General features: G+C 36.0%; 15 protein-coding genes across 20 annotated transcripts; 4 read left to right on the top strand and 11 right to left on the bottom strand.

Moving 5' to 3' along the window:
- Positions 1-474: 474 nt before the first annotated feature.
- LOC114524779 (RAB6A-GEF complex partner protein 1-like) lies at positions 475-14683 on the bottom strand. Its single transcript, XM_028545995.1, has 34 exons — positions 14344-14683; positions 13762-13869; positions 13503-13585; positions 12065-12160; positions 11784-11926; positions 11461-11600; positions 10985-11076; positions 10613-10701; positions 10286-10433; positions 9970-10018; positions 9647-9719; positions 9129-9184; positions 8466-8642; positions 7921-7959; positions 7610-7720; positions 7370-7459; positions 6917-7085; positions 6605-6709; positions 6217-6320; positions 5934-6065; positions 5682-5778; positions 5470-5591; positions 5323-5369; positions 4974-5098; positions 4707-4849; positions 4372-4458; positions 4236-4283; positions 3706-4094; positions 3342-3494; positions 2864-2970; positions 2471-2584; positions 2159-2345; positions 1851-2048; positions 475-932 (listed from the first exon to the last, which is right to left on the bottom strand). The coding sequence occupies exons 1-34, from the start codon at positions 14482-14484 to the stop codon at positions 710-712; spliced, it is 4185 nt and encodes a 1394-aa protein (XP_028401796.1). The 5' UTR covers positions 14485-14683; the 3' UTR covers positions 475-709.
- A 34-nt stretch (positions 14684-14717) lies between these two features.
- On the top strand, positions 14718-17018 carry LOC114525019 (UMP-CMP kinase-like). 2 transcript variants are annotated; one of them, XM_028546342.1, is made up of 7 exons: positions 14718-14799; positions 14906-15016; positions 15639-15782; positions 15919-16056; positions 16169-16245; positions 16343-16439; positions 16516-17018. In XM_028546342.1, exons 2-7 carry the CDS (start codon positions 14933-14935, stop codon positions 16558-16560), a joined length of 585 nt encoding a protein of 194 aa, XP_028402143.1. In that variant the 5' UTR covers positions 14718-14799; positions 14906-14932; the 3' UTR covers positions 16561-17018. The 2 variants fall into 2 exon arrangements, with proteins under 2 accessions (XP_028402143.1, XP_028402073.1); XM_028546272.1 differs by having other exon boundaries at positions 14746-15016.
- An 89-nt stretch (positions 17019-17107) lies between these two features.
- On the bottom strand, positions 17108-24926 carry LOC114524868 (intraflagellar transport protein 74 homolog). Of its 2 annotated transcripts, XM_028546195.1 has the most exons (30): positions 24717-24926; positions 24013-24086; positions 23554-23571; positions 23294-23304; positions 22926-22977; positions 22653-22727; positions 22390-22438; positions 22201-22299; positions 22005-22065; positions 21681-21740; positions 21416-21477; positions 21050-21128; positions 20906-20965; positions 20762-20824; positions 20380-20413; positions 20171-20280; positions 20022-20062; positions 19773-19852; positions 19637-19690; positions 19345-19385; positions 19190-19246; positions 18962-19015; positions 18790-18856; positions 18638-18678; positions 18321-18383; positions 18005-18064; positions 17787-17841; positions 17644-17714; positions 17484-17544; positions 17108-17317 (listed from the first exon to the last, which is right to left on the bottom strand). In XM_028546195.1, coding segments are annotated over exons 1-30 (1761 nt in total). In that variant the 5' UTR covers positions 24719-24926; the 3' UTR covers positions 17108-17210. The 2 variants fall into 2 exon arrangements, with proteins under 2 accessions (XP_028401996.1, XP_028401913.1); XM_028546112.1 differs by lacking the exons at positions 23294-23304; positions 23554-23571; positions 24013-24086; positions 24717-24926 and having other exon boundaries at positions 22926-23278.
- A 345-nt stretch (positions 24927-25271) lies between these two features.
- Positions 25272-28868, top strand: LOC114517188 (SPX domain-containing membrane protein At4g11810-like). The gene is made up of 2 exons (XM_028536850.1): positions 25272-25801; positions 27496-28868. The coding sequence occupies exon 2, from the start codon at positions 27510-27512 to the stop codon at positions 28746-28748; it is 1239 nt and encodes a 412-aa protein (XP_028392651.1). The 5' UTR covers positions 25272-25801; positions 27496-27509; the 3' UTR covers positions 28749-28868.
- Positions 28869-29340: 472 nt separating this feature from the next.
- On the bottom strand, positions 29341-41324 carry LOC114517546. The gene is made up of 8 exons (XM_028537358.1): positions 40559-41324; positions 36649-36732; positions 34870-35667; positions 32888-34531; positions 31906-32766; positions 30968-31426; positions 30365-30604; positions 29341-29918 (listed from the first exon to the last, which is right to left on the bottom strand). Exons 2-8 carry the CDS (start codon positions 36707-36709, stop codon positions 29737-29739), a joined length of 4245 nt encoding a protein of 1414 aa, XP_028393159.1. The 5' UTR covers positions 36710-36732; positions 40559-41324; the 3' UTR covers positions 29341-29736.
- A 968-nt stretch (positions 41325-42292) lies between these two features.
- Positions 42293-49385, bottom strand: LOC114517642 (E3 UFM1-protein ligase 1 homolog). The gene is made up of 17 exons (XM_028537465.1): positions 49098-49385; positions 48851-48879; positions 48387-48484; positions 48130-48244; positions 47748-47878; positions 47609-47667; positions 47263-47406; positions 46930-47105; positions 46682-46858; positions 46251-46424; positions 45618-45710; positions 45118-45194; positions 44685-44836; positions 44462-44592; positions 44166-44246; positions 43597-43688; positions 42293-43503 (listed from the first exon to the last, which is right to left on the bottom strand). Exons 1-17 carry the CDS (start codon positions 49315-49317, stop codon positions 43107-43109), a joined length of 2346 nt encoding a protein of 781 aa, XP_028393266.1. The 5' UTR covers positions 49318-49385; the 3' UTR covers positions 42293-43106.
- Positions 49386-49660: 275 nt separating this feature from the next.
- LOC114519704 (ATP-binding cassette sub-family F member 2-like) lies at positions 49661-53229 on the top strand. Its single transcript, XM_028539879.1, has 11 exons — positions 49661-50052; positions 50256-50454; positions 50693-50947; positions 51067-51169; positions 51270-51365; positions 51500-51619; positions 51718-51807; positions 51901-52074; positions 52246-52374; positions 52497-52700; positions 52826-53229. Exons 1-11 carry the CDS (start codon positions 49746-49748, stop codon positions 52937-52939), a joined length of 1791 nt encoding a protein of 596 aa, XP_028395680.1. The 5' UTR covers positions 49661-49745; the 3' UTR covers positions 52940-53229.
- A 1702-nt stretch (positions 53230-54931) lies between these two features.
- Positions 54932-60083, bottom strand: LOC114515985 (D-3-phosphoglycerate dehydrogenase-like). Its single transcript, XM_028535319.1, has 10 exons — positions 59819-60083; positions 57898-58049; positions 57689-57754; positions 57496-57550; positions 57193-57291; positions 56786-56918; positions 56556-56717; positions 56212-56357; positions 55521-55790; positions 54932-55425 (listed from the first exon to the last, which is right to left on the bottom strand). Exons 1-10 carry the CDS (start codon positions 59957-59959, stop codon positions 55063-55065), a joined length of 1587 nt encoding a protein of 528 aa, XP_028391120.1. The 5' UTR covers positions 59960-60083; the 3' UTR covers positions 54932-55062.
- Positions 60084-60831: 748 nt separating this feature from the next.
- On the top strand, positions 60832-66519 carry LOC114543544 (probable flavin-containing monoamine oxidase A). The gene is made up of 11 exons (XM_028562504.1): positions 60832-61087; positions 62774-62864; positions 63050-63224; positions 63818-63932; positions 64058-64215; positions 64509-64598; positions 64963-65050; positions 65199-65473; positions 65712-65798; positions 65955-66055; positions 66236-66519. Exons 1-11 carry the CDS (start codon positions 60973-60975, stop codon positions 66339-66341), a joined length of 1401 nt encoding a protein of 466 aa, XP_028418305.1. The 5' UTR covers positions 60832-60972; the 3' UTR covers positions 66342-66519.
- Positions 66520-66692: 173 nt separating this feature from the next.
- Positions 66693-70241, bottom strand: LOC114543640. Its single transcript, XM_028562562.1, has 7 exons — positions 69955-70241; positions 69002-69095; positions 68594-68706; positions 67903-67981; positions 67621-67712; positions 67134-67257; positions 66693-67045 (listed from the first exon to the last, which is right to left on the bottom strand). Exons 1-7 carry the CDS (start codon positions 70158-70160, stop codon positions 66923-66925), a joined length of 831 nt encoding a protein of 276 aa, XP_028418363.1. The 5' UTR covers positions 70161-70241; the 3' UTR covers positions 66693-66922.
- Positions 70242-70286: 45 nt separating this feature from the next.
- On the bottom strand, positions 70287-74065 carry LOC114543748. 2 transcript variants are annotated; one of them, XM_028562631.1, is made up of 7 exons: positions 73811-74065; positions 73294-73390; positions 73010-73152; positions 72566-72644; positions 71866-71972; positions 71483-71609; positions 70288-71194 (listed from the first exon to the last, which is right to left on the bottom strand). In XM_028562631.1, exons 1-7 carry the CDS (start codon positions 73993-73995, stop codon positions 71102-71104), a joined length of 831 nt encoding a protein of 276 aa, XP_028418432.1. In that variant the 5' UTR covers positions 73996-74065; the 3' UTR covers positions 70288-71101. The 2 variants fall into 2 exon arrangements, with proteins under 2 accessions (XP_028418479.1, XP_028418432.1); XM_028562678.1 differs by lacking the exon at positions 73811-74065 and having other exon boundaries at positions 70287-71194; positions 73010-73163; positions 73294-73340.
- Positions 74066-74415: 350 nt separating this feature from the next.
- LOC114517267 lies at positions 74416-79156 on the bottom strand. Its single transcript, XM_028536942.1, has 7 exons — positions 78134-79156; positions 77182-77287; positions 76866-77005; positions 76268-76358; positions 76012-76145; positions 75574-75697; positions 74416-74993 (listed from the first exon to the last, which is right to left on the bottom strand). The coding sequence occupies exons 1-7, from the start codon at positions 78313-78315 to the stop codon at positions 74955-74957; spliced, it is 816 nt and encodes a 271-aa protein (XP_028392743.1). The 5' UTR covers positions 78316-79156; the 3' UTR covers positions 74416-74954.
- A 240-nt stretch (positions 79157-79396) lies between these two features.
- On the bottom strand, positions 79397-82216 carry LOC114519147. The gene is made up of 6 exons (XM_028539227.1): positions 81864-82216; positions 80926-81031; positions 80682-80821; positions 80157-80253; positions 79588-79976; positions 79397-79508 (listed from the first exon to the last, which is right to left on the bottom strand). Exons 1-6 carry the CDS (start codon positions 82040-82042, stop codon positions 79397-79399), a joined length of 1023 nt encoding a protein of 340 aa, XP_028395028.1. The 5' UTR covers positions 82043-82216.
- An 89-nt stretch (positions 82217-82305) lies between these two features.
- Positions 82306-94700, bottom strand: LOC114536938. 2 transcript variants are annotated; one of them, XM_028558215.1, is made up of 8 exons: positions 94602-94700; positions 93577-93787; positions 92957-93044; positions 91650-91777; positions 91330-91402; positions 84294-84397; positions 83646-83772; positions 82306-83447 (listed from the first exon to the last, which is right to left on the bottom strand). In XM_028558215.1, exons 2-8 carry the CDS (start codon positions 93759-93761, stop codon positions 83367-83369), a joined length of 786 nt encoding a protein of 261 aa, XP_028414016.1. In that variant the 5' UTR covers positions 93762-93787; positions 94602-94700; the 3' UTR covers positions 82306-83366. The 2 variants fall into 2 exon arrangements, with proteins under 2 accessions (XP_028414016.1, XP_028414025.1); XM_028558224.1 differs by lacking the exons at positions 91330-91402; positions 91650-91777; positions 92957-93044; positions 93577-93787; positions 94602-94700 and adding exons at positions 85066-85138; positions 85387-85511; positions 86672-86759; positions 87212-87419; positions 88238-88471.
- Positions 94701-94709: 9 nt separating this feature from the next.
- On the bottom strand, positions 94710-100034 carry LOC114537164. 2 transcript variants are annotated; one of them, XM_028558396.1, is made up of 9 exons: positions 99932-100034; positions 98844-99062; positions 98207-98439; positions 97691-97781; positions 97173-97309; positions 96522-96612; positions 96215-96324; positions 95759-95885; positions 94710-95258 (listed from the first exon to the last, which is right to left on the bottom strand). In XM_028558396.1, exons 3-9 carry the CDS (start codon positions 98377-98379, stop codon positions 95211-95213), a joined length of 777 nt encoding a protein of 258 aa, XP_028414197.1. In that variant the 5' UTR covers positions 98380-98439; positions 98844-99062; positions 99932-100034; the 3' UTR covers positions 94710-95210. The 2 variants fall into 2 exon arrangements, with proteins under 2 accessions (XP_028414197.1, XP_028414125.1); XM_028558324.1 differs by lacking the exon at positions 98844-99062.
- Between the last annotated feature and the right edge of the window lie 3857 nt (positions 100035-103891).

Here is a 103891-nt window from a genome sequence, read left to right on the forward strand (position 1 = left end):
GAATGACCACACAACAAGGCTTAACGAGGTTGAATGATTACCGCCACGCAGCAATTAAACATTGAATCAGGTCGTTATGTTGAAGGGAACCGCACTTGTGGTAATTTGATTATTTGAATGGCTGTATTCCCTCTGGTTATTTTGGTATACTGCATGGAACATTACCCGTGTGTGTTTACACAACGAGCCTAGGCTAGGTCTAGGCCAAGCTTTGAGCTAGATTTTCGTGGTGTAAACGCACTTTAGTGAGACGTTGGCCAGATTACTTTCCAACCCGTTCTAAACCCAGTCAAAGTCATTTATCCATGCAGAAATCAAATTCAAGCTAGGTCAAGGGCTATTTTAGAAACGCGGTCGATTCGTTTGATTCCCCGAGAATCTCACCGTTTGAACAACTCAATCAGAGAAATTCAAATTCTCGCGATAATACTCTCGACGAAAGCATTAATAAATACATAAACATAAATACTCTGTACTAATTTGAATTGCTAGCTCTTCCTGCATATATTTCACCTTCTCAAAAATATGTTGGTTGATGTAACCTAAACCAGTACTAGTCGTCAGTCGTTTGTTTGCCTAAATGCGTGAGATGTTCCATAAACATTTTTTCATTATAATACCTGGCCTCTGACTGCGCATACATTGGTGTCAATGTACTGTAACGTAGAGAATTCGTCGCAAATGTAGTATATTCACATGTATATATATACTACGAGACAACGCAGTCATAAGGATCACTAGATTCTACTTTATCTTCATCAGTCACTTCGTTCATTTCATTGAAAATCGTTCCTTCGTCAATATTTTCCTGTTGTTCAACATTTCGACTTGTCATTTGATTTTCTGCTAAACGCGTTGCAACTGTACTGATGGCTTCAGATAATGCTTGCCATTGAGTTTTGAACTGACCAAAGAAGGCACTGTAACCCAGACTGCAATAATTCATTGTATATGTACAGTATACCCTCGAAACGTCAGGTCCCGCTTATCCGATTATTTAGTCAACGAAGCGTCACTGTTTTGGGTATTGAAATAAGTAAATTACACAATCCTAGAAGTGATTATCCCGGACAATCAGTGGCGTAGCCAGCCTGACGAATTAGTCATGCTATGCAAATTTTACATTATTATCATTATTCATTTCTTTAGAAATTCATTGTTTTCATAGTCAATGAACACCAAAATATTAGCATAGCGGGAAATCGTCAGGCTGGCTACGCCACTGCGGACAATGGATGGCAATTTTTCATAGACTGAAAGTTGCACCGGCGAAGGGTAGAATAGCGATTCGAATTCTACGCTTCACGTTTATCGTAGGACAACCTTTACGAATTACGGCATAGTTTTATCTTTTAAAAACTAGTGAGGGTAAAGTGACCTACATGAAAAGTTATATTTCATGACTTAAGAAAACCGTAAAATGCCTTTGCTTGCATATGATTATTTGATTTTGTACACTTAGTCTGCTACATGGTGATATATCAAAGATCTGAGTTTTTAATAGCACTTTCGATCTAATCAGTCAAACTATTTCTTATATTAATATGAAGACGCTACAGCCATCTCAAATCACTCATGACACGGACGAGAGCGCCAAAATGCTTATCTTTTCACGATGTTTTCACAGTGAAAAGGAAGTTTTACAGAAAATAAATATCACGCTGGGCACTTTTACTTTCAATCACCAGATTTCTAATGCAGTATAATAACGTATAACTATATAAATATAATTATAATCGACGACAAAAAATCTTCAACACCCTCATCATTAGGTTACATTAACTCGTCACGGAAGAGCTGTACATATATGTTGCATGGGGGCGGAGGTTATCTCATATTGAAACTCTTACCATTCGTGATTGGCCCAATTTTCCAAGGTTTTAATACCATCACGAAGTCGAATGAAGTTCTCTAAAGCAAGTTCATCCATACCCAAAAGCAAGATATCCTCTATGACTTGATTAACCAAAGGTGCGTCTCGTAAGGCAAGTGACAACAACAGAGACCAGTCGAAACAATACGAGTCTGACATCGCTTGCAGCAGAAACCTAAGTAAACAAACTTACATAGCTAGTAGTATATACCAGGATTTATACACGTGAAAAACCTTTAAAGTCGGTAATCATAAATTCTATCATAAAAAGAAAACATCACTGACCTTATTTCTCTATCTGCTTGCCTGGGTCCTGGAACTTGACCAGCAAAATCATCTAAATCCTTTATGTTTGTATCATAACTCCATGTACTGTCCTCCAAGCCTTCTGGGTCATCGTCTAGTGAGAATGAAACTGAGCTCGCTTCAGACTGCTCGACTTGTACTCCCTTTAACTCAACCTCGGAAAGAGCTGGAAATATAAAGAGTAGCATCGAATTATCTAAAAGACAATGACCAGTCAAGTACTCGGCATAATCACATGATTCCCACTGAAACCACTGATTAATTTGCATAATGCATGAGATCAACCAATACCTGTTTGTATATCTTCGATGTTTGGAGAATTGTTCGGGACTGTGTTATCATGATTTTCCCAAATCAACCGGTTACCAGAGGAGGAGAGAAAACTGGTTCGTAGCGACAAGGATTCTTAGTAAAAAGCCATAAGTCAAAATATTAATATACAGAAAAACTACCAATGAAGCATACACACCACAATTTAGGTAACCGTACCAATTTCATCCTTGCCCGGTCATTGTTTTGGTAGCCTGAACACTAATAAGGGTGCCAATTTTGACCGTGCCCAATAAATTGAGTGTAGTGTAAACGGGGCTTAAATAACAATATCGGCTGGCCTTAGCTAGCACAGCTCGCCTTAGCAACAATGAAAGCAGTTGCACACAACAAGTAGGCTGAGTTATAACGCACCTGTGGTAATAGCATTCACCGTTGTTCGTGAAGGGAATGGCCAATCGAACTGACGATGAATACTGAGAAATGCTTCGATAAAATCGTTAACTATTGCGGCTCGATCTCTACAATAAATTATTAAGACAGATCACTGAAATATAATACATTAAGGACGATTACATCATATAGGAGGGGTTGAGGGATACATGGATTACAAGGCCATTAGCATTGAAGATTGTCTTTCAGAAGGCGACGATGGTGAACTTTTTAAATCATTTTACGTCAAGTTTTAACGCAATTCTTAAGTACATGCAAATGTAATATCTGAGGATTTCACACGGATAACGGACGTTATCGGTGGTGAAAGGCATACTACGAAACTCTCTTGAGAATATAACGGCGTATCTTATATTCATATCGTCTCAAAGTTATCAAATACACACTTTCAAACAAAAATAAATAAAAACATAAAACCACGAGAGATTAGGGCAAATACCTTTCCTTCCGAAGCCACTCTCTGAGATTAAAATCAAGATAAGCTGAAAAGCGACCAAGATCTTTTAGTCTGTTACTTGATAACAACTTTCTGGAATGGCGGTTCAGAATGGTATCCAAGAAAAATCCCTCAGGGGCATCTTCTCTTGCGTATCTGAAGAAGCATCAAACGATAAAAATTTTCATTGAATCTGTTCAACTAGGTACCAAAATTTAGCCATCTCTTGTACAACCGCGGCCATGCATGGAATAAATATATTCCATATAGCGGTTTCTGTAGTGCAAAAAATATGGTCGTTATGCTTATTATAGAAGACATTTCAGAGAAACGACGATATGGGATAACACAAGGGTCATACCCTAACCTGAACACAATATGCTGGGATCCACCAGGACCTTCTATATGTTCTTGAGAGTCCCATTTCCTTCCTGATACAGAACCTTTTCCCGTTAAGGATCTATCCTCAGATGTATGACGACCTCGACTTGCTGATTTTTCATACGGTCTAATGTTTTGAAGTTTATCTGAGGAGCTGATGCGGGTTAATGGTGGCCTTGGACTCATCCTGCTACTCCCAGACTGTGAATGTGATTGAATCCCTTGGGGAAGAGGGGTGAGGTCATCTTCTTCGTCGTCCACAAGAGAAGGCAGAGCAGACGACATTACAAGTGTCTTGATACACGGGCTCTGCGGTGGGGAGTCAAAATCACTCACTTTTATGGAGCCAAGAAAACGAACAAGGTCTCTTGCAATCTAATAAGTTGACACAATGAGGATTAGTCTCATTTTAGAGGAAAGAGGTTATTGTATCAAGTTTGGTGAAATTAAAATACTTAAATTTAAGCTTTGGATTTTTTCAGCAAAATTCTTTGCCTAAAACCGAAAGGGTTTTACCTCGTACTTATCACTGGATAAAGTAGCCTCAAGCAGAATTGTCGCAAGCTGGAATAAAGAGTATACACAAGTATTTTTTTCAGTATGCAAATCTTTTTAAGACAACATATCTCTTAGCACACATATCTTACGAAACCTGTTTGCTGACTTCAGGCGTTTCCAGATTCTGTAGAATGATTAGGTATGAAGCAGCTGTTTCAAGGTATCCATCTTCAAGACATTTCTATTAGAAACAGGCAAGAAAGAAAACTATAAATTTCCCATCGCATCACCTGCGCGAAACCAACCTAAGCGCACTATTAAGATCTTCTATAGGTAAAACTAGGCAACTTGGTGAGAAAAATAAAGGCTATCTATCAGCCTTTTAGGGCCGGCGAATTATTAAAAAGAAGGCAATATCTTTTTAAACGTCCAGTTCGACATTTGTTTAATAAACATTCCTGACATGTTTGTTTGTCCTTGCAGTCTAACCTCAAACAGATTTCGTGGATTTCCGACGGCAGCGAAAAGATAACTCCATAACGCTACTTCGGTTTTCCGGGCACAATGTACCACGGTTTGTAAGTATTCTGGGAATTCCTGAATAAATGCCACGATTCTTGGAAGCATCGCATCTTAAGGAAGTACAATTTAAAGTTTATCATGGTCAACTTTTGAACGTGTACGTTTAAAAGGAAGTTATACAGTTAACAGTGTTTCTACAGCTTGTTCATTGATTTAACTGCCTTCGTAAATCACCTGGCAAGGGCTCTGATGCTGTGGCTTCTTCTTCGAGTATTTCATGAAGCATCAATTCAAGCACATGAGGAAAATATAGAAGTTCACTGCAACTCCGAGCAATCCGTAGTGCATGAATACCAAGACTATACAAAAGAATCGCACAGCAGGTTTGTCAGAGACCACACTTTAAAGTTTAAACAGATACATTTGCCAATATTTAATCCATTACATTTGCTAAAATGTTTTTCATTTCCTCTGTAATTTCGTTAAATTTCCCTAATAACATAAACACTTAAGCAATGTTCCGTGTTGTATATTTATTTTTTTTATTGATATATTTTCTTGATAGAAAGAAATTACAACTTACTTTCTTCGAAGTAGCTGGCGTAAAAGATGGTGAAGGTAGACTTGAGCCTAAACAAGCAAAAAAGAAAACATATGCGGTAACACCAAATTCACCCCATTTTCTCAATGAAAAATATATTAGAACGCAACACAGTATTATGTAGTTTACCGGTCTTTCCAGTGCATACAAAGGAAATGGTTCTTCCGGAGAAATTGGAAGATTAGATGAAAGATTCAAATGCACAGGTTCCGACGCAGCCCCAACAACAAGTGCTTCTTTCGATAAAACAACTAAAATAATGTTGCTAGTGCTAGTATAGCCAAGGCAAGGTGATAACAGAAATTATAGAGTGCATGCATGAAAGAGTTAACTCAACATACCAAGTGGGCAAAGTGACATTTGTATTGGAAGCATAATTCTCTTCGATAGAAAGTTCGGAGGTTTTTCATCGTCCCCAGGAAACAATGGAAGCCAAACCTAAATGGAAAAGGGTATTAAATTTATTTACCATGCATGCAATCCACGACTATACTCATTCATATGACAAAGACAGTAATCTCGGCTTTGAGATGCAACCATGCATGCATTAGGCTAAGGATTGGTCTGGGATATAGACAGAATTACAAACTTACTTTCATTCCAGAAACACCACAGTTTAACCATAACGCTTCGACTAAATGTTGTTTGTCAGTTGAAGACGTTTTCAATGATGACCATATTCCTTCAACACACGAAGCAAGAACGACTGGTGCTGAAAATTGCATCTGCATGAAGAATAAAAACATATATACCACATTCATGTACATACACAACAGGCGACCGATCGAGAGGTTGATGTTGTAGGTCATTCAGATCATTACACGCAGATGCATTTATAACACACGCAAGACTCATAGACCAATATTATGTTGCTACCTTTTTTCGCTTCTCTTTTTCATGAAGTCTTTGGAGCATCATCAATTTCCCACCAATATTCACTAACAATGACTCAACTCTGCTTATACTGGAGCTGACACAACCTTCGAGAGAACGAATAAGTATAATATTTACGGTGCATTAATTATTTAATGTCGTATGACCATACGTAGATACCATGCATTTCTAATAGAGGTTTCTATTTTGTCCTCCTGTGTTAAGAATGCTTTAAACTTTCTTCTGTGCATACTATTCACAGGTACGTTTTCTTTGCAGGTGAATGCATGTCCATGCAAAAACTAGCATGCAGAAACTAAGAATACTGCACTAAAATCAATCTTGTAACGCGTGTTTAGAGTTGAGTGACTTTCACAAGATCACACTGTACCTTGTTCGAAGCATGCCATGCTTAAAGTAATTTCAATCACAGATAGTGGATGAGGTACGTGAGGAACTAATGAAACATCTTGCATGCGTGATATCTGAATGTGATCTAAAAAATAAAATACACATGAAGATAAATACAAAGTAATCAAATTTTACACAGTTCAATTTTGTCAATTTCATCTCTAAACTTAATAACACATATATGATTTGATTCACTGCAATATCTATTGCGCCAGTGATTGGTTAATGTGATACAGATTTATAGTATTTGATTGGCTGGATATCGCTAATAAGAATAAAACAACAACCACACCTGATTCACCCTCAGCTAATTTATCCAAGCAATAAAACGTTAGTTTACAATCAGAACAGTAAACCAACAAGATATTGTCTAAGATGTTGATCAGAAAAGGCGAGCATGTTAGGTTTATTTCACTGGCAAAAGCATTGTCCAAATTGGATAGACGTGGATAAAAGCGTATCTAAAAATACAATATATATGTTGGTAGATGGTTGGTTGTCTCATGGTACAAATTACCGGTAAAATGTAATGCATGAAATAACAGTCCCACATATACAGTATTCCTTTCATATTGGAGGTCAGTGACCTGTCTCGTATACACAGGCGCAAACACGTGTACCAGGATCTGACTCTGGCAGGCAGAGGATGTGCAATGGGGTTCAAGTCGTCAAACGCAAGTATGAAATTGTCAATTCCGAAGTTTTCTCGAGTGCCAAAATGTCTTGTGGAGTGCTATATCCTCACCTGGTCACTACCGGAATGCATGTTGTAACAAGCTATCACTAAGAATTCGTTCCACCAAAGAAGTCCACCGCGACAATAAATACTTTGCTCCTGGATGGAAATGTTGTAAAGTAATTTTTGTCCCTGAGAACGCTCAGGAATTATAACGCAGTTTCTTTTCTGATTGTACGTGCAATTGTTAGTAAACATTGCTATAATGCTTCCTCCAAACATAATGGTTTTTTCAAACTAATTTTTTACCTGTGATTCATTCCCAAATAACTTCCATCTTCTGCTAAGTAAAGAATAATGCGCAACCCCCATCCGACCCGCGATTGCAAAATACATCCCTGATTCGTCAACAGCAACGCTCTGCAGAAATTGACATTAAACGACATTATTTAGCAAAAGAATTTGTTAAAAAATATATAACGGCTTCGAAAATTACTACCAGTAAGAAGCACATCTTATAATAAATGAAACGAAAAGGAAAATATCAGCTAAATACCGTGGAATAAATTATTATACAAATAGGAAAACTATATACTTGTTGCATTAATTGTTCCACTCACCCTGATTGGCCAGTTCTTTTCAATGTAGATTTGAGGATACTAAATCAAAAAAATAAACAAAGAGCTGAACTTTACAAGCTATAAATATGTATCAATCATACTAATCTAAAAATTAGCATGCATTGCATTTAAAATCTTCTTTGGCAAACTTGCCCCAGGTTGGACAGTCGAGATAAGTACCACAGAATAGACATTTCACCAGAAGCCTCACTCTTTGCATTTGCCGTTCGAAATTTTTTGAGAGTGTGACGCCACCTGACACAAGCCAAATACGCGAGCACACGCAAGCATTATGGCGCTTAATATCCAGTTTGTATCCTGCTCACGCAATCCTGGTGTGCGTAATTCCTGCACACACCGGGATGGCGTAGAATTGCGTAGAATGACGCGTGCGATTCTGAAAAATTCCGGAAACGAAAACATTAGCAAAATGCAAGGAGTGATGCTTCTGGTATAATGTTTATTCTGTGTGGGTACAGTACACCAAATTCCAGGCGGTTTTCAATTGAAAACCTTCAGATTCAAAGTGTTGACCATCACTATACCTGAACAATCTGCCAATGTTTAGTACTAGAAGGTGAGTTACTACCATCATGACAATCAAAACCAGAGCCTTCAATACCGAATGCATCGTGTAGATGTGTCCGTGTGTCTGATATTACATCAGCTGTACTTAAATACAGACATGTTTCGCCCTGGAGAACTAAATGGTGATGGTTTGCCTGTGAATAGCAGAACACCGGAATAAGTCATTTTAAAACAGATTCGACATTTGCACGCAATTTACAGACATTTACGTCATAAGCCTATAGAGTAAAGCCAGCCGCACACGACGCGATTTTTGTCATATACGATTTTAGTCGGTCGACTAAATCCTTGCGTGCATGTGGCATCAAAACAGTTTCGTGTCGCGTGCACCTGGCTAAAGCAAACGGCAAATTTCATTATCAATACGGGGATCAAACTTGATCTTGCCGAAAGAATATTACAGGGAAAATATCGTCCCATAAAGACCGACTATCACACGGTTATAATCACATACATGATCTATTGTGTACACGTGTTATTATTTCGTTATTTTTCCGACAACAATATCAGGTTTATTTACACGGTACATTCTCCCAATCTATCAGGTTTATTTACACGGTACATTCTCCCAATCTATATAAGATATACAAAGAATTTAAAGCGTTTATACTTTGACTTACCACACATGGGTTAGCGGTCAAGACACTCTTGACAAACGGGATATGAACAATCTCACCTAGAAAATGAACAAAAATTAACGGTACTCAGTGCACTAAACAAAGTAATGCATACAGATAAGAAGCTCTCCATGCATGTGCATTTGCGTATTATACCGTCTTTTTAATTGGCACAAATTTAAAGCAAATTTACATAGGCTATCTAGATCTTAAACAAATTTCACGGTCGTGGACCGTTGTTAAAACGTATAGGTATAAAGGTCTGTTCACACGATCCAACTTTGTCGCATCCAATTCACGTCTGATGGATGTTTTATATTCTATCGACTAACAGTGCGTATTGGACAGCAAATCCACTTAAACCATGCAATCGTGAATCGTATGAACCTATGCCCCGCTTTAGTGCGGCTTTATTAAAATAACAAACTACATTCCGTACGGCAGTGGTGAATTGGATCCGACAAAGTAGGATGGTGTGAATTAACGGGTCTTATATAGTAATTGAGCCAATCAATACAAACCAGTTCCACTCCATTTATCTTCCAGCGGTTTCTCTATCGCCAACAATAAATTGTAACCTTCAACGCTCCATTCCTAAAGTGAGGGAAATCACTTCGTATACTAAGCTATAATAACCATAGATACACGTCATAAAACTGAAAAACATTTCAGTTAACAGCAACAAACGGACTGGTTTAATAGCGGGTAATACCAACTCTCCTGACAAAGACACTGAGGTCGAAACGTGGAGAGGTTTTTTTTATGCATAATTTCAGTTGTATGAGAAAGCAATTCTCTAATTTCAGACCATTTTCAAACCCATAACTAACTATAACTTACTTACCATTGCACTAACGTGCCATGGTTTACCGCAAAATACATCTCCTTGTAACCTACCAAATTAGAAGAAATGCTTAGAAGACACAGAAACTTGATAAGAAGCGAGAGGCGAAAACATCTTTCCTTTGAAAGGTCATCGGCATTACGACGGATTTCTTTCACGCTCACACTGCTTGCATTAAAATGCATTCTTTATAGCTTATATAGTTTACAATGAATATTCAAGTGTAATAAATAATCGCAATAAGATAAGACTTCCGGAATATTATGGTTGTTGCATGTGTGAAAATCAAATCGAAGAAATAAACGTTTAAAATTACCCGTGAGACGATGAGTCTAGTGAACAAAACAAAAAAGAACCAAAAACACTCCACACAGCAAAACCTCCACCAACCCACGATACAGCCAAGACATGACCATCGGGACTAAAACAAAGATTTTCCACTGCATCTACTTGATTGATTGAAGCTGTTGTTAAATTAAGAAAAATATTTTCCATTCGACATTGTGGGGAAAGATCCCCCAGGACTGGAATTATACTAAATTCTATCTGTCATTCTTGAACGGAGAGTCTTTTTCATTGGGCTACTGCAACACGCTATGCTGTATATATATACGTATTAAAAATATCAGGAAAAAAAGGATACTCAGAAAATGTTTAGTTTGTAGCTCAATTTTGTGCGAGAACTGTAAGGCACCAGTGACCTCATCAAACGAGTACAGCATACAACCACCACTAAAAGATTTAAATACATATATATATATACGTGTAGCTACACATTCGGCATAAAACAGAAACATATCAATTGCTTGAACCAACATCTCGAAAGATTGGATTATGATTGTGGTATACCAGGAATCAAGACTACTTGTGGCCCATGCACTGATCATGAACTGTTTCATTTCCATCAATAACGGGTATGTTGAAGAAGATGCAGGGATTGATGTGGGCTTAGCTTGCTGCATGAATTGTCGTCATTTTAGTTTTTCGACAGGATATACATACTGCATGTACTTACTGAGTACAGCCATAGGCAATGATTCGAAATTTGTGGTTAAGTTTAACGCAGGTAGCCTGCGTCAAATCTCGGGCCCAGATGGCAAGAACATCCTGCAATTAAATTAAAGAATGTCTTGCATTTTTTATTCACTGTAAAAACCGAATATTCACAATGGTTCCATTTAGATATTTCAACGCTAAATGTGCATGCTTTAAATAAAAAACTCCTAAACTTCAGACGTAAATCCCGACGTTTTATAGGGGGGGGGGGGAGGACGCTTAAATTTGACATTACGAGTTTCGACCTACATATAAGGTCCTTCGTTAATCCCGTGGTGCGAAGCGAAACGAAACTGGCTTTAGTATAGTTCTTCGATTCTACCTCTCCTGACGAAGAGCCTTAGGCTTAGAGTGACACGAAAAGTCTTTAGCCAGTTGTTATACCAAAATAATAGAAACATGGAGGGCATGATAGCTTAATTTAAAATAGCTTACTTGTGGTTCAAACTTGGACGTAGACGCAGATAGAAAACCCCCACGACCATTTCTCAACACAATAGCAAAGCCTCCAAGTAAAGCACTGTACTGCATATCACGTATATCACTTTCTGACGATTTAAGATACTGAGCCGACTCTGAAAAAATGTTGAAAAAGAAACAAGACTTGATTAATGTGGTAAAAAGAAGATTCATGAAAAAAAAGACGATAATAAAAATAGATGATACATTCAACAAAATGAGTGCAACGAAAAAAAAACAAGAAATTATGCATACTTCATGGAGATCGTTTCCATGATTATTATCCATTTTCCACTTACCAATCGGCGTTTCCAAGTCAAGTGAAAATGGAATAGACGATACTGGAAGAGAAAGCTCTTTATCAACTGTTCCATTCCAATAAACACGATGTAGAATTCCCAATCTACTTGCTACAAATATTTCGTTCCGTTTGATTGACAGGCTTTGGTGAAAAATACATTGAAAATTATTATAAAAATTATTAAAACAGTTTTTTTTATCACAATCACTAAAATTCACTAAGCAACGCGCCATCAACACGCAGCGGAAAAGAAAATACAAAGTAAAAAAATTTTCTCACCTCGAAACTCCGCCAACGATTGAAATTGGAGTTGTTTCAGACAGTAATATTGCTGGTACATCGTACGATATCTTGTAGTTAGGATTGCCAATATTTCTGAAATACGATGTAACAATAATCAAACACACAATTCAAAGCAAAAATTTTGTCACAATGTTATTGCATTTTATCCGAAGGCCTTCAGTGCCCTTAGTCAAATGTGGTGCAAATGGAAATTCATTGGTGCTACATTCAACCAAGAGCTCTATAGACCTGATCTTATGTAGGTGGAATAGGTAATGAACCCTTTTTGCATGTTCAACTCGATGCTTTCTCTCTGGTGATGCTTCGCGACTCATCTTGTCAGTACGAGTATGTATACTGTTCATTTTTCTATTTAACTATGAGATTGGTGAAGAGATGCCACTTGGAGGATTGACCTTCTGAAATGAGGCTACAGACCTCGAACACCAAGCTGCCGAGTGTTAGTGAAACTAACTGGTGACTCTAACGATGTAATATGGAAACTGAATGAAGCAACATTGGCGAAAATGAGTTTATCTTGAACTACATATTCATGCTGTAGGAAGCAAATGTTTTCATGAGGAAAACATGAAAACATTTCAAAAACAAGCTACTGTATTTCTCCACAAGCAATCACTTTACAACATCACTTTCAAATTCCATTCAGCCATCATTAGTATATTACTAATCGTCTAATCACTTCACATTTGATTCTTCACTTCTTGACAGATGTTGTCATTCCTTCTTTAAACTCATGTCTTCAATTTTTTTGTTTCATAGAATGCAATCACCATTGTCTCCTTGGTCCTACTTTATTGACAAAAATTTTACAGGAAAATTGACTTCATCATGAACCAAGGTTCCACTCACAAGTCACAACAGACAACCTGCCACCATTCAAATGTCCATTAAATGAACAACAAATATTGAACATCAGAATGTTGACAATTTGTCCAGAATCTTCAGTTATCTTTATTTTGAAGGAATCTCTGGTGGTTAAAGGTTTTTGCATGATTTAACTCCGACATTATCCAGGATTCAGCCAGTTTTTGCCACATATCCACAGGAAAAAATAGTCCCAAAATGCTACAGTCTACAGTACTATAATTAGCAAGAAAGATGTAAACTTCAATTCAGAAAGCTAGAGTCTGCTAGACTATTCCCAGACTCACTCAATTATTCTTAGATTTAGAAAATTCTATAATTTAGTAATTCTAAAATTACTTATCATAACAGGAATAATGTTTCCATAAATTACACAGGGCTCTACCCTAATACGTAAGTTGAAATTTAGATTTCCTTTCAGATTGCCACTTATGCTATTGTCTTTACCACCTTAATTATATCTAAATTAATATATTATTTTAAAAACAAAAGTGAGGCTTGGTGGTAAAGACAATAGCAAAAGAGAAAACCTAAACAAGTGCTTTTGTACCTCTGGTTTTTGAGAACGTATAGTTGTCCTGAGTCTCCTTTGGAAAGCTTTAACTCATAAAAAATCAATCCTCCATTTGATGTCTGTATAAAATTAAAGGTAAAAATTATGCATATATACTAATAGGCTTAGTGTATAGTCTATGACTTTCCTGAATTAAGATTATTATTATCATTATTATTATTAAATTATACCATTAACACATAAATGTACCAGATTGACTCATACGTAGATTTACAAACACATTTTCATTTTCTACCTTTATTACAATGGCTGATGAATCAAATTTCCATGCAAAATCTTCATTTCCACCAAACTCGTCCACAGAAGTTCTTGATCGACGATACGACACAATCACAACAAATGGCTAAGACAGAATATTTCAAAATTTGTTTCAGTCACAGCAGCACAATAGAAAAATAAGAAACATGTCCAAAAATAGCTGGATAATCTAAATAAGCTCATTCAAGTCATGAATATCATCAGGTAGAAAAATTATACATATGGGGGCATAGCATAGATTACTTGTATTGAAAATGAAGTTTGAATGCAATTGCTGTATTCTTTGATAGGTATAGACCATATAGTAGTATGCAGTAAAAAGTAGTATGCAGTAAAAAGTAGTATGCAGTTAAAAGGGTTGAATGTTGCTTAGTTTTAAGCTTTAGCAAACATTGGCTACAATGAGTGCAATCCTTCTGGAACATATGTTCTCACGACTTTATTATATTTAATATATTAAATACCATTGCATACTTCGAATCTCAGGTGCTCAATATTTGCCTTTAGGCTCTTCCTGACCTTGAAGACATAATATTAGCATCTTTATAAAAATACTCACACGACAATACCACAGTGTCAATGTATCTTCGGTTAAAACGGCTAGAATAGAGCGATCTCGATTAAACTTGAATCCACAAGGCTGATTATTCTTAATGTTATTAGCGCCATAATATTTGGGCCAGCCAACAGCAAAATACATGCTGCAAATGCATTTAAATTTGACACATTTATCAGTGATTTCACCATGAAAATGTCATCCAAATGTTATAGTACCAAAGCCAGACTTCAAATCAGAAAAATAAAACAAAATATGAATGTTATAAATAGATAAAATACATCGTTTCATTCATTGTGTCAGAGAAGAAGCACAAGAAGTTGAAGAAAATATAACACCAACCTGGTATCTTCCACGGAGATACTTCATGTTAGAGAATACTTCCGCACAAATGAGCCTCCATTTACTACCGCTGATGACTTGCCAAGTTGGCACCTGAAAAATTGACTTGGTTCACTGGTTAGAAGAACTTTGAAACTTTTTATACCGATTGCAATAATAATCAGTGGTTGTGACTTTTTTTATTTGCTTGTTAATCTAAACAAAGCGTTTAACCATTTCCAAGGTGTATAGAACTCTGTGGAAGGCTGTCATGTCGTCACAAATGCCGGTAGTAGCGTTCGTTCTAGGAGGACCTGGCGCTGGGAAAGGAACGCAATGTGAGAAAATTGTCGAGGTAGTTTACATGTTGTTTACATGTATACAGATGCCTTACCTTTCGTGGTAATTTTGCTCAGAGGGAAGAGGCACACCCATTTGTTTATGAGTTGTCTCGTTGTGTCGTATTTCCTCTTTGTATAATTTAATTATATTATTAAAATGTTTATTGGGACTAGATGTTCTCTGGTTTATTTATAACGCCCAAACGAATGTTTCCAACTAATTACCTACAAAAAGCCTCCAATGTGAACTGGTAAAAGATTCATGATCATGATTTCACTGATAAAACAACAACTTATTTTGAAGTTTGAAAAAAGTTAATAGAATTGTCATATTGTCATTGAAAGTTACCCGTTATGCCTAGAATTCGACACATCAGTCAGGTTGAACACAAAAATTATTTAGCAATTTTGCTTATGTATGAAACCCAATCAAATTTTTATATTTCATAGCACTTATACACACTTATTCATATAACCCTACACACTCAAACTTGTACAGATATAATACTTCTCCAGTAGCAAAAACTAGCTGATAAAAGGTTATTATTTAAAGGTGAAAATACCTTGCTTTTTTGTTATTTTGGCATCACAATTTGTTATAATGCCATAATCAGTTGCCTCCTCTTTTTTATATAGACCTTTGGTTTTGTTCATTTGTCAGCCGGCGAACTGCTAAGACAAGAACGAGACAGTGGTTCAAAAGATGGGAATCTAATTCAAGATTACATTAAGGAGGGAAAAATTGTTCCAGTGGCAATTACAATTTCACTACTACAAAAGGTTAAATAACATGTATTGTGTTTGCAAAACAGAAATTTTGAGACAAATTTAGATGAATCATCTAAATGATTCTGTTGTATGACAAAATTTGGGTTTCAGTTTTTAATTTTATATTTTTATATCTTTATTTTTATAGGCAATGAAGAATAGTCCTGTGAAAAGGTTTCTTGTTGATGGTTTCCCAAGAAATGAAGATAATCTTCAAGGCTGGAGTGAAAGAATGGATGGCATTGTTGATGTGAAGTGTGTTTTATTTTTTGATTGTCCAGAAGAGGTGAATAACCATATATGTACAGTACTAACCTTTAGCAAACTTTCATGTAAATTTCCTGTCGTGATTGATGAGCTATGTCTAAACAATTAGTGTATTGGTCATTCTTTTCCAGGAATGTATAAGAAGGATAGTTGAACGTGGTAAAACAAGTGGTAGAACTGATGACAATATTGACAGTTTAAGAAAAAGGTAGGTTCAAGAGGTTCACAGTAGCTCTAATTCAAACAGTGTGTTTTTTATGTCCATATTGCATTTATTGAATTTTTCTATGGCTATTTGTTGCTAGATTTAAAACATATAAGGAACAAACAATGCCAATTATAAAGTATTATGAGAAACTTAATCTTGTCAAGACAATTCCTGCTGCAAGAACTCCAGATGAGGTAATTCCCCTTTGTCTTATACATATACAATAGTGTTTTGAAGAAATTTCATATCACTTTTCTACTATTTCTGCAGATCTTTGAAGATGTAAAGGAAGCAATAAATGCAATACTTGAATGATATAATGAACAATTAGATGTCAGTTTTTTAATTTATATTTTTGTCTGTATACTAGCCGTTAATTAATTAACTAGAAAACTAAAATAAATCTGCAAAATGATTTCCTAGTCAGCACCCCTATTAATCCCCCCTACAGTAGTTTTACCTGTTTGTATCAATTATACCACCCAGTATATGATGCCTAGTACAAATATTATTATGTGCATTTTAAACTATATAAAAGAGGTCAATGTAGTCATACCTGGAATGAAGCCAAAGATTAGCATTCTTTTTCAATGGGAAATTGGTCTATATATTGCCTTCTTCTTATATCAAATTTGTTTCTTTTGATTAATCTCTATTCAAAACTCACAATTATCTTGATTAGCTTGATTAAAAGCTTGATTAAAGCTTGATAAAGCTTGATTAAAGCCATGATTATGCTTTCCTTTGAGTTCCAGGCTTCGGCATTTTTCTACGTATCTTATTACTTATTAACTTTTTTGTCTTTTCGAGGTATTAGCACATTGACTGCATGATAATAATTTACACGACTTGCTACCTCAGCTTTGGAATTAACAAGGTAAATTTATTGACTGTACATCATATGTATAATATGTACAACTGGTAAATAAATATTAAAACTTGGACAATAAGAAAGTTTAGCTTATCTATTTTCCAAGATTTCCAATGATCATCTTGTTGATTTCATCAAGCTGACTGGTCACTTTTTCCTTCAACGGTCCGTAGTCACTTTCTACGCTCTTGGTTGCGATAACTACATCATGTGTCAAGGTTATAACAACATTCACAATAACGGAAAAACAACTTCAAAATATGAGAAACGATTTGAGCAATGATTTATGTAATAATAGGACAACACAATAGATCACCCCAACAACGGAGGTAGTAAGTAACAAGAAGCAAGGAAAATTAAAGGATACATTCCTGCATCACAAAATTATTCTGTTCATGATGCTGCCATTTTCGTTCCAGATTTGCAAGCTAAAACCATAATTTGTATAATTTAAACTGTGAAAATGACTGCAATTTGCAGTGAATTCTGCTGATTCCACAGCAGGCTGGTTATTGTAGTTTACACACCTGAGAGTAAGTTTCGTTTTCATTAAGTTTATTCTTCAAGGCTTCGTATGTTTGACTCATATCTCGAACACCTTGATAAATATATAAATAAATTTGTTAATATGGTACTGCACTCAAGTACTTCTAAACCAAATGTAACTTACGTCCTTTCGACGTCTCTCTTCTAGATTCGAGTATTTCTTGTTCGTCGTTTAAATGCTGCAAATATATCGTGGAATTTAATAGCACAAACGCCTTGGGTTGTATATGCATGCCACAAATACCCAGTGTTCATGTGAACACACACCCTGTATTGAAGTTGCACAAACTTGACAAACATATGTACAAGACTTCGTGTTGTAAAAGCAAAACTGTCACTTACCACTCTTCTGTCTTCAGCATTTTCTTTCAATGTGTCCAAATCGTAATACTTCACTAATTCCTACAAAACGAATTCGATGGTCACCTTTTTTCAGATCAATCTTCAAGTGAACACAAAACCAGAAACTTTGACTCAGAGAAGTCGTTCATGCTTAGCCAGTATAGCCGTAGTTTTCTCAACTTTTTGTCCCATCACATGCACGCTCTTATATATCGCCTATTTAACAGTTACCTGGACCGCTGTAGTCTGTAATAACTATAAGCTCACCATGCACTGGTAAAATATGCACCAACGTTTGTTTCTCCTTTTAACTAACCTGCTCCATCGATGCAACTTTTGTCTTTAAAACCTCCAGTTCTGAACTTATCTTGGTTTCAAGCTGTAAAACGACATTTTATATCAACACCAAGTCATCAGTACTAAGTTAAAGCCTACCGCCTACGTTAGCCTAGTGAGTACGTATTATATATAGCCAGACGCATGCATGTAACTGGTACATTAAAGGTTTCCTAAATAATGGGCAAGAATAACTGCAGTAACAGCCATACTAAATTAACCCTTTCATATACTGTAATGTTCAAAGGTTACAAGAAATATACAAGGACGGACTATTTCCCTTTTTGCTGGTCTTACCTGTTGGACTTTATCTAAATCCATCTGCAATCGATCATGCTCTAAAGATTAAAAAAATTCAGACCCCTATCTGAGCTTAAAACACTTAATTTCGAGTTAAATCTTTACGATAACAGCACTGATAATACTATACATGCATGGGATCGCAGTACCTGACTGTAACGAATCTGAGGTATTTTGAGATCTGTGCATTTCATTTTCTTTGAAGCTTAAATCAGCCTAAAAAATGAAGAACCATCGGCAAGATATGAAATAAAGGATAATGCATTATTTAGTATAACTAACCTTTAGGAAAAAAGACAAAAAGGAAAAGAAGAATCATACCTGCATTTGCTTAAGTTCACCAACACTTGGTAAATGTTTCGAACGAATCATTCTCTGCGCAGAAAATTTTAAAAATTATTGAGCTTGTTCAAGTATAACTGTGTGTTTCGAGCATGTTAAATAAAAATCTAATTTATTTCCACAGTTAAAAAGCCGTAAGAATTGGATATGATTACGAAGTCACGACGCAAACTTTATACCTCGCTATAATTGACTAAGTATAGTTACCCTACTCATATGCTCCATTACTGATACAATGTTTCCCTCCAACTGAGCTTTGCGTTCCTAAACATAATTTTACCAGGGCATGAAATATGCTACAAACTGAAGTATGCTGATTTCACATCAAATGAAACAATTCAATTTATTGTGAGTCAATATACCAATTCTCGTTTCTTGTTTTCCTCAAAAGAATCAAGGAACTCTACAAAAGTTTACAAAATAAATGACTCACGAGTTCTTAACTCCTGAACTATGTGGCTATACGTCAGTGAATGTTACTGAACTAGCTAAACGTTCAGTGAATCTACCTTAAAAGCTACTGTATCCTTCGAACAAGAAGCTGTGCGATTATTACACAGCTTCTTGTTCAAAAGATACATCAGCTTTTTAAATTTCTTTTTGGGTCGTCGACATCAACGTTTACTGTGCATGTACTAACAATAGTAACATTACCTTGCATAGTCTCTTCCCTTTTCTTCAACTCGAGATATTTCTGATTTCGTTCACCTTTACGCAAGAGAAAATGCGCGAAGGTTACATATAAATAATACGAAATATCCATACGCATGCAGACGTGCAGTATCTGTACCTTGATTCTCCTCCAAATCCATATCAACATGTTGTAATTCTTCCGAAGTTACTCTAATCTTCTCTTTGATTTCCTGAATCCTAAAGCAATTGCAAAAACACTATTAGCTACAATGCCCCGACCAAAAATAGAATGAAAACCCCAGTAGCTATCTATTTTATTTAACCTTTAACTGAATACAGAGTCTGTGAGCTAATCCCCTCCCCCCCCTACCTTTTCTCAATTGATCGAATCCCCTCCCCCCCCTACCTTTTCTCAATTGATCGAATTTCCTCGTTATCATCTTTAACCTACATAAATTACAATGGAAAATAAGTAATTATTGCGCCAAAAAATCCACTCAAGTTGTTTATATAGGCACAGTCAAGTGTCCAAACTACTGTATTTCTACGGTGCACCTGTTTTAAGAGTTTTTCTCTTTCTTCTGTTGGTGTTCCTTTGCTGTTTGCTTCATCAACTAGGCTTTGCTTTTTCTCTTCCAATTCGTGAATTTTTTCATACAAAGTTACTGAAGAAGACAGACGCAATATAAGTTGATACAATATGCAATTGCGACGATTATTTCTGTTCTTCACAGACTTGGTTTAGAAGATAGAAAGTGATGTACCTGCTTCTTGTTTGACAGGAGAAGACGCTACTTCCTAAAGGATAAAATAATACTGTACGTTACCACAATTTTTATATGAAGTCCCTGACTATTGAAAACGGCTTGTTTTATATGAAAACAGAGAGTTTTGTTATATAAATCAGCTAGAAACAACTAATATTTTATCGCAATCATCGCTGATTTTGTGTGGTGATTACTTGCATGAAGAGTAGCGCGATAAATGCAATGGATTATATGTTTGATTATATTATAGCTGTTTGCCGTGAACTTATTTACCAATATTTTGTTTAATTTATTTTACAGGCAAGCTATAACTGATTCTGACACGGTCACTGTACAAGAAACTTGGTTTAAATCTAAAACGATATTCCTATAGTCAAACCTCTTCCAGTGTTTGCAATTTTGTCGTCACTTTGTCAAGAAGTTGCTGTTTTTCGTCAAGCGCCTGGGTAGAAAAAACAATTTAGTTTCCATAGAAATGATGACCTGAACGCATATTATAACAAATACACATAAGATTGCTTACCTTTTGAAGGTTAGCATTCTTTTTCTTCAAGTTTAGATAATTTTGCTTCATTGATTCTGACTGAAATGCAAAGAAGCATAAGGCAAAAAGTGCTAAATTATTTTAGATGTATGGTATTAATCTTATAGAAAAGAAAGTACTTACCATTCCTTGAACAAGATTTTCTGCCATTCTGTTCTCCTGGTCTATTTCAAGTTGAAGATCTTTTATTTGTTCTTCTTTTCTGTGAACAAGATTTAAAATTGCATGAAGCATGATAAAAGTTTCAGATCATTTTTTAGGACGGGATGGAAGTTGAAGTCAAAAATATATCTATACATAGAGTCGGGAGTATATGTACATAGATCAGTTGCGAGTGTATAACTATGAATTAGATGTGTATCAATGTGGATAGGTTTTATATAATCATATCAATGCTGTATGAAAGATTGATTCTTATACAGCCAAAATACATCTTTATACTTTATAATTGTATTGATTCATAGGGATACTGTAGGCACAGATACTTACTGTTGTCGTTTCATAAACAACTCATCAATCGACTTTCTTTCTCTCTCATTGCTGACTTTTATCTGAGGACGATAACGATATAGCACTTGGTATTTAATCCCAAATGGAATAACATTGATTCATGTTGTTTATCAATACTTAACAATATATTTTACATTGTATCCCTAAATTTTTACATAATTACTAATATTGAATACCTCTAGCATGATTATATATAGATGGCATATCTAGCCCTATATCGCGCACTTGGATATAGCTAACTTACCGCATCGTGTTCTTGAATAATTTCATCCATATCTGAATCAGTATTAAGTTTATCCAAAAGCTACCAAATAAAAAGAAAATATATGAATGATGGAAGACGAATTAGATAAAAGAAACACATACTTAGTTCATTGACGCCGGAGAAAACCGATTTGCATATCGAGCATAATGGCGCAAAAAAGGTTTATACGTTTCAACGACGAACATCATGATAGTAGAAATGAAGAAACTTAAATGCCCAAATTCAAGTATTTATGTTAATAATGGATGTTATATATGAAGCTAGCATTTCTAAGAAAATGTGTGCAGACTACAGTTTACGTACCGTATTATAATCAGCCAGTTGACCTTGAAAATCTTTTATCTCGGATGCCAAACTTTCAGCTCTATTATAAACATATACAGTAATGGTGTGTTACACAAACATGGCCATTTTAAGTTTTAACGTCAAAACTATTAATACTATCCGTTACTTAACCTATACTTTCATCAATGGCATTAACTATATGTTAACACATTACCTTTTTTCATAAGTTAGGTACGTTTCGTGTTCTTGGGAATATTTATCAATATCTTTCTGCATTCTTGCTATTTCTGTGGTCAACTCAGATACTTTTGCTCTTGGGAGAAAGCAATAAATAGAGCATTAAAAAGTGTATATAAACGTTCAACACATTTTACAATACTCTATAACTATATGATTATAATACCTCAGCAGTCCCATGAAGTAAGATTTATCTTGCACCTGTCTTTGTGGACCTGTATTTCAAAAGTAATCAAACGAAATATTTACCGAGGAGTATTTTTGTATCGCAGATAATTTCGGTAGTATCTCGACCCAGATACTGGTACTGCGACAGGTATTAGTTTCTAGCGAAGATATCACCATGCAATATTACAATAAATGAATTCTGTTTTAAGAATTAAGTTGGTAGCAAACTTAATTATATGACAGAATCAAATCACGTCATACCTTTAGCACCGGTTGCAATACCAAGTCCTTGTCTTGTCATTGGACGATCTGTCACCCTGATCTGAGAGTTCAAAGCTAGGGAAAGAAAAATTTATCTTTGAAACGGGAAAAGTAGGCGTAAAAATATTTTCTAGGCTGACCATTTTAAATACAATGTAGTTCGAGGGTACACCATGAAACCATGAATATGATTGTCGTTCGTTAATCAAACTTACAGTGATTTTCAAATCATATTTTGAAACAACATTAGCTATAACAAAGTAGTGTACAAACCTCCCATCCCCCCATCACCACCACGTGTTCCGGGTCTCGCACTTCCTGGGACCTGGAAAAAAATGAAAGGACTGTCAGAATAGTAGGCAGATTCAGCATGAGGATGTGAACGCCAAAAAACGACGTGAAAATAGCGAATAACTGACGTAATGCGCGTATATATGGACATGCTGCGCTATTTATTCGCCATTTTCACGTGGTTTTTGCTATAGAGATATGCCCCAGGCCTTCAGGGTTCCAAATATAATACAAATAAAAAAGCTGTATTTGTATTGTAAGTATAATCTTTCCCCAAAAATAATGCAGTAATCTAATTTCTATGCAAATATTGCTTGCCACCAAGGATAAAAGTGATCAAAGAGACCTACCATTCCAGTTCCTTTGAATTGTTAATTTGTAGACAATGATTTTATCATAAAAAAATTAAAACAAAATATAAGAACAACAACATGGTGTTTGGGTTCATTTAAATCTCTTCAGCTTTGTGTTTTGGAGAAGTTAGGGAAAAATACAGGGCTTTAACAAAAATGCCCTTCACAGATGAGGTTTTGCCCAAATGAAACTGTAGACCCATCCATGAATGCTAAATAACAGACAAGTAGATAAAAACAGAATGAGGTGGTTTCACCTGGTGGTTTTGCCATATCTGACAATAAAACTCAAGTGAAGGAAAATAAAAAAGTTGTTAAATATGATATACATTGAAAATAATTTTTGATACACTGCAGTCAGATAAAAAAAATGTTAACAGACATTTTTTTGCTCATATCTGATTTAAACTTACACATACCGTACTGTACCATATACAGAAACAACCTTTAACTCAGAAAAACTAACAGTTTGGCTAGAAGTATCAAAATTTACAAACCTTCTACAGTAGGAAACAAGTATACAGGACTTTTCTAGCATGCAATGGCTTTAGAATATTACTTATAGAATATGTTACCCAAATATCAGACCGATTCGACATAGAAAAACTAAGCCACACAACTATCTGTATACTACTTTAAATTCAATGTCTTTATTGATCATTATGGAGAGTTAATCTATGACATAAACTTATAAATATATAGCATAAAAAGGATACTGCTTCCCTGAGCCATTCTTCCCTTAGTCCCAGGCCTCAGTGATCCAGATGGAGGTCTATTTCCAAAGTTACTCCTGTTGATAGCACATAGAATAACTATTAGTAATTAAAACATTGCATAGAATGAATACCTGGTTCAAATTTCAATTCTATGTCACAGAAAACAGTGATAAGTAGTTCAAAACAGATAACCAAGGAAAGAAAATGTGTTACATCAAAACAAAAGAATTATACCCCAATTAAAATATTGACAATGAATTTGCTCACATTTATTAATAGATTTACCCAGCCATCAACCTTTTAATGAACTTTGTGATTTTTATCAGAGTTAACATAGTCGTAAAAAAGCTATTAGAAGTACACCAGCAACAATTCTTTGCTTAATTAATATGCTTTAATGAGAACAATAGAGATGAACACTCATATCCAAGCAGTTGTTCTATCTTATACAACTCATTTCACAGGTAATTTGAAGTTTTAACGTAGTGAAAGGTAAATTTGAATACTACCGTTTATATTTTAATACCACCAGACTCTTTTCATTTTTATTAAATTTGATTGTTGGAAGCTATGTCTGCACACAATTTGTTTAAATTTTGCGGGCTAGTAATATGAGTATAAACGAAGTTTAAACTAGGTACCAATTCTACATTTATTAGCTATTGAAGCAGTCAATGAAACCACACAAATTCTTAAATACTTACATTTTCAATATTCCTTGCCTTGGGAATATATAGTTGACGTTTAATATATTAAAATACAAGATGGCGGAATAATGTTATAACTAGTTGTCAGGGTAACAAATGTGAACACAGTAAACCCAAGAAAATAATACAAAATTAGGAACTTGACAAGTGGGAATCGAAAGTTTCGGTTTTTCGACGATAGAGGAAAAGAAACCCTTTGGTTTTTGGCTTTCGCTCGAGGTTTTATATCATACTAGTCTTAGAAACGACTACTGGAAAGAACCATTGCGCAACCAAGGTCCAAGGAAACAACATGGCAGCTTACACTCGTTCTTTTGCTGCTAAATGCTAATGTAGACTGATACAGCCACAGGCTTAGCCGCTAGCACTAAAAAGAATTTTCTCTGATATCCATATCATGTAAAAAATATTTACAAATGCCAGTAAGGATAGGGACCATAAGTCCATAAATTACATAACTTACTTTTTACGATCTCATAAAGACATAATAAGTAAATTAAGTTTCTATTGACAGTATTGTACCGGAACCGTGTTTGTAATTCTTATAATCTTATACATAATAGTCTAAGAAATTTTAATTCTCGTACATACTAATTTTTGAACGTATACTTTGTTATATTTAACATTTTTAAACAATAATTATATAAATGTTGTAATTCAATTTCTGTTGCCGTCGCAGTTTGCAACGGGAGTGCTGAAAACTCAAAATGCGACAAAATGTCTTCAAGAACGCAGAGTAAAAACGTATGAAAATGTACCAGTCTTACTATTAATGAATTTTAGGACCACTAAAATTTGCAAGCGAAGGCTTGTAATCATGAACAAACCTATCATCGACAGGACGCATACCGTAATGTTGATAAATTATGGCGGACAAAGGTGTCATATGCCAAATAACATACATAACCCCGGCCCAAATATACACGAAACACGAGGCCGTTGGGTCAAAAGAGACTAATTGATGGTATTTAGGTAGGATAATCTCGAAAGACTGAAATAAAAGGCGTATACATGCAAGGACGAGGTAGCCGGGCTAAGAAGAATGGGGAAACATTAAGACGGGACATATAAAAGAAATGAAGGTATGTATATATGTCACTAACCTCAGGTGGTCGTAGCGCTGCGGGGCCGATAAAGACAACGAATCAGACTCAGTGACAGTGTACTATACTCTATAGCTATATATTGTATAGCTATAGCTATAGGTCTAAAATGGAGGTTTGTATCATAGACATTCAAATCTGGACGATTCAAATCTGACTCTGTACCAAGTGGCAACATATGTACAGAGCTCAGCAATTCAATATCCTTTTTGACAATCAACATGATCTTTTTATAAATTTTTGACCGAGACATTTTCATAAACGCGCGGCGATACGAAACGGATCGTGAACATTATTGTCAATGTTCACAGACTGTGCAACAAAGTGCAATCACTCGTGGCTTAGGCCTAGGTTATACGTCGCATTTTGGTCGGGTCCGTCGAATTGTTTCAATTGCATTCAACGCGACCAAAACGCGACGTAACCTTAAACCGGTTTCCCACTAGCGTTAATAGTGAGTTTAAGATACGTGAAGTAATATTGTCTTCATTTCCACAGTTTCACAACAGGAATAAAAATTATGGACTCCTTTTGGTAAACAAGGTCAGAGATGTACGTGGAACTAATTAAAACTGGTTTTCTAACAATTCCGGTTGATTTCATGACGTCGGATACGTCCGCGTCGTAGATTTGGCGCATTCCTAATATCGCTTAGAAAACCGGCTTTAGACTTCGATACTTAAGCGAAATAGCTGAAACTGAATTCTCTAAGGCCTGTTTCCACTTCCACCGTATCGTAGCGTAACGTAGCGTATTTCTTTGTTTCCGAAGTATTCGATCAGAACTAAGGACGCTATACGTTTCGCTATGATACGGTTGAAGTGGAAAACGGCTTAAAGGCCTAGGCTAAACGTTGCATGTTGGTCGCGTCAAATGCGATTCAAACAATAGATAATGAGATTATAATGAAGCTTAATGAGGTTTAACATCTCATTATCTATTGTTTTAATTACATTCGACCCGACCAAAATACGACGTATCAGCAATAAGAAACACAATGTGGACTGAGACGACGAGTGCATGTTTGCTTCAAAAGTGCAACGATCCCATCAGTTTTGTGGTCTGTCACACAAAAGTAATTTACTCAAATTTCATTTAAAAAGTGTATCGAAAACATTCCAGCAAACAATTTTAAAAATACCAGAGAAGTGTATGCTCAGTAGAAATGACATTTTGTACGGATTGTAAGTGTTTGACAATGACTTCGACACTGAGGCGAAATAACACCGTTAATTTTTGTCTTGTTTTAAAGCTCAAATCTTGCGTTCGCAAGACGTTGTCTTTGTGCATATTTTTGCAATGGTTTTTGCTTAGATAAACTTACCCTGGGATTAATTACCGGAGACTGATCATAAGTGTTGAACCCTATAAAAGCCCCAGAAAATCTTCCTAAATTATGCGGTACATGCATATGACCATCAATCAAGTATCTGACCCTTTAAGTGCTTATTGAAATTTCTTAATTAGGTCTAGGTTATACGTGGCATTTTGTTCGCGTCGAATGCAATTCAAACAATAGATAATGAGATGATAATGAAGCTTAATGAGTTTATCATCTCATGATCTATGTTTGAATTGCATTCGACGCGACCAAAATGCGACGTATATGAACTAGGCTTAACCGGTAGGCGTATAAGGCTATAATTTTTTTCTCCTAATTTATTGTATTTCAGATTGAACCAAAATAATGGAACTAACGAATTTAAAACTGAGCACCTTAATCTTTTTTTGTGTGTATTTCTTTATTTCTGGTGCGGATGGTTACATTATTTTACCAACAGCTTGGTACTATATCCGTAGTCTTGGGCTCTCAAAAAATTTCTACAGCGCTGTTCTGGCAGCCCAATCTTTGGGTTTTATACTAATGTCGCCAATTGTTGGGAAACTCGCAGATAAAACAAGAAGGGTGAAATTGATCCTGTTTATGAGTGTTTTGGTTAAAGCGATATCGAAATTAGTCTACGCCATTCCAGTGTCTGGTTATTTCCCTCTCGCGGGATGTTTTTTCTCTGGGGCTGCAAACGCTGCTTATTCCGCAATGTACGGTGAAATCGTTCGATACACGGCGAATGAATATCGATCAAAACTGTTTATATTGTTCGACTCTGTATTTACCCTGGGGGCATCATGCGGACCACTTTTCGGAGGCCTGGTTACGTTTAGTGGAAGTATCCTGGGCTTGAAAATCAATGATGGCAATTCTCCAGGAATTGTCTTAGCAGCCATTTGGTTCGTAGCCTTGTGTGTACTCATCTTCCTACCATCTGATCTTGGGACAAGCGAAATTGGTCTTTTAGATGAAATCAGTTTATCTGACGGTGGCGGGAATCATGATGACGTGATGAAGAGTTTCAACTCGTCGGTATTGTGTTTGTATTATATTGATTTTTCAAACTCTCTTTTAGCAAGTACCTGCTCTGGAATTATCCCTCTTTTAACGATGGAATTGTTCTCCTTAAAGCTTATACATGTAAAGCTTTTATTCGCTGTCGGAATGATGTTTGTATTTTTCGTATGTTCAGTAAGTTATATTGCAACAAAACACTGCAGTGAACGCGTTCTATTACTATGTTCCATAATTTTACCAATACCGTCAATGCTCATGTTATGTACCTACGCGATTCTATGGACAAAAGTTTCATTTTCAATGAGTTATACACTCGTCATTTACATTTGTTTTGGATTGCCATTACCATGTTATCCGTTTGCTGGTTCCCTGTTATCGAAAATCACGCCTTCGCGACATGCCAGCACTATTCAAAGTGGTGCAGTGATCAATTTTTTCGTGGCGGCATTAATAGGACGTGGGATATCAGGAGTGGTGTTTACTCAAACATTGCTTATTGCATACAGTATTGTCCTTGCCCTCATGTGGTCAGTTGGTGCCGCTTGGCTTGCTTTCGTATTTCGTCGTTTGCCTCCCTGAACTGGTTCCTGGAAACTCGTCACTGTAGACTTGTGGGATGCATGCTATTGAGTACGAAGTTAAATACTGTATTGAAAGCAATATATTCATATGGAATATTTACTTGTTAGTAAAGTTTATGTCAGCAAAATTTATGTTATGAAAGTAAAAAATAATAGTTTTCAATTATATTTGGATAACTCATTGTTGTCGAAACACCAGCATGTTATTATAAAGTTAGGGGCTCCGGCTCGTATTAAAAGAGGGAGGGGATAGACTCCAAAAACCCAACAAATATTCAAACCCGCGACATGTCCGGGCTGTACGATTTTATGTGTATACCCTGTTGTATACATTATTCAGCGAAGATTTTCGACCGATCCAAGAAGAAAAAAGGTTTGGATAGAAAAGATACAAAGGAGGAGGTCAGCAAAGTTGGCGGTTTTGGAATTCTTAACTTCGCTAATGATCGGACGCATAAATCTTCTAGTAATAATTGTGAGTTGGATAATAATTCAAATGTATGCACCCCCATGATCACTCCAAGCTTTACAAAAGACTTCCGTTGAGCATGCATGCAGAGCGAACATAAGAATACCCCACTTTTGCCTAATAAGTCATTTTTATTTTCGTTTCTTAGTTCTTCCGTTTATCTCAACGGTAGTGACTCATTGTTTTAAGTATTAAAAAACAACCAATCAGACGCTTTAATCGTATACAGAGTCTTAAAGAACAGCGCGAAACCTATACATTACTAATACTAAAGTAATATTAATAAGTATTATTAATATAACTAATATATTAATATAATTAGGCTTATAAAGTTCAACGATTATATATATATACCATAAACGTCATTCTAATATCCTATAAATGCCTGCTGGAGAACGAATGAAGTTTTTTTCTATATAATCACAACTAGTCTATAAAATATACATCGACATCCTACTGTGCATGATTATGAAGATAAAATCAGTAAATATTTTAAAAAGAGTGATTGCAAATGCAATTAAAGTTTATCCATATTCATCGTGTCATACGCAACATTTTCTGTTCCTCTGTCGCCGTTCGCAGTGATTTCCAGGGATTTATTTCTATTTCTATTGCAATATTGATACCAGCACACCAACAACGCCAGTAACAGCAAGGTACCAGCAACACAGCTGACAACGATTAGAGCTGGTTTTAGATCTAAACAAAAGAACACTAGCTCGTGATCACTTATTCTAAAAACCTCAGTTATCCGAAATCTTCCATTAAACATTTTTGCAATTCTTCTTTAACACTTCGAAGCCTGATGCAAAAGAAGACCTCTCCTTACACATCCAGATGCATGCATTAATTGCTCAATAAACAAAAGATAAATCTTCGCTGTACAGACTTATTCGAAGAAGAGCAAGAAGCCTGTTGCTCGAGTTAGCAAAACGAGGCTAGTCAAATTTTTCACTGCTATTTTTCACTGCTATTTTGACTGAAAATACTTGTTTTGGCGTAGCTTGTAACAGGTGCAGTGAACAGGTGATTATAAAAAAAATTTACAATTTCGTTGACAAAAATCTGACTAGTAGCCTTGTCTTGGCGTAACTCGTTACAGGCCTCCAGCTTTTTTCGAAAAGGTCTATAGTGTTGTTGTTCACCTTTAATATCTTTACATTCCCCTTCTTCGTAAGTATAACCAGAGTCACAGATACATTTCGCATGTCCATTCAAGCCACGGAAACAATAAGAGTGAGCAGGACACTCAAGTTTCTTGCACGGATCTACGCAACTTTTACCATCACCATGATAATTTTTGTTACATGTGCAAGTCACAATGTCATTTCTTACTGTGCATGTAGCATGTTCGTGACAACTGTGGAGACCCAAGGAACAAAAATCTATTTTAAAGAAAAAAGATGGTTTAGTTTTAGATCGTTCTTTCGCAACTTTCTCAGCTATAGGCTATAGCCTAACAATTAACCTATATATTTGCCATGTTTGTCTTTATATCAACATGTATAGGGTCAGAGGTATAATATTTCACTCGCCTGCCTATCTGTATTTTGTTTTGTTGGTCAATCTTTTAGTGAAAACGTTGATTTTGGCAGTCTGTTCATTCTATTTGTATTTGCTTAAACGTTAGTCAGTCACTTCACTCACTTAGTAAATATAATAAACTGTACAAATTCCACTTTTGGTTAGTTTACTAGTTTGTCGGTAACATATATAGTTCACGTTTTCCCGTTTCCAAACAAACGTACCTGTCGCCACAAGAGATTTTGATGACAAGACAGGCAATGCCAACGAACCATTCCGAACTGATCTACGTATAATTTCTGATAGTTTCGACGCATTAACAGTCTCCGTTTCTTTTAGTCGAAATATCAAAATATACTGAGCGACTACACTTCCTTTTTTAAAACCAGTAACCTGGCAACCAAGGAACCCAGGGAAAATATTTTCTTTTCTAATCGCAGCTGTTAAACCTTGTTCAATTTTTTTTGCGAGGTCCAGATATTCTGATGAGTTTGGATTGTTGAGTGACTCGGTGAATGTTTGGTTCAGAACCACGTCAGATTCAAATATTGTGTTGCCAGTATCACACTCGTCACCATTTTTAATGTAGCCCTTCATACAATGACACGAGAATGAGTAATCTGAATTCTGGATACATCTTGCGTTCTTTGCACAACGTGATTTGCTGCATTTGTTGGTCTTGCCTATATGCATGAATATAAGTGGAAATAGAAAGAAAATAATGTTATATGAGTGAAAATATGCCGAATATGAGTGAAAATAAATTATGCCGGTTATTCTGCAATAAAATACAGTACATGAGTACGGCTATATTAGCCATAGTCACTATAGTTTTAGCCACTTTCTCTTAGCTCATATATAGCGGGTAAAAAGAATGAGACCCCCAAGCGAATCCAAGGGATTACACTTGGCACTAAAAATGCTTAGGTTGAAATATGGTGAAGTGTATAGTTAAGCAAATTATACTGTATAGCGCTTGCTTCTGCATGTGTTGATTTTCATATCGAAAAAACATACTATTCTCTGGAAGTTAAAATATAAACAGCTCAATATGAAACAATGAAACACTGAGATGACTTTTCAACATTCTGTCGGAGATTTTAGGATCATTGCATATTGCATGTGTAATAAGTAACAAAGTTGACATACTAATGATACTAGCCTTTTTCCTCTAAGAGAGCGTGTGTGATTTCATAAAGAGTCTTCTCCTCTGAGTAAGATACAGTGGATATTTCGGAGTCATGGATGACTTCCAGCTGATGGGCCGTTAACATAAGTAATGATGTAAAGTTGTGAACACTGATACCTAACACTTGAGTTACAACATCAGGAACTGTCATACTTCTTAAAGTAGGAGTAGAAATATTGAAAAATGTTGAGATGTTTCGTGAGGACAGTGTCTTTGTGAATAATATCATATTTTGGTTGACTAGCATTTGTTTCAGTTCTTTCTCCGTCAACATATTGATGTCTTTAAAAGAGAGCGTGTTAAAATGTTGCCTAATTTTCATGACATCCAAACTTATGTTTACATTATTTTTGTAGGTCATCAAATCATCTTTGTACCCTGTAAGTTTGCTCAACAACTTTTGGATTAAAGTAATGGATCTGACTTGCTTAAGAACCTCAGGTTTGGAATCAAGAAATTTTTCTTTTGATAAACCCAATAACTGAACCATTTCATCAAAAGTAATGTTTAGTTCTTTCCCAAGCTCTTCACTTTTCATGTACATTTTCAGTCTATTCGTTTGCTGTAAGAAAACTTTGGCAATGTATTTTAACATCGTGTTGTTTTGGGTTAGATTTTGATCATCGCTGACAAACACGAGATTCATTAGAGTTGCTTTGTTCAGAAGTTTAAATTGGTCTGGTTTGCTTTGAAGATTCCGCACTAAGTCGAAATCCGAGAACTGTTTGTTGTTTGTCAACAATTCTCCGAGATTCTTCGATCGTCGTTCATGCATCTTGGGTAACAATTCTACCAAAGTTTTTTCATAATAAGTCGTAAGGTTGACGTTAGGTCCTGGAAAAGAAAAATCTGTTTCAAATATACGTAGACAATAGATACGTAGACCATAGAATATTTCAAAAATTCTGCATATGTAAACGTGAGGTGAAATTTAAAATCTAAAATTTCAACCTACCAGATTTCATTGCATTGATAAAAGGCAGAAGCTGCTCAACATTTGAATAGACACCATAAAAGTTTTTCAGAGCGCATTGCTTTCCCCAACTCACAATACCTATCTGTACCCATGATCCATTGCGATGACACTGTAGAGGACCGCCGCTATCACCAGAACAAGAATCAGTGCCACCTTCCTCGAAACCAGCACAAATAAAGCTGTCAGAAATATTTCCGTTATATGAAGTATCACTGTTGCAGGCTTCTAGAGATACTAAATCCAGTTCGGCCTCTTTCAGAACAGGGGAGCGATGGTAACCTTGCTTGTTCACGATGTTTCCCCACCCCGATACATAACAAGTTCCGTTCATAAACGCCTCACCATCTTTGACAAGACATAATGGTCGAACATATTTACTATAAGTCAATGGTCGTTTCAACTCAATCATAGCTATATCATTGTCTCCTGGGCTGTAATCTGCTCCACCAACATATTTCGGATGAATAAACAGTTTTGATGCCTCGATTGTGTACTCGTGAGCATCTGTGAAATTTAGGCGGTGGTCTCCGACATGGTAGGTGTAGTTTGACAACACTAAATTCCCATCACTCAGAACAAAACAATGACCAGCAGTTAAGATCCATTTACGATCAATGATAGATCCGGCACAATATTGTTCCCGCGTGTTTGAATTGATAAAGTTTACTATCCACGGCCAACTGTTTTCTGCCGCTTCACGTCCACCTATTACTCTCTTACGACGTGATCGCGAGTGCTTATAACGAATACCACAAGAATCATACAACTCTGCCAATATTTTCTTCATCAAATCATAAAGGCTTTGATCATCAGGATAAGAAACAGACGATATCTTTTTCAGTTTTAAAAGATCAATTTCTTCACTTGTTAGTTGATGTGATGATGCAAAAGTAGTAAGATTAATATGAAGATATTCAGTTAATACTTTAGCGACAGTCATATTTTTCAAAATTTCCAGACTGGTCTCGAAGAAAGATGATATATTACGTACACCTAACATCTTGGTAAACAACATTTGGTTGTGTTTCACTAAAATTAGTTTGAGCGATTTCTTCTCAAGATTTTTCAAGTCATCTGCCGATTTATTCAAATCCTTTTTAAATTGTGAAATGTTGAAAACAACGCTCAAACCCGATTTGTAGGCCATTATTGTGTCTCGGTACATTTTAAGATTGTCGATATATCGTTCAACGTATATTCTTTTCCTGACCTTTTCAATCACTGTTGACTTAGAATTTAGAAATCCGTCTTTGGTTAAGTTAACTGATTCGTAGATTTCTTCAAAAGTGATGTTAAATTCTTTCACAACTCCTTTGCTCTTATGATAATTATATAATCTTTTAGCTTGACTGTCGAAAATATCAGTAATGACGTGTTTCAACGTAGTGGTATTCGCAGTTACGTTGGACTTTGAACTAACGAACACTAGGTCCATTAACGTTGTTTTGTTTATCAACTCAATTTGATATGGAACTAGGCGATAATTTCTCACCAGGTCAATTTTAGAAAACTCTCCTTTGTTTGTGAACAAATCATACAGGTTACTTGAGAGTCTACTCTTCAAGGACGGTCGGACATCCTTCAGCGATTTCATGGCGTACACAGTCAAGTTAGGGTTTGGTCCTAAAGACAAGAAACAAGTACATGTTTAAATACTCTCTTAACGAAACTACATATAGACATATATAGACATCAAATTTCATTTATAAGATATAAGGTGGATATGAATACTAGATCACTACTGCATGGGCACTACGACTAGAGGAAGTGCTTACTAAAATTAGTGAAATAAGGAAAAAAAATTGAAAATGTCGCGATATTTTGCTAAGATGTAAGTCTAGCCTGATGCAAATTGTTGTATTGGAAGTAAACGTGCAAATTTTTTCATGAAACCGGACGGAATATCTTTAAACACATTAGATAAAGCACAATGGAATAAAAAGTAAACATCATTATTTTACCTGCTTGTATTGCTTTAATAAATGATTGAAGAACTCTGACATCGGTATATACGCCATAATGGTTTTCCTCAGCGCATCCGATACCCCAGATCATTATCCCAATTTGTATCCATGTATTATTACGTTCACATTGGTATGGACCTCCACTATCACCCGAACATCCATCAATACGACCGATTTTTTGACCGGCACAGAGAAATCTGTCCGAAACCTGCCCCTTATATGAAGCATTACTATTACATACTTTTAGATCAACCAAATCAAGTTTGACTTCCTTCAAGAATGGTGAACGATAGTACCCTGATATATTTTTATCGTTACCCCAACCGGTTAAAACACAGGTATCATTTTCGTCAAAAACATCATCCTTTTCTCCAAGACAAACAGGTTGTACCTGATCACTGTAGTTTAGGGGTTTTGAGAGTTTCATCAACGCTATGTCATAATCACCAGGAGACACCATATTACCCATAAAGTACTTTGGATGAACATAAACTTTTGATGCCGTAATTTCATATTCGTGTTCATCTGTTTTGTTTAATCCATGATCAGCAACAATATAGGTATAATTTTTAACTGGGCCTGGTTCGGGTTCGAACAGAAAACAATGCGCAGCAGTCAAAACCCATTCATGGTCGATAATTGAACCGGCACATTGTTGAAGATTTTGATTATCAATAAAGTTCACAATCCACGGCCAGGAATTTCTTTTTGCTTCTGTTCCACCAATTACTCTCTTTACGCGACGATGTGCAGCACTCTGCGAGATGTTACGATGTCCACAGAGATGCGAGTCCGCTGCGGATAAAAATCAATATGGCTGAATAGCGTATTGTATATCGTATAACTACTAAAGGCCCTGTTACACGGTGCAATTTTTCCTGCAACTTGCAATGCAATTCTTCTTTTGAGAGACGTAAATTTGGCAACTACCAAACTTTTGTCTTTATTACACTCCATGGCGTATCCAAGTTACACTTACATTTTGAAGACTCTTCACTAATTTACATCTCTTAAAAGTAGAAATGTATTGCAAGTTGCAAGAAAAATTGAGCCGTGTAACAGGGCCTTAAGATATGAATTATTTACAGACGCATCATTGTTTATGCACGCATCAGATCCATTTGCCTGTTGTTACGCATTAAAATGAAATATCTTAACTAATTTGCAATTTTTTAAGGAAAGGAAGTTGGAAGAGGTGTCAGGTCCTTTTTGAAAATCAGGTAACATGAAAAAGTTTATTATTATTATATTAATATATTATAAGAGCTCAAAAATTCCAAGTCCTTAAAGTTAAGGCTCGTTCCTTTGTCACTACCCCACTTCCCGTAATCATCATTCTGCGCGAAGAAGAATGGACTCAAAATGATTTATGACATTCCCAAGCTATACCACCAGTGAACTCAAATAAGACTGGAACGCTCACTCTCTGACTTTCCCTCATTAATGAGTGAAGCCAAGATGGCGGATAATGAAGCCATTCTTGTAAATATGATCCAGGCCTCTGGCGCGGAAATTTCATTTTAAAGATAAAATCATAATTGCCGCAAAAATTGCCGCCATTTTACCTACGAAATATCTGCGTGGTGGCCTGGATCATACCTAAAAGAAAGGCTTCAGTGTCCGCCATCTTGTCTTCAAACTTCCGACAGAGTGAGCGTTCCAGTCTTATTTGAGTTCACTGGCTACCACTACCCCCCCCCCCAGGTCCGCTAATTCAAGACTGTACCCTTCGTTATGCAATAGATTGTACCCTTGAGTACCCTAGACACCCCATACCTTTGATAGACCAAACGAAGCACAGAATCCATATGAGCAAAACTCCTGTTTGGAGTTTCATGACGGTACTTCAAAGCGTATTCACTGTAAAAGTAAAGGAAAAAATATAAAACGTCTTGATGCATTGCGGCAGACAACAAATCACGTGGTTGACCTATGCGCATGATCATATAGCAATCACCTTTCGTTATAACCACATTCGAATACCATGCATGCAGACCAGCGAGTGTATTTTATGATATTCATCCACGCAAATCAGGCGTATTTATCTCAGTTATACTAGATACTTAATATTCATGACGTCTTTAAAATGTATGGCACGTATTTTTTGCGGTAATTTACCAGTTGTATATGTCATACTAACCTACACAGACGTCAAACGTTTGCAGAATTAACTCACAGGTCACATAGAGAGACTAATAATCGGAATAATAAATTACATTTTAAAAAACTTTTTCTTACAATGTTAGCATGTCTTCGCTGCATTTTGTACACCAAAAAATACTGTATAATATATTAGATATACTCATTGATGTTCGTATATGTATATACATATATAGCTACTATGGGAAATGGGAATCTTTATACTATAAATAGACGCGCCTTGAAAATATACATCTGGATTCATCGTTTGCAAAATTTTATTAATCATTGTAAATTAGCTAATATATCATATTAATATTATTGATCTATTTATTGATTAAAATGGAGGATATGAAATAAACTCATCAACTGAATCTAATTTCTGAGCAATAAATGATATGGCGGGCTGTTCAGATCTTCCTAACTTCATCAATACGCGCAGGAAACCATTATCGTTATTAATAAGTACAGACGTACCAGCTACTATATATACAGAATAACATGATCAGGGGCCGGTTGTTCGAAAGGCGTTTAGCTTAAACGGTGGATAAGTTCAAAATGGAAAGCAATATTATCTATTTATTGAACAACTAAGCTGAAATATGTCGATGTAAATAGCTTAATTGTCAATGGAAGTACATATTTATTGCATAAGATGCAGATTTATAGACATTCATAAGATGTATGAGAGAAATTTTAAACTTTGGCTTATCCATGCACCATTTAAGCTAAACCCCTTTTGAACAACCGGCCCCACGTAAATAAAATATTTACTGTTTAACTTGCCAAATTTGGTTTAAATGTGAAAGGGAGTTTTCGCTAGAGAAGGGCAAGCCAAAATTTAATTTTGCGCCTCAAAACATACTTTGGACGGTCTCCCAGCCCAAAATATGAGACAAAGATTTAAAAAAAAGTTTTTCTTAATCTCAGCTTATCTGTCGGGCAAGGCGTATTAGAAAAAAATAAAAACTACCCAAGGGCTAAGAATGCAGTTTATCATTTCATTTAATTAAAACTTCATCTGCCGGGGTCATGCATGATGTGCCCCTTTTCTGTCTCTAATAGGAAACTCAAAAAATAAACAATTTGCCAATGTGTGTCAGTGTGTACACGTTTGGGTTACAGCTTAAAGCATGAATTTGTTTTGTTTAGGGTAAAGGTTACAGCTTAGAATTATGATTATCCGCTAGTTTGTTGTAGGATTGCTTATTCACTGCATGCATGAGACTATCAATTTGCATTGCCTAATTACAACTCCAAACCATGCAAGTATACAAATGTAACAAAAAACATTAATTTACATCGTTGCCTATATAGTTGTCTATATTGGACTCTCGACAGGATTAAGCGCCTAAAATCAATGAATTGCATCAAATACACCAATAGACAATCAATACTCAGTTGAAAATATCGCCGTAACGTTTTGGGAATGCACATGCAATGACACTATACAATTCATTTCTAAAGTTATGAACCTATATAGCGAGCTCATACAGACGGGTTCAAATTTTATCTGACAATAAAAAAATCACCTAGTATAATATCTGCTTTTACAATCGTCTATGCATGGCTATGCCTCAATTGTTTCTTGGATATTTAAGTCCTATATACCAGCGCATGTCGTAGGTAAACTAGTTCCAGCTACAAAATTCAACACTGGCAGCATTACCTACCCTATTGGCAAACTAATCCGTAAACATACAAAGTCCGTAAACCAAGTCAAAATCATGATCAAAACACTTTTTAAGATTTAAGCACTTTCAACCACTTTATCACATTTGAATAATGACACGATGACTCTTATACTATAGACAAACAAATATATCGCACGATCTGCAGGCAAGCACGTTTCGCTATCGAACGGCCCATTAGCGCTCAATATTATATGTTGTATACAAACGAAACATTATCTCGCTTCTCACTAATTAAGTGTCGTGCATGCGTGCGGGGACTCAGGCATCTGCATACGAATCGAGTTTAGAAGTCTGAATATTGCAAAATGAAGCAAATATTGCAAACATATAGGAGGAGGTCCCTAGCTGGAATAACATATAAGTTTGACTGCTCCTAGATGCATTAAAAAGTGCATAGTTGGGTCACAATCATACACCTTTTGACATACCTTGGGTCTACAAAAATTTCTATTATTGGTTTTCTCGAACAAGCTGCCCCCAAAAAAGGCAAAATATCACTTAGCCGACAAGTGCTTTCCGACATGCATTAATATGTAAACTATGCTGTTCAACAGTGCATACCCATAGGTCAGGAAAGGTGATGTGAAAGCGCCATTCTGTAGTTTTTGTAAGCTTGCCAACCGTATATAAGTGATATTTGCATTCACACCCTCTGCTATACTGTCTTACTGATCTAATGATTAGATTGCGTGCCTGATGATGTTACTAATGCACGCGAGCTAGCAGGTTGAAGCAGGTGATCAATTTTTGGGCAAAAAATTTAAATTCGACCAAAAAATAGGATGCTTTTAAAATCTTATTATACAGATAGTGATTTGACATGCAGTAATCAAAGTCACATCACTCAATAAAAGAGGCATTTTGATTGGAGTTGCACGTTATAGTTTTCACTTGTCTTTCATGAAAAGTTCACTTCAATAATATGCGCCAAAAGATATCTTGTACAATACCGAACATTAGCCGCCTTAAAACCGCACTAAGGTTGTTTAAGTGATTGTACTTGTGAAATATTTGAGGCATGACATCAGTAAACAATTCAGACTGATTCTTCACTTAACCCTTATTTGTTATTGGTCGCCATTTGACTGACTTGTTTATCAAGCGATGCATGGGCCATAATAAATGTAAAGTAAAATTAAATCCTTATTTTTTTGCACTTTATTATGATTATTAAGGATCTTCAGACATCTTGTCGCAAAGATAAAACTTCTATGTAACACAGGACGTTTAGGAACTAAACTTTAGGAACTATTATTGTATACGTGATAACCGGTTGTAGAGAATGTTCGGACAATATTAAATAAACAAAAAATCTGTAATCCAAACTCCCTTATTCACAATTGAATTGCAATAAACAACGTCCAATTCCAGCCTACATCCATGATTTATGATCATGCAAGCCTGGCTACAACTGGATCATTTGCTCTTTCGCGTGAAAAAACATTAAAATGCATTTCAGTAATGAAAAAGTATATTCAAATAACACATCTAGTGTAAACGTTGTGTGTTGAAAGAGATTTCAAAAGTAAAGATAACCTGAAATCCTTGTACGATTGCACATCAATACATACGAGTTACGTGTCTTATAAATTAACAATGACATGCAGAAACAAACTTCACAAGGAAATATCGTTTAGTATATATACAATTAAAAATATATTTCACGAGGAATTGAAAACAAAATATTAACAGTACAAATCAACAAAACTGCATGTACGGTATGTATTTCAAACAGCTTTAATTAAGACTTAGAAATTCTCGTGAAATGCATCATTGGATACGTGGACACTCAGTCGAGTCCATAACGAATGAAAACGGTTTGAAATGAATATACAATACGTTGCATTGCTTACCTTAAGTTTAAACCAAAACCAAATTCAATGTTGCAAATATCTGTTCAGACCTAAAGACAAGATGTACGTAACTCATTTAAAAATTAATAACTGTATCTTCCGGCTCCCCGTAACAGTGAAATCGTATATGCAAATTGGGATTAAATAAGACGCTAAGACTTTGAAGGGGCGTCTCGCTCTATCGAACGAGTCATCTAGATACAATACCAAATCTATAAATCTTCAGTTCGTAACATCTGCAAAGGTACTAAGAAACCATGTTTCTTTCAACGATGCAACAGAATGCCAAATCATAGCAGAGTGTTAAAAGATGCATGATATTGATGTTACTTCATGAGTGTAAATGTGAAATTGTATTCAAAGATTATTTATATATAGGCTGCTGGCTGCCCACATATATGGCTTTGCCAATTTAGTACTGATAACTATTAAAATATGCATACCTAACAAAGTAAAGATTGACTTTCTTAGTTACAAATTGAAGGCACCGAAAAAGTCATCTTTTTTTGTTTAATTTCTTTTTTGCCCTAAGCGAATTCCTACTACAGTTTAGTGCAGTTGACCACTCGCTGGGCGAGACAAGCACATTTTCAATGAAATTAACATTTACGTTGGCGTATACAAAAACATCAGTAATAATAATTCCCTCGCCAAAACAAATTAAACTGTTGAAAGAAAGTTAAAACTCTAAAATATTGTAAAAATGTCTATATATATACTTGTGAAAAGAGGACGAAAGAAACGAGCATTTTGTCTCTACGATTACGAAACACTGAAGTCACTACACACAAAAACTTAGTTATATAAATTTAGCCTTGTGTTAAAAGTGGTTAGGATTTATAAGTAGGTATGTCAAAATTGTCAACATCGACTTCCGGAATCTCCACAGGTAGCAAGGGCAGAATATTTTTAACGCCATCACCATCGAAACAAGTTTACAAAAAATGCAGCAAAGGTTATATATAATCCTTCGAGGGACATTAATCCTATACATATACATACATAAGAATAATATATATTTGTGATCTGTTAGAGGGTAAATTTAACCATACTATACCATACAGGGCGAAATATTTAGGTGGGGGGAGGGTGTAAAATGTTACGAGTTTGATTTACGCTTTTTAATACGTCTCAGTTCGGAAGTGATACGTAATTCTAATTGGTAAATCGTGCTGGACTCTAAATCTCACAGATGGTTATAATTTTCCCTATAGTTAACGACCACTTTCTAAATTCTACTTATATGTCTGGGGTACTGCAGCAATGCATCGTGATTGCATTAACATTGATGATTCAACAAGCTTCAACAATATTGTTTACAATACTGTTCCCAGAGTGCAGCACAACATTGTTTACCCCTGATGCAACAACCTGATCAATTTTTAGCCGTGTATATAATATCTTTCACCCCCACCCCTAATAATACAGTAGTTTTAAAAAGAAAACGTTTTGAAATTCAAACTGAGTATAAAAAATCGCATATAGGTTGTAGTAACACATGTAAATTTCATGCATAAAAGTTTTCGTTCATCACAATATAGTTTTAGTTTTATGACTTTTGGTGTTTCATACTTTGAAGACAGCGGCAATTGCTTCACCAAAGCCAAATGTTATCATCTAGCGCAATTGCTCTCAAAACAACTTCAAAAGCAAGGATCTAAAGAAATTAGTCAGTTCAAAAATTTTCTCGCTCGGTGGCGCCTCGTAAAAGTGATCTCTTCCCCCAATCTTGAAATTCCTACGCCTCTGTATGCACGTAAGCCAAAACACTCTAAATCACTTATTCATCTACAATACTTCAAACCCCATACATGCTCTTCAACGCATCATGCATTTAAATGGTTTAACCACTATACTTGAGTTTATATGCAGCTGTACGTGAGGAATGTGCGTCATGCAGTGGAAATCGTAAAACATACACAGAATCAAACTCAATGCCTTGTTGACTTGCGTGGATAATTAATGGTCATTGGTGTGTTCTTATGCATAAAAAACACGAAAGCCCTGAATTGACTAATCATACAAATAAGTCAAATAAATCATAGGACTTATCTAGTCTGCTTTTTTTAAATATTAACATGGCTGGCAAATTTTAAATTAGAGGGCTGACGTAATTTGGTGAAGGATAATTATGGGGTAATCCATGTTGTCTCTGAGTGATTTATTAAATGTTAAACAGGAAGCTATTTCTATTTTTATAAACGCAATGATAAAATAACTGAGAACAATCTTATACGGCTTACGGTTAAGCTGCATATATAACCAGAAAATCCAAGCGCGAAGAGCACAACAGAAGCTTACATACAGAATTTGAATTAACTGGGAATAAATGCAATCATTGTTGAATTGGTTAAAATCTTTGTTTAGTGATAGTAATTTCTGTAGAATTTAGTAGTACATTATAAAATTGATGTAACATTTCTTTTCGTCGTATATAGCTGGCTTTCATACGACTTGAGTGACGTGGCCTAATTGTTTAATTGTTCGCTATAAACGTTAGTTTATATTGAAAGTTATTTAAATGGAATAAAACCCTAAAAAGAACAAACTATGAAGATTTTCCATTGCTTGTTCTCTCTCCCGATAGAGCGTTATCCGGCTTTTTGTTTCTCAAAGCAATACTTTTTACTTCATTTAGTCCCTCTTCCAACAAAACTTCCACACTTTTCTCGCCGTTTTCAACACCTTTCTCCACAACCTCCCCACCCTTTGTCAAATGTTTAACTACCAAACCTTGATACTGTGTCAACTTCACGTGATCATCAGGTGACATATGCTCTGCCAAATACGTAATGATATGTGGCACACATTTACCCGGGATGTGTATCATGCAACCAGTGTGCTGTTGAAATAGTATAACCGCTGCAAGATGTAAGCCCATCGCTGGCTCAGTTTCTTGTCTCAACTGCTCCATTAAGTTTTGACGATGTTCCGCGAGAAGACTCCTTGAAGTAAAAGATGGGAACCATATGGTTACTCAATATTTTTGTATAAAGCAAATTTGAGATTCCAGTCAAAGCTGATACTAAACACAACACCTTTCTCTCTTCTTGTCGAGTTTCTTCACAAGTATTTCACAATATCCCGGACCGCTAACCACATCAAACTGAGTTAAAAATTCTTCCAAATCCTATATTGTGGAATACGGAGATTGATTAGGGCTAGTCTAGTATCAAGCTTTCCCACTGTGTAGTTATTCCATTATGAACGGCTCATAACAGCCATAAATTCAATAAACATGTCCGTTTATAGTCAAAATAAACAGCAAAACGTCTTTATTCCAATCCGAAAGGCATGATCCGATTCAGGCTGATCCTGGGTTAGGTGTAAATTTCGCCAATAAAGAGAAAGAATTTAGACTTAGTCGAAATGGATCAGTGATGTACTTTCTTTGGTACATTTCTAAAATTTTTTGAGGCTAACCAACCCCACATGTGACAAAGTATGCACTTCCTATCGCAACGCAAATTCCATTTCAGAATTACCTTTAAAAATATGAAGTATCGGTGAAAACTTAACAAAGGAAGTATCTTTACATTTTACAATACATGTTGGCCAATAAAACTTTCAATCCATTTTAATGGTATAATAACTATAATTCACTCACTTTTCCATTTAATGATGATGTCAATTTGCCCAAAACATTTCTATTTTTCTCAGGTAACTTCGAAATTATTTTCAACCTTGTCTGAAAGAGGAAATTAAAAAATGCCGTAGTAGTACTACTGGAGACAACGATGTTCTCTAAAGTGTCATATCAATATAAATTTCTCAACTAAAACCCTAATCTATAATTGCGAATAAAAACAGAATCATCTGGCACTAAAAGGTTCAAAACGTTATGAACATGTAACACTATTGAATGAAATAAAATTATTTTCTATAAATAAACCCTATGTTTACCTCGTTTGTTAATGTGCTTGGATCAGATACTGCCATCATTTGGTCAGCGGCTAGGCAATTGATGGCTAAATTTGCCATATCAGTACACAACGTTTTGAGAAGATGACGTGAAATCATAGGTTGAACATCATCTGTAAAAGGAGAAAGCACGTTGTCTTTTCTTATATACTGTAGGTGATGAATAAGAACCAAATTTGGCTGAAAGATAACTTTCTTAACGCACCTGGTAGCTTTTCCACCCCTTTCTGAAAGAGACGAATATTTGTGTATAATCCAGTGACTTTATCTTGAAGCTCTACATGAAGTTTTCGTTTTTGATCTCCTGATGTCAGAAAGACTGTTCGAGCGACCTCTTGATACTTCCTCATTAACGGTCTGAAATGCCATCAAGTATGATATTGTAAACTGATGATTAATATCACAACAGAAGTTGGCAGAAAGTTCCTATACACAAAAAAGGCTGAGATCCGCGTACTCTTCTGTAAATGAGTATGTGATGCAAAGATTGATGATTTCTGTTAAATGACTTTCAAGAGTTTACACAACATTGTCCTTCATGCACAGTAACACAAACCGCGATTAACAAACCATACGATCATTATATGCGCAAGGAAATCACAGCAATATACAAGAAAAAGTCAATCATCGTAAAATACCTGTGTAAATACTCAGACAGCTCATCAACTAGTTCTTCAGGAGTTTCATTAAGATGTTCCGTTAGAACCGTTCCTATCTGTAAAAAAGAGGAAACAGTTAGGGTCCTGTTGCACGGTGTAACTTTTCATGCAACTTAACCCACTTTCCTCACAAGCGTTGCACAAAGTACTGTAGAAGTCAGTTTGTGCAACTCTTAATGCAACTTGTCTCGCTATGATTTGGGTCATTACAAGGCATGTAGACTGTGCAATGACTCGTGCAACTTGTCTCGCTATGATTTGGGTCATTACAAGGCATGTAGACGGTGCAATGACTCCTGCAACTTGTCTCGCAATGGCAGCGAGAAAAGCTGCATAAAAATTGTGGGACTGGACTATTGAGGTAACGATTTTTAATCGCAGTTTCAGATTGAGTTCAGGACGACGTATAATACTCTAAACTGTGTTATTCGAAATGTTATAAAAAATCTGGAGAGGAATATTGAAACAGATCGAATTACCTCTTCCTGTGTCATGAACTGCAGTTCTTGATTTGAAGGTTTTGTTTCCTCCTCCTCAGTTTGTTTTTCAGCTTTCAGTTTGCTCTTGTCTTTCTGTGCATGAAAAGATTAAAAAACACTTAATCCGTGATTTTGGTAAGATTTTGAGACTTGACCTGGATTTGCCATTCATTATCATCTATGTTTTTGACCATGAAATGTTTTAGATGTATACACTGCATGTATATTGTTTTTCGCGAGTTCATTCAGAAGACATCGCGCACGATAACAGTCCTCAAATCATATCATCCACAAAACCCCCTTACCTCACTCAACCTGCCGGATGTTACCAAGTCTATAACCTTTAATCGGTGGATATCGATAAATCTGAAGACCGTTCTTTGATTGGCATCAATGAATGAATGAATGAATGCAAGGGCTGCTTCCCACTTACGCGTTTTTCATACGCACGCACGCTCATGCACGTAAAAACTAAATCCTTACATATAGGTTTTCTTTTTAAAAACTGATTGAATAAATCGAAAGAACACAGTTTTCTGCATATTTTAGTATGTATTGTACTGTATTTGTTGCCCCAGACCTCCAAGCTCTGAAATACTTGAGATTCGTTTAATGAGAGGATATGAAACGTACCTTTTTTGTTTTGACCTCCCTCGCTCCTCTTCCACCTCCACCTTTACTTCCTCCTCCAATCGAGGCTTTCGCTCGACGCTCTTCTTTCTTGTCTTGTTTTGATGATTTGACGTCAAGATCGTGGAGGTCTTTTTTTGATAGATCAGCCAGTAATGCAGGAGAAGTAACTGCATCCTGCATAATAAACAACGTTTGCAAGATTCATGTAAAAAGCCCCGGATAAATGATGTTATTGATATAAGTAGTAAGACTGGTACTTTCCGGACATTTTCAATGCAATCGAATTTATAATAACCAACGAATCATCAGCGACCCGCTAAATCACGTTACACCACAGAGGACACAAGAAGTTTATTTTATTACTATAATATATCCATTCCATACTTCACTATGACTCCTATACGATTCAGTATATAAAACGTTAATATTACCTTTTCTGCCTTTTCCTGCATTATTTTTTCAAACGGTTTGACGCACTGTTCGATGAAGGTTTCACTTGCGACTATAGAACCACAGAAGACATGCGCAGAAGTGCGACCAGAACTGTTCAAGCATTTTTCAAGCAACTGAGCTGCATCATCTGGCAAGAATGGCGACGGAAGTACGGTCTAAAATGAAAAATACATGAAATGTCAGTGGTAGGGGTAATGAACGTCCTTTAAAAAACCTAGATTGTTACCATGACATCAAGCCAAGTCCCAGACGATAAGGCTTCATCTACAGCAGCCTCGAGGTTACCAACCACCAAAGGTCCAGCACAGCATGTCTTCAAATACACATTTGACTTGGTTTTGAAACGACGCTTTAAATATCCTTGTACGTCTGTTATGCCAAGTCTCGACAAATTATCGTATTCTATCAAAGTAAAAGTACACAATAACTGAGTTGCTGTTGGAGTTTAGTTGTCCCTTAATTGACCAATAAAATTATTCAAAAAACCCGCGACACACCGTCGTAGTAATGCATAGAGTAATGAATGACAAAACATAGTTTAAAAGACAAGACTTCTTACCAAGATAACCATTCTGTTGATAGAACGCATCAACCCAATCATTCTGGGTCTTTGAATAAATATCCGGAATAAAATTTGCTTTGTCTTGTCGACCTTGAATAGTACCGCTTAATCTGCCTTGTTTAATAAGGTCGTTGATTACCGCTAAATAGGGAAAAAAGAGTGATACAACATCTGCATCACCACTGTTCTGTGTGTCCTTGGAAGCATCATGATCTCACTGCTAGAGTCTTTTGTTAGAAACAGTATAAAGAATTCTGCTTACAAAGTTCAATTCTATCTACTTTTGAACTTTAAGAAAAGTAAAATCTTTTGGTGGCCCCTGGTACAGTACATATATACTTACTGTTAAAAAGTTTCTCCTGAAAATCATACTGAATAATGAGACTGGAAAGCGAGGTGGGCCTAGATATAATGATATAGTCTTTAATCATGTGGTACCCCGATATAACGTTTTACATGCCAAGAATTGTTAAAACACAAACCTGGTGATAGCGCTGAGAACACCACGGATTCGAGACGTATGTCTCGCAATAAATGCATCAGTAAACAGCACTCCTCTCTCAAGACGATCAAGCTTGCCATGTATTATGGAACCAAGACGGTCTTCTATGGTCTATAATTAACCAGATTATACACATACAATGTAACTGGTCATTTTTATAAACACAGCATATTTTGCATGTACATATTGTGCATTCAGGCTTGTGGTTAGGGCTTTTCAGTGTTTATGATTTGCTGTTTTTGACTTGCTTGCTTGCATAATCAGTAGGTACATGGGATAAAACATTGTTAAAAGTAATAAACAGGGAACTCCCAAACATACAGTACATTACTGTAGCATCTGACAAGAAGGTTATTCTTTACCTCAAGCATAAAATCTGTTGTAAAACCAAATGTCTTTGCTAGTTCACCTATTGACACAAGCCCAGACTCCTGGAGTTTTTCATTAATTTCTTCTGCTATGTGATCCAAATGTTGTCTAAAAAGGAAAGACATTTTTTTACTTACCCTTACTTCAATAAATGTCACCAAATATATCGAGAGCTACACATGCATACAATGTATAGGTATATTTGAAAAACACACTGGAACAATCATAATCACAGATACTACAAGCATACTTTTCAATGAGTTCTCCTTGTACTAAGACAAGACTTCGATCTGTTTTGATAAGTTCTGCAACTTTATTTTCAATGTGGCTAAGATCCACATTGATGACCTGAAGAACAATTACAAATGTTTTAATTTTATTAGCTGTAAATTAACCATATCAAATAGTATAACGGCTGCATAAGTACTGTAGATGAGCACAAATTTATCACTTTAATAGTTTTGAATATCTAAAACATGATTTTTCATAAACAACCAGGATGCAGCACAAAACTTTTCAAAATTTTGCCTTTTGTCTTTTAGAGGGAAAATTCAATGCACTATATCTGCGATGCATTGTTTTACTCTATTTTGCCTGTTCCTCTTACAAATTACCAGTCTGGGGATTTCATTGTTTAAATTACTATTGTATTTGGTCCCACTCAGAAAAATGGAAAATTTTTGTGAACTTCAAGAAGCCATAAAGATGAATCACCTGTTGTAGGTCAACAAGATTTATTCGCCCTGTAAGAAAGATAATGAATACATTTAATTAGCATTAGAGGATTGATTTGTAGCTGGATTTGGCATCTACAATATGCTATACACAATGCAGTGACTGCACCCTTGGGGAGTGGACTTGGGATGCTGTTAAAGTACAAGGCACACATAGGACCTTCTTCTTTAACAAAATTAGAGGCCTATTTAGTTTATATACTAAGTTGTCTTTAATATTTAGTTACCTCCTTCAACAAACAATTCCTCTCTAATTTCTTTTTCCAGTTCAGCAGGTGTGAGATACTCTCTACCATCTGTGGTATAGATCACCTCAATAAGCCCAAGGTTGATAAGTTTTTGAATAAGTTCCACACAATTTCTCTCGGATAACTTATGAGATGTACTACTGAGCTGTGCTCTCTGAAAGTCAGCAGCTAAACGCTTTACTTCTTCCCAATCACTCATTGTATCTACTTTTTTTATTTTGTTTTTCTTCTCTTTCTGATGATGATCACAAATCAAAACTTAGATTCCGAAATCCCAATAACACGTATATTTAATCCTGAGCCGACAGTAAAGCTTAATTTACTTCCAGCGGTGAGGCGAAATGAAGAACTTCAATGAACTTCATAAGAACTTCATAACTTGGCTTTGTCGGATACACATTGATGTTATTCAAAAAATAACGCATCAACGTAAGGATGACATCACAAGTTTAAAGTAATCGTAAAAATACCATTCATCAAAATCTGTGCGTCGTGTTCACGTGACTAGGAAATGGCGCAATATTCGCGAAAGTAGTCAGCAAAAATTTTTTGGCTTCCATTCAAAAATCTTTGTTGGCCAGTCCGTTCTTTGGGCTTTTATAAGTAATCCATAATTTTATTGCCAAAATGCCGTCCGATGCCGCTAAAAAGCGGCAAGCCAAGAAGAAATCTCAAGCACAAGCCAGGGGAAAATCTAAAAGTACGAACAATGATAAAGAAACGTCAAAAAGTGTTACAGAAATTGTTACAAATGGATCGACAAATGGCGAATCTATAGCATCGTGTACCGGCGTTTTGGCTTCACATCCGGAATCGAGGGATGTTCATATTGAAAATTTCTCTATAACTTTTCACGGAGTTGAACTCTTGGCTGATACACGTTTGGAGCTAAACTGTGGTAGAAGATATGGTTTACTTGGCTTGAATGGCTGCGGTATATATCAATTATATTTATTTTGTTTTCAATTTGAAACATTTTTCGGATACATGTTCATAAGTTAAAAAAAACTTTTCTTTAACTGACTGAGATGAACTACTTTACGATCTCTACAGTATAGAGGGATGAAAAATGTTTGAGAATACAATTTATTAAATCTATTGCTTTATGTACGAAATATAATATTTCTATTCTATCAGGAAAGTCGACGTTAATGAATGTGATTGCAAATCGGGAGATTCCTGTACCAGCACATATAGATATATTTCATCTATCAAATGAAATGCCTGCCAGTGAAAAGACTGCATTAGAATGCGTTGTTGAAGTTAATGAGGAAAGAGCTCGTCTTGAACATGAGGCTGAAATGCTAACAAGTGAGGGTGATCAAGGAAGTGAGAGGTATAGTACCACAGCACAACCACAGCACTACTTTACCACTCATATCAGATCTTCCGCTTGTCAAGGAATATCATGTGCAACCTGGCCAAGAGTCCTTCATTATGAAACCTAAGTGCATGTTTACTGTTCTTACCTTGAAATGTATTTCAACAGTGACAAATCTCAGTGTGTCTTTCTGTTGTAGTAAATTGATTAGTGTGTGTTAAACTAGTGTTCATTTACTTCTAATCTTTTAAAGGTTGATGTATGTCTATGAACGTCTTGAAGAACTTGATGTTGATAAAGCTGTAGCACAGGCTGCTCGTATTCTTCATGGCCTTGGCTTTACTGCAGCAATGCAAAGAACAAAGACAAAAGATTTTTCTGGTGGTTGGAGGATGAGAATTGCTTTAGCTAGGGCCCTCTTTGTTAGACCTACATTGCTATTACTTGATGAACCCACCAATCATTTAGATTTAGATGCTTGTGTATGGCTTGAAGAAGAGCTAAAACAGTGAGTATATTCACTATATTGAAAGTGTAACTCAATAACCATAACCTGTTTGAGGTACCAAATGATGTAGCACAATCCTTTTACATGTCTGAAATCAATATTAATGTTCAAATTTTTAGATACAAAAGAATTTTAGTCATAGTATCACATTCACAAGACTTTCTAAATGGTGTTTGCACAAATATTATACATATGCAAGAAAAAGCTCTTAAATATTACGGGGTATGTTCATTCATCAATACTTTGTATCTTGAAAGCACAAAACATTTGAACAAGCAATTGGATATCATTTTCATATCATTTTTAAACATTTTGCTTTTAGGGTAATTTTGACAGTTATGTTAAAACAAGAGCAGAACTGGAAGAAAATCAAATGAAACAATATAACTGGGAACAAGACCAAATGAAACACATGAAGGTCAGATTAGCTTTAATCATTAGTGTATTATCTTTATCATTGTCTCTTTTTAATATGTTGTGCTCCAGTGTCCATGCAAAGATGTATGTGTTGTGTTTAGTTTTTCCTTTGTAATCTTTTTCTTTTTTGATTAGGATTACATTGCCAGATTTGGTCATGGCAGTGCTAAACTAGCAAGACAAGCTCAGAGTAAGGAGAAAGTTTTGGCTAAGATGGTTGCAGGTGGTCTAACAGAAAAAGTTAAAAAGGATAAGGTAATGACCTATGCTCATCTAATCCTTGCTCCTAATCATCCAATCCTTGCACCTAATCATATTTGTGTGTGAAAATCATATATATTTTGTCTTTCCAGGTTATTGCATTTAGTTTTCCAAGTTGCGAAAAACTACATCCACCTGTTATTCAAGTACAACATGTGTCTTTTAAATATTTAAAAGATAAGGTGAGATCATTATTGAAGTCCTAGTATTCTCCTCCTTCCTTCTCCAAGAAATCAGCATTCAATATGTATTATCTATTTCTGTTGCAAATATAGCCATATCTGTATAAAGACCTGGATTTTGGTATTGACTTGGACACAAGATTGGCTTTAGTTGGACCTAATGGTGCTGGGAAAAGTACGTTACTAAAACTTCTTGATGGTTCACTAACACCAAGTGATGGTCTTATACGAAGACATAACCATCTCAAGATTGGACGTTATCATCAGGTATCAAATTACCTCATTATTTTAACACTGTTACGCGTTATGTACAGTATTGACACTACCTACGATACCGTACGTATAACTTCCTTTATAACCGTGTAGTAAAATGCGGTATGCAGTGCTGTATTAGCCATATATTATAATAATGTTTATTTACCGTGTTGTTTTGAATAGCATCTACAAGATATGCTCGATTTGGAGATGTCTGCTGTTGCTTGGATGATGCAGTGTTTCCCAGAGGTGAAGGAGATTGATGATATGAGAAAGTCTATTGGTAGATATGGTTTGAGCGGTAAACAACAGGTAAGTCGAATCACAGTATTAACTGTGATCGAATTCGTCATTCGTTCGTGCTTTAGTCCGATATCCATCATGACTGAAGAATACCAGTCCAGAGTAATAGGATTTACGTTATTATTGTATAGATGTGTCCTATGAAGAACTTATCAGATGGTCAACGTTGTCGTGTTGTTTTTGCATGGTTGGCATTTCAAGGTCCACATCTTCTGTTACTTGATGAACCTACTAATCATTTGGATATTGAAACAATCGATGCCCTAGCTGATGCACTCAATGATTTTGATGGAGGAATGCTGTTGGTTAGCCACGATTTTCGGCTCATAAGTCAGGCATGTTGATCTACATTGTTCCACATTTTTTTGGTTTTTCTTTGCCCCGAACATATACTAAAATGAATGCATGTACACGCGTACGATACTTCCTAATGTTTCATTTGTCATTACCTTGTCAATAGGTCGCTAAAGAAATATGGGTGTGCGAGAATAAAGCTGTGACTAAGTGGGATGGTGATATCATTTCTTATAAACGGACTTTAAAGAAGAAAGTACAAAAATATGTTGTTGAATAAATAAACCTTTGGCTCTCGGTAGTAAAGGCTTCTAATCGAAGAAGAAATTGTAGTGAAACTGTCGTGAAAACTCCATATATTGTATTGTAGGTAACATTCTGTTGTATAAAAATATTTCTGTAAATTATTTTGTACAGTAAGAATTTATCAATTTGCTAAAGTATTTTGAACAGTATAAGTAATGAATGATATGAATGAATGGAATGAATGTATTTTGTATAAAGTGCATTCAAGATTTTGAAATTTAGAATAAGGTACGAGTACTTGACCTATCCATATAAATACATGAAAACATGTACTTCTCGGCGTTTTATTCATACAAACTCTGCTTGCGGAGGCCTCTATTAGGTGAATGCTAAGTGTCGAAAAGTGTTTTGTCTACTTTAGTAGTTGTTCCTAGAAGTGCTGCTCCTTGATTATATTGGAATACAAAGGCATGGCGATGGTGTATACAGCAAAATTGATGATTATATATATCCTAGCATTTAGATAGTAAAGAGAAAAAAAATTGTGAAAGGCAAAATTTATGAATGTGTTACACGTCAAAAAATGAACCCCGCTGCTGCAGCTTAAAAACAAACTGCTGAAAACACTACGAATAGGGGTATGATGAAATTTCTACTAATGATGACACCGCGCTGAATCAACCCTCATAGTCAGGGCGCTTATAAGCGCCCTGCTCATAGTCGGTCTATGCTGTATTGAATGTACATGCAGTTGCATTAAAATAGGTTTGCGCTGAATCAACCCTCATAGTCAGGGCGCTTATAAGCGCCCTGCTCATAGTCGGTCTATGCTGTATTGAATGTACATGCAGTTGCATTAAAATAGGTTTGCCTTCTTCAAAACAAAACATTGCTGATAATATCTTTTTATACGTTATATGAATGAGCACAAAATATCTAAGTGGAAAATATGCATGCCGATCATCATCATATCATCATCGGATCAACACGTCACATGGAAAATTTCACGACATCTTCGTGTACAGTTAGCTCCCAGTCTTTAAATTGTCCCGACGTGTGAATATCCTCAACTACCGAATCCTTGAAGAAAGCCTGAACATAGACCTCAATAATCCAACTGTAGAATCCGTCCTCGTCATCAGGAAAAGCGGTGCGGTCCAATTCATAAATACAATAACTTTGAAATCCCCGCAATAAACACAAAGTTTCCGCTTTATTCATTATTTCTTCCAAAGATAACGATTGTGTCGTCATTATGTAAGCTTTAATTTCGTCTTCCACTATTGTCTCGTGTCTGCCTACATCGATATTTTCATCAGCTCTCTTGCATGATTTCACTCGGAAACAACCAACCTGATCAGAAATATTTAATCAGTACCAATTTAGTGGTACGTGCTAATTCAAATGGCAAATTCCAGGTATGTATACTTGATGGCCACGGCACTTCTTCAGGTCCTAGTTACACGGTACCGGATTACATTTTGTAGCGGATATTTATTTGGTTAATCTGATATGCTATGCAATAGGAAAATATACAGCAAAACAAAGAATTGTGTACCTGTGTTATAGAAATGGCAACCCTATTTAACGATACTGCCTGGAGAAGACCATTTGGAAAAGCGGCTCTGATAGCATTTAAGGCATCCCACCATGTCTTCGTTATTAAAACAAAATCACACGAGTCATCTTTCGCATTGACTTTCTGTGATAAAACAACTGAATTAATACCGCGGGCATGCAGCGCTTTGGCTAACGGAATCCATGTTTCTTGAAACAATTCTTCGCCGATTGCAATTTTTGTCTTAAAACCGATAAACTGCACCCATTGATCCGTTTTCAGTTCGCCCATTGGTCGTTAGGCAAGAAAGCGCATGATTCGAATAGCAGCAACATTTCATGACGTCAGTAATTACGTATTGCGCGCGCACCTCGGAAAATTGTCTCCGACTGATAAAAATATTCAGAAGTCCGAATGCAAACATACTATATACAAAAGGGTATACAAAGAGACATAACTATTGTATAGTTGTATAATATAGTATTGATATTAGAATCTATCTCTGAATATTTTTTATGACATTAGTAGCGTGGTTGTCATGGCTCACCGGTGGATAGTGACAAACAGCCAGTAAGCCATCAAATATTATCGCAATTAAATCAGAAAGATACTACAGACATGGATTCAAAGACAAAGTCACTGTCTATTTTTAAAACAGTTATCCCACGTTCACCGTTCCAAGAAGAGTGCAAAGCCTTTACATCGATATCTTCCCCAGTTTTCTCAAATAGTTTTCCAAGAATTTTGGCAGGGCTCGATGAGATTGGGAACAAGTTAAGTTTATCAACGAGAGGAACAGGAGAGGAAAATGGTAAGTCATCAACTTGAAGAAGCGTTGGAGTACCAGGACCAAATATTGTCCCCGTTAGAGTGACGTGGCTATCGTCAGAATATTCTAACTTCAGGGAAACTGCTTGATCACATGTGACACCAACTGGTTTATTTTCATGCTGCTTTTCAACCTGGAATGAACATCCATGATAAGTTGTTGAAGAGACTTCGTACCGTGTGGGTATCTTACTGCTTACTGATACCCGATAGCAACATACGTCATTACCTGCAGTCCCATTTCCTTTGCGAAATATTCTCCATTAATTAGATTCAGCGTATTGGATGTCTGAGTCATATCAGGAATTAATCCCATTAACACACTCGGAGCAACATATGACGCTGCTTTTTCGAGGCCAGCTCCAAACGTCGTGACAATCACCTTCCGTATTTCCTTTGTCTTATTCAAACCCAAAGCAACTTTGGCTAGACCTGTGCCAAGCTTCAACCAAGGACCTGTTTCTGGCTGTAGGGCACCTTGCAATGATGCAGCATTAATCTAAAAATAATTTGTGATCCTGAGGACGGGAGGGCATGGTAATATAGCTTGACTACGCCTATGTTCTCGTGACTGCTACTCATTTTTGTTGATGAGCGTGTCCGTTGTTATACTTGCAATTTACTGTAGTCTATATATAGCTGTAGATAATTGTTTACCCCAAGCAAGTGCATGTCGTGTTCAGCTAGTTCTTTCTTACTACACAAATATAACTAGATAAAATCATGGAAACACAACAAATATTTTTAACTGCGAGGATTTTCTACTGCACTATACCTCACCAACCATTCTCGATATACAATACTATAAGCGTTGTACCATACCACATCACAATTGTCTTTTAATTTTGCTTTGCTATCCATCGTTATCTTATCTGTCTGACAGTGAGCCGTCAACAAAAACTACTGTTGTGATAACTTACGGCTCCGAATAAAGATTCTCCTTTTGTAGCCTTCAATATTTGCTCGGCGATTTCTTTAGCCACCCTCTTTTGAGCCTCAACTGTACTTGCCCCGAGATGAGGGCAACTGATAACATTTGCATGCTGAACAACCTTCTCTGATATACCTATATAACAGCGATGTAGATTGGTCCTGGAAATCTTTCGAAAAGGGGAAGATTGGAAAGTGATGTAGTGGTAATTATAATAAATTATTGAAAGCGCAACCATAGCACACTACTGTTGGCTTCCCAAAAGCGATCGTAAGGGCAATCTCGTACCCAGGGTCTTCGTACGTCCAGAAATTATTATCGAATCTGAAGTACCTGTAGGAGGCTCGGTTACAAAGACATCTAAGCCGGCTCCAGCACACTGACCACTTTCAAGAGCGGTCAACAAACATTCCTCATCTATGATTCCTCCACGAGCACAGTTAATAACACGAACACCTTTCTTACACATGGCAAATGTTTTGTCATTTAACAGACCTAAAAAATACGTACAACCCATATCACAGAATTGCCACTACTAATCCACTGAAGGTAAAAGTTGTCACCTTTAGTTTGCGGTATAAGTGGAGTGTGCACTGTCACGTAGTCCACTAGAGGCCATAGTTTCTCCAACTCCATCCATTCTACATTAAATTCAGCCGCCATTTCTGCTGACACCAAAGGATCGTAACCAATGGTCTAAATAATGGAAAGGAATATTATTTCACCATTTTCATTCTGATCCAGGCTTGACATTACTTATGCCAAGTGTACCAATAGAATTGTATCCAACATGCGTTCTTTTCGCAAATGGAAAAAGATTCATAATTCATTTTATACCGATTAAGCCCTACTTCAAATTTACAAAAACGCGCATACTGAATGTTTACAACACTGTGCGATTAAAACCTAAACATCCATATATCCCCACTACGCAAGAAAATTTATCATTGCTTGGGCAATTCGTCCTTACCGTCATTCCAAATGATTGCATTCTTGTCGCAACTTCCATTCCAATTCTTCCAAGACCTACAATTCCCAGCGTCTTTCCAAACAATTCGTTTCCCATAAACTAAATAAAGTTTTCCAAAAACTCAGAATAATCAAAGGAAGGTTGTATTGCACGGTAACCAGTACCAGTATAACACGAGAGAACTGTCTTTATTTTTACTTCAACACTTCATATCTATTTCTTCACCTCGTTTGAGATTCCTATAAACTCATTATTGAAAAAACATTACAATTTGTAACATTTTAAAGAAGTTCACTATTATACCTTCTTGCGATCCCATCTTCCTTCGCGCATCGATGCTGCTGCTTGGGGTATATTTCTGGAAAACAATACCCAAGAAATCTCCATCAGCATATGTAGTCATGTTTTTCCTTATGGTTGCCACTATGCTCGCACCTTTTAAAGGGTCGAGTGGCTTGTTGTAGGAAATATAGCGCTGTAAAAATACTTAACCAACCTTGCTAATGATACAATCAGGGCACACGTATGTTCAGCTGCACTCAAGGTGTTTCCACTTGGCGTGCTAAATTAAAACATACAAAGAGTTGAAATCCTAAAAGTAGTCTGGGCACAGACCGGCTGTATCGGAAAGGGGCTAATAAGATTCATAATATAAGAAGTGATTATATTAAGAAGTGCCTAGTGATTCAAAGTATAGTGATTTACTTCATGACAATGACTCCATGACGTGTTGCTGACTTGATATCAATATTATCAACCCCAGTTCCAGCACGACCAACAAGTTTCAATCTTTTGCCAGCTTCAAGAACCTCATCTGTAACTTTTGTGGCTGAGCGGACAATCAATGCATCGTAATTCTGAAACACAATTTAAATAACGTTGTAAATAAACCCGTCATTCGGCGTCAATCTAAATGAGATGAGAGGAAAAGCGTGATAAATACGTCATTTACTCTTCCTCACTTCTCTGCTAGTCTGCTTTTTCCGAAGCCTCACAACTTGTAGATTTGAGGATGGTGTAAAATCGTCTCCTCTCTTTTGGTAAATTTAAAATAGATGCATGTTTCCTCAAACTCACAAAACGAGTCTCGTGTACAATGGGAATGGGCTACTACGCAGGGTATGGGCTACTACGCAGTGCATGCGGTGTGGAGGAGGCAATTTAACCGAGAATACCAGAATGATAACTGTCAAAAACTTTATTGTGTGCAAGCTGTTAAGGACAGGCCATTTGCAATAGAAAATTCTATCTGCCCTCAAAGATTTTATGTGATTAGAAATAACAGCCAAAACTAAAAAACTGTAATAGAAAGTGCACTTACAAAAGAAATCCGTTGGGCAGAACTGAATATATGAATAAACACCCCCCCAATTATCGTTCTAGTTACGGCTCTGAGTAGAAGTATATGAACACAAAAGCAATTATTTTACCAGTAATGAAAGCATATACAACAGGTTAAACGCATGCTTGTGGTTGCATTAATCTCAGCAACCTTAGTAATCTCATTTATTAAAGTAAACTCATGTTCCACTGGTCAGAATCTTGTGCACAGAGCAGAATTTTTTTCATGTCTTTAAAATTTATTTTGGATGCACATTTACACAACGAGGAGATATTGCAGTTAATGTTACCAATTGGAAGATATATATATAACCCTGGCAGGCGATGCAAAATGTCAAATAAGGCAAATGTAAAAACCCAAAATTGCTCATCAAATATTGTGTTTGCTCATCACATATTGCAGCCTAATTGGGCACCACTATATATCAGTTTATCGGTATAAATCAGTTAGTTTTACATCATTCATATATGACTTATAAACAAAAGAAAAGCATGTACCAAAACATTTTCTTTAAAAATTCTCACTTAAAAGTTCACTTGGCCATTTTTCACTTGAGAGCTTTAATTATCATTGGTGGAGTTATGGGTGGGTGAAATTATGGGTACCATGACAATCATTTAAACCATAATTTAGGAACCATTTACATATGTTGTATTATAAAATGGAACAAAAATTGTGAAGAACCCCTAGTTGCTTTAGAGCTGGCACTGAAAATTTAGAAATTTCAGAAAATTTCATCCACAAACATGGAACACCAATGTTCATTCACAGTTAACTCTGTTCAATTGATATTTTAAAGCACAATTTACAGCCTCTGATGGCTGATACCATAATCACCAACATATTTATGACATTCATAAGGAGATGCTTATGCAAAAATTATGATACCCTTAGCATTCTGTGAATGTGTGACAACTTACATCACCAATGTTCAGTCTTTTTCAAGACTAGACATTGACCTATACAAATATAAAAAGGTTCAACTTTGACAGAGCCATCTATTCAATATGAAAGCCCCTTGTTGGCCAGTAAAAATTTTAGCTCCCCATGATAAAAAATCAAATTGCTGACACCAAATACGATTTGGAAATTTCGTTTACCCTCTAGACAGATTGCAGAGATCAAAAGATGCAGACACCTCATAAACAAACTTGGGACCCTACATTAGATGGCCTCCATATACCTAACCTCTCCACCGCGTGCGTTGAACAATATACCTAGTTTTAAACTATAATAAACCTTTGAATATATAAATGACCTACTTCAACAAACGATTTTACTTACAGGAATTTCAGCCAACAGTTCTTCTTTAGTTAACTTCGTTTCAGTCTTGACTACAATACCACCCTTTGTTAAAATTTCAGGGCAGCAATTGTCTAAGTTATCACTAATCAGAACTTTCTCGATTTTCAGTTGAAAAGCCATGTATCAGTCTATGATTCGGAAACTTTAAAGGTTAACTAAAATAGCGTGGACAAGAAGTTAGGCAAATATTTTGATAACATTTGAAAGACACCTGAATAAACTGGCATAAACAATATTCTCTTTTTATTAATGTATGTACACGTGTTTTATATGCGCGCGCAAACCCGCGTTTTTTTAAATACAGGCATTTAATATTGCATGATTTGAATCAGCCATTGTAATCGTTTTGAGATTCTTGTTCATTTACATATCGTATATCGGTATGTCCTACGTTTTTAAGGACTATTTACACGATCCGATTTTGTCGGATTTACTTTTGACGTATATAGACTGTGGGAATGTACCCAGTATATTCACCAAGTTATTGATACTAGACAAAAAAACATCCTTCACAAGCAGCCCTGGAGGGTCAAGTGATCCCGACAAGCTAATTCATGTGATCCGTAGTCAACCAACCTAGAACTTGACTAATCTATGAGGCTACGGTATGAGCTACTTTATCTAACTGTTTATCTACATGAGGTGAGATATGACCAAAAAAGCCGCCAAGTAACGTGTCTGATTTAAACGAGCAATCTTCTCAGTTCTCATACAGATGCTCCACCACCATGATAGAGCCACCACATTGTCACAACAAACAGAGATAGTCTGTATTGGGACACGCTTAGCCTCTTAACGGTCCTGTATCCGACTCCAAGAACAGACGCAATCAAAACCTCAATTTCCATAGTTATGATCTTTATACAATTTGGATAAGAAAAAATCGATTAGGGAGAAATATGTTGGTTCAACCTCCATCGCAGCTAGGTTTGTCACTATTACATCCATACTCCATATCATGACCATATGGTTATGCCAACGCCCTCCTGATCTTTCTATTGAGGGCCGAGTTCCCTTCGCTACCCTGTAGGCCACAGCTGGATATACGGGAAATTACGTATACTATATGCCTATATTAATCTCTAATCTTTGACAAACACTTTTGTCTGTCCTGCGAGGAACAAGGTGTTGAAATGGAGGACACATATGATGTTATAATAGTCGGTGCAGGAGCTGCTGGGTTAACAGCAGCATACGAACTTACCAAAAACAAACCTGAGTGCAAGATTATCGTGCTGGAAGCAAGAGGTAGATCATTATGTCGCCTTTATATTCATCCGCTGTTTTGATGCTTTATACATCGGAGCGGTAGCGGTTCAGGTCGGACCTCGGTGATCAAAATCTGCGCAAGGTCGCCCATTGAGGTTTTGACCGACTGCATTTAACGATACAAATTTGAGCAAAACAAATGTAGCTGTTTAAATTGTATTTCTCTTGCGAGCCACTTTTTTACAAAAATCGGAATTTGATGCAGTTCCAGATTGTCCGGCTAGACTGACCATATTTATATGAATATGAATGTAGTATGTTTACTATGTTAGGTCGTTCCTCGGGAAACAAAAAACAACACATCAGTTCGCAGCTTTTATAACACTATAAACTATTTTATTATAAGTTATTGTCCTGGCAAAGAAATTTTTGATTTGCTTGATTGAATACTCAAAATGTCTGTGTTCGGTAATTTATGTTTATATGCGAGTACAGCTTGTAGGCCAACAACGCACTTGATCGATCAATCTTAGCGTGTATGCCAGCCTGACAATACGTTTAAATACAAATTCAGAACAAGAAACAATACCGGAGATTTACAATAAGTACTAAACTGTATATGTTTTTTTACGGTAAATCAGTAATCTCTATGTGGTCGCTTTAAATTTTTATCAATAACGTTAAATTTTGGCAATATTTACTTTGAGCATCTGTCTTCTAGTACACGTAGTTTAATTAGAAAATATTATATTTCAATTTAATATGCGCATATAGTATTAGTTGTGCGCGCTAAAAGTAGACCTTATATTATGACCTTTACCAATATTATTTATTAAATTACTAAGACTTGGAAAGTCTTGATCATCTTGGAATTACCAAATGAACAAAAGTTCTGGCAAAGCATGATGGTCTCCATCACTGAGTAGCCAGAATGAGAACTTAGTCCTGGTATGCCAATTTCAACTCATAATTTTTCATTTCTTTAGAAATTCATTGTTTTCACAGTCATTGAAAACCATAATATTAACATAGCAGGACTAAATTGTCAGGCTGGCCCCCTAGCAGGTCTCAGTGTTTAGATACAATGCCATTTTAAATCATAATGGTATCAAGGACCATTCAATTTATGGTGTGAAAGTGATGTCAGACAGGATGGTTTTCTGATAATCAGAGTGTAGTATAGGATACCATGATAGGGATGCTTGGCCAGAATATTTATTTGGAAGACTGTTAACAGTGTTACATATGACATAAATCATAAAAATCGGTGTCACATACACAATGTTACACTGTGTTCATAGGTGTCACATTATACAATTAAGTGTTATTTGGTTCTAATACTGTTATTTATCTTCAGTACATAGAAAATTTTATCTCCCCAAATAATCCATTATATGCATTATTTCAACAAGGAATGGGGAGTTCCCACCTCTTATCCTAGAACCACCTTAGTCTCTGTTGATCCAGATCAGGCCTATTTTATGAGAGAGAAGAGTAGGGTGTAATCTTCTGCAATGTTATTTTCAGAATTTCAGAATTTGAGTGAGATGATAAATAAAATTTTTATGCATATATAGTAAAAAAATGTTCTAATATTCCTGTCTAAATACTATTAAACTCAAACACAGATATGCAAAATTCGCGTGTACTGTGATGCACTTTCCTTTCTGAGCTTAGCTTTCTCATTGTGATTAAAATTGTTTCTGTATGTGTTTCACTGTTTAGATAGAATTGGAGGGCGCCTATTGTCAGTCTCTCTTAATGTAAAAAATGGTGGTAAAGAAAATTTTGACTTGGGAGGCCAGTGGGTGTGTAGGTAATATATATTTGGTATTAATGTTTTTCGATCATGACAAAAAAATATATGCTGTAAAATATAGTTTTGTAGTTGTTCGATGTGTACGGAGATATACGCTTAAACATTGATCATAACGAACTTTTACTCGGCCCTCTTGAAACCTTTAACTTTTTTTATGAATCTGTTTCGCTTGTGGATGGCAGCTCTCAGAAGAACATCGGTAAATTAATTGAAACATTCAAGTTAGAAACGTATGATCAATATACAAAAGGAAGTAAACTGATGGAACTAAGTCTGGGAGAAGTAACGAGTCACACAGATCAAATTTCCTCCATCGGTTTCTTCTCTTCAATTGAGATGTTTCTTGCGCTAAAGAAGGTAATTAGCAAGTTAAAGTAACAATATAGCTCCATAGTAAAACACGATTACACATGTGCTGTACAAAACAGTACAATTTCCTAGCCAAGCCAGACGTTGGTCCCTTAAACTAAGAATTTTAGATTACTCTCCAATCTCTTCTACAAGTAAACCAGCCCTTCATGAGCTCATAGTTCTTACTCGTGCCTTTATATGCCTCGATGACTCCGAGCATTGCGAAGAAACGAAGAATCTTGATTCCTTGTATCACGTTTTCGCCCGTGCATCAAAATTCAATGAAGGGGCTCTTCTTACAACCCGCATAAAGTCCTGATGAAGTGAAATATAAATGTTCATCTTCCGAACAAATTACGACTGTCATTTTTTTCCCACAGGACATATGTTTTAGTCGTTATTCTTATACAATACTGGCTTTCAGCATTTTCTTTAACTTTATCCTTCGATTTTTGATATTCGTTGTCTTATCGAATTTCTCTTTTTTTTGCAATTGAGCAAAGATCTTATTCTATGCGAGACATGCATGACCCTTGGTAAAAGGTAGTACTAATAGGCAATGAACTGCGCCTGCATGGCAAACGTTATGATTATTGTAGATCGATAACATGTGCAAAGAAGTACCTTTGACATCGCCAGAAAAATCTCCACATGCGAAACAGTGGGATGGAACGACAGTAGAGACATTTAAAAATGAAACTCTCTGGACAAATAGTAAGTAGCTGCTATATAGGACTTGATAAGAAGCTGTATTCAAAACGAACAATTTATCAACGTCGGCAATATTTTATAACTGACTGAGTATGTCCCCACTCAGTCGAAACCCGAATGTTTTTTAGATGCTAAAAGAGCGTTCGATGTGGCAGTCAGCAATATTTTCGGTTTGTCTTCATCTCAAATATCCTTGCTCTACTTTCTCCATTATTGCAACTCTGCTGGGGGCATTGCAAAACTGATAGATGCCGAAAATGGTGGTGCACAAGCGACGAAAGTTAAGGTACATCAAGCAATGAAGGCACCTCAAGGTTATACACACTCGCGCAGTCACTTTGCAACTGCATATTGAACACTCAACAACGAGAACGTTTTTACCAACCAACTTAAATATAAGTTTTTAAATTTTTTTGCCCAAGGTATGTTGGGAAAATATCCAAGCCTGGATTTTGGAACCTTGGCTGTCAGAATTTTTTAGTCTCTGGAGCGAATCGTCAAGCTCCTTTTTTTTTGAAAAATTTTATTTTGTGTTTTCACAGTACAATTTTATAATTTTGCAAGTCTTCATTTGTTAAGGGTGGCCTGCATCAAGTCTGTTGCTTGTTGAAAGATGCAATTGGGGAGGAGAAAGTTTTACTCGGCCATGCTATTACGAAAATATACCAGGTGGGCATTAGGTATACATATAAAGTAAAGCCAACTTCCTGCAAGACCTATTAAAGCTTTATAAATATAATTATCTTCTGGCTGAGGATATATGCAGCCACAAAAACACAATTTAAGGAAAGTGTGAATGAGGAACAGTTAAAAATCCTTTCACGTTTCCCTACCTACAGAGTACTAATAACAACCATACGAATTTTGACTGTTGTGAAGAAGAGTAGGCTGGCACGGTGATTACTCCCGGGCCAGGCAGGCTGTTTCAACCATCTTTGAGATTTGATTTTTTTCTCGCTTAGGTCAACCTGTAGCGCTTAGCTTATAAACGATTATAGCTTGTAAACGTATAAACGAAATGATGTGATTTTAGGATGACAACATTGTAAGGATTACAACATCAAATGGAAAATCTTTTGAATCAAAATATTGTATCTTAGCCATCCCACCAAAACTTGTAGGTATGAACTAAGATAACCATTTTGCAATCAATCGTTGATCGTATATGAATATATATTAAGCTTATCTTTCCAGCTTCAGGCTTTTCAAATCTGTTCATTTTGACTGACTTTTGCGGTCTGTGAAAATGATCGAAAATATGTTTTCCAGGAAAAATCGAATTTACTCCTGAACTTCCGTACGAACGTCGCATACTAATGAGGCAAATAGTAATGGGGTGCTATACGAAGTTTTTAGCAACATACGAAACATCATTTTGGCGAGAGTCTGGTTTGTCTGGTCAGTTGACACGTTTCACAGATAATAAGGAGTCCGTCATCTCGTCCCCAGTCAGTTTGGTCATGGATGCTGTGACAAAGGAAAACAATGCTGCCCTAGTTGGCTTTTTTACAGGATTCGGTGCAAGTCATTGGGCATCAAAATCAGTATGTTTAATATGTGCTTCTACCTTAGGATAGCTAGGCGTCACTAGACGTCATAAGACATGTCTGCCTCAGTTATTCCTCCTGAGGAGGTTGTCGTGTTGGAGAGATTTCGTGAATTAAAAAAGTTTGCTGTCCGTGTTCTTTTAGAAATTAAAAAATTATTTGAGAGTGCGTGCTTCGGAGGTGACTACAGTATACTGAACCTGTCATATCAGCTGATTTAAGTCATTTTTGATAGGATGATGAGAAGAAGCTGGCAGTCATTGAAACATTGAAAAGCTTTTTCGGAAGCAAAGCAGGAAAACCGTTGGACTTTGCTATAAAGGTACGCCAGGTGTTGAGCGGGATCGTGTTAACCTAGTTACCTAAACAAAGGTTCCTTTTGTGCCTGTGTAACATACATATTGATATAGTAGTTACCGAGTTTAAAGGATATGGACTATATGTTAATGATTTTAGTGAAATACTTTTCTGTTTGAAGGACTGGTGTCAAGACGAGTGGAGTGGTGGGTGCCCGGTGGGAATAATGACCCCAGGAGGTATCACACAGTTTGGGGATGTTTTGAGAAAACCTTGTAAACGGCAAGTGCAGAGTTTCATTTTATTCTTACAACAACGATAAATACTGTAAGGAAATTATTCTGCCTATTGAGGGGGACATTAAATCTATATCTATATAATCTCTAACCCCCTCTCCCCTCCCCTCCACGCGATAGGAATTTATCCAGCATGCCGTATGAACGTCTTTCTATATTTTAACAGGATACATTGGGCAGGAACGGAAATGGGTTCAGTATGGCGTGGTTATGTTGATGGTGCTGTGGAATCTGGTATTAGAACTGCCCAGGAAATAGCAAAGAAACTGTGAACGTTATCAGGGAAAATAATTCTAGGCTAAAATATTTGTTTAAACAGCTCATCTAGTTGTAGATGGAATATTATTTGAAATATCGCTCTCAATAAATGTGCTAATGTTATACATATTACTAACAGCGCAATGGATCTTGGTAGTTATTTAGCGTGTTATTTAGCTGTATTTGAATGATTAACAGAATTATGCTCCATATAGAACATGATGTAGTTATTTAAATTTTTTGGTATACGTCAGAAAAGCATTGAATTGATGTAAATATGAATCTTGTGATTAAGAAAGAAATAATAAATTTATCTCACTTTTCATTTTTAACCGTTTATCAATAAATTTATCTCACTTTTCATTTTTAACCGTATATCAATGTAATATTGTTGTTTTAGTTCTACATTTCAGGTCCTCCTAAAATCCATCCTAATTAGAAAACCATTCCCCGTCACATCACGCGGGACAATATTTGTAACTAAAATATTATAAGATCATGCTAATTCAACTAAATATCATCATTTTAGTAAATGGAGAGTGACTTACCTAAAATATAATCCCAACAATTGAAAAAACCTATCTATTTTCTTACTTTAACTTTCATTCTTTATCTCTTCATACCCTGCAGAATCATTTTGCTCTTTATTTCTTCCAGTTTTGTTCATTGCATTTGAAATACAACCCTTTGTTTTCTTCGCAGAAAAGATACAGCCATCCTAGTGAAAGCAAGAATGCTCATGCATTTACTGAATAATCTTGACAAATAATCTTGACGCACTTGTTTCAGTCCATACAAAATTATACCTTGATCAATCCAACCATTTTCGCCCAGAATTCATAATTAGGAATCCTATCTTTTCCTTGGGCGCCTCGTCTATATTTATATGTTATCCCAATTCCAAGGTAAAGGACAAGAACCGTGAAAAATCTAGAAAATATGCGTAATTGATTCACTATGCGACTACTTCATACCCTTTGTATAATGGTTAAATTTCAAGGAAAACTGAACACTTATTAAGATAAGAAAGCCATGCCAAGATATATTACATGCCACCACGCACGGCCACTGACATGCATGATTGAAGCATTGAAAATCTCTGAAGTGGATTTTCATTGTGCCAACGTTTTTCATAATATATTCATAGTGCATGTTGGTTTTTAAACAACTAGAAAAATAGATCGAGAGTTTATTGTGTTTGGACAGCTATGAGAAAATGTGTTTGCTAAATCCACATCTTATCCATGTAAGTTGTTGACGATTGTGGTTGACGATTTGACACAATCTCCTTACATAATGCAAAGAATAGTTCCGATGCTAATGCCACCACCACTATCATCACTCCCTCCATGGTGTGGGGCATATTTAGTGTATAGCGTCATTGTCTGCAAAAATAGAGAATGAGTGCTTTTATCGTGATAGTTATGGTGCATTTGATTTTCAGTTGTTCATTTCTGTCCAGCTGATAGTCATTACTCTGTCCCCCTCGATCAATCTTGGGCAATCTTTCCAGGGAATAATAGAATTCATGCGTTCATGCAGTTCCTCCTCTGTTTTATTGATTTATTGACTTACATATTGTTGGTGATCTTCTTTAATGCCAGGCACTCTTCCTTCCTCGTTTGCTTCATAACGCAATGTGACTTTTAGCTCTCTAGAAAAACATCAAAGTTTTTACACCCTGTTTGAAAGTATCAGTTGCTGGTTAGTGGAATTCGTATCAAAATGGTTTACGACCAGTTCTCGACATCCCAACTCAGCAGTTTGCCGAAAACTAGTGGGAAAACACAAACAGCGACCGCATGAGGAAGAGATTAAGAAATTAATAGCGCATTAAAATAGATAAAAAAAATTATCTTCCTTATTTCTGTCGTAAATTCCTTACTATGTATATGAAGTATTACTTTTCTATACGGAATATGATGTGAAGATTTTACGACTTGTCCCCAAGACACTTTCTTTTCTAATCTTTACAACTCCAGAAAACCTCTCGCTGACATTCTTGCTGAAGACTTATAGCTTTCGATAACAAACACAGTCGATACATAATTTAAAGGTACACTACGAACATTTTAGTTCATTAGATACGGATAACTTAGTGGACTCCTACTATCATGCACTAGTAGATATGCAACCACGATTGTTAAAAATGAAAAAAAAAACTCTATTAGACTTCCATTTTAATACAATTCATAACCTTGACGACTTATTTTCAGAGTCTCACTGGCAACAGCAAAATACGCCTTTCCAAAAAAAACTACCGTACCTGCCACCATCACCATTTAGATAACGCATTATGCACAGTCCGCTTTCAGTTGAATAAAATACCAGCAGCAATGAGCCAAGGGAATAATGTGTTGTATCAGTAAATTGGCAAGCCTAAACATAAAAATTTTATTTCCAATCCTACCGAATAAAAAAATATTCTAACACGTGTATTCTAACACGTTCATTCTAAAAAGTGATTTTCTGAAGAGGGACTTTCTGGAGGGGTTTTCTGGAAACGTCTATGTCAATGCTTTGGTGAAATTTTGGCAATACAATGTCATCCCGATCTGTCCGGAATGGGTTAGGGAACAGAAGGTTTTTTTGCACTGCACCTGTGCTTCATGAAAGTGCTGCTGCTCACCGACAGAGCCAGAGGTACTAGACTAAAAATAAACAATGTACTTACATGGACATTTTTGCAGCCATTACTGCTATATTTGGTACAGGGGTTCCAGCTATAGGTGTAGTCTCCGCCTTGTGAATCACTTATGTGTTTAAACCTGAGGAAAAGAAATACATTACTACGTAAGACTGACACGTTATTTGCCGTCAATGATAAACGAGTTTGATTGTAGTTATTGTTGTAATTGGGCCACATGCTATAGATGTCATTGGCTCATCGGGGATAGTGGATGGCAGAAAGCTATATGGAAGATACGCGGCCCGTTTGGAAAACATACATTTGTACATCGCATGTACATTGTCATAAACATTAAGAAATAAGCAGAACACCAACGATTACTAGTTCACGATACGTTTTTTCTACCTATATATAGTTGACCTGCTGCAACCGGTACTGTATCGACTGTCAGAATTATGTTAATCGGGTTGGCAGGTAATCGTATAAACAATTTGAGACCCCTCTTTTTGTCATCCCATATACGATAATAATCAGTGATTACGTGAAAAAGGTCTTGCATCATTAAGGCTTAGGTTATACGTCGCATTTTCGTCGCGTCGAATCCAATTCAAACGATAGATAATGAGATGTTTGATTATCATCTCATTATCTATTGTTTGAATTGCATTCGACCCGACCAAAACGCGACGTATAACATAGGCCTAATATATAGTAGAATCATAGATATAACTTTGCTTCCATGCATTTGATATACAATTTCAATAAATAAATATTATAATAAACTATAGCGAAATAGTTTATAGATCTCTCAGTCTGCTCTAGTGCGGCCCGTAGTCTACATAAATGGTAAGTACCTGTTTGAATATATCAGTGGTGTACTAACGAGCAGGGCCGTAGAGATCCAGAAAGTTGACTCACACGGCACTTGGACTACTTTGAAATAAGTCACTGACAACCCAGGAGTATACTAAAATTACTTAAACGACAGAAGCACTTACCTTGGACCGTTCGGGGAGTCTAAAGATGATAAATCTATCTCGACATCGTCACTGTAGCCGGGGATATTGGGACATACAAATTTGCAGTCACCTTTAAGACTGCAATCTCTCAATCCGGTTTGGCATTGTGTTAATGCTAACATAAAAAACCATAAAATAAACCAAAACTGCAAAAGCCATATTAAAGAAAGACAACTGTTTCTCATAGCGGTTTGACTGGCTGAGTCAGGCTGACGATTCACGTTTTTGAAGCTGCAGGCTATCGTACGACACTCATTTGAAATTCATATTTTTACTGCTCATCAATTCAAGCGTGAAATCCTGTTTTGTATAAATACAAATGAAACGTCCCGTTTTAAACTTTTCTTTTATTCTCAACAGGGTGAGAACAATGCAGAAAAACAACATGCATGCATGCATGCATATATATTGATCAGTTGAACTGATTTTTTTATTCAGTTCATCCATATAACTATGGTTCATCAGTGACAGTGTCAGTTTGTACGCCATACGCGCATGATACCATGCCTGGTTTCCATCATAGACAATCCAGAAGACATGTCTTTTGGATTGTCTATGTTTCCATTAAGTCGTAACTCGTGAGTGTCGTGAACATGTCAAGGTGGCTGATGTGATAGAACATTTCTATTTGTGTCCAGCAACAATGACCGATCTGAATACAGAAATAATAATAACCGGACTATTTCTAATCGGTGAAAATGACTCGTTCGCGAGAGTTACGATTAAAGGCTCCTGGTTCACACGAGCTCCTAGATTCGAATCGGAGGTTCTTGTTATACAAAGCATTCCTCTCCTAGTGTCCTCAGACAAGGAGAAACACCGATTCCTAGGACAACTTAAATCCACTAGTGCGCAAATGCGTTGTAAATAATACAATAGATCCCCGATTCTTAGGAGCTAGTGTGAACAAGGCCTTAATCCAGGCCCAATATGGGTTAAAATGAAGCACATGCCCTACAAAGTTGTGTCATGACACAACCCTATAAATTATCATACACGCAAAAACACAAAAATCATGCCTCTTTCTATTCATAATGCCCAAGTCAAAGCTTCACATGCAGTTGCTAAACTGAATTTTCTGGGCTTCCGATGCTATACTGTTACCCTCTTAATAGATCTAACCCTTTTATATTCTCTCATAATCTTTTCGCGTGGAAATGTTGGCACACGTTGAAGAAGCGCAGCCTTGGATGGCTTGTAACGTGTAAGAGCAACCATCCTGAAAATTTACAATATTGCAAATGAAAATTATTAATTATATAAAATTATTATATTATACTACATTATTATCTTATGTGTTAACTTTGTAACAGTCGATAGAGCTGAGGATAAAAGACGACTGCGGCGGTGTACGAGTTAACCTGCATGCCATTTGTATTTTAAAATCGGGGAAATTGCATGCCGTGAAGTGGATGGGAAACTTCGAGTGAAGAATCTTTTGTTAATTTTCAGCGGCAATGGCAATCTTCAAACCCGAGCACATGGAATACAAGATAACAAAGATTACCTTGGCAAGAGAAGGAATCTCAGACCAATACGAATAATGTGGAATAATCTCCCTGCCTCTTGCTCCACGTACAAACTTCATGTAAGGCACACCAATACCAATGTACAAGGCAGTTAAACAAAACACGCTGAAAGTTACATAAAAGAGCTTGTCAGTGTTGACCAGACGAGTAAGATGATTAATTATGTCAGTAGTTGAAACGAAATCTTGAAAAACATCCTTTGCTTCCCATTGTTTTTGAATGTAAGGATTCTGTCGAGGTCGTGAAGGGATCAAAATCAGGGTAAACATTATGTAACACAACTGACAAGTGCACCGAGTCTGAAGCATCGCAGTCATCGCTTTCCTCATCTACTGAATATTTGAAATGCTTTAAAACTCACATAATCAATATGACGGTTCCTATACTCAAACTATCGTCATCATTTGCTTTTTTCTTTATCTTCGAGGCCGAGCGCCTTGGAGCGTATTTCGTGAACAAAGTCATTTTCTACAATTGAAAAATTACCATTATGTCATTTCTGCAGAAGCATACCTGAATTCTTTTGCAACCAAAGGCTGCTTCACTAAGTTGGCAACGGCGTTACTGTTTTTTGCATGCATTTATATGCACGATTTGAAACTTACGAAACAATAAATTTTAACTATGAAAAATCAATAGGACTCATCCCGCATCTCTATGACAAGTACGACAAATAAGACCCCGTTATCATAAGCTTATTCACCCCAACTCCATGATGAAGGTAGATTGGCCATATCTTAAGAAAGGAAGATGAGATAACGAAGACAGCTCTTCATTGGACTCCAGAAGTGAGAAGAAAACGTGGTCGGCCCAAGAACACCCGACGCAGAACATGCAGTTGAGAGTGAAAGACTGACCTCCACCAGACCTGGGGGTCAGTCAAGAAAATGACCCAAGACGGACGGGAGTGGAGAGCTTTTATTGCTGCCCTACATGCCAGGAGGCTAATGGGCAGTAAGTATCATAAGCTTATATCCCATTTGTATCTATTAAGCGAGAATATAGTTCATGGAAAATAGCTATAGACTATTGTTCTATTGTTTGTTATATACTGTACTAACGAAAAATCCACCGTATCTCTCCATCGAACTGGTTCGACCTTCGCTTAAACCGTCGTACTCTAAATACACATCTGTTTGTCTGAAAAAGATTGATATTCAATTTATTACATTTTAGACATTAATTACATTTTCAGAAATGTCTTACAAAATTTAAAACTACAGCATATATCAGTAACTTCACTGATGCATAGAGTCGCTCTCAATTGTTGTGTTTATTATCGGCAAAATTTCGACAGGGACAAGCTATTAGATTTGGCGCAGGGGAATTGCTGGCGCCACACTTTTTTATAAAGTTGGCAACAATTAAGTATAGGGCTAAATTCTAACTTTCTACTTTGTGTAAATTGTATTAGTATGATTTATATCAAAAGCTACACGAGGTAAAACACGTCAACTAAAAACTTCTCTTGTTGTTTATCATCATATATATATATATATATTCACCGTTTACCAACAAGGAATTCTTCAAGAGTATCATAAACCAATCTATATCTTCCTTCTGAAACTTTTACAGTTGGACCATGATTTCCTAAATTGCACGACTGCAGGTCTTCCGGGTTCACAGCATTATTAAACACTCGACCAACCTGAATAAAAGCTGCAGTCATAACGAACTCAGTATCTCGAAGCAAATAGTATATGTAAGAGCATTTTCTTGGGTGCATACAGAAGCAAATGCATCTGCCTTTGAAAATCGGCGCCTAACACAGACACTTTCTGGTACTTACGTAAACCGGGACAGTGCAGTTGGTCAGCTGAAATTTGGTGCATGGACTCCACTGGTAAGAAACATGAGCACTTTGATTATCTGGTATGTTTGCAAAGCTATGTCAAGTGAAACAATCAATATTCATCAGTAAAAGTCGTATAATAGCATGTAAGCGTTTGTACATGATTTGCTTCGACTGAATGATTTAATAAAACATTCTGCATGTGTTTACATGAACCGCAGTAACCAAGCTAAGACCATGTATCGCATCTTGGTCTGTCGCAACAGTTGGTTCTGACTTCTTGGCAAGGTGTCTGAGGCTAGGCTTATAGCCTTATATAGTATTATATAGTGTAGTGCTGTAACTGCTGTTTATACCGAGGTTTATACTTATAGTATATGTCCACAGTAAATGAACATATCAGTCGAATCGATGTCTGATCATCAATAGTACTACCAGCATGCTCGATATTCCGGCACAAATCTAGAACCAAAGTGGAACATATTTAATACAATATTAAATCGACTCTCAATACCTAGGTTGTGTATAATTGCCATCAATAGCAGAGAGATCCAGTATATCGTGACTACAGTTGAATTTACAACGTGATTTGCTTGCTTTCATACATGTTACGTCCATCGGCTTTGCCTCGGAGAAACACGAAGATGAAATAAAACTAAGTATATACATGTTACGAATCACAGCATGGAAGAAATCCATCTACAACTCGACTAGCAAGTCGACTAGCAAGCTGAAGTAAAACAAGCGCGGATGGTGGACTGTTGTAAGAAAGGTCATTGAACCGTGTCAAAAATGGATACACGCAAGATACTACAAAATGCAGTCAAACATGTATATAAAACATTGTACTTGATGATTTAAATGATCGAACAGCATTTTTCTTAAGGCCCGTTCGATCCAACTTTTTTGGATCCAATTCACTTCCGACATATGGAATGTAGTTCGTTATTGATAAAGCAGTACTGTATTGGATCTGTGAGCAGACCTTCAAATTTAGATATCCTCACGGGGAGATACGGGGACATACGGAGTTTTTATCGACCGCAACCGCCCTCCCTAATCCAAAACCGGCAGTGCTTGAAAAAACTCACTGAACAATATTCTATATAAGGCAATTAGAGCTGGGCGAAATTCAAAATGCATTATTGAAATTCCACTGACAATTTTCCCTTGTTTTTAACAAGCTCAATGTAGCTCGTGAACCGCCGAGGTGTAACCAGTAAAATATCCACCCAATTCTTCATGTTCTCAAGTATACGACTTTTAATATATTAGTATATCAAGTTAGTCTATCAGGTATGTAAATAAGGTAATAAGGGGCCAAGGGCCCTTGTTACGTCGTATTCTGCAATGCGTGTTTCAAAGTATACCACTAATTAAAATACTACAATTGGTTGAGATGAATAGGGTATTAACTGAGTATTATGGAATCTAGTAATCTAATAAAAGTGTCAGAACATAATCGTACAAAGAAAGTTTAAAAAAAGTTGTTTGGTTTTTTATGCTAATATTTTACTTCCATCCATTTAGACTTCAAACCATGTATTCGGTGCAATCATTGTGACAACGAAGTGGAGTATTGTGTTCACCAAGCAATATGCACTGGCATGTCATTCCTACAAATTTTGCTCAGTATTCAAATCACTTATCGGGTTTCATCAAACTGGTCCACTACCGACTGGTGTCGATAGAACATTCTATCAAAAAAAGGAGACAAGATGTAATTACCTGTAGTAACCATGAAGTATATTTTAAATATATTCATTTGTTTGCATTCATCTAAATCATCCGTATAGTCACATGCAGTGGCTTCATTTATACTTGATAAAGCTCACCTTACTTTTTCTTTCCCGCCCTATATTGGCCATTGGTCCCCGAATGCCAGAATAGACATTATGCATAATGACGTCGTAACAAGCCCTGACACCTGCAGGGAATTCTGGTCTTAGTAGTTGCGGCGGAAAATTTTTAAGTTTGAATTTTTTCGCCGTGACTACTAAAACCAGAATTCCCTGCCAGCGTCACGGCTTGATAGGACATTACGCATAAGTTCTATTCGGGAGGGGAAGCTAGCAAGCAACCCCTTAGTATTTGTTTACATAATACATAAGGTGATTTGTTTGAACACGCTGTGGTTTGAAGCAGTGTTCAAAGCTGCATGTCAACTGAGTTTGCGTGTTTTATCAGGCAGACTCAACCTGATAAATTTGCTCGTACTTTGAGGTACCTAGCCAGTTGCTAATTTTGCACAAAGTTTAAACTTGATGTTTTAAAAACCTGGGCATGAATTTTTGGGACTGCTCCGTAATCTATTTCTTCTTCATTAAGCAGCAAACTTCGCTTTCTTTTTAAGATAACTTTGTAAGCAACATAAACACTAACAGCAAGAAGAATCACAATTCTAAAAAAATTCAAGAATAAACGAACGCAATGAGAAATTGATTAAAATCCTGCCGATTAAATAAAGCAGGATTTTACGACATCAATTTTTATTGCAATAGAGAGAGCCTGCATTTTTGCAGAGAAATAGTTCGCTAACGAAATATTTCTTTCGAAATGAGAACATTCAAGCTGAACTAATTTATTTATTCTGTCAAAACTCAAAAAATATATGCAAATATTTCGTTAGTGAACTATATCTCTGCAAGTGGAGATCCCCCAAGAGAGCATGCAAATCGTTAAAGTTGAAGAGTTTAAAGACTTCAAAAATCTTACCCTCCAATTGTAATAAGAACAATATAAACTGTCTTGAGTCCACCACCATTGCTTGTGACACTGTTATTAGCTGATGTAGGATAGGGAACCATCCCAGTTCGTAGACATGCCGCCTTAGCCGTAATCGTGGTTTTCTAAACGTTTTTTGAATTAGTCATAATGACTTCGTTATTCATAAAAATTTTTAACTGATCTCTTTGTAGTTTTTTCCTTAATCTTTATGAATCATTGGATAAATCCTGTTTTCATAACTTACAAATCTGTTAGGATTTAAAGGCAAAATGTTCACCATGCCATAATCTGGAACAGTAACATTTTCATCGCACTTCAAAGTAATATTAATGGACCTGAAGTAAGCAAACACACACCCAATATTAGCATTTGGATAGAAAACAAATTAAGGGCTTAGTGGATTATAAAAAGGCTGACGTTTTTGCCTGTTTCTGTTATAATTTAAGACTTTAAGCCTCGCTCATTTCCATCTATACGACAAGCAAAGAGACGAGAACACTTAGCTACAGTGTGGTCGTGCTGCAATGACAAGGAGCTCGTTCGCCTTGAGTCTTGGTTAATCTATTCTAAAGATCATCCCGTACGTTATTTTTACTTCTTCAACAAGAAATACGACACAGGAACCACTGCATGATTTCAGGAAAATATATTTTTTTCCTTTTTCAAGTATGTTAGAGTAAAAGCACTAAAACAATCTATGCCTACAATGAAAACTTGCAGTGGATCGCTTTGCGAAGTTAAGCTGAGTATTTTTAAATTTGTTCAGACTGATATCAGTGTACGTGTTTACAAAAACCATTTGTAAGAAATCAGCTGATTATGCATGTGGTCAAATCACAAACCTTGTGGAGTTCTCTTGGTAAGTACCGTAGTAAATTAAAGTAATTGACTTTGTTTCGTTGTCATATTGGCCAAATGTTGCATTTCCAAACTTCCCTATTTCGAAGGTTTCGTTCTTATTTGCATGGGTATACTGGCAAACCTTTAAAAGGTAAAACAATACGGATTTTCCAGCTAATGTGAAAAGAAGAAGAATACAAAATTAAACATTCGTTTAGTCATTTTGTATATAGAACCGTACCAAGTTTAAATTGAGAACGAGAACTAGAATTAAATTGATTAAACCGTAACGCTCGCGAGATTTAAATTGGAATCTACCGTAGAGTTTAGACACCCTCCATCTGGAACATCTGAATTTTTATTGACTCCATGGCAAAGATTGAACGCAAACAGCCAGCTTCCTGAAGCTTCAACGTGTCCCCGGCTATAAGTGCGAAAAAATTCTGAGTCTAGTCCATATCAAGATTTTACATGCAAAATAAATCATTGTGGAACATCCATGTCTTTGAACTTCGTTAAAGTTGAGCTATAGCACTCGTTCAATTAAAATGGACTCTATATAAGTTTTACTTCCACATGCCTATATATGATTGCTTTCTGCAAAGACACAAAACTCTCTGTATAGGTTGTGACTGATAACAACCGAAGCAGGGGGAGTCTGCTTCGGTTACCAATAAAATGGTCTAATATCGTAACTGATGCGCTTTTGTCAAGAATTGTATAATTTAATAGGTTATAGGTATGTATATATATAGGCGCAACACATTTGCATTTTAAAATGAAAACGTTAGTGGGTTTTCCTAAAACCGCGGGAGTCTACACTATACCCAATATATTTCAAACAATTATCAACCCGATTTATTTATACTATATAGATTAACAACTATAGATTAACATTTAAGCCAGGAATTTTTGAAACAGTAAAAGATAAGGAGAGTCAAAGGTCTACCCGCATGCATGCATTTAAATACCTTATATTTCAAAGCGGTATAATCTCTGTATTAAACAAATGATGATTGAAAATGTAGAATTAAATAATATATAACTCATTACGAGACAGAAAACGTCATGTGTGCAACAAAAATTATGTAATAATCAACATGCTTCAAGACATATTTAGTTGCTAAACGTCTCACAAACAGTATTAAATATTTATGATACCGAGTGAATATTATGCCGAGTATTAAAATATCTATTTCTAATTTACTAACAGTAACACTGTAACAGTAGGAATGATAGATGTAGTTCAGTTCATCAAAATATTTCATACCTTGGCATAGACCATAGTGATATTTTTTCCAGTGGCTCACTGTCACCACTTGTTTTGCAAGAACATTCGTCAACTTTGATGCAATTAATTTTAGCGCCTTCAATGGCAAATGCCACAGTTAAAAAAAGCGTCGCGACGTACAGGATACGAACAGAAACTTTTACTTCGAAGAAAACTTGCATCTTAATATAAAATTGGTTTCTTAGTAAAGGAATAGACACGAAACATCGGAGACGATTCGAAGGCACGTGAGAGTTCCCAGTAAGGCTTTACTTGGAAACTACAGCTTGATTGTTTCGGATTCTTGGAATCGCCACGGTGACAATATCGCTCAAACACCGAGTAGCGACATACAGAAGTACACGGTCTAAAGTCGTCTACTTCTCTTGGAACTTGCAAACTCAAATTGTACAGGGGACCAAACATTTTTTCTTCCAAACTGCGCAGGATCATTTCGTGAATTTAAAGTTTTATTAAATCTGGTCAGTCAATATTGCAAAATGTATTGGAAAATATTTAAATTCCCCACTTCTCTTCAAGACCCACTGAGCTCTACTATATAACTCCTGGAGGACTTCAATGCTCTCGATCACAATAAAAAATTGAAGCAAAAACCTGGCGTATTTTGACATTTGATTGACGCCTCTTGTTCCTATTTACCACCATTTCCATCCCGTGATCGGTTGATACACTTCTCGGTTTATTTTGGCTCACAATCAGAAATACAGTATAGCAGAAAAACTGATTCACACTTAATTGTCCTTTAGACTTAGGGTGGATTCCACTTGCAGGAAAATAGTCCGCTAGCAAAATATTTGCAAATTTTCTTTTGAATTTTGACAAAATAAATAGTTTAGCTTGACTGTTCCATTTCAAAAGAAAACATGCAAATATTTCGCTATTATATATTCGCAAATATTTCGTTGTTGGGCTGGCTGAATTTAATAAAATGCGATACTTGAAGAGGTACTGTGGCATTTTCTTTATTCTGTCATAAAACATTGTCAAAAACGGTCCAAGTTCAAAAGCACTCTGTAAAAATAATAGAGCAAAAAAGCTCAATGCATCGAAGGAGCCAATGCAAATTTCATTTAATAAGCAATCTCATTCTTTAATTATCACACGCTTAATTCGCTTTTTTGGTGGGTGCTGGGTGCTGGTAACGACATCGTTTATGTCCACAGCACATCTAGTATATTTATCTGGCCCATAGGAAGAGGAAAACTACCTTTGCAAATAGGTACTAAGACTGACATTACAAACCTAGACACCTATCCGCATATTATCTTCACCTTCCGCAATTAATAAATATCTTCTTCGTTTCATGACCCTTCTGTAGGCAACATAACAACCAACAGCAAGAAATAACAGAAATCTAGGAAGAACTCAAGAAATAAGACAATTTATCCGTCATATCAGTCCTTCACAACAAAGATATATTTCAAAAATCTTACCCTCCAATAGTAATGATAACAATATAAACAGTTTTTAATCCACCACCAACGCTTTCAACATCATTACGAGGATGAGGAATTACTTGTGAGGTGGAATAGATGTCCACTGGTGATGTAGTAGAATAAGGAATGGCTTGTGATGTAAGAGAGGAGATCACGTGTGAGGTACGCTTGGGGATCACTTGTGATGTAGGATAGGGGATCACTTGTGAGGTAGGATAAGAGGTGATTTGTGGCGTAGGATAGGGGATCACTTGTGAGGTACGATAAGAGGTGATTTGTGGCGTAGGATAGGGAATCACTTGTGATGTTGAATATGGAACCAGTTGTGACGTGGAATAAGAAGCAAAAGGACGTAGACATGCAGCTTTAGCTTTAATTGTGACAATCTAAGTGTTTTTGTTTTGTATTAGCACGAGGACTTCTTTATTCATAATTAGGAAATACGCTAATGCTTGTTAAAATACGCTATTTTAATGTTTTATTGTTTGTTTGTTTGTTTGTTTGTCGTGACCTTGAAGACTATCTACATATGCATAGTTAAAAAATATGTGAAACTGTCGACTTACAAATTTGGTAGGGTCTAAAGGCCGCGAATTCACAATGCCATACTTTGCTGTGGTAATATTTCCATCTTCGTCACACTGTAGAGTAATAGTAATCGACCTGTTGAAACAAGTGACGCATTATCGTGTTTAGACTTTTGTGCAATGCATGACGAATGAAGGACAGCCATATTACTTTTTATCGATATGCATAGCAATAATTAAAGAACGTATAGAAACGCATTAGATATGTTTCCGAAACAAAGTTGACTTAGCCACGATAGCTTTATTTATGTATAACATTGATTAACAGATGCGCTTTTCAGTCGGTGTAGTATATAAGGCCGTTTTTGTCATTTCAAGGAAAAATATTTATTATTCTTTAATCATCGCATTGACCATTAAATGAATTATTGCAACGTTCAAATAGCATAATGTTGCATAACAAACCGCAAAATTTTGAAGTTTGAATTTTTCGCTGTGACTACTAAAACCAAAATTCCCTGCAGGCGTCACGACTTGATACGTCATTACGCATAAGTCACAAACCTTGTTGCACCCTCTTGATGTGTACCATAGTAAACCAAGGTAATGGACTTTGTTTCTTCTTCGTATTGGCCAAATGTTGCATTTCCAAACCTTCCGATTTCGAAAGTTTCGTTCTTGTTCCCTTCAGAAAACTGACAAACCTTCATTAAATGAGAATGTAAAAGGATTCGTTAGTACATCCAACAGTGTCAGAGGAAAAAAAACAACTTTTGCGCAAGCACACAAGTAGGTCTGGCTAGAGTACCGTTGAGTTTGGACACCCTCCATCTGGAACATCTGCATTTTTTTCGAGCCCATGGCAAAGGTTAAAGTCGTACAGCCAATTAGCAGCTCCGTGACTTTTTCCCTTACTATATAATGATAAAGAAACTAAAAAACTCTTGTGGTAGGTGTAATGGTTTCATTTATGCGGACCTGTCATGTGATGGGAACACGTCGTGATACCGAAAAATCAAAGTCACGGAATATATCGTATTTCGATATTGGCTTTCATAATATTCAACCTGAAACTCTGAGCGAGCGTGGGATGACGGGATATGATATGCTTAGGACAATTATGACAAGTGCAGTCATATAGGCAGCCCAGGAAGCATGCGAAAATTACGTATGCATGTTTATATACTTTATATATTATGTATAATAAATAAACATGCATACATAATTTTCGCATGCTTCCTGGGCTGCTATGGTGCAGTTTGTCTGCAATTTCTCACTATGCTTGCAATTTGTTTGCACGTTTATCAGTTCTTCAAAGACAAGCCTGGCAGGGCTAGGCGGAAAATTTCTGCTCATCCTGTTGTTGTAGAACAAGCTAAGACAGATTGCTGTTGTAGAGCTGCTATAAGGGTATAATTTTATAATGCTAAGGTATGAAGAATTGCAACTATTGAGTAATCAGTCTCAGATCAGAATTTTTGCGTCGTGGCAGATGATGATTAGTAAAAAATTTGAAAATAGACAATAATCATTACGAGACGTAGACCAGAATGCCGAACATCAATACATTACACATTTGCACTAACTATATGGCGTTTTTACATGTTTGATCAAACATCAAACGTTTCACAGGCTTTATAATACATTAAACCGGCTGTGAATGTTTCTTTCGCTAACATGCAGAGATATAACGCTTGTGTTGGAGTTTAACACTTGATTTATCTACTTTATCAACATACTTCGTACCTTGGCATTGGCCATAGTGAGATTTCTTTCTGTGGCCCTGTCTCTTCGCTTGTTTTGCAAGAACACTCATCAACTTTGATACACCTAATTTTAGCGCCTTCAACAAATACCAAAGTTGTAAAAAACGTTAGAAAATACAGGATACGAATTGGAAATTTCACTTCGACGAAAACTTGCATCTTTATATGAAATTCGTTTCTTAGTAAAGGTAGTCACTTAAAATTAGTGATGAATTAAAAGCACGTGTGGACTCCCACTAAGGCCTTACTTGGAATTACGACCTGTCCCAGTTTCCTGGAATCCTCTCAGAGTAATGACATACAGAAGTCATACCTAGGCTCTGGACAGCGAATCACAACGTGTGGTCTACTACAACAAATTTACGATTTATCCTGTTATAAAAGTGTAAGATATAATCGATCCTTATGTTGTAGAACGCGAGGATTGAACGAAAAGTTTTATTAATTTGGAATCACCCTGGCCTCACCCTGGTAATGTGCAATTTTTGCAATTTTCAACAAAAACCTTGTGTCAGTTATATTTTCCGATAAAACTCGGCAATCTCTTTATCAACGGGTATAAACTCTAAATCCTTGATTGTGATTGGCCAACTTTCGCGCTAATTGACTACAAAAATCTTGTTATAAACAAGCAGTTAATTATCAAACTTTGGGACTCCTTCACGCTCATCCTGACTAATAATAATACTAGGGATAAATCACACGGTCACGGGATTGAAAATTCAGTGAAAAATATCCATTTACAAATCATACAAGTACTTATGCCAAATCAATGTCAATTCAATAACGGTAATATTTCGCCTTGTCGTTGCTTAAGCCTATGCATTAGGTTATAAGTCGCATTTTCGTCGCGTCGAATGCAATTAGAAATAAGATGGTAAACCTCGTTAAGCTTCATTATATCATCTCATTATCTATTGCTCGAATTGCATTCGACGCGACCAAAATGTGACATATAACCTAGGCCTTAAGCCCGCCGCACACGAGAGCTATCAGCTGAGCTAACGAATTCGCGTGGCAGCTAGCTCAGCCCGAAAACCATCCGCACACGAGAGAAACTTGCCTCTCGAGGCGAATTCCTCACGAAAAACTATTCGCACACGAGAGTAACTTGCTGAGCTAACAGCGACGCGTGATCTTTAGCTCAGCTAATAGCTCACGTGTGCGGCGTTGGGCTTTAGGCCTGTTTCAGACATCGAACTTTTCATGTGCCGAACCTAATGTTAATTAATGAGCTGAAGTCTTTGTTTTTCAAGTTCATTTGCATACTGGAAATATGCCTTGAATGAAAAATGGGACTGGCCTTTCGGGACTGACCGGCCTTATATTACTGTGCATTCTGAATTGTGCTGAATTATCCTAGTTATATTTAGCGACGGCCCACAGCATTTGAGAAATTCCGTCAACTGATCAATCACGTAGAAAATTGAATTTTAACAGTCTATTAAAATGTTGTCCTTGATAACTGAACTTTTATACGAAATTATATTTCATTGTATCCTTCTCTATTGCAACAGCGTTCGCACAGTCCTTTCATTTTCTTGCCAAAAAAGACACAGCCATCCTGAAAGACACCAAAGAAAAAGTAAACAATGGTCGATCTCAACATTTCTTACGATATGCTAACGTTTTCTTAGCATTTCGAACAGTCCGTCTTTACAAATGAATATCCCTCTAAATTATTTTTTATTGCATAGTGTAACAGCGCCTTAATGAAAGTATACGACCCCAAAATATTTTGAGCACAAAAGCATCCCTGTACCTTAACCAATCCTGGAATCGATGACCAAAAATCAACATTGGGTACAATTTCTTTCCCAGTCGCACCTCTTCTGTACTTCATAAATAGAGCTCCAGACACAAGATAAATAACGAGAACGACAAAGAAACTAAAAAGTCGAATAAATATTTCAACTTCATCAGGATGGCACGCTTACTGTGGTACATGGAAAAAACTCACATACAACTTTCTGGAAAGTGGCGCCAAAAATGTTATTTGTATTTTACTATACAAATATAGTATTTCTGTTGCACCATCTTTATAGTTAACTCTGGAAGGATATATATATACTGGCTAGTTTTAATAAAATACATGCACTAGCTGTTATATCGTACGAATTTGTCAAACGTTGGTCGTCACCGTTCCTAGTTTTTTTAAAATACCCCCCCCCCACTCTGTATTTACAGTAAAACCAAAAGATGTTTACACTTCTTACTTACTGAGCAGTGTTTAGTATTTAGAATCGTTCTTATAACATCATAAGTAAGATTAAAGATGTAGCCCCCGTACTTGATATAACGCTCCGCCGTCCCTGGATTTAGTGGTCATGCATTCACTGCCACTGAGCTTAAAGCACCGAAAACTTCTTCAACAAATTATTTCGACAAATTAAAGCCAAAATGAACTTACGTTATGACAAGGATACTACCAGTGCTAAGGTTTCCTTTTTTTCCCTGATTTGAACTTGGTTGAACTTTATGAGGTGCTAGGCTTGGTGATTTCATTGTGATTTTCTTCAACATATTAAAATCCAATTATTACTGAGAAAATTTTATTTACCCTACTTGTGTTATATATAATAGCTAGTATCTATACTTAATAATTAACCAAGGGCTGCTTTCCTATAAACGTTTTTCATACGCACGTAAAATCTAAATCCCCAACATATGATTTTTTTGAAGTGAATAAATCGAAAGAACTTATAGTTTTCCGCGTATTTCAGTATGAATTTGCTAACCTATAAGTCTATATGTTAAATTATAATAAAATACGAACGTACTTGAGAAAAACGCGTAGGTGCATGGAAAGCAGCCCTAAGGCCCAGTTTACACGGGCAAATTTTGCTGTGATGTGTACGAGCGATTTTCGTCTTTTGATAGATATGAACAAATATATTTTAAATTTAAATACTCATAGAGATTATAAATAACAATATTATTATTTTATACTACTTTTTATTCTTCATTATTACACTGATGTTAACGGACAAGGTTAAGGGACCGAAAACTTTGGAGTATTAAATACTTACGTGGTGTGCCTACAAGCTAATTTACTTATTTACCGCCGAGGACGGATACCACTGAATGAAAGTGAACTATAACTGCTCTAATTTCCTTGTCACACTTTGAGAGTGATTTAAAAAAAAGGTAGGCAAAAAAATACGACGAAAACAGACACTTACAAAAGTGAGGCCATCTATTTCTACATCTGGTGGAGCTTCGCTGGCTTCAATCACAATTAATTGCACAGTACGCCTGCCATAAAACGAGAGAAAATATTTTGGGTAACCAAATTTTACACCACAAATATAGTGTTGCGTAATCGTGGCGCTTCTCTCAGGTAATCTCACGCGCTCTCGATGAGTCGGTAGAATCACAATCAAACTTTGACTTTCATGTAAGTAGAGTGTTTATTTATCAAATTAACTTTCGAATAGAGTTCTTCTATTGCATTTTAGTAGGGTCACTTTGCCTATTCAGAATTCGTTTATAGCAAGACTTACTGTTTATCCTGGTAGGTAACCGGTGAATAATTAACAGTCACTGATTTTTTGGCTGCATCATATTCACCATAATTGTTTATATCTTTTGCAAGAGGAAAAGATCCATCTCCTGCAGCTTGGCACACCTAAATAAAACACATCAAAACTTTTAGTTAAGTATTCAAAATACAATTTATTATCCCTTTTGGAATAATATAAAAGCGAATAGAACTTTCGCGTCATTTCCCTGTTTTGTCCTTCAGCTTTTGCATTATGGACTACTTACTTTTTGAACTATGCAAGGAAATGCAATCAAATGTAAAATGTGGAAAATATAGCCTTGCAAAGTTTGCAAATTTGTATACTTTTTTACTACAAACCGAAATTGTTACAGTCTGATGCGTGAATGTGGTAACAATTTCCGTTTGTGGTAGAAAAGTATACAAATTTGCAAAATTTGCAAGGCTCTATTTCCCGTATTTTACAACATTTCGCAACCAAACTCTGCATTTCTACTAATTTTAGTACGCTCTTTTCAGCTGTGGTGATTTTATTGCATTCCCTTCAATGGATAAAAAAGTAGTCTATGAAAATTCATTGGGAATGACCTATCTGTATCCTAGCTGTTACAATATATCCAGAAAAAGACAATCTATCCTCCATCGATACCTTGTGCAAAAAAATTGAAAAAGAATGCTCGAATGAAATATATATGCATGAGTACAATCCTGAACTGAAATGGTCAAAAGGGCTGGACTAGTTTTCAATTAACACTTTTTTACAAGAAATATAGCTACTGTATTTCGGTTTCAAATTCATGTCAGGACTATAGTTTCTTATACCTTAACACGCAAAATGTTAACTGGTTGCTAATAATCGATAAAATACTGTAGAATGGGTTTCTATTTTGGCAATCATTCTGAGCGCAAATTGACTAAAATATCGACATTAATTTAGCAGCTGCATAAATTCGTAAGAATTCATATCGAAATACGTGAAAACGTCAAAGTTATACTAGTTTTTAAAGTCCTACAATTGTCTCTTCTATTCCAGCAATAGTATCCTAAAAAAACCACAGACAAAAACTTTGTATTGCAATAAGTCCCCGAAGACTGCAGGTTTAGGGGGAGGCCAGTGAGTTAGATACTGGGAGTGAAGAAAAAAATTAACAGGAAAGGGTAAGTGATTAATCTCCCTCTTTTCAGGACCTCCTCTCTGATGCACTTAAATTACATCGCGCGCAAAAAATGATGGCTTATGTCCCCATATATAGAAAAAGAAAACATCTGAACGCGGATATACTTACTCTGACATCATCGCAATGGGCATCGCTTACTGAGAACCCATAACATGGATTAATATAGTAGGTCCAGTAGCCAACTGTCACTTTTTTGCTGAATGAGGAAAAAACGTATAGTAATGTGTTCATATGGTCATTTTACAACTCAAATTAAATGTATGTATTAGTATAATAAGGGAAATTAACATAGAAGAGAGGGCGCTTGCTTGGTTACCCAGACCAGGTGTTTGGTGTGGGGGTATTTCCCTGGCAAAACTGTGACTTGTCTTGTTGTTTATTTGCTAATTATCAGCTTGTCTTTTCTAGGTTCAGTTGGTCTTTGCAGATTAGTCTCCTGGAGATGTATCTAGTGTATTACTGTGTGTGCTTTGTATGTGTTTTATGTATTTTCCTTCCACGGTTTTTACTTTTGTGATTCCGTGTGACTGCGTGATCACAGGATGGAGAGGGTACCACGTTTATATCTTGGAGGAGTTACGCATGATTGGAAACAACAGTAAAAAAATATTAATTTTATATCTTTAGTAATTTTTACACTTTACGCACTTTTTCTTACTGATTCCTTCCAATGAAATTTTATATGTTGTTCCATTAAAAGTATATTCACATCCACACTCCACTTTTTTGCAATGATAACTCTCAGCATTTATGCAAGTGGTAAAGGAAAAACAAATAGCAATAAAAAAGATTGACCAAATTTTAAATGCTAGGATCATGTTGTGCCTCATTGAAACGCAATTCTTATTATTCTGATCTAAAATAAAAACAATTAGGTACTTGTTGAGACAACATAAAAAGATTTCCTTAGTATTAGAATACTTTTTATATAATATTGGGAACATGAACATACAAATTTTAACCTTTCCCCATAGGCAGCCCAAAAATAAGTGAGTGGTTGCAATGTTCATCATCCTATATTAATGTTATTTAATAGCATATTAATAATATAAATTTTATTTATAATAGCACTTATTTAAATATTGATAAACGATGATAAACATTGATACCATCCACTTAGAAACCTATACTTGTGAGACTTGTCAAGACTGGAATTTGTAATATTATTTTAGTTATAAATAGAATACCTAATAACAATAGAATAGAGAAAAAGTATAATAGGTCTAAGAAACACAAAATTCATGTCTATTATATCGTTAAGTTTACTATTGAGTTTGTTGTGGATAATTATGAGTTTTTCGTCGGTTATTTATAGCAGTACTGCTAAATTCAAAAGTCTGCAATTTAATTGCATAGCAAGCGATTTACATCATGCTCATTGGCACTAAGTATTACAAACACGTTAATTTAAAAGTCTACTTAAAAAGGAAAATACAAATGTTTGATAGCAACGGAGCCAGAGTAGTAGAATGTACCAGTTTGGTAGTTTATACTCAAAATTTAATATTTTATACCTGCGAATGTAAGTGGTTTATACATATTATATTCACGTTATATATTATATGTTATATATCGTATTATATTCACGTTCGAATCGAGATTTGGAATGATATGGATGATATTTGGAATACAAAACGCCTCAGATATATAAAAAATTTAAACAAAGTTTCTTACCTATTTCTTTGCCAGTATTGACTAAGTTCCACTTAAATTCACCACATTACGAGAACTGTACTATATTATATATTATAATGTCAAAAGCATAAGACGGTCACGAGATCGGTTGACTTTCATTTTCCACTATATATAGCTCAGTGGCTTCAACACGTATATTACCAGAGAAATCGCGGGCTCGGGGAACGAGATTGGTAAATGACGTAACAGTTATACTGTTGTAGAATACCTAGTGAGAATACCAGGCCAACCTCAGTTAATGGGCCAACCAGCCAACCCAACTCTCAACAGTGGATACCATATAGAAGTACCTTGTTTTATGTTACGATTATGTTATTACGTTATGATTTGGACTCACAGAACAAGAAAAAACACTATTTTGATAACAATAGTGCACTGAAATTGACAAATTGATTTTCTTCCAAATCTTTAATATATTGCCGTATTGGCCTGGGGCCGGTTGTTCGAAAGGCGTTTAGCTTAAACGGTGGATAAGTTTAAATGGAAAACAAAATTATCTATTTATTGAACAACTGAGCTGAAATATTTCGATGTAAATAGTTTAATTTTCAATGGAAGTACCTATTTAATGGATAAGATGCGGGTTCAGGCATTCGCAAGATGTATGAGAGTATTTTCAAACTTTGGCTTATCCACCGTTTAAGCTAAACGCCTTTCGGAGTTTCGAACAACCGGCCCCAGGCCAATACGGCAATATATTAAAAGATTTGGAAGAAAATCAATTTCAGTGCACTATTGTTACTAAAATAGTTCGAAGCGAAAGAGTTGCCATGAAAATATAATTTTTTTTATGTTTTGTTTTTGGCGAATGTTTGCCATAATGTCACCTGGTTTATTTCAAAGCAAACAATGTGTCCAGACAATGTTTGTTTACAGCATATATACATATATATATATATATATATATATATATATATATATATATATATATATATATATATATATATATATATATATATATATATATATATAGCTTCAATTCACCACATCGCGGTGTTCAAAAATTAAACTTTTAATAAATCAAATCAAATGCATCTTGTAATATATACTACGTTTAACGTTTCGGGGCGCAGCCCCTTCGTCAGAAAAGGAGTGCAAACTGAGCACAAAGTCGGCTTCAATTTCCCCACCCTGAGTTATCGTTACAGATGTATTAGAGTTCACTGGCAAATACTGAAATTATGCTGAAATAATTATGCTGACTGAACTGGTCACAATGAAATGCATCATTATTGTGCTGAATATGGTTGATTAGCTGAATAATGTCGCCAATGAATACACAACCATCCTAAAAAATATACAAAAAGATACGAATTGTTAAGTTAAGAATACGATCCAAGAGGAAAAAGAGAAATCCTATATATAGCCAAACATACTCAAAATATTCGATAGCCTTGCGACTGCAACGATGGCTTAATCCCAACGCACCATCAAATCGAATGCGCAGACGAAAGATCTTTGCTCAAAGTTCTGTTTAATGCCAAACAATGACCTCTTTTAGCTATCATATTGTGTATAACAAAGAACTGACATTATGAAAAGTACGTCGCCGGTACGGAGGCCACCATCTGACATGGAACCTACTTTGCGAGGTTCAATAGTTGGTGATTTCATTGTAACTATCCGTATATTAAAAATTAATCGGTCTCAATATATATATATATATATATATATATATATATATATATATATATATATATATATATATATATATATATATATACACCCATTTGCAAAAACGTTGGCCGTAGATAGATAGATAGTCGAAATCTAATTAGAATTGCATATGTTGTGTAATATGATTGAAATCCCATGCAAATGTAATCATATCCAATTCTAATTAGACTTCGAGTATCTATCTATCTATCTATCTGCGGCCAACGTTTTTGCAAATGGGTGTATATATATATATATATTATTTCATATTGAAAACTCGCCTCACGTTTTCACCGAGTTAGCGAAAAGCCATTAGTCGCCCAGATGCATGCAGGTATAGATACATTTGTAGGTAGATTTCAGGGACACCCCCCCCCCCACTTTGTATTTACAGTAAAACCAAAAGATGTTTACACTTCTCATTTACTGAGCAGTGCTTAGTATTTGGAATCGTTTTTATAACATCATAAGTAAGATTAAAGATGTAGCCCCCGTACTTGATATAACGCTCCGCCGTCCCTGGATTTAGTGGTCATGCATTCACTGCCACTGAGCTTAAAGCACCGTAAACTTCTTCGAAAAATTATTTCAACAAATTAAAGCCAAAATGAACTTACGTTATGACAAGGATACTACCAGTGCTAAGGTTACTTTATTTTCCCTGATTTGAACTTGGTTGAACTTCATGAGGTTTTAGGCTTGGTGATTTCATTGTGATTTTCTTCAACATATTAAAATCCAATTATTACTGAGAAGATTTAATTTACCCTACTTGTGTTATATATAATAGCTAGTATCTATACTTAATAATTAACCAAGGGCTGCTTTCCTATAAACGTTTTTCATACGCACGTAAAATCTAAATCCCCAACATATGATTTTTTTAAAGTGAATAAATCGAAAGACCTTATAGTTTTTCCGCGTATTTCAGTATGAATTTGCTAACCTATATGTCTATATGTTAAATTATAATAAAAATTTAGAAGCATTTAAATTTTCCGTGGGTGTAGGTACTTGAGAAAAACGCGTAGGTGCATGGAAAGCAGCCCTAAGGCCCAGTTTACACGGGAAAATTTTGCTGTGATGTGTACGTGCGATTTTCGTCTTTTGATAGATATGAACGAATGAATTTAATTATAAATACTCAAAAAGATTATAAATAACAATATTATTATTTTATACTACTTTTCATTCTTCATTATTACACTGATGTTAACGGACAAGGTTAACGGACCGAAAACTTTGGAGTATTAAATACTTACGTGGTGTGCCTACAAGCTAATTTACTTATTTACCGCCGAGGACGGATACCACTGAATGAAAGTGAACTATAACTGCTCTAATTTCCTTGTCACACTTTGAGAGTGATTTAAAAAAAAAGGTAGGCAAAAAATACGACGAAAACAGACACTTACAAAAGTGACGTCATTTACTTGCACATCTGGTGGAGCTGCGCTGGCTTCAATCACAGTTAATTGCACAGTACGCCTGCCATAAAACAAGAGAAAATGTTTTGGGTAACCAAATTTTACACCACAAATACAGTGTTGCGTAATCGTGGCGCTTCTCTCAGGTAATCTCACGCGCTCTCGATGAGTCGGTAGAATCACAATCAAACTTTGATTTTCATGTAAGTAGAGTGTTTATTTATCAAATTAACTTTCGAATAGACCTCTTCTATTGCATTTTAGTAAGATCACTTGCCTATTCAGAATTCGTTTATAGCAAGACTTACGTTTTTCCCTGGGAGGGAACCGGTGTATAATAAACAGTCACTGATTTTTTGTCTGCATCATAATCACCATAATTTTTTATATCTCTAGCAAGAGGAAAAGATCCACCACCTTTCGCAGCTTGGCACACCTAAATAAAATACATCAAAACTTTTAGTTAAATATTTAAAATACAGTTTATTATCCATTTTGGATTAATATAAAAGCGAATAGAACTTTCGTGACATTTCCCTGTTTTGTCCTTCGGCTTTTGCATTATGGACTACTTACTTTTTGAACTATGCAAGGAAATGCAATCAAATGTAAAATGTGGAAAATATAGCCTTGCAAAGTTCGCAAATTTGTATACTTTTTTACTACAAACCGAAATTGTTACCATCTTTTGCCTGAATGTGGTAACAATTTCCGTTTGTGGTAAAAAAGTATACAAATTTGCAAACTTTGCAAGGCTCTATTTCCCGTATTTTACAACATTTCGCAACCAAACTCTGCATTTCTACTAATTTTAGTACGCTCTTTTCAGCTGTGGTGATTTCATTGCATTCCCTTCCTTGGATAAAAAAGTAGTCTATAATGCAAAAGGTCTATTGCGAATGACCGATCCGTATCCTAGCTGTTACAATATATCCAGAAAAAGACAATCTATCCTCTATCGATACCTTGTGCAAAAAAATTGAAAAAGAATGCTCAAATGAAATATATATGCATGAGTACAATCCTGAACTGAAATGGTCGAAAGGACTGAACTAGTTTTCAATTAACACTTTTTTACAAGAAATATAGCTACTGTATTTCGGTTTCAAATTCATGTCAGGACTATAGTTTCCTATACCTTAACACGCAAAATGTTAACTGGTTGCTAATAATCGATAAAATACTGTAGAATGGGTTTCTATTTTGGCAATCCTTCTGAGCGCAGAGTGACGAAAATATCGACCTTAATTTAGCAGTTGCATAAATTCTTATGAATTTATCTGAATTCATATCGAAATACGTAAAAACGTCGAAGTTATACTAGTTTTTAAAGTCCTACAATTGTCTCTTCTATTCCAGCAATAGTATCCTAAAATAAACCACAGACAAAAACTTTGCATTGCAATAAGTCTCCGAAGACTGCAGGTTTAGGGGGAAGCCAGTAAGTTAGATACTGGAGGTGAAGAGAATAATTATAACAGAAAAGAGTAAGTGATTAATCTCCCTCTTTTCAGGACTTCCTCTTTGATGCACTTAAATTACATTGCGCGCAAAAAATGATGGCTTATGTCCCCATATATAGAAAAAGAAAACATCTGAACGCGGATATACTTACTCTGACATCATCGCAATGGGTATCGCTTACTGAGAACCCATAACATGGATCAATATAGTAGGTCCAGTAGCCAACTGTCACTTTTTTGCTGAATGAGGAAAAAACGTATAGTAATGTGTTCATATGGTCATTTTACAACTCAAATTATATGTATGTATTAGTATAATAAGGGAAATTAATATAGAAAAGAAGGCCCTCGCTTGGTTACCCAGACCAGATGTTTGGTGTGGGGGCATTTCCCTGGCCGAAAAAACTATGACTTGCCTTGTTGTTTATTTGCTTATTATCGGGTTGTCAGTTCACCCTGCCTTCTTCCCCTGAGATTCCACCCCCCAAGGGATGATCGTGCTGTTGTTGCTTTATTTAGTTTTGCTTTTCTAGGTTCAGTTGGTCTTTGTAAATTAGTCTCCTGGGGTATGTATCTAGTTATTACTGTGTGTGCTTCGTATGTGTTTTATGTATTTTCCTTCCACGGTTTTAACTTTCGTGATTCAGTGTGACTGTGTGATCACAGGATGGAGAGAGTACCGCGTTTATATCTTGGAGGAGTTACGCATGATTGGAAACAACAGTAAAAAATATTAATTTTATATCTTTAGCAATTTTTACACTTTACTCACTTTTTCTTACTGATTCCTTCCAATGAAATTTTATATGTTGTTCCATTTTTAATAGTATATTCACATCCACATTCCACTTTTTTGCAAGAATAACTCCCAGCATTTATGCAAGTGGTAAAGGAAAAACAAAGAGCGATAAAAAAGATTGATGAAATTTTAAATGCTAAGATCATGTTGTGCCTCATTGAAACTCAATTCTCATTATTCTGATCTGAAATAAAAACAATTAGGTACTTGTTGAGACAGCATAAAAATATTTCCTTATTATTAGAATACTTTTTATATAATACTGGGAACATGAACATACAAATTTTCACCTTTCCCCATAGGCAACCAAAAAATAAGTGTGTGGTTGCAATGTTCATCATCCTATATTAATGCTAATAGCATATTAATAATATAAATTTTAATAATAGCACTTATTCCAATATTAATAAACGATGATAAACATTGATACCATACACTTAGAAACTTATACTTGTGAGACTTGTCAAGACTGGAATTTGTAATATTATTAATATTTTAGTTATAAATAGAATACCATATAACAATAGAATAATAGAGAAAAAGTATAATAGGTCTAACAAACACAAAATTCATGTCCATTATATCGTTAGTTGACTATTGAGTTTGTTGTGGATAATTATGAGTTTTTCGTCGGTTATTTATAGCAGTACTGCTAAATTCACAAGTCTGCAATTAGCAAGCGATTTACATCATGCTGACATTTATAGCAGTTAGTATTTCAAACATATTAATAAAAAAGTCTACTTCAAAAAGAAAAATACAAAATGTGTTGATAGCAACGGAGCCAGAGTAGACAATATTAAAAAATGTACCAGTTTGGCAGTTTCTACTCAAAATTTAATATTTTATACCTGCGAATGGAAGTGGTTTATACATGCAGTACTCATATTAAACTCATGACATTCACGTTCGAATCGAGAGAGATTTGGAATGATATGGATGATATTTGGAATACAAAACGCCTCAGATATATAAAAAGTTTAAACAAAGTTTCTTACCTATTTCCTTGCCAGTATTGACTAAGTTCCACTTAAATTCACCACAGCATTACGAGAATTGTACTATATTATATATTATAATGTCAAAAGCATAAGACGGTCACGGTCACGAGATCGGTTGACTTTCATTTTCCACTATATATAGCTCATAGCGGTCTTTTCCAGCCTCGTACCCGGGCGCTTTGAAAGGCTGGGTCTTTTCAGGTCTTTTCTACACGAAAGGTCCATTTGAACTCATTTGAGCTTGGTAAAATATTAAACCATTAGTTTACAATAATAACAAACATAATGTTAAAATGTAATTGAACTCATCATTTACTAATGTAATTTTATACTAAATTATGCAGTAAATACCAGTCTATTCAAACATCAAATACGGATAAATTTTTTAGCTAATTTTAGCTAAATATGTTACAGTTGCTATATTTTACAATAAGATCCAGTCAAGCCAGCTAAAATATTGCAACTTTTGCAAATATTCACCGTGATTTTAATAGGCTTTTAGCGTGTTACCAGACAGTCATACCAACACCAAGTTGCACTGGCAGTATTGTTAGTAAGCTCATTGCGATTCATCGCCATGTAGTCATCTCACGGACCACATATGCATTACCCGCATAATCCTATCACTTTTCTGCCGGTGAAAATAAAACCATCCTAAACAAGGTGCGAATTGTTAATATGGATATCTATTCGCTGATTTGCAAATCTCACTGAAGTAATAAAAACGTAAAGCTCGACTAATTAACGATCGTATTTTCAAACGGTAAAGTTTACTCCACTTCCGATGCACTGACGATCAAATCGAATGTGTAGCATTTCCCTCCTAGAGACCTTCTCTAGCATATAACTTTGAAAAATATTTTGACGAAAAATTAAACCCTAAGTCTGACCCAAACGGCTAACACCAACTCCTTGATTTCAGTAAGAGGCAGGGGGGGGGGATAAAAAACCTGGGAATGAGGTTTGGGGGTCAACTCCCTGTACAGCTTATGAAATATGGACTTTCTGGTCTCATTAACACGTTAATTTTACTTACGATTATGGCAACAAAAACAAAACAGTAAAATATACATTAAAACATGGTAAGGGCAATCCTACTCAGCATGTGTGGGAAATCACGACACTCAAGTTCGATCTTATTTAATGTAGTTTACCTTAATCAATCCTGGAAGCGATGCCCAAAAACCAACATTGGGTATAATATATATCCCAGTCGCACCTCTTCTAAACTTCATAAATACGGCCCCAAACACGAGATAGATTAGCAGAACCACAAAAAAGCTAGAAAAACAAAACGCTATGAATTATTTTCCGAGTGAGTTAATTATTTTCCTTAGTCCAGAATTAGTCCAATTGCAAAGTTTGTTTGCGAATTGATGGCAAATGTGGAAATGAAATGCGACTATATTAGGTCTGGAAATGAAAAAGGTACGAAATACGAAATTATTTTTTTATCAAGAAAGGTGGTTGTTCTGTTGTCTAGTATTAAAATTTACGTCATTTGGTGTGACGTTAATAATCATTCACACATTTCAATAATTCACACATGTGAATAATTTCTGACGTTTCTCGACTGATTTCTGCGATTCTGGAAAATATATTATGCTTACACAATAATGATATAACTGCCAATGCTGAGACCTCCACCACTTGACGAAGAGCTCCTGGAACCTGGTTGAACTAACCTTGGACGAAGACTGGGTGATGTTATGTCTATTGTCTTCATAACAAGAGAAATTGAAATTATGCATAAGTGATCTCGCACATCAACACTGCATATGCATGCACTTTAATGTATATGCCATCATAGGTCTATAGTCTATACTATAGATATATAAATGCGGACATGAAGGTAAACTAATGGGCAATCTTCAATGTATAATAAATATGTACAAGACTAAACTGATGTATACTTACAAATTGATCTACGCTTGATGATGTTTTACGTTGGGAAACCTTTGACGTCCCGACATCAACTCCATAATTCAGGTTTATAATCAATTGTCTTCTATAGTAATGATTTATGGCAGTGATTAGTAAAGCCATGCATTTAAACCATACATGGCATTGTTTAATGAATTACGCCCTAAACGCAATGGTGATTTCCTGAACCCATGCATTTACTATTGAAAGTCCACAACATTTCCGTAAATTTTCTCGGGATAAATGCAGTCTCTTGTACCTGAGTGTCTGCAAGGTTGCACCGCTTGCACGTCTGAAACATCTCGTTTTAGCCGTCAAATTAACGAAGAAAAAATTGCTTAAATAGACTCTTGATGGCTATGTTCACAAGAACGTCGTTTTCGAGCCGGCTTTCGAGCGTTTTTGTCTCACCGTTAAACTGACAGTATTTGCAACCTTTCAGTTGTCATGAAAATAGAAATGAAAACTTTACGAAAACTTTAAGGTATTGAACATAGTTATAGGCTGAGCCTGAGCCTGAGGAGACAATCCAACTGAATTTCAGCAGTTTTTACAGACGAGTGCAAGTACTACGAGTTCGACTAATGTGTGACTGAATTATCGCTATTCGTTTTAGTTTTCACTTATCCGGCAGAAAATACCTACACTGTATCATCCTTCGTGCTGTTATACGTTGCATAAGTAACTCGAAGTGGTTTGCCTTCTTCAAAAACACCATAACTCGTTATCAATGGTTTAGCAACAGTACTGAATTCTGTTCTATCCGAATTCATTCGACACATCTATTGAAAAATTAATGAACTTTTATCATCATCATTATATTTCAGGATATTGGGCTATAGTTGTGTATGAGAAACACTGCATGCATGGACATGGTATATTTTCACTGATTTTCACGTCCAAGTTCAATATGCCTGCATTTAGTGTTAAAAAGCAAAGCCCCGCGGTCAAACGTCTGAGTCTGAGAATTTGAGTTAATTGCATGTGCCCGCTGTCAAAGAGTTAGCATGGAGGTCAAACTTCAGTTCATCTGCCGAAAGGCGCTATAAAACACGTGTGCGTGTGGTTTATAGCACCCTGCCGGGCCAAATCTAAATGTCAATGCATTTGCGATTCGGCACATGAAAAGTTTGACATCTGAAACGGACCTAACTTAGACTTACTGCTACACGTTGGCAATCAGAATTTTCATAATATCCATAGCAAGGATCAATTGAATAAATCCAGTCACCTGCACCTGGTACATCTGTAAAACTAAAAAAATATTGATAAGCCAGTTTTGTTGGCACCATGGCATTTAGCGAATAGCGGGTACACCAATTACCCTTTTACTAAAAGAAATCAGATTGTATTTTTGGTATTACTGTCATACTGAAAGGAATCTCCTATTTGGCTATTATACTAAGTTTAAACCTTTCCTAATGCTGCCACTTCTGTGTCTCTCCAAAGAAAATTTCCTCACCTAAGCCTTGGGAAAGGTGCATATATAATAATTATGGTATAAAAATATTGGAACCACGTATGGCTTTGCATCAGCATTCATTTCACCTGAATCGAATTGTTTTTACGAGCTGTTAACACGCAAATATATGTTGGAAAAAATTCGAAAGATTTTTTTAAAATTTTTACTCGAATTCCTCGCCAAAAAATCAGTACCAACGGCACTGTGAACTGCTTACAATGGATGAGTAGTATTGCGACTAATTCCTTTCATTGAAATTTCATACACTCCCGATCCATTGCTAAATTGACATCCACATTCTGCTTTATCGCATTGCTGGCTATTAACAAGCGTGATGAATGAAAAATCCAGACACAAGCAAACCAAGAAAATGCTTGACAACTTCTTCATGATCTTTGAATAACCACTGCATGGACTAACAGATATTTCAGGAGTGAACAAAACTGGTATCTAAATACAATAACACAAATTAAAAAATCATTTATCCAAGTTTAAAGTGGAGTTTAGCACAGATAGTAAATTTAAGTTTAGCTCGGTCAAGTGGATCATGCATGTCCCGAGCTAATCACTTTTGAAACTGTTGGTGTCAAACTGAGTCTCTCCAATAGTTCAGTTGAAGTTCCATCTATAAAGGTATCCGCATTTACACCACATGCACCATGGGAGTAGGCAGGTCTCCAAGAAGAACGTATGTGTGGCAGTTATAGATAACGAGAGCTCTCGCATGGTAGTAATCCACCTATAAAGAGCTTAGAGAACCATCATCTTCGCTGTTTACAGCATCTTCGCTGTTTAGCTCGATTTCGATTTAATTTGTTCTTCATATCATAACAACTCTCTCGATCCTTCTATACCTATAGCCTAGGGACGAACAACGTCGATTTAAATCCAGTTTACCAACACTGATGATGACGATGAATCTCAGTTAACTTTACCACGATTATGACCTTGACAGCTGACTCCCGCGCGCGAATTATATTTTGTCCATGCAACCAGCTGACAAGACACTCGCCCCCGTCATCAGCATCTTCAATAGAGACCTTTAGTTTGACCAAACGCGGAACGCCAAACCGCTAAAAAAGTTTGTGTTTTAACTCCACTATCGTTAAGTGTGCGGCAATTTCGCTAAATTACAAACGTTCTACATAAAACTTTGCCGTATAAAATTTAATGCTTGAACGGCTGAGGATGTATATACATGCAGTCGTTCAAGCATTAAATTTTATACGGCGAGCGTGAAACACATACGGCAAAGCTGAATTTGCTGCTAAGTACAGGATTCTATATTCTCTTTAAAAACTATTTTTTAAACATTTTTCGCTTTCGTCCAACTGCAGTTTGCAAGAGTTCGGGGCGAGAACGTGCTAGATTACTGTTGTTAATTTTCTACAAACAAATCGTCGTACTTGTTCAATATTGTTCTCAATCCTGAATTCGTAGACGTAGTCAAAAGTCAAAACTTTGCCGTTATTTCCCGTTAGTACCCTTTTTACTCTTTGCTGTCTCTTAGTTTGCTCAAGTCACAATTAGTAATGTTTATTTGTCCTCTAATATATGAAAGATCACATTCTGAATTAATTTTCTGTAATAAATTTAATTTATAACCATATTTATTTGCTGACAATACTAGTGTATTGTTACAAAGCATATGATGATAAACATATAAGAACATATAATAATCCTCTAATACTCTTTCCTCCCAAATTCTTTTCTATGAGCAACTACATTTATTCGCAAAGTAACCCGCGTACAGGAAGGCCTACCATAGCTGGCCCGTATGGGGATTTCTACATGCAAAAGTGCCAGAAGTATGAATATTTTTAATTATTTATACTGGAGGAATTTCAGAATACAGAAATTTTATACCTGCTGGATAAAATTCCTGCATTTTAAACTCTATAGTCTATAAAATGGTTTGTTTAATTGTTTTTATGTAACTTACTTTATCTACGAGAGCTCGAAACCATGAGTATTTGATTAATTTCAAAAGAATCTATTCAAAGTAACCACATTTCAGCATGGACTACCAGAACGATATCAGCACATGTTCATGCAAAGGTTTATGGCCGGGTCATGTTACTGAAATGAATATTTATTTGAATTAACATAATTTAACGGCGATGGGGGAAGGGGGGGAATCCAACATGAAAGTTGGGGTGCCTTAGAGCTTGTGGTGAAGACTGAAGACTTCCCTCCTAAATGTTCGCATGCACATCAGATCATCAACTCAAAATTGGGTGATGATTATGACCATCTCCAACGGTCGTGTAAACTATAACTGCGTGCAGACTGTGTGAATTTGGACTTCTAAAAGCCACACTGATGTAACATTAAAAGATATTCTGTGGCTGACTCCATCACTAAGCGTACCCGAGACCTTGCAGACGCTGCTGAAAACGCTTCATCGGTACTCGGCATCGATCCAAGAACTGGAAAAAAATGAGCTAATGCATGTTGCACAAAACAGGCGTTATTCCGGTCATTAATATCGACAGCTCTATCCCTCTCTTTATTCAGAGCATTTTTGGTTAGCTGCGTTAATTAACGCATTGTTATTTGCCAACGTTTCAATTTCAGTCGTACGACTTAAGTAAAAGCCACGTGGTAGACGTTTTCAGGGAAAACTGATTAATACAACTTGGTTCTTATGAGCCACTGACGTTAAAACGTTAAAATACGACATCATAAGCCACTTAGATATAGGTTAAAACGGTTTGAATTTTATATTATATTAAGCGTTATGCCGAAAGATTTCATGCAGCCATGTAGACCCTTTATACCCTAGAATATTATTACATACAAGTATAAGTTTTACTGCGGACGTCGAGATGACGTTTTTGTTTTTTGTTACCACGCATCTCTACAATCCGCAATTAATTGAAGCTGCGAAAAATTCTTAAGAAAGTAGACCTAGCTAAATACAAAAAGAGAGTAAAGTAATAACGCGCTGAGCCTGAGTGCATGTGAGGATACTTGAAATGTTTTCTCAGCTTTCTTTGTCTTTTTTTTGACAAAAAAGTTTTTTCAGTTGCGGGTGGTCTCACACATTGTAAGAAAACATGCATGCATGCGGTATCAATAAATACAATGTTCACAGCAATAAAGACCTGAATGATTAGTAAACTGTCCAAAACTAAAAAGGTTATCTAGTATCGACATCCTTGTGGTAAAGAACCGTTTATTTAGATTGTGCTTGTGCATGTCTTAGTATAACAGCTATAATGAAAACCATGATGAAACTATAATAAAAGCAATGAAAAATGCCCTATTATCTTCGCCTTTATTTTGCGATCAGTTTTACTGGCAAAATGAAACAAATTTCTATATATAGCAAACCCTTTTAACCAATTAAGTACGAAAATCTCTGCATTTCATAACAATTCACGAAGACGTGAACCACATGCGCGTCGCCATTTGTCATGTCATTTTTTCAGTAGTCTCTCATATCACTATTATAGGGCAAGAAATGTTTAAACTGATAGATGAAAACTAAATTGGTATTGGTTTCCAGAGAAAATGGGAGACACAAAATTAAGTTGTCGAGGATAAACCATGTTTTCATTTTTTCATATGTCACATTTCACATCCTGGATTGAAAATGCCTATATAGTATAGACACCGCGGCTAATTTCCCATAGGGGTGGTCGAAATTGGCTCTATGATTGATGATGGATCCCATGAAAAAATATCACAAGAGTATATCTAAGAAAATATTGTGTTCGCATATAATCAAGAATAGACTATAGTGTGTGGTAAAGCATCGTTTTGAAACGTTTCACTCCAGCCTAAACATTAAAACACTGACACGAACAAGCTAAGAAGCAACGATGGTTTGCAGCACAATCACATATAGGCATAGCCAAATAAAATAATCAGATCCTCTTGTATAGTCATTGGTATTATATTTATAGTGTATACTGAGACCCACGTTTCACCCGCGTCTATTTCAGTGAAATCATGTACGGAAGTATAAAAAACCCCAAGCTAATACCCCTTGAGATTTGAGAATCATGACGAATAGACTTAAATTTACCAGAAATGCTAAAGATTAGCGTAAGCCACAGTAATAAAATACTCAGTTAAAACGAGTCATGTGAGGTCGACCTGAAGGATTAAATGCATTTGATTTCCGAGTGGCCATTAACCCCATTATACCTTTACTTTACTAGAACTTTTTCATGACAATTGTGTATAAATCACAGTCATGATATTTTTATGATTGAATAATAAATTCATTTGATTGATTCAAGAGTTTTAACTAGCTTCAAGAATATAGCCGGGACAAACTTGCGCTGGTCACCGCACTCCTAGTGCTTGTTGTGACTTATGAGATCGTTTGATCAAGCTGGTCGGTCATTCTTTTTCGACTGTTTGTTCCTTGGGGATGAGCAGGTTTTTGATTAAATGGACCTAATTAGTTTTATTTAGCTACCAATATTTAATACGTTTTTATGACTATATGGGGTAGAGCTTTGGAATCATACCCCACTCCCCATTAACGCACCGGCCACCATGGATATGCCGTAATTAAAGACAACCTTTTGTCCTCTTTATCCTATTTTAAATGTGACGATAGCTTATATCCATTAAATTAGTCCATTAGAAGGACTATTCCGACCTCTTTCAAGCGCAGTCCGAAAAAGAGAAACGTTAAGTCTAGTTTTGCTGAACTACGATGAATAACGGCTGTCTAAAGTTCCAAACAGCTCCAACAGCAGTTCCTGTCAACCTTTAACACGCAATGTGTTGAATCAAGATGAGTTAAAATGCGAGAATACCCGTGCCCGCATCCGTCATCATGCTTATTAATGTTCTCGTGTTTAGGCTTCTTACTTTTGAAAATAGCAGTATTATCTATCAAAATGGCGCAGTTTCCGGCGAACAAACAGCACGACGCCATTAAATAAACACTGTTTACGGAATGTCACTCCTATGCTCTATAAACAAAGATTGCCTACCAACACCCGCGCGAAATTTTGCCGCACAAGTTGATTTTAGCGCATCGTCAAATAGGCGCACGACTCTGCCGATTGTTTACATTTCTGAAACATTCTAAAAGAGCGTTCGTTTTAGAGAACACTCTTTGCCCTAGTGTTGAAAAGGAATGCTAAAATTTTCCATAAAACTCTAGAATATTTTCTTGCGCGGTTGGGAGTGAGCTTAGTAAGCTAGGCACTACAGGTCGAGAGCTATTCAAAATTACTTGCGATTTATGCATATTTTGTTCGCTAAAGTTGACGCAAGCGTCGAGATGACTGTAGCAAATTGAGTAGTTCACAAAATCGCAGCGTAGATTTGATCGATATCTTACTAGAGATGACAGAAGCATTAAAAGCATCTTCTAATTAAGATGAAATTCGATGCTTTATCAAAAGGAACATCGCCATCCCCCCGGAAACAGGAGAAGGGTGTTTTAACATATGCTTTTCCCCCACGGCAAAACTCTAAAACGAAGTAACAAATGTTAAAACCAATGGCAATGCCTCTCTGCAAAGAATAGACTTGATAAAAGATATCTTTTCGCACGCCTAATATGTTCTAATCCTGCTTGGTATTTTATATTTTGGGGCAAATTTGAGGTATCTTTGAATTTCGAATTTTTCGTTCTCAGTTTTCTTGTCATATGCAATCCCTGACGCTATTTCTAAAGCGAAATAGAAGGAATGATCATTGGTCAAACAATTTTAACACTAAAACACCACAACCTCCACGTCTAGCCTCTGTGAAATCGATTATGAAAAACGCATATCTTCAGTGTATCTGAAGTCTCCACCCGAATACATTGTTATAACGCATCTCTTAAAATCCGCGCAATTGTGCATATTTGCTTAAAATGGATTTGCCCATTAAAGGATTGTATTTGCTGTGGAAATTGTTTTAATAGGAAAGAACCCGTTGGGAG

The sequence above is a fragment of the Dendronephthya gigantea genome, unplaced genomic scaffold, assembly GCF_004324835.1.
Source record: "Dendronephthya gigantea isolate DGI-Jeju-01 unplaced genomic scaffold, DenGig_1.0 000000F, whole genome shotgun sequence".
Classification (NCBI taxonomy): domain Eukaryota; kingdom Metazoa; phylum Cnidaria; class Anthozoa; order Malacalcyonacea; family Nephtheidae; genus Dendronephthya; species Dendronephthya gigantea.

Excerpts from the sequence above, each read along its gene's own strand:
- LOC114543544 (XM_028562504.1), top strand. The coding sequence starts at position 60,973 with ATGGAGGACACATATGATGTTATAATAGTCGGTGCAGGAGCTGCTGGG. Across the intron at positions 63,225-63,817 it reads TGTTTCTTGCGCTAAAGAAG|ATCGATAACATGTGCAAAGA; the intron begins GTAATTAGCAAG and ends TGATTATTGTAG. Across the intron at positions 63,933-64,057 it reads TGAAACTCTCTGGACAAATA|ATGCTAAAAGAGCGTTCGAT; the intron begins GTAAGTAGCTGC and ends AATGTTTTTTAG.
- LOC114524779 (XM_028545995.1), bottom strand. The coding sequence starts at position 14,484 with ATGTATTTTGCTGTTGGCTGGCCCAAATATTATGGCGCTAATAACATT. Across the intron at positions 10,434-10,612 it reads ACAAACTAAACATTTTCTGA|CTTCAATCAATCAAGTAGAT; the intron begins GTATCCTTTTTT and ends ATTTAACAACAG. Across the intron at positions 6,066-6,216 it reads AAAAAGAGAAGCGAAAAAAG|ATGCAATTTTCAGCACCAGT; the intron begins GTAGCAACATAA and ends TTCTTCATGCAG.
- LOC114543640 (XM_028562562.1), bottom strand. The coding sequence starts at position 70,160 with ATGAGAAACAGTTGTCTTTCTTTAATATGGCTTTTGCAGTTTTGGTTT. Across the intron at positions 69,096-69,954 it reads GACTCCCCGAACGGTCCAAG|GTTTAAACACATAAGTGATT; the intron begins GTAAGTGCTTCT and ends TCTTTTCCTCAG. Across the intron at positions 68,707-69,001 it reads ATGGCTGCAAAAATGTCCAT|GCTTGCCAATTTACTGATAC; the intron begins GTAAGTACATTG and ends TTTTATGTTTAG.
- LOC114519147 (XM_028539227.1), bottom strand. The coding sequence starts at position 82,042 with ATGCAAGTTTTCGTCGAAGTGAAATTTCCAATTCGTATCCTGTATTTT. Across the intron at positions 80,822-80,925 it reads GAGGGTGTCCAAACTCAACG|GTTTGTCAGTTTTCTGAAGG; the intron begins GTACTCTAGCCA and ends CATTTAATGAAG. Across the intron at positions 79,509-79,587 it reads GTTATCATTACTATTGGAGG|ATTTCTGTTATTTCTTGCTG; the intron begins GTAAGATTTTTG and ends AGTTCTTCCTAG.
- LOC114524868 (XM_028546112.1), bottom strand. The coding sequence starts at position 23,094 with ATGTCCATATATACGCGCATTACGTCAGTTATTCGCTATTTTCACGTC. Across the intron at positions 20,825-20,905 it reads AGAATGCTAACCTTCAAAAG|GCGCTTGACGAAAAACAGCA; the intron begins GTAAGCAATCTT and ends TTTTCTACCCAG. Across the intron at positions 19,016-19,189 it reads TAATGGAGCATATGAGTAGG|AGAATGATTCGTTCGAAACA; the intron begins GTAACTATACTT and ends TTTTCTGCGCAG.
- LOC114536938 (XM_028558215.1), bottom strand. The coding sequence starts at position 93,761 with ATGAGGCACAACATGATCTTAGCATTTAAAATTTCATCAATCTTTTTT. Across the intron at positions 93,045-93,576 it reads GAAGGAATCAGTAAGAAAAA|CAAAAAAGTGACAGTTGGCT; the intron begins GTGAGTAAAGTG and ends TTCCTCATTCAG. Across the intron at positions 91,403-91,649 it reads GTTCCCTCCCAGGGAAAAAC|GCGTACTGTGCAATTAACTG; the intron begins GTAAGTCTTGCT and ends GTTTTATGGCAG.
- LOC114515985 (XM_028535319.1), bottom strand. The coding sequence starts at position 59,959 with ATGGCTTTTCAACTGAAAATCGAGAAAGTTCTGATTAGTGATAACTTA. Across the intron at positions 56,358-56,555 it reads TGTAACCGAGCCTCCTACAG|GTATATCAGAGAAGGTTGTT; the intron begins GTACTTCAGATT and ends GCTGTTATATAG. Across the intron at positions 55,791-56,211 it reads GAGAATCTTTATTCGGAGCC|ATTAATGCTGCATCATTGCA; the intron begins GTAAGTTATCAC and ends AATTATTTTTAG.
- LOC114525019 (XM_028546342.1), top strand. The coding sequence starts at position 14,933 with ATGTCGTCACAAATGCCGGTAGTAGCGTTCGTTCTAGGAGGACCTGGC. Across the intron at positions 16,057-16,168 it reads TTTTTGATTGTCCAGAAGAG|GAATGTATAAGAAGGATAGT; the intron begins GTGAATAACCAT and ends ATTCTTTTCCAG. Across the intron at positions 16,440-16,515 it reads CTGCAAGAACTCCAGATGAG|ATCTTTGAAGATGTAAAGGA; the intron begins GTAATTCCCCTT and ends CTATTTCTGCAG.
- LOC114519704 (XM_028539879.1), top strand. The coding sequence starts at position 49,746 with ATGCCGTCCGATGCCGCTAAAAAGCGGCAAGCCAAGAAGAAATCTCAA. Across the intron at positions 50,948-51,066 it reads CTTGAAGAAGAGCTAAAACA|ATACAAAAGAATTTTAGTCA; the intron begins GTGAGTATATTC and ends TCAAATTTTTAG. Across the intron at positions 52,075-52,245 it reads AGATTGGACGTTATCATCAG|CATCTACAAGATATGCTCGA; the intron begins GTATCAAATTAC and ends TGTTTTGAATAG.
- LOC114517267 (XM_028536942.1), bottom strand. The coding sequence starts at position 78,315 with ATGCAAGTTTTCTTCGAAGTAAAAGTTTCTGTTCGTATCCTGTACGTC. Across the intron at positions 75,698-76,011 it reads GTTCTTATTACAATTGGAGG|AATTGTGATTCTTCTTGCTG; the intron begins GTAAGATTTTTG and ends GAATTTTTTTAG. Across the intron at positions 74,994-75,573 it reads TCCCAAAAATTCATGCCCAG|AATGTTCTATCGACACCAGT; the intron begins GTTTTTAAAACA and ends TTTTTTTGATAG.
- LOC114517188 (XM_028536850.1), top strand. The coding sequence starts at position 27,510 with ATGGAACTAACGAATTTAAAACTGAGCACCTTAATCTTTTTTTGTGTG.
- LOC114537164 (XM_028558324.1), bottom strand. The coding sequence starts at position 98,379 with ATGAAGAAGTTGTCAAGCATTTTCTTGGTTTGCTTGTGTCTGGATTTT. Across the intron at positions 97,782-98,206 it reads CGCAATACTACTCATCCATT|TTTTACAGATGTACCAGGTG; the intron begins GTAAGCAGTTCA and ends ATATTTTTTTAG. Across the intron at positions 96,325-96,521 it reads CATCAAGCGTAGATCAATTT|ACAATAGACATAACATCACC; the intron begins GTAAGTATACAT and ends CTTGTTATGAAG.
- LOC114517642 (XM_028537465.1), bottom strand. The coding sequence starts at position 49,317 with ATGAGTGATTGGGAAGAAGTAAAGCGTTTAGCTGCTGACTTTCAGAGA. Across the intron at positions 44,247-44,461 it reads CAAGCACATTAACAAACGAG|ACAAGGTTGAAAATAATTTC; the intron begins GTAAACATAGGG and ends TTCCTCTTTCAG. Across the intron at positions 43,504-43,596 it reads CTCGACAAGAAGAGAGAAAG|GAGTCTTCTCGCGGAACATC; the intron begins GTGTTGTGTTTA and ends TTTTACTTCAAG.
- LOC114543748 (XM_028562631.1), bottom strand. The coding sequence starts at position 73,995 with ATGGATTTCTTCCATGCTGTGATTCGTAACATGTATATACTTAGTTTT. Across the intron at positions 72,645-73,009 it reads GAATTCCTTGTTGGTAAACG|ACAAACAGATGTGTATTTAG; the intron begins GTGAATATATAT and ends AATCTTTTTCAG. Across the intron at positions 71,195-71,482 it reads AGATTCCTTCTCTTGCCAAG|GATGGTTGCTCTTACACGTT; the intron begins GTAATCTTTGTT and ends GTAAATTTTCAG.
- LOC114517546 (XM_028537358.1), bottom strand. The coding sequence starts at position 36,709 with ATGAAACTCCAAACAGGAGTTTTGCTCATATGGATTCTGTGCTTCGTT. Across the intron at positions 35,668-36,648 it reads CTTCGTTTGGTCTATCAAAG|CGGACTCGCATCTCTGTGGA; the intron begins GTATGGGGTGTC and ends TTTTATCCGCAG. Across the intron at positions 32,767-32,887 it reads TATCAATGCAATGAAATCTG|GACCTAACGTCAACCTTACG; the intron begins GTAGGTTGAAAT and ends TTTCTTTTCCAG.